The sequence below is a fragment of the Sciurus carolinensis genome, chromosome 10 (assembly GCF_902686445.1).
Source record: "Sciurus carolinensis chromosome 10, mSciCar1.2, whole genome shotgun sequence".
NCBI classification, from domain to species: domain Eukaryota; kingdom Metazoa; phylum Chordata; class Mammalia; order Rodentia; family Sciuridae; genus Sciurus; species Sciurus carolinensis.
The window spans coordinates 86,134,935-86,279,113 of record NC_062222.1 but is presented as its reverse complement, the minus strand read 5'-3'; the positions used below and the strand labels follow the sequence as shown (position 1 = coordinate 86,279,113).

At 36.1% G+C, this 144,179-nt stretch overlaps 3 protein-coding genes and 2 pseudogenes across 3 annotated transcripts; all 5 read right to left on the bottom strand.

Annotated features, from left to right (window-relative positions):
* Positions 1 to 7,415: 7,415 nt before the first annotated feature.
* On the bottom strand, positions 7,416 to 16,212 carry LOC124994279 (transmembrane protease serine 11B-like protein). The gene is made up of 9 exons (XM_047566038.1): positions 16,029 to 16,212; positions 14,588 to 14,706; positions 14,423 to 14,490; positions 11,997 to 12,157; positions 11,297 to 11,335; positions 10,603 to 10,777; positions 9,013 to 9,272; positions 8,392 to 8,534; positions 7,416 to 7,577 (listed from the first exon to the last, which is right to left on the bottom strand). Exons 1-9 carry the CDS (start codon positions 16,210 to 16,212, stop codon positions 7,416 to 7,418), a joined length of 1,311 nt encoding a protein of 436 aa, XP_047421994.1.
* Positions 16,213 to 29,889: 13,677 nt separating this feature from the next.
* Positions 29,890 to 54,143, bottom strand: LOC124994278 (transmembrane protease serine 11B-like; annotated as a pseudogene).
* A 92-nt stretch (positions 54,144 to 54,235) lies between these two features.
* On the bottom strand, positions 54,236 to 54,611 carry LOC124994277 (40S ribosomal protein S25-like; annotated as a pseudogene).
* Positions 54,612 to 56,728: 2,117 nt separating this feature from the next.
* On the bottom strand, positions 56,729 to 104,060 carry LOC124995015 (transmembrane protease serine 11E-like). Its single transcript, XM_047567399.1, has 10 exons — positions 103,996 to 104,060; positions 87,662 to 87,786; positions 83,487 to 83,608; positions 80,517 to 80,584; positions 77,673 to 77,836; positions 74,460 to 74,498; positions 72,780 to 72,957; positions 71,611 to 71,870; positions 70,895 to 71,037; positions 56,729 to 57,031 (listed from the first exon to the last, which is right to left on the bottom strand). Exons 1-10 carry the CDS (start codon positions 104,001 to 104,003, stop codon positions 56,870 to 56,872), a joined length of 1,269 nt encoding a protein of 422 aa, XP_047423355.1. The 5' UTR covers positions 104,004 to 104,060; the 3' UTR covers positions 56,729 to 56,869.
* A 32,170-nt stretch (positions 104,061 to 136,230) lies between these two features.
* LOC124994647 (uncharacterized) lies at positions 136,231 to 142,054 on the bottom strand. The gene is given in 2 exon segments (XM_047566806.1): positions 136,231 to 141,140; positions 141,142 to 142,054. Coding segments are annotated over 2 exon segments (5,280 nt in total). The 5' UTR covers positions 142,048 to 142,054; the 3' UTR covers positions 136,231 to 136,766.
* Positions 142,055 to 144,179: the final 2,125 nt, after the last annotated feature.

Here is a 144,179-nt window from a genome sequence, read left to right as displayed (position 1 = left end):
AAAATTGTATTTATTTGGATTTGTATCCGTGTCCTCTATTCTGTACCATTGATCCACCTTTCTATTTTGGTACCAATACCATGCCGTTTTTGTTACTATTGCTTTGTAGTAGAGTTGAAGATCTGATATTGCGATACCCCCTGCTTCACTCTTTCTGCCAAGGATTGCTTTAGCTATTCTGGGTTTTTTATTCTTCCAGATGAATTTCATAATTGCTTGCTCTATTTCTGCAAGGTACATCATTGGGATTTTAATTGGAATTGCATTGAATCTGTATAGAACTTTTGGTAGTATGGCCATTTTGACAATATTAATTCTTCCTATCCAAGAACATGGGAGATCTTTCCATCTTCTAAGGTTTTCTTTAATTTCTTTCTTTAGTGTTCTGTAGTTCTCATTGTAGAGGTCTTTCACCTCTTTTGTGAGATTGATTCCCAAGTATTTTATTTTTTTCAAAGCTATTGTGAATGGGGTAGTTTTCCTAATTTCTCTTTCTGAAGATTCATCGCTTATGTATAAAAATGCCTTAGATTTATGTGCATTGATCTTATATCCCGCTACTTTACTGAATTCACTTATGAGATCTAAAAGTTTTCTGGTGGAATTTCAGGTTCCTCTAAGTATACAATCATATCATCAGCAAATAGGGATAATTTGAGTTCTTCTTTTCCTATTCGTATCCCTTTAATTTCTTTGGTCTGTCTAATTGCTCTGGCTAGAGTTTCAAGGACGATATTGAAAAGAAGTGGTGAAAGAGGGCATCCCTGCCTTGTTCCAGTTTTTAGGGGGAATGCTTTCAGTTTTTCACCATTTAGAATGATATTAGCCATGGGCTTAGCGTAGATGGCCTTTACAATGTTAAGGAATGTTCCCACTATCTCTATATTTTCTAGTGCTTTGAGCTTGAAGGGGTGCTGTATTTTATCAAATGCTTTCTCTGCATCTATTGAAATAATCATGTGATTCTTGACTTTAAGTCTATTGATATGGTGAATTACATTTATTGATTTCCTGATGTTGAACCAACCTTGCATCCCTGGGATGAAACACACTTGATCATGGTACACTATCTTTTTAATATGTTTTGTATGTGATTTGCTAAAATTTTGTTGAGAATTTTTGCATCGATGTTCATTAAGGATATTGGTCTGAAATTTTCTTTCCTCGATGTGTCTCTGTCTGGTTTAGGTATCAGGGTAATATTGGCTTCATAGAATGCGTTTGGGAGGGTTCCCTCCTCTTCTATTTTATGGAATACTTTGAGAAGTATTGGAATGAGCTCTTCTTTAAAAGTTTTGTAGAACTCGGCTGAGAACCCATCTGGTCCTGGACTTTTCTTTGTTGGTAGACTTTTGATGACTTCTTTTATTTCATTACTTGAAATTGGTCTATTTAAATTGTGTATGTCCTCCTCGTTCAGTTTAGGTAATTCATATGTCTCTAGAAACCTGTTGATGTCTTCGAAATTTTCTATTTTGTTGGAGTATAGATTTTCAAAATAGCTTCTAATTATGTTTTGTATTTCAGTCGTGTCTGTTGTGATATTTCCATGTTCATTCCAAATTGTAGTGATTTGGGTTTTCTCTCGTCTTCTCTTTGTTAGTGTGGCTAAAGGTTTATCAATTTTGTTTATTTTTTTGAAGAACCAACTATTTATTTTGTCAATTTTTCCGATTGTTTCTTTTGTTTCAATTTCGTTGATTTCAGCTCTGATTTTAACTATTTCCTGTCTTTTACTACTTTTAGTGTTGGTCTGTTCTTCTTTTTCTAGGGCTTTGAGCTATAGTGTTAGGTCGTTTATTTGTTGAGTTTTACGTCTTTTATTAAATGCGCTCCATGAAATAAATTTTCCTCTAAGTACTGCTTTCATAGTGTCCCGGAGATTTTGATATGATGTTTCTTTGTTCTCATTTACCTGTAAGAATTTTTTAATTTCCTTCCTAATATCTTCTGTTATCCATTCATCATATAATAGCATATTGTTTAATCTCCAGGTGTTGGAGTAGTTTCTGTATTTTACTCTTTCATTTATTTCTAATTTCAATCCATTATGATCTGATAGAATACAAGGTAGTGTCTCTATCTTCTTGTATTTGCTGACATTAGCTTTGTGGCATAATATATGGTCTATTTTAGAGAAGGATCCATGTGCTGCTGAGAAGAAAGTGTTTTCGCTCTTGGTCAGATGGTATATTCTATAAATGTCTGTTAAGTCTAAATTATTGATTGTGTTATTGAGATCTATGGTTTCTTTGTTCAATTTTTGTTTGGAAGATCTGTCCAGTGGTGAGAGAGGCGTGTTAAAATCACCTAGTATTATTGTGTTATGGTCTATTTGGTTTCTAAAATTGAGAAGGATTTGTTTGACATACATGGATGAGCCACTGTTTGGGGCATAGATGTTTATGATTGTTATATCTTGCTGATTTATGCTTCCCTTAAGCAGTATGAAATGTCCTTCTTTATCCCTTCTGACTAACTTTGGCTTGAAGTCCACATTATCTGAAATGAGTATGGATACTCCAGCTTTTTTGCTGAGTCCATGTGCATGGTATGTTTTTCCCCATCCTTTCACCTTTAGTCTATGGGTATCTCTTTCTATGAGGTGAGTCTCTTGCAGGCAACATATTGTTGGATCTTTCTTTTTAATCCAATCTGCCAGTCTATGTCTTTTGATTGATGAATTCAGGTCATTAACATTCAGGGTTATTATTGAGATATGATTTGTATTCCTGGTCATTTGGTTCATTTTTTAAATTTTATTTATTTATTTATTTTTTTGACACACCTTGGTTCCTCCTTTATTTGACAGTTCCTTTAGGATAATTCCTCCCTTTGCTGATTTGCTTCTTTGTTTTTTATCTCTTCCTCATGGAATATTTTGCTGAGAATGTTCTGTAATGCTGGCTTTCTTTTTGTAAATTCTTTTAGCTTTTGTTTATCATGGAATGATTTTATTTCATCGTCAAATTTGAAGGTAAGTTTTGCTGGGTATAAGATTCTTGGTTGGCATCCATTTTCTTTCAGAGCTTGAAAAATGTTGTTCCAGGCCCTTCTAGCTTTTAGGGTCTGGATTGAAAAATCTGCTGATATCCATATTGGTTTCCCCCTGAATGTAATTTGGTTCTTTTCTCTCACAGCCTTTAAAAATCTGTCTTTATTTTGTATGTTAGGCATTTTCATTATAATGTGCCTTGGTGTGGGACTGTTGTAATTTTGTGTATTTGGAGTCCTATAAGCCTCTTGAACTTGATTTTCCATTTCATTCTTCAGATTTGGGAAATTTTCTGATATTATTTCATTGAATAGATTGTTCATTCCTTTGGTTTGTTTCTCTAAGCCCTCCTCAATCCCAATAATTCTCAAATTTGGCCTTTTCATGATATCCCATAGTTCTTGCAGATTCTGTTCATGATTTCTTACCATCTTCTCTGTTTGTTCAACTTTGTTTTTGAGGTTAAATATTTTGTCTTCAATATTTGAAGTTCTGTCTTCCAGGTGTTCTATCCTATTGGTTATGCTTTCTATGGAGTTCTTAATTTGGTTTATTGTTTCCTTCATTTCAAGGATTTCTGTTTGGTTGTTTTTCAATATCTCTAACTCTTTATTGAAATGATCTTTTGCTTCCTGTATTTGCTCTGTTAACTGTCGATTGGTGCGATCATTCAATGCCTGCATTTGCTCTTTCATCTCATCGTTTGCTTCCCTAATCATTTTAATTATGTACATTCTGAACTCCCTTTCTGTCATTTCTTCTGCCATGCTGTCATTGGATTTTATTGATGTAACATCTAGATTTGTTTGGGGCATTTTCTTCCCTTGTTTTCTCACATTGTTCAGGAATCAGTGGGTCATTAAGATATTGCAGATTTCCTCTATTGACTTATAATGTCCCTGAAGATTGCTAGTATATCCCCTCTTATCCTCAGTAGCCTGCAGTCTTGGAGGAAGTTGATAATGCGGAGCTCCACGAAGAAGCTAGGGGTGGTGACCCTCAGGTGGGATACATTCCCTGCTAGTGGGCAGAAGTGCCTCCACTTGTTGACCAATGGTCATCCAACGGGGAACTAGGCTGCGGGCTGAGGCAAGGCCTGTTTGTGCCTGTGTCTCTGGTTTTACCGTCCCTGTGGGAAAACCTCACCTGGCAGGGAATACTCACCCGGTGGGGACGTCTCGTTGGTCAGTTCCCCTCCTAGAGGTTCCCCTGAATCTACAACTACCGCCTGGGCTGGACTTTCTTCCTCTGCAACGTTCCCAGGGGCCTGGACCTACGTCCTGGGCCTGGGAGCCTCACCCTTCGCAGACGAGTCTCCTTAGGCTGCCTCTCCTCAGAGAATCTGCCCGCAGTCCTGGAAACTTCGCTCCGCCCCTAGGCGTGTCTCTGTGCGGCTCTTCCAGCAAGAAGCCACCTAGCTCCTGGGACCCTGCTCTGCACCTAATCACCTGGCTATGCGGCCCCTCCTCTGAGCCGCCACCTGGAGCCCCGTACAATAGCTCCGAGACCCAGAGACCCGCCACACACCTCTTCCTACAGACAGCCGCCCGGTGTTCCGACGCAGTCACTAGGAGTCCAAGCAACTCACTTCGTGTCTCCTCCTCCCGCCAACGGCCCGTAGCCCTAGGCAGTCACTCCGAGTCCAAGTGACCCGCCCTGTTCCTCCTCCTCCTCCTCCTCCTCGGGGTAGCCTCCCGGGTGTTCAGGAGCGGCTCCAAGACCAAGTGACCCACTGCACTCCTCCTCCAGGCAGGCCACCGGTGTTCAGGAGTGGTCGCTTTGAGTCCAATCAACTCACCACTTGCCTCCTTCTCTGGCAACCACTGTGGCTCTGATGCAGTCACTCCTAGACCAAGCGACCCGCCGGGCTTCTCCTCTTCCTCCGGGCAACCCCCCGGGTGTTCAGAAGCGGTCGTTCTGAGTCCAAACAGCTTGCCACGCAGCTCCTCCTCTGGCACCCGCCTGTAGCTCTGATGCAGTCACTCCTTAGACCAAGCGATCCACTGTGCTTCTCCTCCAGGCAGGCCACCGGTGTTCAGGAGCAGTCGTTCTGAGTTCAAACAACTCACCACGCAGCTCCTCCTCTGGCAACTGCCTGTGGCTCTGATGCAGTCACTCCCAGACCACGCGACCCACCGTGCTTTTCCTCTTTCTCCGGGCAGCCCCCCGGTGTTCCGAAGCGGTCGTTCTGAGTCCAAACAGCTCGCCACGCAGCTCCTCCTCAGGCAGCCACCCGGAGTCCCAGTGGTTGCTCCGAGTCCAAGTGCTGTGCTGAGCCTCCTCCTCTACGATGATCCCAGTTGTCCGTGTTTTCCACTCCAGCGGGGGGAGAGGTGTCTCACCAAGCAACTCTACTTCACAAAGTTCCCTGCGTTCCGGGGCTACCGCCCCATCCGGGACGCCTCCCCAACGGGAGAGACTCACCCTGTGGCTTTGAGTTGGTCCCAAGTCTCTCACTATCTCCTCTTTTGAATCTTGCATCCTGGAGCAACGTGAAATGCAGCCACCCTCTAGTCCGCCATCTTGAAAAACCTCCTATTCCACATTTTTGATAAAGCAAAATTTGTAATTGGTAGATAGTGTAAAGCTCAGTAAAAATTTTCAGAAAGTTTAGTAAAAGATTTTCTTTTATATTCATTCTAAGTCATTGAAACTTAAATAAAATTTGAATACTGTATAAGGACTCACAAAAATCTCTAAATCAAGTTTTCAGTCATACTGATATAATCATTTACTCTTCCATAGTGAATATTACAGAGTGAAGTCACTTAACTTGTGAAGGCTATATGGTTCATAAAACAAGACTTTATGCTCAATTCCAGAGACTGTGGGACCAAAACCATAATAAAATTCTTATTTCTAGCCTACAGAACATCTACCTACAAACACAGTCTGTAGATTTATCTCTTGAACTACCTTTCCTTTTCCCTTCAGCCTCTGAGCCCCCATCTTCTTCCCCATGCCTTACTGCTGCTTCCAGAATCATTTTCTTGGCCTTACCAACATCCTTCTTTCAAGACTGACTAATACCATCTTTTTGTGGTTGGCTCCTTTGCTGCTGACTAACCATGAGCTCACATTTCATCTACAATTGCATGAAGGTAGAGGCTGCTTTCAGTCACCTGGCTAACCTGCACCTGCAGGCCTCCCTTGTCTACCTCTCTTGGCCTCTATTCCCACCATAAAAACATGGCACCGGAAGGTGTGAGCCACTTCTGCAAATTGGTGGAGAAGGGCCAGGGCAGCCAGCATCTGTGAAAGATGAAAAACAAAACAGTGGCTTTCCCCTCTGCCAGGTGGACTGGTAGCCATTTGCAGATGAATGGCACAGCAGTCTGAATGATATGAAAGCCACATAAATCTGACATAAATCTGAAATCAGACCCTGTTGGATCTGCACATCCTGGGCTCTGAGACTACTGATCACCACCTTTATGATTCCTGGAGAACTACTTCCTAGACTAAGTGGAAACTCATCCAGAAGATGGGCAGCCATCTCACAAAAGTCTGCAGACTGAAGGGGCCCAAGGTGAGCTGGGCCAGACTCATCTTGAAGCATGCAAGGAACACCCCCATTCTCCACTTCACCTTGTATGAAGAAAGGAAGAAGAAAAGGGAGAAGAAGGAGGGGAGATGGAGAGGAAAAAGGAGGAGAAGGAACCATGTGAGAACTCTTAAGAAAATAAACAAAACCCCAAAAGATGAAGAAAACAGTCATCGAAAAAGATGGTCTGCCTTTAAATTTAATTAAAATACAATACATGTTTTTATGGTTTATAGCTATTGTTTTCAAATATATTACAATAAGGAATTTCCATAAAAATTTATACCAACACTGAAAAATTATTATCTCTATGAGTTTAAAGTGCATTGTTTGGCCTAGTTTTGATGATGGCAACATTCTTTCACAATAATTGCAATGACTAATGAAGATCCTCAAAAACTATAACTCAGTACTTATATTCAGACAAGGTTTAGGTCACAGCCACATTTTATCTACAAAAGCTGTGACATCAAAGTAGACATAGTATGTTCCAATTCATATCTCATCATGCTGCCTGCTAATTTGCCATGGACAAAGACACACTTTCATAATCCTACAAAGTCTGAATGACAAAAACCAAGAACTTTAAGTTGGGGTGAGATAACTATGATGTGGATTAATGAAATAAAAAATAAATAGTATTATAACAGTTATTTTTGGTGGGAGTACTTTCTTGACCTAGGCCTTTCGGGACCAAAATAAATGAGAATTCTTATTTTGTCTTATTATTTCTTCTTAAAATGTAAGTTCATAAACATTCCCTCAGGGTATTATTCTTTCAACTGTGGTACACACTAACTTTAAAAGCATGTTAAATCTGGCTTAGGCGGAACAGTCAAAAATGTCCTGAACTAGTTGGTACAAGATGAGTTTCTCTTAAACACCAGTCTTGGAGGCAATCCAGTTGCGGTAGGAAGTCACTCTCATGTAAACCCCTGGTTTATTGATTTTACCACATTCAACTCCCCAGCTCACTATTCCAACAAGGTACCAAATATCTCGAGAATTGGGATGAACCAGTGGTCCTCCAGAGTCACCCTAAATAAAACAAAGAACATTTATCATTATGACAATTTTCTTTTAGATACTTCAGTTACAGGAAATATTAAGCCAAGATTAAGTCCATAAGTGGTTATTGTTTCATGGAGACCAGAGGAAGGTATATACCATTCCTGTACCATCCTTAACCTCAGCGTGACTGAATGGAATGTATTCTCTGCTATTTACCCAAACCTGAAGGTGTTCTCTGAAAAGTTACAAACTAATTCTATGAGAAAGCTTTTGGGTGATATACAGTATGATTATACTCAAAATTCAGGGTTTCATATCTGAGAAAATTATTGAGAACACTACTCAAGAGAGAGATAAGAATTTAGGAAGAATTTGGGCTGAAAGTAAAACATTTCTGAGACTGCTCTTTTCTGGAGATGTGGTTAAGAGATGGACTGTGATGCTAGATAGCCTGGAAATACATGCCAGTTCTGGTATTTACTAGGAGTGTGACCATGTACAAAGTACTTAATGTTCCTCTGTCTCAATTTTCTTATTTATGGAATGAGAGTAATGATAGTACCTACATTATAAGATTGTGATGAGAACCAAATGTATTCATATTTGTAAAGGAACTTAGGATAGTAACCAATGCAGAATAAGTTCAACATAAGTGTTAAAAACTTGGAAATACATCTTGTATGTAGAGAAGACTTACTATAGTGCAAGGCTTAGAGGGATACTGACAGAACCGTCAAAGTAGTAGTTAATTGAAGCATGCAATTGTCTCCATCTTGATGATTTTCATAAAATAATAGCAGTTATTTATACACTATGAACTATGAACAGTTTCCAGAGTTACCTGGCAGGCATCGATATTTCCTTCCATGTACCCTGCACATAGCATTGTGTCCTCTATCACACCGTTATACACTTCTTGAGCATTACAGGCATTCGTATCAATAATTTTCACAGGTGCTTTCTGAAGTAACTCTGGGAATTCACCTACAGAAAGTAAACATCAGCAAAAGAGTGGCTGTTAACAGAGCAGGGTGGAAACCTTCCTTTGTCCTCTTTAAGACCTCTATTTGATGGTTGCCCCTCAGGATAAAAAAGCCCACTCAGTTCTATCACTCAAACTGACCAAAAAAAAAAAAAAAAAAAAAAAATCTTCAAAACAAAATTCAAATCATCATCTTCCAAGTGTGCCTTTCAAAGTCTTCATCTTTCTTCTTTTATCTTTGGCCCAGAACCTTCTCAATTAGGTTCTCCTGGTAAGGGAGGTTCTACACAACAGATTTTCCTGGAATGTTCCAAACCAAGGCACTTTGCAGTCATAACCTCATAAGCAACATTCCCTGAGTGATTACCTGAGTGTACTGGGCATCTGGAGGTAAATGATGCCTAGGACTCTACCTAGATTGCTCATATTTCTTGTTGCTCTTTTACCTTACACAGTGTGTTAAGTTTTCACTGGACTTACCATCAAATGTAAGTGCTCCCCATCCTGTAACAACAACTCCTTCACCTGGTGGCACAATCTCCGTGGCTTCAGGAAGACAAACTCGATGTACGTCGTTCGTAAATACAACTTTTTCAGTGAGCAATATAACTGCAACATCATCGTGATGCTCACCCTTGATGTAGTCTTCATGAATAATAATTTGTTGAACATAATGTTGCATATAGGGGGGACTTACTCTAGTGCCAAAGCTAACAGTGAAGTTTTTTGGATTTTCTGACCTAAAGAAACAAAAATCATGTATTTTGTATTTATTTGAAAAGAAATAGAAATTCTGCATTTTATAGAGGATAGTGGAAATTCTGCATCTACTATACACTTTTTTATGACATTAGTATTTCTTTCCCTAAAGTCCACTGCAATGGTACAACTTGATCTTTTAATTCATTTTTAAACATTTTAAAAATCTTGAGTCCTTATACCATGCATTATGTAAGGCGATGAGGAAACAGAAATGAAAATAAATAACATGCTTTTAAGAAGCTTACGTAAAGTAAAAGATGGGCACAAACACAGGCAATTTTAATAACTGTTTAAATTCTTAAAAAAAAATTGTAGTTGTAGATGGGCAGAATGCCTTTATTTTATTTGTTTATTTCATGTGGTGCTAAGGATCAAACCCCGTGCCTCACATGGGTGAGGCCACTGAGTTACAGCTCCAGCCATTGTTTAAATTCTTGTGTGTGTAGTGGGACCACAAAACAGACAGGCTTAAATCTGTGTGTTTAAAGAAAAGGAAGATTTCTTAGGGAAAGAAGTATTTTGCATAGGACTGAGTCATATTTGCCTAAGAGACCAGGAGAGTGGAGCACTTAGAGAGAGAGAGAGAGAGAGAGAGAGAGAGAGAGAGAGAGAGAGAGATTGATTTATGGAGAGAGAGAGATAAGAAATAGGATGCTACATTTTAGCAGCCACAAGTGGTTTAGGATCTGAAGTGTAAAGTGATGAAGACAACACTCACAAGAAAACAGTAAGTACCCAAAATCATGACCCTTCTCATTTTTACCGGTGTGATATGAAAACGTTAGGCTTACCATGTAATTTTTCCTTTAACCAGGACCTACTTGTAGGTCCTTGGTAATATTTTTAGTGTTTTCATTAGTGCAGTGTAATTACACATGGTATTGGGGTTCATTCTGTATATGCATGGAATATAATTTGCTGCACTTCAGTCCCAGTACTTCTCCTTTCCCTCTCTTCCTCCCTCAGCTATTTCCCTTCCTTTGCTCTTCCCTTTGCTCTTTGGTCTTCCTTCTATTTATTTATAGGTTTTATTTTTTTAAATGTGTGCTTTATAGATGTACATAAAGGTGAAATTCACTGTGGTGTATTTGTATGTGTACATAGCATAATTTGGTCAATCTCTGAGTTGGACTTTTTTCACTTAGCATGATGTCCTCCAGTTTCATACATGTACCAGCAAATGCCTTTTTGTTTTTGTTTTTAAGGATGAAAGAGAGTGCAACTAAGAATTAAGCAGGTATAACAGCTACAAACTGGGACGAGCGCAGAGCTGTTTGTCTCCACAGATGAGCAACGTGATGAACTTACCGTTGAAAGCAGTGAGCTGCCGTTACCAAGTATCTCTCACTGATCAAGGATGCCCCACAGTAGTGTCGGCCATTGAATTTCAGACTTGCTTGCCATGGCCATTCTCCTTTTTGAGCAGTAGAACCTCCTTTGATTCTATCGTACGTAGCTGACATCCTTGGTCGCCTTCCACAACCTTTCAGGGAGGGTAAGTTTTGTTCCAGTCAGAATAAAAAGATAATATTTGATTACAAACAGAGACTAAGCTGAGTTATCCTGATATAGTTATATTCAACAACATTTTACACTGATAGAAATAAAATATAATCAATACAGAAATCACTAACCTCCCCTGGATTGCCTATCTACCCATCATAATAGTTCCAAGATATTTTGGCACTTGGAGAATGTGTAAGATGTGGGAGGCAAAGTCACAATTAAGTCCATACACTTTGCAACCAGACTCCCTGAGTTTGAATTCTGGCCCCACAACTTACAAGTTGGATAAATCTAGGCAATTATTTCTCTTCTTTGTGTTTGATTTTCCTCACCTCTAAAATAATATCATAAGCATGCCTGTCTAGCACTGCTACGAAGATTGCATTAATTATTCTACATGAAGCACTTAGATAGAACTGTGTCTAGTGAAGAGAAATAACTCTTGACTTATATTTTATATTATCTCATGTTTAATTTTAAAAGTATTTGAACTTACGGTTGTTGATCATCTTTTCAGCTTCAACCTTACTGATTTCTGTAATTGAACAAAAAATCCATAGTTATTTAATAATTAACTGAGCCTGAGGCAATGTAGAAAGATAGTAGGTCTAGCAAAGCAAAAATGTCCAGAAATAATTTGGAATCTCAGGATGAAGAGTCAGTAGAAGGGAGAGAACATTGGTTTACTGGAATTTTTCCCTTCCTATATGTAAATGTATTATGTGGAAATACCATCTTCATAGTTCCATATGGGAGACTTTTTTTATTTAATTGAAATTGTATCTATATCATCTAAAGTGGAAAATTGTGAGTCTCCAAAAGTGAACCTAATTTGGGTCTATATACAAAAATAACTTTGAAAACTGACCAGTCTCTTAACAGCAGATCCAATGTTGTTTTTGAAAATTGAGGAGATCATGAAAAGAAAACCAAAGCACACCATTACTTATAAAGATTGCTTAAAGAAGTAGTATCAGCTTTGGAATGAGAAACAGCTCCCCTTCCCCCAAACCACCTATAAGGTGTGGCATTATTAAATGTGCTTTTAACAATAAAGAAAACAAATAATTATTCTGATTTAAAATGAAATTCATTTTAAAATATATTTAAGATCAGCTTTGTGCCTGGTATGTATGATGTGTGTTAGGGACAAAATAATGAAAATAACACTGCTCAGGTATAATGCATAAGCTTACCCATGAGCCTAAGAGAATTTGGATCTGTAGGCAAGGATCCAGAGTGGCTCTTCAGCATCTGACGTAAGATGTTTTCAATTCTTTGTCTTGTGGTTTCCTTGGTTGACCTGGAATCCTTGAATACCAGCCATATATGTGCTGTCAGACTGTTGTTATCAGGACTGGAAACAACACAAAGGTTTCATATGTTGCTAAAAGTAGCATTTCCTTCCTCGCTCTCTGACTTTTTGTATCTTGGCTGCTTCTGCTCTTTAATGGCTTTGTGCACTACCATCAAATTGGGTCAAGCACAGGATTATCCATTTGCCTACATGCAGCTGTATTATTCAGTTTAGAATATTCTGTTCTACAAATCTGAAAAAATAGGGAAAGCTAAGACACAAATTATGATAATGACACAATTCTACCCTCCAGGGATTTCCAGACATGCATACAATAACTAATAAATGAGGCAGAGGCAGAAAGATATTTATCTTAACTGGAGATGCTCAGAGGAAGAATAAGTCATTTTTTTACTTAAGGATCAGAAATATTTTTATGAAAGAGGTGATATATACACTGGACTTTCAAATATTGTTATTACTACTTCATCATCGAGTAGAAAATTTCATCAACAGAGATAAGGAGGAATCATACTACAGAATAACTGGTTGATAATAATAGTAATTAACATTTATTGTGCATCTGATGTTTTCTGTTATCATATTTATTAGTATACCTTTTGTTGTATACATTAGAACACTGAAATATAAGTATTATCATGTTCTATACACATGGAAAAATTGAGGCTCAGATAAGTTATGTAATATACTCTATATACAATTACTAAGTGGGGTTTAGAGTTAGTACAGCTGATTCCATAACCAGGGCTCCTTACACTATGCACTCCATCACCCATTGTCTAGTCATTCAGTGACCATGGAGTCTGGGAGATTGGGCTCAGAGAGAGGAGCATCTTTAATGCAATCCAAGGGCTAGAAGTGATGAGAAGATGTTGACCAAAATTGATTCAAATATTAATCTGATGATCGATGGGGAAATGGTGGGCAGCCTAAGAGTTTGACCAACAGAATTATTAAGGAGCCCTGAGGCTAGTGTCTGAAGTGTTATCATCATATTTTGGGTCTCCCTAAGGGGTGCTCAGCATGTTGACATATAAATCGGTAACATTTCCTACCAAGCCCTCGACTCACATTCCTATCAAGCACTTGACTTACATAAGTTTGATTTTTGCAGTAGTACGTGCCAAACCAAAACCTGTCCTGTGGCCTCTCTATCACTTGGTCTTGACCCTACAGATACCTGCACTGTTACATGCACTGGAAAACAAAGTAGAAAGGCCTTCTGGAGGTTGCAGTCATTTGGTACCTTCAACTTGAGTTTTCCATTTCTGTCCAATGCTAAAATTGACCCCCAAGGTTAATGCTATTTGGAACCTTAACCATTCTGCAATTCCAGAAGTCACATGAGTCCAGGACCAGGGAAGAAGGGAGAATATTGGTGACATTGATGAAAGTAAAGCAATAATCACCTTCACTTGAAATGTATTTATTTGCAAATATTTCCACACACATTATCTTTTTAATTCTGAGTACAGTTCTCTTAGTAAGGCAGGGCAGATGTTTTCACTAACATTTCATAATAGAGAGGAATATATTCAAAATGGTACAGCAACTTGCCCAAGACTCTAGGGCTACTAAATGGCAAAGACTGGACTCAAGTTGTTTAACTGCATTTTAAGGCTCTTTCTGGTATTTTTTGCTACCCCAAATTCATATGCAGAAAACACATAAAGTTATTTTGCTTCTTGATATGGTGACTAAAGGGTTTTCCTTGGTATCAAAGCCTGTCTTCTACCTCATATCTAATAAGAATTCTGGGGATAATTCCACAAGATGTTAAGTCAACTTGCAAGTAGAAACACCAGAGAAAATAGTTTATATTTATGATACTGATAAATAAAATATTAGTGCATCAAATACTGGTCTAAGGACCATCTAAGTTTTCTGGATATAAATACTTAGGAAATCAGAATGATAAGTTATGCATAATTTGAAGGTTAATACATTCGTGAGGGACTGGGGTTGTAGCTCAGTGGTAGAGCACTTGCCTAGTATGTGTGAGGCAGTGGGTTCGATTCTCAGCACCACATACAAATAAATTTTTAAAATAAATAAAGGTCCATCAACAACTAAAAAAAAAATTTTAAAAACATTTCTGATAGATTTAATGAATTCAACAATTCAACAATATAGCCCCAATGTTCACTTTGGTTTTGTACTGAACAATTTCTCTGATATTTATGATAATGTTGGATATTAGTAACTTATTGGCTAATGACTGCAACATATCGAGAGACTATCACAAAAGAACTTGAAGTATAATGATAAGCATGATGATTTTGATGATTAGTATTCTTTACTTACACCAGTGTGAGAACTTGAGAATTGATATATTGTCTGTAAATGTTAGAACTTTGAAATGCATCTACCATCTGTTAAGAGAGAACATAGTCAAACATCAAAATCCAATAATATATTTATATTTCAAAGAATTAACAATGAAATGAAAGTAGAAAAATACTAACTTACTTTAGTTTCAAGAATTTTACTAATATAGTTATTTTCAGGTGATGTCTCCTTTTCATAATTTCTATTATATGGGACACCCAACACTTTGAAGCTACCTTGATAGTAGTATGTCCTATTCTCTGTGAGACAAAGATGTAAACCAATAATTATTCAAATTAAATGAACTTCAAACTCAGATGTAGATTACATAATAATACCAACTTAGAATGGCATATTGAAAAACCCATGTGAATTTTTCTGGTACAGTTGATTAGATACCCCCAGGTATTGTGGAAAGTGTTTATAGAACCAATACAAGAATACACACACACACATGCATTCATGTATAAATACATCAGAAAAAGGTCAGAAAGAAGAATTACATCATCTTGGTTCAGACAGAAAGGACTATATACTATAATGAGATTTCTGTTTAATCAGTTACTAGATTATGAATAAAAATAGTTACCATTTATTATCCACTGAAGAAAGATATTTGTAAAGACCTCATGAAGTATTCAATATTTCAGGAGAACTGTCTCAGAGTGATTTAATAACTTACCAAATATTATCCTAAAAGGAGCCAAAAATCAAAGTTCAATCTGCCTAACTTGAAAACCCACAGCTAATCCATGGTGTTTCCTTTGGAAATTTTCATAGATACTAAGCCACTTGATATATGTCACATCTTATCTCTAGTCAGGGGATAGATATTAAGTACTTACACCATGCTAGACATGGTGTAAGAGTTGCTAGCATATACTAAGAACTAAAAGTTTTATATTGCAATATGACCACTGCCCTTGAAGATTATTTTGTGGAAGAGACATGCTCATATGGATGAAGCCATTATATGAGTTACCAATGAGACTATGATTAAATGATGATGTTGATTTTTCGACTACAAGTTCTATATGAATCAAGAGAAGAGAGGAACCATAATTAAAATAAAACATGGTGCTATTAAAACTGTTAAAATATTTCACAGTGCTAAAGATAATGGAGAAAGAAGTCATACATCCTAAACAAAAACTGAAGATTTTTTTTATGAATAATTTAAAAATGAATGTTGCTAATTGCAGTTAACTTGTCTGTGCATTGTCATATTTTTATTTACGATAAAGACCAAACTTTACAGCTGCAGTTTATCAGGTTATAAGATAAGCAGCAAAAAAGATCTTAAAATTATTCAACTCCTTTTCACAATTCAGTGTTCACAATGTATCCTTCATTTCTTCACTTGAATTATGTCTCTGAAAGAATATTTATTCTTTTAACTACATATATTAAAATGATGTGTGCAATATAATGGCAAATGTTAATAATGCTTATTTCTAGGATCTCGAGTCACTGATGCCATCTTAAAGTGAAATAATTCATGGTTTGCAATTGCTTCTTTATCTTCAGTATAAATGGGAATAGAGATTACAACAAAGTCAAATAAATACAAATATATACAAACCCACAACCAGAAAATGAACCAGGAGACCAATAGTTATTCCAAGGATAGCCAACACTCCAAACACAAGGAGGATGATCATCCATAGTGGCAAAGATGTTCGGGAAGCTGTGACTGGTCTGTAAATAAAGGATATGAATATGAAAAATAAATCAGAAAAATCACAACTTTCAAATCTACACTTCATGCTCCCTCCCTAAAATTCTACAATTAAGCACAGTACTAGCAAAGACATAGGAAGGAAGGGGAAAAGAATAAAAAGTGCTTCTTTAAAGCTTATGATAGAATTTGTGCTATGAAATTTTACGCATTTTTTCTGAATCTGTGCCATAAAGTTGTTTTTCCATCATATGAGGTTTAGTGCCAAGATATCTGTACCTGGGATCTAATTGCATCCTGTGATTACTGGATAGGAACAGTTAGTTTCAATAAGTTAAGATCTTTCTAGGGGTTGGGGGGGCAAAAGAAATGTCTTAGAAATTCTTTATGCCTAAGTCCTGCATAACTGAATTCGTTATACCTTTATTAACACAGATACAAAGTGCTTTGTGTGTTAGAGTGGTATCTCTCTCTCTTATTAGCTTGTTTATTACTTGCTTCAAAGAGACTTTAATAGAAAAGCATGCCATGATAAATCTACAGTAAATGATGTGCACTTTTATATTACTAGTGGTTCAGATTCTTACTATATAATACATTCATGATAAAATATTGAAAACCTCTAATCTCCCAGTGCACATTGTTATATTTTTCACATTAGAGGTATCAAATAGGGGCAGTGTGTATGTGTATTGGATTGTAAGTCAAGATACTTTGGGTTGATACCTTCAAAAGACCAAGAATTTTTAAAAACTCCATCTTCTACTAATGCTTTGTAATTCTCCTGGAAATATTATTTCATGTTTGTCTTTTCCTCAAACTTCTAGCACCATTTGGCCCATCCTTACTTTTAGCTACTACCTATCCTGTTCCACTGAGAAAATGGTAGGAATAAGAAAAGAATATTCATAATTTCACCACATTCATGAACTCTTCTTCTGTAGCCCACACTCTGCTTTTTCTTCACATTAAATGTGAGATACTCTGCCTCAATCTTAGATCCACTGCCCCTCTTTGCATTTCATTCTGCGACAGATAACCTGTGTTCGAATAATTTCACATCACGCCAGACTCCATCATGCTTCCATGTCCTTGCATGCCCTGTTCCATTAGTCTAACATCCACCTCCAGTCTACATGGGAGCTGCCACTCAAAGTTGACCACTCCACCCTGTCATCTCCTTTGTTTCAAAGTTTTCCATAGCTGACTCTTTTAGAGCCCTACATTCAGGTTTTTATTTTTATGTCAGTCTTTTCACTTCTAGTTATGAACATGCTGTGATCTGGGACCATGTCATCATTTACTGTTTTTCATACTCAGAACATAGCATAATACCTGGTATCATAGAAAATAATTGTTGAACAAGTAAATGAATGAATGAAGACAAAGGGGGATTGAGAACCACTACATCGTAGGGGGTAAGTAGCCCAGAAGTGTCCAGATGATATAAATCTTTCAGTGTTAGTCGAAAGTATTTTGTCTGTATTCTGTGAAAATGAGTAACATGAGAACTTATAATACTTAGGAAGATGGATTTGTACCACATTAGAGATTAAAAGAAGGGGAAAATAATAGAGGAGAACCAATGAGGAAAAAATGTTATAATCCATGAGAATGGGGTAATGGGATATTGGGTGATAACGGTCAGAAGAGAAAGAAAATGAGGAATTTGAGAAAGTTTACAGTATATTTACAAGAAGTCGACAATAAATTAACTATGTTGATAAAAAGGTAGCAATATGTTGAAAATGACATAGATTTTACCTTGAGAATAAAAGCAAAGAAAAATGTAGTTTAGAAGAGAGAGTTTAGGGAGAAAAAGTTGCAAATTTTCTACATCTGGAGTTTGAAGTACATTTTAATTTCTAGTACACAATTGGAAATTTCAGACTGATGATTAAAGAGGAACCACAAATTGTGAGTGTAAACTTAAGAGTCATCTAAAAACATGGAAGAATTGAGACTGTGTAATTGGATTAGTGTATCAGACTGTTTATTATATAAAATACCACACAAAATTAATCTCTCTATCCAAGGCAAGTGTGTTTCCAATCTAACAATAATAATTTATTTCAATTTTTTCATATAATTCCTGAATTTTATATTCTCATTAGTTGATGTTCTTTAAAATTACAAACTTTTAAATCATGAGCCTTTGTTTCCAGTTAAGTTGAAAATATCTGTCTTTCAGTGGGTCAACACTTACCTCTCTCACAAATATTTGGCTCCACCTAAAACACCTACTTCCTTACATGCTTCTCTAATCTTTGCTCCGCACCCTTTCTCTTTTTTCTTTTCTTTTTTGTTCTTTTATCTTCTATTCTCCTTCTGTGCCCATGAATTTTTATTAATTACTATTTTTTCTAATGATCTCCTAATCATTTGCAATTTGTTGTTTTGACTAGGTTTTTTTTAAAGCATTAACTCAGAACACATCTTTGTATACATTTGGGAAAATTTAAGTTTTTATCTCTATTTTTTTTTCAGAAATTGTGTTCTTTTTAAATATCTAGTTGTCAATGGACTTTTATTTTATCTATTTGTATGCAGTGCTGAGAATCAAACCCAATGCTTCATGCATGCTAGGCAAGCACTCTACACAACCCCAGCCCCAGAACTTGAATTCTTAATAAAACAGAAAAAAAAGCTACATCTTTAACAATTTGATCAAATAAGATATTTTAGAGTTCATCCAGACACTAAGGTTTGAAAATTACTTATAAATTTTCAATTTTATTTCATTAAAATTGCTCTAGGGTTTTATATTTCTATTCTCTGTCCTTGTTTTTCATCTTGATTATTTCTTATGACATCTCAGATATTTTTCTGGGTTTTAGTACTTTTGACTCATAATATAAAGATCTTACAAACTATAACATAGAGGAAATAGCTGCTTAAAAATGGCAGCTACTTCTCAAGCAGAAAAATCATCTAGCTATTAGCCAGAGTCTAGTGGTCCATACAAAAGTTCCTCTGGAAAAATCACATAAGAAATTACTGGGAAAGGATACAGAGTATAAGTTATATTTTGCCATTAAAATTCCTGGGCATCAACTTATTTCGCTAAGGAACAAAAACATAGCTTTCTTCTGAGATTTTCCTATTCTAACATATAGGACTAACTCTAAGGAAAAAATCAATAAAAATTGTAGACTTGGTTTTAAAGTCTTTATCTCCACTTATGGTGTTTCCTCTCTCTTCCTTTTAAGCATTCATCATTCAAGCACCCTCAGGCGATCACAAAGTTCACTAAGGTCTCTTAAAATATACAACAGAATCAACCTGGTTTCCAAATCCCTCGAAGGTCTGTGTAACAGTATTAATTCCTCACTCTGAGAAACCAAGTAACTGAATTAGGGCTTAGACTTTTCCTAGATAACTAGGTTTCCAAAAAACAATGACTTAATCTTTTGAAATCTTTCAGATTAGGACTTTATACAAGTATCAAATGATGAAGAAGGAGAAGTGTCCCATGAATAAAATATCTTATCCAACCAGCATAGAGGTGATGAGGTCTTGTGGTCAAAACAAAAGAATCATACTTCTCTTTTCCAACAGTGTAATTACTGTTTTACTGATAGATCAGAGAAATGACCAATAATGAACACCTAAGGGTTATGAAGAAAACGCATACATTTAATAACATGTATTTTAGAGAAATATTCACATAAGGTATACATATATATTTCACAGGTATCCGAACATTAAATATTTCAAGTAAATTTTGGTATATTTTATGCTTTATTGAGAACTCCTTATAAGCAGAAAGCATATCCTTATAATGATCACCATTCGCTTAATATAATTATCTAGATACTTTAAAATAGCATACCAACTATTATGTATAATTGTAATGCACCAATTATTTTTAAGACATTGAAAATATCTATATGTAATTACATTATTATTGTTCATGAACATGTAACCAGTAAAAATATATGGATTTGTATATGATTCTAAAGAGAAATCTATGAAGTGGTGGTACTACAAAATTCAAGATAATATTCATGTAAGTTCTGTAGAGAACATGTGACATCAAACTAGTATAAGAGAGTGATAATCAGTACCACCGCCAGCAAAAATTTAGCATTTGATTTATGAGAAAAAAATGTTCATTCTACTACCTTCTCTTCAGTTGACAGCAGTTACCCATTCATACTGTTTTTCATTCACAGAATAGTAAGCAGCATGCCACCTTTCTGAAGCCTTCCCATAATAACTAAAACTATAGATTGCAGACACAAGCACATGTTTGGGACAAAGTAGTCTCTATGCAGAAAATTCAAAATACTGGGGAAACCCCACACATTTCCCACCTAAAATCTATTGTGTTGTTTGCAACCCTCAGGTGGGAGTCAAAAGGAGAGATAGTGTTAATTCTATTTATGTCAAAGTTTTAGGCAAACAAATTTCCACTTACCTATACATAATTTGCTGATATAATGGCTGTTGATGCTAATAAAGAAAAAGGAAACTTCTGCACCCCTTTGTTCTGATCAGTGGTTCTCAGGGAAATGTGCTAACCACAAGGTAGTTGAGATTTTAAGAGCTAGGTACAACGGCAGAAAGTAATTAAAAGGAAACTTGTTTAACAAGTGTGATGACAGCTGTGGATCTGTGATCTTAAAGGAAGAAATGGAAATTCTCTTTCAGTTGAATAACTAGGAAAAAATACAATAGATATTACTTAGGTTGGTCATCTGAGATACCCACCCAAGAAATACTACCACAGATTGATGAATCAGTGTTGTGACTCAAGTTCTAACCATCTTTCCTGGCAGAGAGCTCCTCCCCAGTGAAACCAGCTCTACCCATCAGAGCAGTTTCTGAAAAATGACTTAAATGTAATTTGTCCTGTTTGGGATCCAATAATTCTACTATAGCATTAGTCACTTGAAATATGATTGATTTAAAAATTCTCACTGGGTACAGCAAAGCATGCCTATAATCTCCATGCAACTCAGGAGGCTAAGGCAGGAGGATCACAAGTTTGAGGTCAGCCTGGGTAATTTAGCAAGACCATGTTTCAAAATAAAAAATATAAAGGGCTGAGAATGTAGTTCAGTGGTAAATGCCCCTGGGCTCTATCTTCAGTGAAACACACAAAAGAAAGAAAGAAAGAAAGAGAGAGAGAGAGAGAGGGAGGGAGGGAGGGAGGGAGGGAGGAAGGAAGGAAGTGAAAAAAATCATCTCACTGGGACTCTGTACTTCTGTAAGAATGAAATTACAGATGTAAGTAGTTTTGGGAGGAATACAGTTTTATCTTGGCAATTTTTTAGAGAAAATAGAACTAGTCAGGCAAGAGTTGTTTTACTAAGTGAATATGGATTAAGTTTTTTGAGGGACACGCCAAATTCTTATGAAAACAAAAACTCATAAGGCATTTAAATATCACAGGGATTTTAAAAACACATATCTAGATGTTTGGTACGATTTTTTTCATACCTCTAATTACACACTCCATTCATTTGTTCATTTAATAAATATTGTAATGTACTTCCTGGAGCTACACATCGTTCTTAGTGATGGGTGCATAACAATGGGTGTAATAAAGTCGTGGTTCTGTCTTTCTGGTATTTAACATCTCATATTTTCTACAATACCTTCGTGAATATATTATCTGGAATTTTGTAGTACCACCGCTACATAGAAGTTCTCTGTAGAACCTAAAATTAATCTATACATGCTAATTCGTTCAATGTCCATGAACAAGAATGACGTAAAAATGAACATTGCATGCTAATGGGAAAGACAGACAAGGAAAAACAAAACAGCGAGCATATTGTCTAATGTGAGATACTTATTATACAAGCTGTGGAGAAAGTAAAGCAGGATGATTGGGCAGAAAATGCTTGAGAGCAGTGAGGTGGTTTTCTATAGGGTGGTCAGGAAAGGCTTTTCTGAGTAGAAGGCTTTGAGCAGAAAACCTGAATGATTATATAATTAGTGTGATTCATCTTCCTAAAACACATATTCATGACATTTCTCTACCTAAAAAAATTCTTTAAAAATTTCACTTGCTCTCCAGATAAAATATAACTTGCTTGGTTGCTATTCTGTGCCTTTAGGCACGTCATCTCTCTTTACCCACATTGTTCCCTAGCAGTATGGTGTAACAGAAAGGGCATGACCTGCATTTCAATGCCAGGTCTCCTGGTAAGCAGCTGTTTGACATAAAGCTTTCACATCTTCATTTTCTCATGGACAAAAATGTGAGATAACAGGACCATACTTGTAAGTCTGTTGTTTGAGCTGAGAGTATGTAAATCCAGTGCTGGGAGCAATGCCCAGGGCATTGTGCTGCCTCGGCAATGACTTTACCTAAAACTTGACTGAACTTGAATCATTTCTCAGGGTCTCCTCTTTTGAACAGCAAGTGCTTTCTTACCTTCAATGGTCCAACCTGGTTGCCACTTCTGTCATCAAACCCAGAATTTTGTCCTTTTTGATCTCTTTCTTCCCCCATCTCTAATCAGTTACTGTCATCAGTATTCACTTTGGATTTAATCATCTGCTGTGTTGTTAATTTTTATTCAAATTTGTCCTGTGAATAGTCCTATCACCGCAGGGGCAAGTTGCTTGAACTTGAGGGCAAGAAATGTGTAATATTATTGTGTTTCTCATATGCTCACCAAAGCGCTTAGTGTCTGGTAGATGCTCAGTGTATTGAAGATACATGATTAAAATTCAAAGTATATATATACATATGTATTTTCTATCTACTATGTAAATATAGGGGTTTTAGTAGGGTATTCATGGAAGAAATACAGATTACCAATTAACATGAAAAGTGCTTAATCTCTTTATAATTAGTAATTATAGAAATATAAAATAAAATTATCTCACTACTAAAATTAAAAATAAAAAAATATTTACTATATCAAGATTTGGTAAGAATGTGGAGAAATGGACTCTCATGTTGATGGTAGGAGCTAAAATTGAGATAACAACTTTACAGAATAGTTTGGCAGCATCTGCTTAATTTTAAAACTATCTACCCCATAACTATGCAGGTTCACTTCTAAGTATCAATCCTAGTACATGTACTCAAACAGGAACATATGATGATGTTCATTACAAAATTTGTAATAGTAAAAAAAAATATGGAAACATTATTAACTGATACAGGGATGGTTAAATAAACTATAATGTATCAATCTATGTAATGTTATGCTGGAGTTAAAAGGAGTGAGGTTATAGCAGATATTGCCAGTTGATTTACTTATCTTCCATGCTGAGGTCCCTTTCTATGTGGCAGAGATTGGAAAGCTAAAAACTAGGTCTCCCAGAATCTGGTGGAGTTAGAGTTCTGGATACAAATTAAATTCTGCTGATTAGATGAAACTTGAAATGGAGAAGCAAATCAGGGGCTTTCCAAGGCAGCAGTGGTACTCTTAGATTTACTGGAAAAATGTCATTGAGATGTTATGTTTTTTACAGCAGCATCTGCCCTCTATTCTCCAAATCCCAGAGTTAAGAAACATTTTAGTGCAGACAGAAACCAACTCAGGTTTTGTGAATCCTTTCAGGACTTTTTATATATTTATTTATATAAAGAAATATGTAAATCTAATACACATATTAGCATACAGTGAACATAAAAAGTGCACTATTGTTTACTGGTTTTTAAGTGTTAATGGTATCATGTTGAATTAACATTCTGCATCTCCTATTTTAATTCAATTTTTCTTGAAGTCTTTCTATATCTATATTTAGATAGAGCTATAACTGTCAGTCATATTAAGAGCAGAAAAGGCACATTAAGCAGATAGAAATTTGAAAATATTCTTCAGAAATTGCTGGAAGGGTTGAAGGTGTAGGCTTCAGGCTAAGCTCAAGGATAATTCACAGAACACTAGAGCACTGATGCCTAGGAAAATCTACTGAACTGGCATTATTGAACTTAACAGCTAAGATCCAGCACCAGTGATGTTAACTCTACAGATTCCTGACACCAGCAAGTTGGGTTGGTTTCTGTCTACTCTAAAATGTTTCTTAGCTCTGGGATAGTGATGACCTTAAAACAGAAGAGTGGCAAAAAAAAAAATCTATTTTGACATACCAAAGAAAATTGTCTATTAGATCTTTAAAAGGAAGCTTTAAACATGTGCAACTGAAATTCTAGGGAGAGGCTAAACCTTTGATTTCTAAAGCTAAAATAATACCACTTGGAAGTTGTCAGCACAGAGTTGGTTTTGAAAGTTGTTTATGCAGCACTGGACTGTATAAGGTCATGTGGGGTGTGTGTAGGTAGAGAGAAGGAGATGTCTGAGCCTGGACCCCGGGGCACTCCAGCATTTAATTTGGAAAGGCAAAGAAGATCCAGCCAGAGACTGAGAAAGAACTGCTAATGACATAGAAAGGTTTTTTAAAGTTGTTCTTTTTCCTGGATCCAAATGAAGAAAGTGTTTCAATAGGAAACAATTAACAGTTCTAAATATCATTAAGAGGTTAAGTAAGAGGAAGATTGAGAATTTACCTTTCCTTTGGCAACATGAAATTTATTAGTCACCTTGATAGATGTGGTTTTGGAGAAGTATCTGGGTCAATATGCTATTTGAAATGAGTTTGGAAAGAGAAGAGAGAGAAAAGAAGTGGAGAAAACACTATGAACTTGTTCTGCAAAGAAATATGGCAGAAAGGAGATACTTGTTCTTTCCTGGGAGAAACTGTGAAAGATTTCTGTTTATGAAAATGATCCAGTATAGAGTCGTAAAAGTGGTGACATAAAAGGAATAGATGACAATCATAGATAGAAATTCCTTCCAAGGGTGTTTTAGTAAGCTTTGAATTGCTGTGACAAAAACACCTGACCAGAACAACTTACAGGAGGAAAATTTCATTTGGGGCCTGAAGAGTTATGGAAAATAATATTCCTACAAGAAAGCTCCCCGGGAAAAATTGAGGAAGAGTGTGACTCAGGAGGAGGGAGGGGAAATTAGCCAAAGGTTACACCTTTCCCAGTAGGTCCTTTCCCATTAACAATGGGCCCTGAGGAGAACAGCAAACTTTCATCCCTTCCCAGGTTCCTCCCCAGCATCTCCACCAAAAGCAAACATTCACCCCTTCCCAAACACAATGGGTCCTGAAGGGAGGAGCAAATACTCAATCTCTAGGCCCTGCACTTTTACCCTTTCCCATTGCAGATGAGTCCTGGAAGGAGAAAGCACACAGTGAAGCTCTAGGTAACAATGGCTCCCAGAGGAAGGAAGATAAGCAGCGAACACTGAGTTGTGAGCTTTTCTAGTGACAATGAGTTTCAAACTTTTTACAACTGCCTTCCTGAGTTAAAATTTTAACCCGTACAGCCAAGTCCCTGATGTCCAAATGGCACATCTGCAGTCTCCAATGATTAAACTGTAAACTGTAAAACCTAGAATCCTTCTTAACTCAGGGGCCATCTCCATGCCCAGAAAATCAGCCCTTCAGTGCCTGATCGATGACCTCACTGCAGAATAAAGGAAAGCATGCTGTTCTGAGGTTTACTTCCCCATCTCCCACCTCCATCATTTGTGCATCATGAGCTTACAGGGCCCACATTTTCAGAGGTTCAATCCATGGTGGGCCAAGTCCATTGCTCTGGGCCCAAGAGGAGTCAAGTATTATGGCTGAAGGGCTCAGTGGAATGGGGAAAGTGTCTGAGCTTGTGCCTAGGTCAGAAAGCAGAGAGAGAGAGGGAGCAGGAAGGGCAGCTGGGAGGATGCACCCTTCCTAGGCAGGCCCCCACCCTTCTAGGCATGCCCCCAGTGACCTACCTCCTCTAACAGTGTCCCACCCGCCTACAGTTACCACCCAGTAAGTCCATCCTACTTTGGATAGACTGATTAGGTTATAGTTCTCACAATTCCATCTCTTTACTTCCCAGCATTCCTGTATTAGCACAGAAGTTTTGGGGGATACCTCATAACCAAACAAAAACAGAAGGTAAGTACACATAAGGTCTTACAACATGTGGTGAGTTTGTCCTTAGACTGCTGTACAACTGATCCATTGTAACAAAAGGGAAAATAGATGACAATAATAACTAATACCTATCTTGTATCTTTGCTATGTATTCTAAGTGCATTATGTTTATTAACTCCTTAAATACTCCACAAAAGCACCTTGAAGTAGACATTATTCCTAATCCCATATGGCATCACATGAGACATAGTGATATCAAGTAATTTGCTCAATTCACACCTCTAGGAAGTGGCAAAACCAGGACTTACACACAGGCTGTTCAACTCCATAGAACACTTACCTTCTAGGGAGAAAGTAGAGTATTATGTTCTTATAGTAAGTACCAGGAGAAGCCCTAATATAATTGCTTCTGTTTCACTTTTTGTTGTTTTTCATGTTTTGTTCTTGTTTGGTGAAATAATGAGTGTGATCACCAGATGAGTGTATGGAAAAGAAAAAGAAAGTGTTGGAGTTAGTGTGGGAGTGAGTTATATTGAGGAGCACAGGGAGTTTTGGCTAGACAAGTACAGAAGGATATTTAGGGAACCTTAAGGACCTAACTGAGGCTGTGATCATGATTTTAAGATGAGACAAGTCAGTATGCTGTATGTTTTTTCCACCAGCTATAGTCAGTCAGCAACTAGCACCCACCGAGCAAAGAGTGGGAAAGTCGGATTTAACCACATTTGTGGTTTTGTCAGGCTGTATGGTGAATGTCAGACTGTCAGGGACTCCCATGAAAAGCAGTTTTCCTTAAGATTAAGAGACAAAAAACTCTGAGGGTAAATGAAATAGTCCCCAGCCCCAAAGAAAGGGAAAATGAATTCCAGGGACCTTAACTTGGAGATTGTTGGCTGTTAAGAGCGTGATATGTGCTTTTCCTACCCGATCACTCCCTCACTCTTTGTTTTATCAGCCTCAGAAACCAGATGTATCATTGAAGCCAGGACACCCTTACCACGAGTTCCCAAGGACAAATAATATGAAGGATCAAAGTGTTGAAGAGTCATGGAAACAGCAAATTCCCAGGACCCTTAACTGGTCACTTGCATGATTTGTTATTTTCTACTCCACACACACCACCAGCTATGTGTTCTCTTCACAGCTGCAATGACTTACCCTTTTCACAAGGCAAGAAGATGATGCAAGGAGAGATGTAACCTGTGACTTCGACTGACCACGCCTTCCTCAAGGTTGAAGTACTTGCACAGGTCCCGCAAAGAAAGCACGTTAAAAAATGTGCTAAATCACACGTTTTAAAATTCCTAAACTCTAGTCCACCTTTGCAATCCTTACACAGAAATAAAAACTGGCTTCCTTCTTTGTGCAGGGATCCAGATTAACACTCTCTGGGTCAGTGCAGTATCTCTCTTCTGCTCTGGCAAGAAGTCCAAGAAGAGGACTGTTCCCATCCCAGTTGTGCCTCATCTGATTCTTCTGATGAAGGGTACAAGAACCTACTGTATCCAAGGGAAAAGGGGGCATGGGTGAAAGAAGCAAGTTCATATGTATCTGACTTCTGAGTTAACTAAAAAGAAGGAAACTACACAGCGTGAAATACCTCTTATACCATTTTGTAATGGCATCTTTTTCTCTCCTTTCAGCTGCATCCTATAAAGATCCCCGTCAGCTCCCAAAGACATGTTCCTAACTCAAGGAAAAAGATGAAGATACATTAATTTATTAACAGTGAGGCCAGGAAGAAGAAATAAGGCTGGGAAGATAGGGACTCCTTGGGTAACGTCCTGGGCAACAAAGCACAATCAGCAGCTGCAGATTTTTGATGAGAAACTTAAAAAAGGTCTATTTTAAAATCAGGACCTACATGACCTGGAGTCCATAGCCTCTCCAAAGAAGGAAAAATGCCTGATCAATATCTTGATTGGACTAAAGTCTGCCTGAATACCTTGGGGACACTGAGTGCCTTACTGAGGTTTGTGCAGTGGCTGATTTCCTTAAACCTGTAGATCCTTATAAATCCCCAATCACCATGGGAGAGTGTATCCCTCTCTTGGGATCCCTCCCACTTCAGTAGCTCTGCTTTCTTTTTTTATTTCTTTCTATTACTTTAATAAATCCTGTTACTTTGCTCTCGCCCTTGGGTTTATGTGTGTTCATGGATTTTATTCTTCAAACATGAGACAAAGAACCCACCTGACATCAGTGTTCTGTGTCTCCCTACTTCTCACAGTGTGCCCCTCACCCCTACTCCAGCCCATTCTCTTCATTAATACTAACGTAATCTTTGTAATGTATACATCAGACCAGTTCACTCTCTTCTCTGCTTAGCAAACTCCAGGTCCTCTGCTGGAATTACAAGTAAAATCCAAGGTCTTGATTATCACTTACAAAGCCCTGCATGACTGATCCCAGCTACCTCTTCCATATTCTCTCCTATCATCTCTTACAACCACCAGTCTTTAGTTACACTGACCCTCTTTCTGCTGCACACATCCACCTCCTTTATATCTATCTAAAGGACTCACATTAGTTGCCTTTGAGTATCTTAGATATTTTGTGTGTTTTCCTTTGTTGTCATCTGGGTCCAGCTTAATTGCTACTCCATCATGGAGGTTAATGATGCCCAATGTAAAGGCTTACACATTTGCCCACAGTTTTATGTCATATTTCTTTATATTTCTTTTATAACATTTATGACAATCCAGGTGCTTACTGCATATTTTTATCCACTAAAAGTTGCATCCTTGAATAAATATATTTTGTGTCTATATCCCTGACAGTACCTGACTGTACTGGTACCCAAGAAATATTCATGTCAACCAAAATAAGGAGTCGGGAGAGAAAGACGCCATCTCATCACATCTGGTTCTGAGTTGACTTGTGTTTTTATGCATGGCATTCGAGTTGTATTTCAGAATAAAAGAATCATAAAAGAGGAACACTATAAACAACTGAAAGAAAGATTATTTTTAGTTTATGTTAGCTTTCTTTAAAGTTTGGAGTCACTTTTTTTTTAATTTAGGAAATGACATAAGGTAAATTATTTGTAGAGATTACAAAGTCAGCCCTTATACAGTTGCACTTTCACCTTGAGGAGAGCTGCTATAATAGTTGCCCTGCAGGCCCCGGCCCTTGAGGACTTCACATTATTTTTGCTATAAGAGAAGACAAACAAGTGACAAAAGAAGGATGAAAAGAAAAAGTACATACAGATTTGCAACTTAAAAATTATTTTGTAATTCTTGACAAATTTTGTATCTAGACAATGTGGCAAAATTCATCAGTTTATCAGAGATAATAAATAATGACAAATAGTTTCTGTTCTCCAGTGTTCAGTTTCTTGATTTATACATGGAGAAACTTGGTCTACTTGAAATTCTTATATTATTCCATCTTTACTCCAAGATCATATGATTTTATGAAGTACACAAACTATGTGATATATAAATAAAAAATGGATGTATATTATTTGTATCATGCATTTCAGCTTAATAAATCACAATTGTAATTTATAGAATAAAATAATTTATTTGATAGATTCAGCATATGTGTTCTCATGTTTACAAAATATCTATTTTCTTTTAATTATGAAAAAACATTAAGTTCAATTCTGAACATAATGGTAAGATGAATCAGAACTCAAATAATAATAAAAAAATAGTCTGACCTTCACTTTCTTTTCCTTCTGTCTTCTGTGTAAGTTAAAAAAATTAATGAATGAAGAGTGTTATAGAGAAAATAAAATATTGATGAAGACATTTGTATTTTGTTACATAAGAAAATGACTCATTTACCATCAAAAAGAAAAAGATCTTGAAGCAATAGATGAAAATGTCCTAAAGTCCCATTTCATACTTTTCTTTCAGAGTCCAGTATTGGAGGTTATCCAGTCATGATAAGAAGTCACTTGAGTATAGACACCTGGTTTATTCTTTTTACCACATCCCTCACTCCAACTTACTATTCCAACAAGATGCCAGATATTTCTGGAGTTAAGGTAAGCTAGTGATCCACCAGAATCATTCTGAATGAAGAAGGGGAAAAATGTCATCTGTCCTGTTACAGAACTTCCTGTTATCTCTCATTTGAAGTTATCAATAGTCCTTAGGTACTGAAATCAATTCTTCCTCTTTGTGTGTAGGTTACGGAAACCTTGGGTTTATTCAAAATGTAGAACAGCTGCAAACCATGTTATTTTGCCTACAGGTACCAAATGTTGGATCAGGCACGTCAGAATTTGACTGTAGAATCCCAGTTGAATAGAGAGATGGCAACTTAGCTGCTGTGAACATTTAACTGAGTTTAAGTCTCCATGATGAAGTCTCTGGGGAATGGTGGGTGACATGAGCTCATGCTCAACTCCCTACCACATCCTGGAGAAGGAGGCACTAGTCTAGGTCTGCAGTTTGCCCAGAAAATAGGACTAATTTTACATTATAGATTTCTAAGCATTATTTTTTGAATATACTTTTATACCAAGAATTCCATGAAGGTAGGAGATGTGTTCACCACTTCATTTAGCAGCAGTTAGGTTGGTGTCTGATACATAAATGGAGCTAATAAATTTTGAAATTGATTACAATAAGAAACTGCTATGTGAAAATATTTTTACATAAAATATTTTGTGTTGATAAAAACTTCCATTTAATTGACACTTGGGGAGAAAATGATTGGATAATAGAGCTAGAAGTACTTGACATGCATCAGCTTCTCCTGACATACAGTCAGCACATGGTATCACGTCAGTCATCAAGCCAGAAAATGCATAAGGGGGATATGCAATCTTCGTGTCAATAATCTTCAAAAAGCCTTAAAGTTTCACTAGAAGGACACTTAAAGACAATAAATGCAGTGTATTTTAGAAATCATAGCCTTTTTTGTTGTGACAAATAACATTTAAAAATAAATGCAATTTTTATTGCATTTAAACGCATTTAAAAATAAATGCAAATTGCATAAAGCAATTTTTTTAAGTCATCAAGAGCCAGGCCATTCCCAGGCTATATTAGTCTCTTTCAGATTTATAACTGACTACCTCACACATTAGTCCAATTTTTCCAATTCTCATTTCAAGAGAAATTAGAGAAATTATATTGTTCTATTGTATGTACTTATGACTATGTAACAACAAATTCCACCATTATGTGTAACAATAATGTACCAATATAAAATATGGAAAGAAAAATTAATTTGTTAATTTTTAAAATTTTTTAAAAAGAAATTGAAGACGATAGGATGCGGTACTTTCTGTCCTGCTACTTGGGTTTTCTTTTCAATATATTTACTGATTGGTTAATTGTATAAGGAAGCAATTTATTGATAAATTATTTAAATAGTTATTCCCATGAAATGATTATGTTTTTTTAAAATCTTACCATTCATATAAAGTATTTTCCATCCTGCAACTATAACACTGTCCTTTTCTGAAAGCTTCATATTGTTTTCAGGAAGACAGTCTATGAACATACTTTGTAAAAGAGACTTTTTCAGGCAGCTGCACAAGGGTAATATTATCATGAACTTCAGCATGCTATAATTTTCATGAAAAATAATGCTTTGAAGTTTTCATGTCATGTATGGTCTATTTACTGCAGTTCCAAAGTTGACGGTTTCATCCTTTGGAGAATTATTTTTCCTAGAGGACACAATTTAAATGCATTCAATCTTCTTAGTAATAATGATCTCATGAGTTTAATGCATGAGGTTCCCAAACAACACTTTATTATAAAGCACTTAAATTCTTATCTTAAAATTTTCTCTGACATGGAGATGCTATAAATATTGCAGCACATAAAAACAGTGCTAAACCTGTCAGCTTCCTGCAGATCCTCCCAGTGAGGGTCACTGGTGTTTTCTATGCTGATTCAGCTCCATCTGGGTTCTGAGCATTTGCCCTGGGCAGGAATTGTATGAGCATCCTCAGTTCTGTAAGTGTGTGGATCCAGAATTAGTCTTATTACTATATAGCTGTGTTCTAAGGACTGTAGCAGGCCGTGGGACCTGTGGCCCTAGAGTATTGCAACTCCTTCTTACCCAATCACCCTATTGTGTTTATCTAGTCAATGCATCTTGGTTTCTAATTTAGATTTCCTTACCAACACCCCCAGTTCCTTAATGACACTCTTTCTTAATTTAGGATCTAACATCCTATTTATTTATTTTCATGTTCCCCTAAAAATGTCAGGCACTATTTTTTAAGCCTTCAGTATCTTCAGGTTCTGTCTTCCATTCTCAAACTTCCAGGGACTCTGTGAACTCAACAGTGCTTATTAAATTTCATTTCCTTAGAGTCAACTCTGGTTCCACCTCCAGAGATTTATATTTAAATTGTCTGGTGAGATGCTTGAGGATCTAGACTTTGAAGAAATCTCCATGCTATTCACTGTCATGGACTGCTTTTTTTGAAAATCACTTCTGAAAGACAAATTCCATGAGTGCACTTTGTAAAAGACACTTCTTCAGCAAGTTTCTTATCATTTAGAGATGTCCACAACCACTGGAAATAAATTTTCAAAGTGTATTTTCTAATGTTTCTTTTAATAAAAACCTTCTTTATTTCAAACTGTTTTTTTTTTTTCCATCTGCAGAATACAACCTGTGTCCTTCCACATCCATTCACTTTGAAGAAGGCTGTTTTCTTCAACCAGAAATGCATATTATTCTCATCCACCTACCTTATCAAACATTATATCTTTAAGGTTCAGTTAAATCTTATATCTTCATACTACTGCCAAATACATTCTCTTCTTCAAATTTACATAGCACTATTGATCATAGATGTGATGTTTATCACACTATGCTGCCTTGTACTTTCAATGTGTGACATTTGTATTTCTTCAACTAGATTGGGAATCCCAAGATGGAAAAACAAGTAGCCACCTAGTAACTGGAATCAGACATACCTGGATTTGCATTTAATTTCTGTTATTTAAGAGCTGTATGATTTTGGCCAACTCCACTATCTTTTCTGAACCCTAGTTTCCTCCTTTAAATATATTCAATTATACCTTCCTTACAAATAATTGTTATGATTAAATGAAATGATGTGAGTAAAACACTTAAGATCAGGCCAAAGTAGCTATTTGGAAAATACTTCTGTTCAATTTGCTGTCCTTTCCTAAATTCAGATACTTTCCCCTGTCTTTGAATTATGCAGGTAATAACAAATTTTGTGTGTGATTGTAAATTTTATGTAATTTCGGCAATCCTTCACACATTAGGTTAACCCTATAGGCTACTCAAAACACCTGTACTCTTAAAGGCTAACCAAAACAGCATTCTACATTATTCAAACTTAAACATATCTAATAAAGCAGTAAGTTGTAGATAACAACCACCTGCAGCTGATCAGAGAGCACAGTTGTGCTGGCCTTTCCACTCAAGGCTGGCCTGCCACGGCCATGCCCCTTTCAGGGCAATCTTCCCATTCACAATTTGGTTGTCAGCTGTGACACTATTGGTCATTTGTCTCCCATAACCTGAAGAAAGGATTTATTTACACAAGAGAAGTTATCTTTAATTATGTTTTATAAGAACTACTACCTTAAAACACTACTTGATACCCACCAATGGTTGTCCAGCATCTCTTGATTGATTTGGGGGCTTTTATAATGTGCCATCTCCACTCTATCTTAGTTTGGGGGACTCTGACACATCCTCTTTTCCTGTCTCAAACACCTTTTAACTCCTGCCTTTTACTCTATTAGTTGAAATTCGTTTCTTCTTAAGTAGATTACAAAATGCTTGAAGGTAGAGATTTTGCTTCATTAATGGTCACATCTTCCATAGCATAGGTAATTCTGTCTGTAAGGCATCATGTAAACGTAGTACTCTACTAATATCCATTGAGTTTGTGAAGGCATCTATAGATCTTCTGGGCAGCATGATACTCCTGAGAATGTTTTTTTTTTTTTTAAATTTCAGAACTGTTATTATTTTGTAATAAATGTATTTGACATATTCTAGTTTGTATTTTCTTTTCCTAAGTTGCCCCTTTTTTCTCTTAAATTTTTTTTGTATTTTATTCCCATAAGATTCTTTACTTATGATTGGAATCAGATCTTATTTCACTCTTTTATACAAATATTAAAATATATAACCAGGTGTTTTTCAAAAGGAATGGCTTATCTACTACATTGTCATTTTGAAAGAGTACTATGAATTCCATGTTGTATTTCAAGATTTTTTTTTAGAAAAAAAAATGCAAAAATACTTGTGAATGTATTGACTATAATAAAGTTTCTTAACTTATAGTTGTTGGTGAAGATTTAAGGATTAGCCTTGCTGATTTCTGGAAGTAAAGGTGGGGGAGAACTATAAAATTGATAAAACACCAAAGAATTGACTGCAACCTACCTAGTAACACAAATGCTAACTTTTCTAGCCCTATTATGCCCAAAATACAATATTCGGTTTAGTTCACATGTTATTAATCTCTGTAACTTTGACTTGCTACATTTTGTGTGCTATAGGGAAAGGGAAACAAGAAACAAACTCTCAGCTTTAAGATAGTTGTAGTCAAATGTTCCACATGGTAAAAAGTTGATACTCATACAAATCTTTGTATTTTTTCTCATGATAATTCTCTTTATTCTAAAATATAGAGGGTTGTGTATATTTTAAGGAAAAAATCACGAATGCTTAAAACTCTTCATTTTTTTTCTAGTTTTTTTTTTTTGTTGTTGTTGTTGTCATTGTTAAATAGTCCAGAAATCTAAGAAACGGGTAAAAAAAAAAAAAAAAAAGGAGAAATAAGTAAAACACTGGTAAGTTTAATGGATGGGAGAAGTGGATTCAGGATGCCATGTTGTCTGCCAGAATCTGATATAAGAGCTTTGATTTCAGTCCTCATTCTCCTTGCTGGAGGAAATTTAAATGGCCAAAATTTATCCATGTTGTATTATTTTACGTGGAGATACAGTTCAAAGGAATAAAAATCATCACATGGTGCAGCAGTATACTTATAATGCTAAGGTTTGAGCTTGGGATCAGCTATGTCATTTAAAACCTTGTGACATCAAGCAAGTGCCTTGACTTTTCTGAAACTCAGTTCACTTCATGTGAAAATAGAAATAGTAATAAAACTGGTCCTGACTAGTTCAAAGGATTATTGTGAATGAAATAGAATAATGAATGTCAAATTTCTGTAAACACATTAACTTATTACATAAATTTAAGAACATTTTTCTGAAAGGCAAAAATAAATTAGCAAAAAGTCAACATTGCGAGTGTACTATTAATAAAAGGATTGAAAATAAGATTTACAGTGTATAGACAGCCATTCAATCATACTTGAATGCCTACTATTAAAAGAGTCACTTGTGGATTATACATTGCTTACCACCCATCAAACCTTAATAACCAATAGAATACATAAGCCAAGAAGAAAAAGGATAGTCTCAAATACATTAACTAAAGGATATAACAACTCAAAACCAAATCTACTATATAAGCTCCTTTATTGGCAATACATATTGGCATCAAAATGTTGAGCATTTCAATCTTGCCATACCACTATAACTGGTGACATTACTTAAAAGTAGTCATTTGATTTTTTTAAAAAAATTATCAAATTCTGTGTCAAAGAAAATTATGATGTTGAAATAAAATATAAGTAAACGAAACAACTTCTTGGAAGAAATTTTAGATTCATGTTTAGTATCAATTGTTAAACTAAAAGGGGGTTTAAGAGTATAAGTTAAAAAATTGAAAATAGTCAATATTGACCAGAAAATGAATTAGGATACTAACTTCCAAGTTTGCTCTTTTTTTTTTTTTTTTTTTTTTTTCGGTGCTGGGGATTGAACCCAGGGCCTTATGCTTGCAAGGCAAGCACTCTACCAACTGAGCTATATCCCGGCCCCTTGACTTCCATTTTTTAAAAATCTAAAGCAGGTTACAAAACAGGTGTGGTGTTATTATATTTTTGTAAACCACAGTCATATCATGTAATTGGACAAGTAAGGATTTAAAGACCAATTAAATACATAATATAAAATCATTTATAGATTTAATAAATGTGGAAGAATACAATGAAGTCAACTGTAGTAATGCCTATGTTATGAAATTATGGTTAAAATTTTCTTTTTTGTTTACTTTTTCTCAGTTATATGTTCTAAATTTTTTATGACTTATGTGGGTATCAGAAATTGATAGATGAGTTAATTGTTTTTATCATCTAACCAAATCAATTAGATGAAAAAGAATCAAAAACTGCAGTGCCTTGGCACCATACAGATAGAGCAATTTAGGACCATGGTTAGACTTTGTGGCCACACTGAACTTAATCTGTGAGGTGTGGACCACGAGTTATTCTTTGGATCTTGAAAGACATGATGTCATGTAATTGCCCATTTGGAGGAATGACTGTAACACAAATCATGGTTTCAAATTTCAAACCAGCCTTAACGTTTCCTCAACTCTGTGCCCTGCATTACCCTGAATAAACCTTATAAAACAGAAAAGTTCATAATCAGGAGACATTTGGCAGATTACATATTCCCTATGAATATGAATATGTGAAGCTAATGTATGTGTGTTTTCTTTCTCATTCCTTTTAGGAACTTCTAGGACTTTTAGGTAGATCAGTTTTGCTTTGTTCTTTTTGTTGTTGTTCGTGTTTTGTTGATTTTTTTTAAATTACCTTACACTACAACTATGCAACTCCACCTAGTTTTATTTCCTCTTCACTATTTTCTCTGCTTAGTCCTACCTCTTCCTTAAACCTCTTTGTTCCTTTTGGTGACTCGTTAGTGTTTTCCAGAGCCAACATTATTTGTCAAAGTTCTTCAAAGGTACTCTCTGTTTAGACACATTTCATTTATGCTTTCATACTAGAATTCTGTTCAATCTCATCTTTGGATCAAAAAGGCTCTTCAGGCATGTTTCTTCTATAATATTAATAATTTGATTAATATTTGATAACATGTTTCTTCTTTTTTTCCCATAGCTTTATTGAGGTAAAATTGAAGTACAATAAAATGCACATATTTGAAGTATGCAGTTTGATCAGTTTTGACATGTACGTAATCAATATAGTCAATATAAAAGTATTTCCATTACTTTTTGTTTGAAATTATGCAGACTAGTTCCTGAATGATTTATTACATTACAAATCCATCACCTTCAGATATATAGAACCCCACCCCACATGTCAACTATTTCAAAATTAAATGGCACACTTATAAATATCTCAGAGGTCAGGAATAAAACACGAGAAAAGTAAATAAAAAGTGCTTTGAACAAAGTAATCATAAAGCCTAAAATATCAGAATCTCTGGAATGAAACAGTAGTCAAGTGAACATTTATAACTTAAAGTACTTGTATCAGAAAGAAGGTAAAATATCAATCAAATTATTTTCAAATTATGTAGTAGAAAGGAAAAAATAAGAGTGGGAGCATAAATATATGAGATAGAGAAGAAATAATACAGCTAAAATTTGATAAAATATAAACAAGTCTAATCAAGAAAAAGAGCAAGAACATAAAAATTAATATCAACAGAAAGGGAGCCATCAAAATAACCCTACAGATGCTCAAATTATATTAAGGAAATATTACAATTGTATGCCAATATATGTGATAGCTTACGTAGCAGGGCCTATATTTGAGAAGGATCCTTGTGCTGCTAAGAAAGTGTGTTCAGTCATTGATGGATGAAATATTCTATATATGTCTGTTTAGCCTAAATTATCAATTGTATTTTTTACTTCTATAGCTTTTTTATTTAGGTTTTATTTGGAGGATCTATCCAGTGGTGACAGAGTCATGTCAAAGTTACCCAGTATTATTGTGTTGTGCTCTGTTTCATTCTTGAGTTTGAGAAGGGTTTGTTTGATATACATAAATGCTTCATTGTTTGGGGCATAAATATTTATGATTGATATGTTTTGCTGAAGTATAATTCCCTTAAGTGGTATGAAATGGCCTTTTATGTCCCTTCTGACTAACTTGGACTTAAAGTCCACTTTATTTGGTATGAGGATAGAAACCCCTGTTTGTTTACACCATTCATGTGAACAATGTTTTTTCCCATCCTTCACCTTCAGTCTGTGTATGTCTTTGCCTATGTGATGAGTCTTTTTGAAACAGCATATTGTTGGGTCTTTTTTTAAAATCCAATCTGCCAGTCTGTCTTTTGATTGATGAGTTTAGGCCTTTAATGTTCAAGGTTATTATTGAAATATGATTTATATTCCTGGTCATTTGGGTTTATTTCTAGTTTTTAATTTGAATTAATTCCTCCTTTGATTGCCTACTCCTTTAGTGTAGTTCCTCCCTTTGCTGGTTTTCACTTTTTTAATTTAATCTTCATGGAATATTTTGTTGAGAATGTTCTGTACTGCAAGCTTTTGAGTTGCACATTCATTTAACTTTTGTTTATCATGGAAGGTTTTTATTTCATCTTCAAATCTGAAGCTTAATTTTGCTGGATATAGGATTCTTGGTTGGCATTCTTTCAGAACTTGGTATATGTTATTCCAGGATCTCCTAGCTTTGAGGGTATGGGTTAAGAAATCAGCCGAGATCCAAATTGGTTTCCCCCAAACATAATATGATGTTTTTCTCTCACAGCCTTTAAAATTCTATCCTTTTTCTGTATGTTAGGCATTTTAATTATGATGTGCCTTGGTGTGGATCTGTTGTAATTTAGTACATTTGGGGTCCTATAAGCCTCTTGCATTTGATTTTCCATTTCATTCTTTAAGTTTGGGAAATGTTCTGATATTATTTCATTGAAAAGCTTGTATCTCCACACCTTCATCAATCCCAATAAATCTTAAATTTTGTCCTTTTATGTTATTCCATAGTTCTTGCAAGTTCTGCACATGGTTTCCTAACATCTTCTCTCCATGGCCAACTCAATTTTCAAGATTATATATCTTGTCTTCATTGCCTGAGTTTCTGTCTTCCAAGTGGTCTAGTCTGTTGGTGATACTTTCTATTGAATTTTTCATTTGGTTTATTATTTCCTTAATTTCAAGGATTTCTGCTTGCTTTTTTTTGTCAGAATTTCTGCTTCTTTCTTTATTTTTTTAGGTTTACCTATTTTTCTTTTTTCTTTTTTTTTATTATTTTTATTTAGTTTTAAATTTTTTACAGACTGCATTTTGATTCATTGTACACAAATGGGGTACGTAATTTCATTTCTGTGGTTGTACACAATGCAGATTCATACCATTCGTGTAATCATACATGTACATAGGGCAATGATATCTGTCTCATTCCACCATTTTTCATACCCCCCCACCCTCTCATTTTCTTCTACATATTCTAAAGTTCCCCCATTATTCTCTCATTGCCCACCCCCATTATATATCATCCTCCACTTATCAGGGAAAACATTCAGCCTTTGGTTTTCTGGGCTTGGCTTACTTCACTTAGCATGATATTCTCCAATTCCATCCATTTACTTGCAAATGCCATAATATTATTCTTCTTTATGGCTGAATAGTATTCCATTGTGTATATATACCACAGTTTCTCTATCCATTCATCTGTTGAAGGGTATCTAGGTTGGTTCCACAATCTAGCTATTGTGAACTCAGCTGCTATAAACATTGATGTGACTGTGTTACTGTAGTTTGCTGATTTTAGGTCCTTTGGGTATAAACTGAGGAGTGGGATAACTGGATCAAAAGGTGGGTCCATTCCAAGTTTTCTTAGGATTCTCCATACTGCTTTCCAGAGTGGCTGCACCAATTCGCAACTTCACCAGCAATGTAAAAGTGTGCCTTTTTCCCCACATCCATGCCAACATCTATTATTGTTTGTGTTCTTGATAAAAGTCATTCTGATTGGAGTAAGATGAAATCTTAGGGTGGTTTTAATTTGCATTTCTCTAATTACTAGAGATGTTGAACACTTTTTCATATATTTATTCTTTGCCTATGTGACTTCTTCTGTAAAGTGTCTGTCCAGTTACCTGGCCCATTTATTGATTGGATTCTTTGTATTTTTTGTGTAAAATTTTGTAAGTTCTTATAAATTTTGGAGCGCTCTATCTGAAGTGTGTGTGGAAAAGATTTTTTCCCACTCTGTAGGCTCTCTCTTCACATTCTTGACTGTATCCTTTGCTGAGAAAAAGCTTTTTAGTTTGAGTCCATCCAACTTATTGATTCTTGCTTTGATTTCTTGTGCTTTGGGAGTCTTATTGAGGAAGTCTGATCCTAAGCCTACATGATGAAGATTCGGGCCTACTTTGTCTTCTATTAGGTGCAAGGTCTCTAATTCCTATGTCTTTGATCCATTTTGAGTTGAGTTTTGTGCAGGGTGAGAGGTAGAGGTTTAATTTCATTTTACTGCGTATGGATTTCGAGTTTTGCCAGCACCATTTGTTGAACAGGCTATCTTCTCCATTGTACGTTTTTGGCTCCTTTGTCTAGTATGAGGTGACTGTATTTATGTGGTTTTGTCTCTGTGTCTTCTATTCTGTACCATTGGTCTGCCTGTCTATTTTGGTGCCAATACCATGCTGTTTTTGTTACTATTGCTCTGTAGTATAGTTTAATATCTGGTATTGTGATACCTCCTGTTTCACTTTTTCTATTCAGGATTGTTTTAGCTATTCTAGGTCTCTTGTTCTTCCAGATGAAATTCATGATTGCTTTCTCTATTTCTATGTGGAATGTCATTGGGATTTTAATTGGAATTGCTTTGAATCTGTATAGTGCCTTTGGTAGAATGGCCATTTTGACAATGTCAATTCTGCCTATCCAAGAACATGGGAGATCTTTCTATCTTCTAAGGTTTTCTTCAATTTCTTTCTTTAATGTTCTGTAGTTTTCATTGTAGAGGTCTTTCACCTCTTTTGTTAGATTAATTCCCAAGTTTTTTTTTTTTGAGGCTACTGTGAATGGAGTGGTTTTCCTAATTTCTCTTTCAGAGGATTCATCACTTATGAATAGAAATACATTAGACTTACGCATATTGATTTTATATCCTGCTGCTTTGCTGAATTCATTTATTAGTTCTAGAAGTTTTCTAGTGCAATTTTTTGGATCTTCTAAATATAGGATCATGTCATCAGCAAATAGTGACAGGTTTAGTTCTTCTTTTCCTATTTGTATCCCTTTAATTTCTTTGGTCTGTCTAATTGGTCTGGCAAGTGTTTCAAGGACAATGTTGAATAGAAGTGGTGAAAGAGGGCATCCCTGACTTGTTCCAGTTTTTAGAGGAAATGCTTTCAGTTTTTCTCCATTAAGAATGATGTTGGCTGTGGGCTTAGCATAGATAACCTTTACAATGTTGAGGTATGTTCCTACTATCCCTATTTTTTCTAGTGTTTTGAGCATGAAGGGTGTTGTATTTTATCAAACACTTTCTCAGCATCAATTGAAATATTCATGTGATTCTTAACTTTAAGTCTATTGATGTGGTGAATTACATTTATTGATTTCGGGATGTTAAACCAACCTTGCATCCCTGGGATAAACCCCACTTGATCGTGGTGCACTATCTTTTTAATATATTTTTGTATGCAATTTGCCAGTATTTTGTTAAGGATTTTTGCATCTATGTTCGTCAGGGATACTGGTCTAAAGTTTTCTTTCTTTGATGTGTCTTTGTCTGGTTTTGGTATGAGTGATACTAGCCTCATAGAATGAATTTGGAAGGGTTCCCTCCTTTTCTATTTCCTGAAATACTTTGTGGAGTATTGGTATCAGTCCTTCTTTAAAGGTCTTGTATAATTCAGCTGAGAATCCATCTGGTCCTGAGCTTTTCTTGGTTGGTAGGCTTTTGATGGCTTCTTCTATTTCAGTGCTTGAAATTGATCTGTTTAGATTGTGTATGTCTTCCTGATTCAGTTTGGGAGGATCATATGTCTCTAAAAATTTGTCGATGTCTTCGATATTTTCTATTTTGTTGGAGTATAGATTTTCAAGGTAGCTTCTAATTATGTTATGTATTTCAATGGTATCTGTCATGATCTTTCCATTTGCATCACAAATTCTAGTAATTTTAGTTTTTTCTCTCCTCTGTTAATGTGGCTAGGGGTTTATCAATTTTGTTTACTTTTTCAAAGAACCAACTTTTTGTTTTGTCAATTTTTTTAATTGTTTCTCTTGTTTCAATTTCATTGATTTCAACTCTGATTTTAATTATTTCCTGTCTTCTACTATTTTTGGTGTTGATCTGTTCTTCTTTTTCTAGGGCTTTGAGGTGTAATGTTAGGTCATTTAGTTGTTGACTTTTTATCTTTTTAATGTATGAGCTCAATGCAATGAACTTGCCTCTTAGTACAGCTTTCATAGTGTCCCAGAGGTTTTGATATGTTGTGTTATTGTTCTCATTTACTTCTAAGAATTTTTTTATTTCTTCCCTGGTGTCTTCTGTTATCATTAAATCATTCAGTAGCATATTATTTAGTCTCCAGGTATATGAGTAATTTTTGTTTGTTATTTTATCATTCATTTCTAATTGCACTCCAGTATGGTGTGATAGGATACAGGGTAGAATCTCTATTTTTTTTTTTTTTTATATTTACTAATGGCTTTTTTGTGGCATAACATATGGTCTATTTTGGAGAAGTATCCATGAGCTGCTGAGAAGAAAGTTTATTCGCTCGATGATGAATGAAATACTCTGTAAATATCCATTAGGTCTATGTCATTGATTGTATTATTTAGTTCTATAGTTTTTTTGTTCAGTTTTTGTTTGGAGGATCTATCCAGTGGTAAGAGTGGTGTGTTAAAGTCCCCCACTATTAATGTGTTTTGGTCTATTTGATTCTTAAAATTGAGAAGGGTTTATTTGATATACATAAATGCTCCATTGTTTGGGGCATAAATATTTAAAAGTGTTATATTGCTGTTTTATGCTTCCCTTAAGCAGTATGAAATGTCCTTCTTTATCCCTTCTGACTAACTTAGATTTGAAGTCCACTTTATCTGATATGAGGACAAAGACCCCTGCTTTTTTACTGGGTCCATGTGCATGGTATGTTTTTCCCCATCCTTTCACCTTTAGTCTGTGGATGTCTTTTTCTATGAGATGGGTCTCTTGAAGTCAGCATATGTTGGGTCTTTCTTTTTAATCCAATCTGCTTGTCTATGTCTTTTGATTATTGAATTTAGGCCATTGACATTCAAGGTTATTATTGAGATATGATTGTATTCCTACTCATTTTGGCTTATTTTTGGTTTTTTACTTGTCCTTTGATTGGCTTTTCCTTTAGGATAGTTCCTCCCTTTGCCCATAATTCTTGGAGGTTCTGTTCATGACTTCTTAACATCTTCTCAGTTTGTTCAATTTTATTTTCAAGATTGAGTATTTTGTCTTCATTGTCTGAGATTCTGTTTTCCACGAGGTCTATTCTGTTGGTGATGCATTCTATTGAGTTTTTAATTTGGTTTATCGTTTCTTTCATTTCAAGTATTTGTTTTTTTCAGAATCTGAATCTCTTTATTGAAGTGTTCTTTTGCTTCTTGCATTTTCTCTTTTAACTGTCTACTGGAATAGTCAATGTGACACATACAGCCTAGGAATTAATCATTCTTGAATAACAGTTAAACTTGATGTTCTAAGAATCAAAAAGTCCATTTATGAAATAATTTACTCTCATTTACCAAATTTTTTCAAAAGAGGGATTTTGCATTGCAAGATGAATTTCTCATTTAACAAAGAGAATAGTAGAAAATTAATCTTCAATAAATGTAACCAACCCCATATATTTAACTAAAATGTAATTACTTGCTTTTGGATAGATTCAAGTAGTTTATTGCTATTCTGGCATAATCAACCATTGGCTTTAATAAAATTTCAATAATAATAGTGATAAAATTATGATAATTACATTACTCACAATATTAAAACATCAGTTTCACTATAGTAATATCCTCAGAGTTCATGTGAGGTATCATTTTCAAGGTTAGGGTTTTTTTATAGCCACCTTCTGGTATTGCTTTAGAAGTTAAACTGTAAAGCATAAATAAACATAGTTTCACTTATCAGATTTTGATTTATAAACCATTTGAATCATACCTGAATTCTATTATATAATGAAGATTATTAAAGCAAGATTTCTGTGCAAAATTCCTGAATTTTCCCATAGAGAACTTTCAAATACAAGGGTGAGAGTTGTGCATAAGAAGTACAAAAGAAGAATAATTGAACGCTTTCCCACACTTTCTCCTTGAATGCTGCAATAGAAGAGAACCTATTAAAAGGAGCTCATATCTAAATCTATGAAGTTTGAAGAATACTGCAGTTTTTTGCCAGCAGCTAAAGATCTATATTGTAAGGTATATGTTTTCAAAAAAATGTACAATGACATTCAGATTTTTTAATTATTTCTAAGAAAACATTTTAATATTACAAATTTTGATTTCAACTATATTGTTAGAGATCAAAAATAATGCTGTGCTTATGGGTGGGTTATAAATGTTCTACCTCATTTTCTCAATATTTCAAGTCAATTATACATTATATCTTTCCCAGTAAGCAAAATATTGCTAAATTCTAATTTTTTTAAATAGAAGTCATTCAAATGACTTTTTGTAAATTATCAATTTTAATATAACATATTGCCAGCATTCTGATGCAAGTGAAATTCTATTTAATTATGTTCAATATTTGCACTTTTTAAAATTACAATAAAGGATGGTAAGAATAACCATCCTTTCATATACTTGGGAGAACTTTGGGTTTCTACTTTGGAGAATCCTATTCAGAAAGTTCAAGTTTTTTTGTTCATTTGTTTGTTTTTCTTTTTGTGGTGCTGGGGATTGAACCCAGGGCCTTGTGCTTGCAAGGCAAGCACTCTACCAATTGAGCTATATTTTTTTATTTCTATTAGGTTATTAATCTTTTTTCCTTAGGGATATATATGAATGCCATATATATGACAGAGGATCACAAGTTGGAGGCCAGCCTCAGCAACTTAGCATATATATATATATATATATATATATATATATATGTATATATGAGATTTATCAATTATGGTACATCTTTCTATTAATTGCCTACTCACTGTGTACAGCTTGACATTTAATTGTTTAAAAGGATCTTTTCATCCACCAGAGATTTTTTTATTCTTAATGGTAAAAATTAATAGTAAAATTGGATATATAAATGTCAACCATAAAACATTAAGAAATTTTTCTTAATTTGATTCCTTCAAAGTATTTTTCTATATTTTCACCTAAAATGTTGTCCTCTTAATGTTCAGATATTTTAAAGCTTTAATAAATATTGTGCTGATATCAAATGATATTTTAATTTTTTGTTTTTAATTTTTTAAGTTATTTTTTCTGACTTAGAGCTGATTTTCCTAGACATTTTATTAGAGTTCATACTTTCTCCACTAATATCATGTCTCATGTCATAAACAAAGCAGCCTCCACCACATTTCTTATCTCTTTATTCTGTTCCATTGATCTGTTTATCTCTTCTTCTATCCATGCTAAATACTTTTAACTACTGAAGATCAAGAGTTAGCACATGTTTTCTGTAAAGAGCTAATCAGTAAGGTCTGAGACTTAGCCAGCTATATGGTCCACATTTTAACTACTCAATTTGTCCATTGTAGCACAAAGACGTCCATAAATAATAAATAAAAGATATATAGGCACAACTGTTTTCCAGTAAATATTTATTTATTTTACGTAAGCCAGATATGGTCCATGGTTGACTGACTTCTGCTTTATATTACAGTGTCATGATTTCTGAGAGCTTATCTTTATCTTTGTTATTTATCAGCATGATTTAGCAGCCCATTTATTCCTATCTTCTGTAAATATTTAAACTTCATTTTGTCATAAATCAATATAAGGCACACTCTTTTTACATTTTTTATTGTTAAGAGTTTTTTTACACTCACTAATAATATTTGTTTCTATTCAGTTTCCTATTTGATTATTGCTAGCATGTAGGAATGTTACAGAGCATAGCTGGGAAAACATGTTGAGCCTTTTATTTATGTTACTATTTATCTTTAGATTCTTTTGAATTTTTTATATAAACATACTTTGTCTGTCGATATTAGAATATCAGATCTTCTTTTTTCAACATTACATTTCTTTTTTCTCTTATTACTACCTGATGAAACCCGGAAGAATGAAACCGAATATTGGTGACAAAAGTGGGAATGTCTGTTTTGTTCCTGACCTCACTGGAAAATACACTAAATGTATTTTCTTTTCTTTCGAGAGAGATATCCTTATGGTAACAAAATAATATAATCTTCCTTTTTTGGTTAAGAAAAACATATTATCAAAAATGTAAGCCTCTCTTTTAATAAAGAAATAACTCTAATTACAATAAAAAGATGAAGGAAATCTACTTGGAATAAGGCATTTTATTGCTTTTTCTCAGTTCTGTGTTATAAACCATGCTTCTTTGCGCCAAGAGAAGTAAAAACTATAGAATATTCATTTAACACAAATAGAGAACCTGCCTCTCAAATCAAGTTGAGATGAATTATCAAATGTCTTAACAAGCTTATATTGTTTTTATCACTTTTAAATGTAAAAATAAGTGGTTTTGTTATTGAAATTGTCATTAGGAATTTGAATGTATAATTTTTAATTTCTATACTGGTATTAAGACAAAAAACTAGTCTTATTTTTTTTTTTTAAGATAATTTCAGAGTTAAGAAAAAAGCAAAACCCCCCTAGTGCATACACACACAAAGAGGTAGGTAAGAAATACTAGTTCATATAAAGTCTGTTATTTTTCATATAAAAACATGATCAAGCCAGATGCAGTGGTGCACTCTTGTAATCCCAGTGACTCAGGGAGATGAGTTGGAGGCCAGCCTCAGCAACTTAGCAAGGCCCTCAGCAAATTAGTGAGATCCTGTCTCAAAAGAAAAATAGAAAGGGCTGGGGATGTGTCCCAGTGGGTAAGCACTCCTGAGTTAAATCACTGCTACCAAAAAGAAAAAAAAATCAATTTTTTCTTTTTATTTTGTATGGAAAAATCTATAAAAATCCAGAATTCCTTTTATTTTTGAAAGAAAACTCATTTCATTTTTGTGAAATTTAAATAAAATTAAAAGAATTTTTATAACTTCTAATTCTCTGAATATTTTTAGCCTATTACCATACTCCATTATAGTAGAGTGTTTTGGGGGCAAGGAATTCTATATCATGTCCTTTTTCTAGAAGTTTTTAAATGTTTAATTACATTTTATGTTTATCTACTTTCATATTTTTTTGTTATTGTTGTTTTACATAAAGTGTAACATGAGGAATAATTTAACAATTGGTATCTTGACTTTCCTTTGTGTGTTACTTTTTTGTGACTATCCCTGGGACGTGAGTGAACATTATACCATTTCAGGATCCCCCCAACACACACACTGCTCATTTTTCAACCTTGCTATAGTCCCAAATTTTGTCCTCTAACTCCTGATGCCAATATGACTATGGCTTTCTGTTTGAGTTCTAGCTGCCACTGTCACCGGGCCTGGTCAGAGCCCTCTGGAAAAAGTCTTGTATGTATACGTGAATTTCATCCAGTGCAGTTCCTTCCTTTCATGGATCCATTTTCCTTCAGGTTCTGATTGGTGTTGGTCACTTTCCACTGCCTTCAGAGAGTTGATTTTTATATTTAGGAATGGATATCCTAAACTGAGCATGCTCAGGATTGTGCTGCCCCTTAAGTGCCTTCCTATATGAATATGGTACGCTCCCCATATAAAATCCCCATGCTTCCATTCTTAGAGGGAAGCATTGCCTTTCAAACTACTCCAGTGCTCTCCTTACTCACTGTTGGTAATAAATTTTTCTCTATTCTTTTATCTTCTGGTCATGCTCAGTAGTTTCACATTCACCAAGAAGAGAATCCATTGCATTTGGTTAGTTTCCCATCTTAAAGACTGCTTTCTCAAGACTTTCCCTGCTATTTGAAATGAAATTACGTTCTCCACTTAGAGACTCTTTTTGCTCTATACTCTTCAACTATGACTTTGATCATAATTTTATGTTATATACATTATGCCTTTTGCTATGGTACCCAAAGCTCACATTTCAGAAACCAAATTCCCAAATTTTAGGTGTATCTGTTTGATCAGTATGTATTGAATGAATGATGAGATTTTACTTTCTTTTCTTTTAATCATTTAACCTTTTTAGTATTTACTTGTATATGATTTTTAAATTAGATTCTTTTCTTTCTGCTTTCTAATAATCACTCCAACACCCATTATGAGTGACAGGTACTTCCTATCTATTCCCTCTAAAATCACACTTTATAAGTTACATAACTTAAGAGATTAATGGGCCAATTTTTTACTTTTAAACTTATTTTTTATCCTGTATTGGTGTAATATTTGAATTACTAAATTTGGATCATGTTTTCATTTATCCACAAAGGTTATAGGTTAGGTTACTGTTCTGTGTGATTATTTTTTTACTGGATATGCTTTATAAAGATGATATGAGGGGGCTGGGTTGTGGCTCAGTGGTGGAGCACTTGCCTAGCATGTGTGAGGCACTGGGTTTGATCTCCAGCACCATTAAAAAAAAAAAAAAAAAAACTAAATAAACAAAATGAAAGTATTGTGTCCATCTACGACTAAAAATAAAAAAAAAAGATGATATGAGGGATGACAGTTCTAGTTAATGCAATAATTTTTGAAAAAATCTTCTCAAGTCTAATTTTAATAAATATGTGTGATTGAGTTTTCCAATATACAAAGTGAGATAATGGAGGAAATGAAGTAGTTTTTACATTGGCCCACCTCCAATATATTTATTTACAGTAAAGTGTTACAGAAAAATTATCATAAGAGATGTCTTACTCATTCTCTCCTTTCATTATAGAAGAAAAAATAATGACCAGAGATAGCATCAGTTTTAAAAGAACTTTTAGAATAGGATGCATTTTTCTACTAATTACCTTTTAACAAGCAAATCTGTCAGCATGTCTATCTATCTATCTATCTACCTATCTATCTATCTATACATTAGGTAGTCCAGAAGTGTTTGAAATATCAGAGTTTTTTGATAAAGAATGCTTTCTAATTCTCTAGTGTCCTGTGAGATTTCATTCTAGGGAGTGAATTATAATTTTTTCAATGACCTATATCTGATCATTTTTATTTTAATTATGACTTTCATCAATAATATCTAGCTGGATTATATTTTTAAAATACAAAATCTTTTTTTTTTTAATACTAGGGGTTAAACCCAGGGGTATTTTGCCACTGAGCTACATACCCAGCCCTATTTTTTTTTTTTCATTTTGATACAGGGTCACACAATCTGAGACTTGAGAATATAGTATAAATGCTGTGATGTGTTGCTCAGATCTTCAGAATCAAAGCAGCCATTCCCCTAGTTACCAAGAGTTTTGCCTGATGGTGGCTCATAGGAATTGCCCTCAATCAAAAGAGCAGCCTTCACTTTCTTAATCATTTCCTTTACTGTGCAGAAACTTTTTAATTTGATGGCATGCTACGAATTGATTCTTAGTTTTATTTCTTGAACTGTAGGTATCTTGATGAGGAAGTCTGTATCTGTACCTATATGGAGTGTTGACCTGGGTTTTCTTCTAGCAGTTACAAGGTTTCTAGTCTAATTCCTAAGTCTTTGATTCATTTTGATTTGACTTTTGTGAAGGGTGAAAGATAGGGATCTAATTTCTATTTTGTATATACAGATAACCAGTTTTCCCAGCACTATTTGTTAAAAAGACTGTTTAAAAAAAAAAAGCTGTCTTTTCTCAAACATATATATTTAGCACTTTTGGCAAGTATCAGAGGCTGTGAGAATGTGGATTTGTTTCTGTGTGTTCTGTTCTATTCCATTAGTCTTCATGTCTACTTTGATGCCAATACCATACTGTAGCTCTGTAGTATAACATGAGATCAGGTATTGTGATGCTTCCTGCTTTGCTTTTCTTAATAAGAATTGCTTTGATTATTTTGTGTCTTATTCTTCCAAATGAATTTAAGGACTGTTTTTCCTAGTTCTGTGAAGAATGTCATTGGTATTTTATGGGAATTGCAGTAAGTCCACATCTTCTTTTTGGTAGTATGGTCATTTTGACGATATTAATTCAGTCTTTCCAAGAACATGGGAGATCTTCCCATCTTCTGAGGTCTTCTTTAATTTCTTTCTTTAGTGTGCTATCATTTTCATTGTAGAGTTATTTTACTTCCTTAGTTAAATTAATTCCCAGGGTTTTTGGTTTACTTGTTTGTTTTTGGTTTTGTTTTTGCTTTTAGGATATTGTAAAGGGGATGGTTTTCTTGTTTTTTTTCTCAGCTGAACTGCTGTTGGAGTATAGCAAAGCTATTGGTTTACAAGTATTAACCTGTATCCTGCTACTTTTATGGGATAAAGAAGCAGGATGTCCTGAGATATAGGGAAAGGGAACGGGGGATAAGGAAAAGTAAAGTAATTGATGACCTACACTTGGGTAATGAAACATCTTGGCTCTTCCTTGGACACATATTAGAAATGGTGATGTTAACATGGTCTGAGGGTAAAGTTTTTAGCCCTTGATGTCAAAATGTCACCAATCACACACCTGCATGGGCCCAGGAGAAGGGTCTGTTTAAACCAGTCTGGAACAAAAGCAGCCTCCAAGTTCCTGAAAAACAACTTGGGCCACTGTTACCATCTTCACTGGTGTGTCAGAGGTGTCTTCACAGATGTCACTTGCAGCAAAGCTAATGGGAGTTCCTTGCTTTAGCTGTGTGACCTCTGAAACTGGTGATGAGAGCAAGTAAGTAAAGGTAAGTGAAGGTGTTTCTTCAGTTCTATAGCTAATAGTCAGTTTAAATCCTAATTATTCTGATAATTTCATTACCGAAATTCTGCTTTGCTGGTGATGCAGGCCTTTTTGCTTACTTTTAATATCTTAGTCATTACCCCTCATTTCCACTAGATGGTGTGAAGAGACTGAGGGAAAAAATGAAAAGCAAAGGATTCACTTTTATTTTAGTTGTGCGAGTAAAATTCTGAGAATTTTACTTGGATTTCCCTCCTTTTTTTAGCACTAATTAAGAAACTAAAGAGAACTATATTTAAAAGTATTTATATTTTGACCTTGTTTCTAATTCACACTGCTTGTTTAAGGCATTGTCTGATTAATGTTCCTTTTCAATTTTGAGTCATTTAACATAAATCTCTTTTCTTTCAGAAGGAAAACAGAAAATTAAAATAGACAAGAGAAGGCAGAAGGAAGCCACACTAGAAAAGACTGAAATCACCCTTCAGGGGAGAGAGGGAAGAAATGTGACTGGTTTTGTTTAGCAGCAGCTTCTACAGAGGAATTTCACTCTTCGAGACACACTCAGTTCTTCCTGGGACAAGGCTCACTGATGGCAGAGTCTGCCTGAAGTGACAGAAGAACTATAAGGGGCAGCAGTGATGACAAAAAAGCCACACTGGCTACAGAATGGTCAAGGGGTGGGAAGAGAGGCAGAGAGAGAGAGAGAGAGAGAGAGAGAGAATCCTTTCCTGAGCCTTAGAGATTTACTGACATGAGGAAGGTTGCTGAATAGACATTGTGCTGGGAACTTTATCTGCCTCAGGGAACAATTTTCCAGAATGTAACAATACCTTTCAACATTGGAGAAATACTGGAATGACCAGTTAGTTCCTCCTCTTGACCAGCACATTCCAGCAGTTCAAGATTCACAAACACCTATGTTGTTAGAGGAGTTGAGAAGAGAAAAATGTGCAAAATAGGTTTTGAGGAGAACTGGAGAGGGATTGGGGGAGAGAAGGAAAAGGAAAGTCAGGGGAGTCCTGAGTGTCCTGGAGGTGTGGCCACGGATCTGCTGCTGGACCCGTCTGGTGAGTTCTTCTCCAAATGTGCTTGAATACAAGGTATAGGGAAAGAATAGGTAGAGCAGGATTTTCACAGGGTTGTGGTAAAAAATGAGTGTCACAGAGTGACAACACAAGAGAGAAGCAAAGAAATGAAGGAACACGGAAAGCAGTGGTTATAGAGATTGACTGTGGAGTTTAAGTCGGGGAAAGCTATGCCAAAGTGGAGCTGATTGATGGATCTGTGTAAACTAAAGGTGACCTTCTTCTTGCATTTCTCAGGGTGTTTTTCACCTCACCTCAAGAGTTGTAAAATAAAAATTATGTTAGGACAAATGATAAAGTCATGGCTATAAAATTAAATTAATTCCAAAATATTTATTGAATACAAACCCACACTGGAATTTCTTCCACATATATGGTGCAGAAGCTGATACACTTGTGTCAGAAAACTATAAGATGTGTATGTTGCTGGGTATCAAACCCAGGGCCTTGTGCACACTAGGAAGTCTTCTACCACTGAGCTACACACCCAGGCCTTTATTGCATACTAGTCGTAAATAGTATATTTTTCTATGGACTATTGAGGATATAAAAATGAATCACGTATGGTTCCTATCCACATGGACCTTATAATCTGATCATTGCAATAATTTCTATTCACACATGTCTAAAATACATAAGTACAGAGTATACATACTGAGAGATTAAAAAAATGATAAGGAACTATCTGAAAAGAATATGATAGTTTCTTGCAAAAACTAAGATTACCATATAACATAGCAATTGAACTCTAGGCCATTAATCCCAGAAGAGTGAAATTTATGTTCACACAAAAACTTACATATGAAATTTTATTTGTTATGGCACCAAAACTGAAAACTGAAATGTCCTTCAATGGGTGAATGGTTAAACAAACTGTCAAATATTCATACCATGGAATTCTACTCAGCAATACAAAAGAATAAACTATTGATACATAGAAACTCACATAGATCTCAAGAGAATTATGCTGAAGGAAAAAAACAATATGAAAAGGTTATATGCTATATTTAATTTTTCTTTATAATATACTTGAGATAATAAAATTATACAGATGGAAAACAGATGATTACTTGCCAAGGGTCGGATCAGGAAACAGAGTCAGAGAGGGAGCCAGGTGGCAATAGATAGATAACATGAGAGATTCCTGTGATCAAGCATCTTGACTGTAGGGGTGGTCACACAAATCTACATAGGTGACACAGTTACATAAAACTAAACACATTCTCATGCAAGCACACAATTGTTATGTTTTTAAAACTGGTGAAATCTGAATAACATTGATAGATTTTCTCCATATCAACTTTCTGGTTGTGATGTTGTATTATGGATAAGAAAGCTACCACCATTGCCAGAAACTGAGTAAAATAATTTTATTATATTTAATCTGTAATTACCTAAAAAAATTTTAGGAGTTTAGAATTTCAGAAAAGTGAAAGTTACTACCTGGGGAGTCAAGGACGGCTCATGGAGGAGGCAACATAGGAAGTAGACTGCAGATTTTTTTATGACCCGGGGAAAAGCATCATTAGGCTATTTATCAGTGAACACCAAAGCATGTACTTACACAAACCTACATGGTACACATCAATTACTTGACACAAGGTGGATAATTATGGCTGATATTGGCAAAACATGGCATAATGTTTTATAGTACTTTTTACAGGTAGAAGGAGTACACTCTAAAATGACAGTAAAAAGAACAGTATAGTAAATATATAAATCATTATTTTAGTTGCTTATTATCATTATGTATTATATGCAGTTGCAGCACAGCACTGTGCTTTTATATAACCGGCAGTGCAGTGGGTTTGTTTATACCAGCATCACCACAAATACATTGCACTACAACATCATGATGACTGCAATATAACAAGGTGACAGGAATTTTTTAGTTCTATTATAATCTTATGAAAGCATCATCTTAGATTTAATCTGTCATTGACTGAAATGTCATTATGTGGCACATGACTATAATAAAGCATGATGCCAAAATAAAAGAGTCATTCAACAACATTAACTGAAAGACTACCATAGAGAGAAAGCTTTACTGTGTGCTGTGGGAAGAGATAAAAGATACTGAAGAGAAGCCTCCTGCACTCTTTTTTTCAATTTTTTTTTATTTGCTCTTTTTAGATATACATAACAGTAGAATGTATTTTGACATATTATACATACATGAAGTATAACTTCCTATTATTGTGGTTGTACGTGGTCTGGAGTTACACTGGTCGTGTAGTCACGTGTGAACACAGGAAGGTTATGTCTGATTCACTGTACTGTCCTTCTGTGCTCTTGTACAATTAATAAATATTACAGTCACAACTTCTTAACCTCCGAAGCCATGGCTAATACGTAGTTTAAAAAAACTGAAACTCGCTATATTTTACTTTTCAAAAAAAGTTACTGTTTTATTTATCGATTTAGTAAGGGTTTATTTATACAAATGTACAGTTGGTTGGACTTGTCCGTGCATTTTCACCAGCAGCTGGGGCATCTCCACCCTTGGTATTTCTGGTGTAAATTTCTTGAGCTCTGCACTTTGAAACCAGTGTGATAAGTTCTGAGGAGCTCCTGAAGGGCTTCAGTCTCTTAGAGACCACAACTAGCATTATAAGGTTATAGTTGGGAACTTTCTTACAGAGTTTGGCATAGGTAGCTTCGTCAAAAAGACCAGATTGATGAGCTTGTTCTGAACTTTTCCTTTGAACCACTTCTTATTTTTGGCTTTGCCCCAGATTTGATCCCTGGTTACTAGCCTTTCTTGACTGATTTTCCCGCATCTTTCTTTTCCTTGTCATCTTTGGGCAGCATCATGAAGCTCAGAGAGGGGTGGCTGCTACTGGAGCCTCACTAAGATGCTGGACAAAAAGGAAAATCTACTATTTTAAAAATACGGTATTGCACTTTCTATTTCTCTACGCTCATAAAGCTTGAACTATGCTCATATTTTCATTGAGATCCAAACCTCTATTTCTCAAATTTCTTGCAAAAGGAAATGCCAAAAATATTTTTCTGAGTAATGTAATGCCATTATAAAATTAAACGCCTAAACTTTCTCTTTAATTTAAATCCCTTCAAGTTTGTTTGCAGAAGGAATTTCTCAAATCATTATCATATATTTTATTTTAGTTTGGAATCTAACACATAGAAATGTAGAAAATACTAATAAAGATGCCAGTTTAAAGGAGCAATTTATAAATTCACTTGCAAGGATTATATTACTTGTTTTTGCAAGACCCTTATTTGGAATTTTGACTACAGTTTTCATTATTACTTGAAGGTACAGACATCCCTAAATCCAAATGTCCTTCTTCCCCCTTATCTTCCCATAGCTTGAGGGTGCCACTTAGTAGCCCAACTTCAGAATATACGTGGAGAATCAATTTTTTAGGGATTACTGAAAGTAATTTAGTTTGAAATGTACTTATATCTTGCATAAAATTCATCATTTTCCTCAAATTTTTCCCAAAATACTTTGTTATATGGAACAAAATGGTTTACACAAAATATATAACACTATCATGTTGATTTTCATATCTTATTTTATTTCATATCTTATTTTAGAGACAAGTTCCTAAATTTTATCATCTCATATGACAATGTTATTTGGGTTGATAAAAATCAAATTTTTCCTGCTGATATTCTTTTTCAAAGTGGCTATTGTACAATACAAAGTGTATGTTCCGTATACATTGAGGAAAGGGTAACAGAAGACTCAGCACAATCTCATCATTAACAAATCACATGTCCTCATTTCAATATGGTCTAGATTATTGGAATGTGTGTCTTTAAAGGCTCAGTAACAATTACCAAAACTAGTGTTGTGAAGGTGGCCAATATTAGGCTTTCGTCTTCAGTCTTATATCCAGGCAACTAGTAATTCAGTGCTATATTAGATGTAGCAAGAAGGCAACTTCAGAATGTCTTCCCTATGATATCCTCCCATCTCAGCCCAGATGAGTTGAGCAGGGCCACTAGTCATGCCAACACTGGAAACAACAGCAGAGGAAGCATATATGCAATCATCTCAAAATGGAGAACAGAGCCCCAGTTTCAGGTACATGACTACAGCTATACAGTAATGCCCAGGTTTTATTCCCTTCAAGGTGAAGGCACTTGATGATCTCATTCAGTCAATGCCATTTTAGCCAATAGTTTAGTCTGGTTCTTTCTTCATTCCCTCTTGTTCAACCACATAATGATTTCAATACATAAGCTATGCCAATTTTTCTCAAATGAATTTTCATTCTAGCCTCAAATTTTAAAGTTTATTTCAGTGAATTTACTAACAATATGTTCCCCATCTTCCATTTCTTCATGGATTAATATACAGTCAAGCAAATAGGTGATTCATTTATTTCACTATTATTATGTCAATATCTTCAACAGTGCAATATTAAATAAATACTGTTCACTTTAACTTGTTCAGAACATTAGAGAAAGTTTGTGTAATTATTGTAAGTCACAAGGAAACAGAATATTCTCATTTTTATCTTTGTGGTTGTTTGAAAATAAAAATAAAGCTCTTTTTTGGTTTCTCTCTATATTTCTTAGTTTCCTTTTTTTCTCCATCTTTAAGAGTTGAATAGTCTGCTGTTTCTCTTTGATTGATCTTCTTTAACAAATATGAACATTTACCACAATCCATAAAGAAAAAACAATACTTATTTTTGTATACATAAAAATGTAGGGTTTTTTTCCTTTTTATATTTTCTTCCATTCTTTATCACATACAATGAAAGTGGGAATTTTTTCCAATGAGAGAAGTTGAAGAAATGAACAGGATTACTTCAAATTGTTTACATGCACAAGAAATTTATGTTAATAAATCAAAATTTTGAGGATAGAAACCTACAAAACAAATGAATGCAGGTTGAGCAGAGTTCATCTGGTAGAATAAAAGATGCTCAGGTGTGGAGCAGAGGTAGGAAGGAAATATATGCATCAGTTTAAGGAGTCGGGTCAGATTCTGGTGATTTGTAAGGCTTTTGTAGTTCTGTAATTCTGTAATTCTCTAAGAATGGTCTATATACACAAAACAATGTTTCATTTCACTGGACTCTTCTCTCTTAGATACCAGTTTTGGAAGTGATCCAGTCCCGGAAGGCAGTGACTCTTGTGTAAACACCGGGCTTATTGGGTTGTCCACACTCATATCCCCAGCTTACTATTCCAGCAAGGTACCAAATATCTCTAGCATCTGATCCAACCAATGGTCCTCCAGAGTCACCCTGAAGGAAAAGATAGAGATTAGCAATTCATAATCCAGTTCATTACAGAGGAATTTTTAAAAAAATTTTTCTAAGTCAAGAATGTATGAAAGTGGTGATTTTCAAAGGTCTTCAGTGTGTTCTAACACCAGTGACTCCCCTGTGTCAGGTATTCACGCAGAGGAAGAATCCCAATGCCTGGGAAATTGGCTTAACCTGGAGATTCAGACATTGAGACAGAAGGCTTTCAAGAACAGTGCTTTTAACATCTGACAAAATAACTCCCAGTAAAAGTTGCCCATGTATTCATGTGGCTTAACTCCCGCAAAAGTGTGAGCAGTTAATTACTGATCAGAAGGGCAGGTATTAGAGTCAGTAGTGCAAATTTGGGCTTTCTAAGCTGACTCAGACCTCTGATTTACTTGTTAATTATTATTTATTTATTAAAAATATTATTTATATTATTATTATTTATTATTTATGAAAATTAAGACAGTGAATGTAAAATGTTTAGCCTAGCACAAAGCAGAACCTAGGAAACTCACATATAAAACCACAAATACCAATTGTTCATATTTTACTAACCCCAAAAGTCTATTTCTCTACACAGATCATCAAAACAAGGTATTGGCTGACCATTTTTCAAGAACCTGGGCCTCCAGGTACTGACCACTCATAAGGTTAGGATTGTATGAAGCTCTTAATTAAAACACTTTATTTCATTACTTTGTGTAATACTTGCAACATAGCACAGAGTTAGTTTCCATTTTCTTCAGTTAATCAATAAGGAAAATGAAGCACAGAAAAATTAAGTATTTGCTGAAATCAAAGGTAAAAAATGCAAGTTATGCAACTTGAACTGGAGTTCATAGCAATCCAACTCAGAAGATTATGTTTTCTCCTGCTACATGTTACTAATTTCCTTGTGATTTTCTTTTTATCCTTTAAAATACTAGCTAAAATAATAAAATATTTGAAATAATGTGTTTGTAATTTTAAATCAATTAGCCAATAAGTATTTCCTGATACCCTCATATGTTGTAGAAGATATAAAAAGAGTATAAACACATGAAATTTGCCTTCAAGGAGCCTGAGATATGCTTCTGGAAATAAGATGTACCACATAAAGACATTTAAAAATACATAATTTTAGCCAGGTGTGGTAGGACAGGCCTGTAATCTCAGTGGCTCAGGAGGATCTTGAGTTCAAAATCAACCTCAGCAACTTAGCGAGACCCTAAGCAACTTAAGGAGATTCTGCCTCCAAATAAAAATGAAAAAAAGGGCTGTGGATGTGGCTCAGAAGTTAAGCATCTCTAGATTTAATCCCTGGGACCAATAAATATATAAATAATTTTAATAATAAGACTAGGGGCTGGGGAGATAGTTCAATTGGTAGAGTGCTTGCCTTGCAAGTACAAGGTCCTGAGTTCAATTCCCAGCACCACAAAATAATAATAATAATAATAATAATAATAATAATAATAATAAAACTAAAACCTATATACAGGGCTGGGATTGTGGCTTAGTGGTAGAGTACTTGCCTAGTATGTGTGAGGCTCTGGGTTCAACTTTCAGCACCACATATAAATAAATAAAATAAAAGTTCATTGACAGCTAGAAATATATTTTTAAAAACCTAATACAGACAGAGAAGATTGGGAGGAAGAAATAGAATATGCCAGAGACAAAATCAGCTTACGTAATAGGAATAAAGGAGTCTGAAACTGCAGTAAGTTTAAAGAAGGGAGCTATGTATTTAAAAGTATTACAAGCTGCTGAATAAGGTGAAGTCCTGCTTGTATCAGAGAAAGAGATAGTCTTTTCTAGTAATACTAGTTAGCTGACATGTGACTACAGATTAGAGGAGTTATGTTAGGATAAGATGGAAGTTGTGATGGTTTATATGTTTCCTTAGGCAGGGGAGACAGAATAATAGGAATAATAGTAAACTCTTGAGAAGAAAAGGAAAAAGTTCTCAGTTTGGCTAATGCACAGACATAAGTCTTCGGAGTTTTATTTTAAGAAAAGCGGGGGTTTTCACCCTTATATCAGATAAAGTGGACTTCAAGCCAAAGTTAGTCAGAAGGGATAAAGAAGGACATTTCATACTGCTTAAGGGAACTATAAATCAGAAAGACATAATGATAGTAAATATTTATGCCCCAAACAATGGTGCATTCATGTACATCAAACAAATCCTTCTCAATTCCAGGAATCAAATAGACCACAACACAATAATTCTGGGTGACTTTAACACACTGCTGTCACCACTGGATAGATCTTCCAAACAAAAACTCAACAAAGAAACCACAGAACTCAATAACACAATCAATAACTTAGACTTAACAGACATATATAGAATATTCCATCCATTGACGAGTGAATATACTTTCTTCTCAGCAGCACATGGATCCTTCTCTAAAATAGACCATATGTTATGCCACAAGGCAGCTGTTAGTAAATGCAAAAAAATAGAGATACTACCTTGTGTTCTATCAGATCATAATGGAATGAAATTAGAAATGAATGACAAAATAAAAAACAGAAATTACTTCAACACCTGGAGAATAAGTAATACACTGTTGAATGAAGCATGGATAACAGAAAGCATCAGGGAGGAGAAAAAAAAAATTAGAGGTAAATGAGAATGACGATACAACATGTCAAAATCTCTGAGACACTATGAAAGCAGTACTAAGAGGAAAATTCTTGCATGAAGTGCATTCAAGAGAAGAATAAAAAGTCAACAACTGAATGACTTAACATTACATCTCAAAGCCATAGAAAAAGAACAGAATAACACCAAAAGTAGTCGAAGACAGGAAATAATTAAAATCAAAGCTGAAATCAATGAAATTTGAAACAAAAGAAACAATTCAAAAATTTGATAAAACAAAAAGTTGGTTCTTTGAAAAAGTAAACAAAATAGATAAGCCCTTAGCCACACTAACAAAGAGAAGGAGAGAGAAAACTCAAATTACTAAAATCCATGATGAAAAAGGAAATGTCATAACAGCCACCACTGAAATACATAATATAATGAGAAGCTACTTTGAAAATCTATACTCCAACAAAATATAAAATATTGAAGACAGCAACAAATTTCTAGAGATATATGATCCTCCCAAACTGAACCAGGAGGACATACACAATTTAAATAGATCAATTTCAAGCAATGAAATAGAAGAAGCATCAAAAGCCTACCAGCCAAGAAAAGCCCAGGACCAGACAGATTCTCAGCTGAGTTTTACAAGACCTTCAAAGAAAAACTCATTCCAATACTCCTCAAAGTATTCCAGGAAATAAAAAATGAGGGAAACCTTCCAAACTTATTCTATGAAGCTAGAATCGCCCTAATACCCAAACCAGACAAAGACACATGAAGGAAAGAAAATTTTAGACTGCTATCTCTGATGAATATAGATGCAAAACTCCTTAACAAAATTCTGGCAAATCGCATACAAATACATATTAAGAAGATAGTGCACCACCATCAAGTGGGGTTTATCCCCAGGATGCAAGGTTGGTTCAACATCTGGAAATCAATAAATATAATTCATCACATCAATAGACTTAAGGTTAAGAATCATACGATTATTTCAATTAATTTGACAAAATGCAACAGTCTTTTATGCTCAAAACACTAGAAAAAATAGGGTTAGTAGGAACATGCCTCAACATTGTAAAGGTTATTTATGCTGAGCCCATGAACAACATCATTTCTTTTTTTTTTTTTTTTTTTTTTTTTTGAACAACATCATTTCTAATGGAGAAAAACTGAAAGAATTCCCTTTAAAAATTGGCATTTTAAAGGGACAGGGATGCCCTCTTTCACCACTTCTATTCAACATTGTCCTTGAAACCCTACCCAGAGCAATTAGACAGACCAAAGAAATTAAAGGAATACGAATAGGAAAAGAAGAACTCGAGCTGTCACTGTTTGCTGATGACATGATTCTATATTTAGAGGATTCAAAAAACTCCACAAGAAAACTTCTAGAACTCATAAATGAATTCGGCAAAATAGCAGACTATAAAATCAACATGCACAAATCTAAAGCATTTTTACTCATAAGCAATGAAACATCTGAAAGGGAAATGAGGAAAACAACTCTGTTCACAATAACCTCAAAAAAATAAAACACTTGGGAATCAATCTAACCAAAGAGGTGAAAGATCTCTACATTGAAAACTACAGAACATTAAAGAAAGAAATTGAGGAAGACCTTAGAAGACGGAAAGATCTCCCATGTTCTTGGTTAGGCAGAATTAATATTATCAAAATGACCATATATCCAAAGGTGCTATACAGATTCAGTGCAATTCCAATTAAAATCCCAATGACATTCCTCATAGAAATAGAGCAAGCAATCATGAAATTCATCTGGAAGAACAAAAGACCCAGAACAGCCAAAATAATCCTGGGCAAGAAGAGTGATGCAGGAGATATCACAACACAAGATCTTAAACTCTACTATAGAGCAATAGTAACAAAAACAGCATGGTATTGGCACCAAAATAGACAGGTAGACCAATGGAAAAGAAAACAAGACACAGAGACATACCCACATAAGTACAGTTATCTCATACTAGACAAAGGTGACAAAAACTTAAAATGGAGAAAAGATAGCCTCTTCAACAAATGGTGCTGGCAAAACTGGAAATCCATATGCAGTAAAATGAAATTAAACCCCTATCTCTCACCCTGTACAAAACTCAACTCAAAATGGATCAAGGATCTAGTAATTAGACCTGAGACCCTTCACCAAACAGAAGAAAAAGTAGGCCTGAATCTCCATCATGTTGGCTTAGGACCAGACTTCCTTAAGATCCCCATAGCACAAGAAATAAAAGCAAGAATCAATAAATAGGACAGATTCAAACTAAAAAGTTTTTTCTCAGTAAAGGTTACAATCAATAATGTGAAAAGAGGGCCTACAAAGTGGGAGAAAATCTTTCCCACACACACCTCAGACAGTGCTCTAATCTCCAAAGTTTATAAATAACTTAAAAAAACTTTACACCAAAGATACAAAGAACCAATCAATAAATGGGCTAAGGAACTGGGCAGATATTTCATAGAAGAAGATATATGGGTGGTCAACAAACATATGAAAAAGTGCTCATTATCTCTAGTAATTAGAGAAATGCAAATTAAAACCACCCTAAGATTTCATCTAACTACAATGAGAATGGCTATTATCAAGAACACAAACAATAATAGATGTTGGTGTGGATGTGGGGGAAAAAGGCACACTCATACGTTGCTGGTGGAGTTGCAAATTGGTGCAGCCACTCTGGAAAGCAGTATGGAGATTCCTCAGAAAATTTGGAATGAACCCACCATTTGACCCAGCAATCCCACTCCTTGGCCTATACCCAAAGGACTTAAAATCAGCATACTACAGTGACGCAGCCACATCAACATTCATAGCAGCTCAATTCACAATAGCTAGATTGTGGAACCAACTGAGATGCCTTTCAGTTGATGACTAGATAAAGAAACTGTGGTATATATACAGAATGGAATATTACTTGGCCATAAGGAAGAATAAAATTATGGCATTTGCTGGTAAATGGATGAAGTTGGAAAATATCATGCTAAGTGAAATAGGCCAAGCAAAGTCCAAATGTTTTCTCTGATAAGTGGATGACGATATATAAGAGGGGGGTGGCGGGGGGGGTAAGAGAGGAATGAAGGAACTTTGGATGGTGTAGAGGAAAATGGGGTGAGAAGAGGTGGGGGATGGAAAGATAGTAGAATGAAACAAACAGTATTACCCTATGTATATGTATGATTACATGAATGGTGTGAATCTATATTGTATGCAACCATAGAAATGAAAAGTTGTACCCTATTTGTGGATAATGAATCAAAATGCAGTCTATAAAAAAAAGAATGTAAATAAATAAATAAATAAATAAATTCCCCCTGTTCCACCTGAATGATATCAGCAGAAGCTAAGGTATGTATGCAGTCCCAATTCATACACTTTTTAATAAAATAACATCTAGCTCAATAAATAAATAAATATGATTAATCTGCAAAAAAGGAAATCAAGAGTGCCTGTACCCAGGTGCTCCCTCCCCAAAGAGATGCATTCCAGAGTTGTGTAGTTCTTGGGTCCTAGCAGCCTGTACTTCCTCCTCTGCTCAGGCCTCAGGAACAGTAAGTCAGTATTTCCATTGTATTATTTTTGTACATTTTTAACATCCCCAGTCAACCACCAGCCCCTAGTCATTCTGTCTGTCAAGTTACTTTTCAAGGTATCAATATTTAGTTTTGTTAATGCTCCAGTTACAAAACTGCAAAATCTTTGAAGGATCTACCTCTAGTTCTTTTTTTCTCACAAACTTTATTTTTCCTATAAATCCTGTCATTTTTAGTAAACAGTTAAGTGAGAAACAGAACAGGGAGTATATTAAGGAAGGCACATGTTATAACAAAAACTTAAAAAGAAGTCAAATCACTATCAGGTGCCAGTGTTGTACTAAAGAACTTTTGAGAATGTTGTGAATATTCTATATCTTACTTGTAAAGTTGGTTACATAAGCATACATTTATCAAAACTGATCTGACACTTAAAATAGGTGCTTTGATTGTAAGTAAATCCTAATGCCATTAACATTGATTTTAGAGACAGCAGACACAGTCTTACCCTGTGATAAAATATTTAAGATATTAAAAAATATTAAGATGCCTTTAAAAAAGTCATCAGGAGGTAAATAAAAAAGTCATCAGGAGGTAAAAATGAAGAAATAGATTAGATTGTTAATAGAAAGAATAGAGATGAAAGAAACAAACTATATTATAATGTGAAAAAATATTCTAGAACTTAATTATGAAAGAGTAAGACACTAAGAATAGTGACTCATAATGACAAAAGTGAGAAACTTAAAAATGTAAAATCAGTTAGCATTTCATAATGCCTCTTGAATCTGAACAGAAACACATACAAATTTTTATCTAATACTATAAACTTAAAACATGTAAATGGAAATGGCTTTGGAGTAGGTGAAAATGTGAGACCAAACTTGGAGAACAGTTAAATTCTGAAGATGTGAATTTGGAAATCACTAAAGGGGCCACTGAATTCAAAGAAAAGATGGTTTCTTTGGGTGAGAATAAATAAAACAATAAAAAGATATTTTAATCTGAGACCTGAAACTTGAGGCTTACAGAGAGGGAGATAAAGATGGACCAAAGGAGGGAACCAGAGACAAGTAGTTGTAGAAAGAGGAAATCAGTATATTTCAGGATCATGGAACCCAAAGAAGGATCATGACTTAATAAAGAAGAGGTAGCCGAACACCACTGAGATCAGAAAGAGCAAACCCAAGTAAGGATCTTTGCATAGGAGGATATTAATGATTTTTTAATTTTTTTTTTTTTTTAATGCAGTGCTGGGGATTGAACCTGGGGCCTTGTGCTTGCGAGGTGAGCACCCTGCCAACTGAGCTATCTCCCCAGCCCAATATTAATGATTTTTGTTGAAATATATAAATATTCAGAACCAGGCAGGTGGAAAAACTTGTGGACACTAGACATAAAAATGAAAGAAAAAAAAAAAAGGATGTTTCCTCCAGCCATAGGAAAGTAGGATATTATAATCACAGGGCTAAATTTGGTTCATCATTTTTACTTAGCAAAATTTGGAAAGGACATCCAATTCTAACATCATTATCAAGATGGCATTTTAGAATAGAAGACATTCTCAGATGAAATTTTATGATATCTGGTGCTTACTTCAAAATAGATTTGGTATGAAGGGGTGAGAGGATTGTACTAGAATAGGTATGGATGAAATAAATTGTCCACGAATAATGGATTCCTATGGGTTCATCATGCTGTTCTTTAGATTTTTGTGTACATTTTACATTTTCATTATAAAAATTATAAAAAACTGAAAGGACATTCATACATTCTGAAATTTTTAGGAAGTTACTCTAAATGGAGACTGAGAAAATTGAATGATGATTATAAATGTGAATTACATGATGTTTTATGTAGTTCAAATAAAATTGGAGGCAAGTAGGATGAAGAGCATTAAGAGAAAAGCAGGTGTAGGATAATATCTAAACAACGATTTTCTGACGGGTGAAGAAGACAAAAAAAATGCAGGTGACTCTCATTATTCACAGTAGTTGTGTTCTATCAAGTCATCACAAACTGTGAATTAATAGCTATTGATCACTGATCCCAGAAGAAATACAGTTAGTTTTCCAGGAACTTATGGTTCCACGTATTTGCCCACTGATGAACACATAACCATGTTTTATATGTATTTCTGTTTAAGAAAAGATATCTTATATATATATAATGTTGATTCCTTAACGCTGAACTCACAGTTAACACTACTCTAAATCATGCCTACACAAAGCTTACCTAAAATCCATATTTTCTCTACATGGCACATCACAATCTTCACATACTACACTTCAGTACTAGATTTCAAGGCTATTTTAAACAGAAAAATCACCAGAAAAAAAGTACAAAGATACGAAAAATGTAGCACTAAACAGAACATAAAAAGGACACTTCTTTACAGAATGAAAGATGAAACAAAAAGGCACAGTGTGACCTTTTTTGACTTCATGAAGGGGAAGCACACACATTGGGTATACAAATATTTACCACTCTCCATGAATGATCATAAAAGAGCCTTGAGTATTGAGTTTGGGTTGAAATATATTTTAGTGAGTAGGTACATTTGCAAACATGGAATCTACAAATAATTAGGATTGAATGCATTTTCTAATGAATCTTTTATGTTATTATTTGATCTCATTTTGGGAGGCTGATTTACAGAATCGACTTTAATTTTCTGTAGAATGTTGTAAGGTAGGACCAAGCTACTTTGCTCCATATATTACCCTGGGACCAATTAGGGCCAGAGAGCAGAAAACTAAACACAGTGAAGTGAGTCTAATCTTTAGCATTTGCCAAGGTATAGGGAAAGGTCCACTGGATGACAGAATCTAAAGTAAAAAACTGAACATCTCTAAAATGATGAGCCCAGAGGTGAAGTTGGGAAAGGAATACATGAAGCGGGTAGTTGATTAATAGAGGAGGGAGTAAAAGCAAAAACAGACACAGTATTCATGTGAAAATGTGAGAGGAAAAGCATGAATACTTGTTTAAAAAATGGTAGAAACAAATGATATGCAATTTTACAGATTCAGATTAGAAAGCATACAGAATAATGTGGAATCTCAAGAAGCTTAGAGAGTATGTTAAAGTTTATAAAAATCACAAAATAAAAATTATAGAAGCATTTAGTGATATACCCATGGAATCACTTATTGGATCCCTCTAAGATGTTATAATGTGTACAGAGATAAGGAAGTCAACATTTTCCTATTTGCCAAAGATACAAAATTGACAGCATTAGCTTATAAAATTGAAAACAAAATCAGTGTTCAAAAAGATGTCTGTACTCAATGATAAAATTATGGCATTTGCAGGCAAATGGATGAAACTGGAGAATATCATGCTAAGTGAGATAAGCCAATCTCAAAAAACCAAAGGAAGAATGATATCGCTAATAAGTGGATGATGACACATAATGGGGGGTGGGAAGGGTTAGTGTTGGGGTTGGAGTTGGGTTTAGGGAGGGGGGCAGGAATGGAGGAAGGAAGGATTGTATAGATGGAGGGGAAGGGTGGGAGGGGAGGGGGGGAAGGGAAAAAATGGCAGAATGAATCAAACAACATTACCCTATGTAAATTTATGATTACACAAATGGTATGCCTTTACGCCATGTACAAATAGAGAAACAACATGTATCCCATTTGTTTACAATAAAAAGAAAAAAAAAAAAAAAAAAAGATGTCTGTACTCTAGACCAAGATGGAATAGACTTTCTTATCCTTTTTCCCCAAACTAAATATAGAAAAAAACTAAACAAAACAAAATAACCATGACAACATAAATACAATAAAAGCACAAAGATTCTGAAAAATAAGGCAAGTAGTTTAAGAAACTCAGAACTCAAGAAATATATAACAGTGAGTGTCCTGGATTTTCTTTTTGCTTCATATATCTTAGATTTGGAGTTGAAGAAACCTAGCAACCTGGCAACCTGCCATCAGGTGCAGATTGAAAAAAAAATAATAAAAGCCAAGAAAACTCTGCACTTTCTAGTCATTGAACCAGAAGGGAGGCAACCTGGAAAGACTGGGCAGACAGCAAAGGCCAAGTAAGGAGATCTACATGCTTCCCAGGCTATAGGAAGGCCTAGGCCTCACCACACTGATGGCAGAGTAGGCTGATAGAGAACCAGATTTTCATTACTGCCAGAGGATTAAACAGCCCTCCCCTACCTCTCCTTTGGTGGCAAATGGGGAGAACAGACTACTTCTCGGTAATAATGCGTATAACTCTCCTTCCCACTTAGGTGATGCTGACATAGTTGAGAAGGCAGAACTTTCACAGCTGTTGGGTAGTAATGAACTCCCTGCCCTGTGAAGTCATTGAAGGCCATAGCAAAGCAGTAACAAGGTGTTCCCAGTCAGAATGTTATCAGAGAAAGTGTGGCAGGGAGTCTGAGATTCTACCTTTAAGGCAACAATCGTAAGGTTAGTCCCCCAGCTGGGGGTCAAAGGAAGAAGAGTAGGGAATGAGGCAATGCCTCCCTCCACCTCTCTCACCTCTTGCCAATGCTATGTCCACAGAAGTCAGCTAAAATAGAAAATTTAATAAGCTCTGGAGTCCTACAATACTCTGCCTGAGCTCCAGTGGTTCAGTTAATGTGTGATACGTGTAGAATCATAGTAGTCAAATGTCCAGGATATATCTGAAAGTCACTCATCCTGCAAAGAACTGGGAAAATCTCAAATTTAATGAGAAAGGCAATCTACAGACAATAACAGTGAGATGATCCAGATGTTGGAATTATCTGACAAAGATTTTAAAGCAACCATCAAGAATCTCAGTGAAAAAATTACCACTATGCTTGAGAAAAATGAAAAAAGAAATCTCAGCAAAGAAACAGTAGATTAAAAAGAGATTAAAAAAAGAAAAAACAGTATAATGCTTCATGGATAGGCTTAACAGCAGGATGACAATAAGAAAGGAAAGATGCAGTGACCTGAAGGCAGAATCAAAGAAATCAACCAATCTGAATAAACAACAGAGAGAAAATGGGGTGAAAATAAAAATGAACAGATGGTCAGGAGCCTCTGAGACTATAACAAAAAATTTAACATTACTGTCATTAAAGTCCCAGAAAAAGAGGAGGAAAAAAGGTGGGGTGAAAAAAAAAGTATTCAAAGAAATAATGGCTAAATAAAAAGGAAAGAAATTCTGGCATTTTCTGATAAATGGATGGAAATGGAGAATATCATGCTAAGTGAAATAAGCCAAACTCAGAAAGTCAAAGGTCAAATATTTTCTCTCATAAGAAGAAGCTAGACTAAAATAAAGGAAAGGAGGAGGGAATGTAGGATCTCAGAAAGATAAAGAGAAGATCAGTAGTACAGAAGGAGATAGAGAGGCAGAGTGGAGGACTGGATAAGGGCAAGCAATGAAGAATAAATTCTTTAAAGATCGTATTATGGGACTGGGGTTGTGGCTCAGTGGTAGAGCGCTTGCCTAGCATAGATAAGTCATTGGGTTCAATTCTCAGCACTGCATTTAATTAATTAATTAAATGTCCATCAACAACTAAAAACATATTTTTTAAAAAATCATGTTTTGTGTGAATATAAATACAACACAGGGAACTTCACCTTTATACATAGGGAGAAACAACCAATCAAATATAAATAAATAGATGAGCAAAAGGAAGTCTAGTAAAGTAGAGGAAGGAGAGTGGGAGAGGAGAAGAAGGATGGGAGGGAAAAGGAAGAGATAATGAACTGAAATCGAATTCCATGCATGCATGAGTTTTTTGGGATAAACCCAAATACTAAGTATAATTATAAAGCCCTAATTAAAAAATAAAATAAAGTAATGACTGAAAACTTCCCAAATCTGTAAACCTACAGATTCAAAAAGCTGAGTGAAACTCAAACAGGATAAACCCAAAGAAATCCATGCCAAGACACCCAAACTTCTGAAAACTAATGACAAAGAAAACTCTTGAACATAACAAGAGAAAAACAATACCTTCATCTATAGGAAAAGAACAATTAACAGCAGCATATTCCTCCCAGAAGTCACAGAGGTCATGATTCAAATGCTGAAGGAAAATGTTATGGTTTGAATGTGGAATGTCCTCCAAAAGCTTATGCGTTAAAAGCATGATCCCCAATGCAGCAAGTTTCAGAGGTGGAGCTTCTAGGAAATGATTGGACCATGAGAACTGTAACTTTATCTGTGGAATAATCCATCTGAAGGATTGAGAGTGTGAATGAACTACTAGGTGGTAACTACAGGCAGGAGGAGCCTGGTTAGAGGAAGTAATCAAAGGGGGTGTGCCCTGGGGGTTACCTATGCCTTGCCCTCTCCTGTCTTTCTCTCTGCTTCCTAGCCACCATGAACTGAGCAGCCTTCTTCTTCCATGCCCTTTCACTGTGATTTTCTGGCTCACCTAGGACCAGAGCAATGAAGTCAGCAGATCATGGATTGGGACCTCTGCTACCCTGAGCCCAAAATAGACTTTTCCTCCTCTAAGTTGTTCTTGTCAAGTATTTTGGCCACTGGGATGAAAAGCTAACTAACAGAAAAGAACCGTCAGTCCCAAATTCTATTATCTGGAAAAACTGTGCTTAAGAAATGAAGGGAGGGGCTGGGGAGATAGCTCAGTTGGTAGAGTGCTTGCATTGTAAGCACAAGGCCCTGGGTTCGATCCCCAGCATCCCCTCCCCACAAAAAAAAAAAAAAAAGAAATGAAGGGGAAACAAAAACTTGCAGACAAAGAAAATCTAAGAGAACTGGTCGCAGTAGACCTATACTAAAATAATTGCTGAAGGGAGTTTCTAACAGAAGTGATTAAAAATAAAATAAGAAGGGTGACTTGGGAGGCTGAAATAGGAGGAATGCAAGTTTGAGGTCAGCCACAGCAACTTAGTAAGACCCTGTCTCAAAATAAAAAATGAAAAATGCTGGGATGTAGCTCAGTTGTAAGGAGTCCCTGGATTCAATCCCCAGTACCAAAAACAAACAAACAAACAACAACAAAAAAAAAAAACCCAGAAATCTTAGCAAGTCAGAAAAAAGGTAAAAACAAAAACTATGAGTAAATAAACTTTCCTTCTCTAGAGTTTTCCAGTTTTTTGGCAATTAAAGCAAAATATTCTCTGATGTGTTTCTCAACATAGGAAATTTTAATGTTTATATATAATAATATTTAATATTATAATCACAGAAGTTAAAGAGACATAAGGGAAAATATGTTTTCTACTCTATACTCCACTAAACTAATGTCAATAGCAGTACATTGTTATAAGCTACTCCTGTAAACACATAACTTAGAGGAACCACTAAAAATTTTCCAAATAGTCAAAATTGTTAATAGACAAATGAAAATGTAAATCCAGAAAAAGTTAACATATGATTTTATTTACCTAACATTCTAGAAATTACAAATGTATAGAGATGGAGGACAAATTAGAGATTGCCAGATGTTAAGGGAGGCAGAGTTAGTCATAAGGTAGATCTTTACACTGATGAAATAATTCCCGTCTTAACTGAAGTGGAGGTTACACAAATCTCTACATATGGCAAGATGCTATAGACAAAGACACACCCTTTGTTTTGTTGATTTCCTCAGTTTTATACTGTACTCTGGTTGTGTGAGATGTAACCATGGGGGAAAACAGAGTGAAGGGGGCATGTGACTCCTCTGCAATATCTTTGCAACTTTCTGAAACTCCATAGCTATTTCAAAAAAGGTGAATAAATAATTATGCTGCATACTAACAGGTAATACCACTTACCTGACATGCATCTCTTTTTCCTTTTAAGGAGCCAGCACATAACATTGTAGAAGTTATGACACCATTGTAAACCTGAGGCTGATTGCAGATTTTAGAGTCTATAAGCTCGACCTGTACTTGCCGAAGATGATTTTGAGTGTATCCTATAGGGAAAAACATATACTTGTACATATATAGAGATTTTATAAACCTGAAGAAAGTTTCATAATTATTAGATAGGCTGGTAATATGGAAACATAGGATACACATGTTTTAGATGCAGTAATATTTGGGAACAGAATTTTCCCCAGGTTAAATGAAAATTTTTAGGTGCCTAGAAAAGAAACTCAACTTGTTTAAGTAAGTTCTACTCCATTGTTCATGATTAGAAGGAAATTTTACTTGGGGAATATAGTGGCTTTATGATTCTCTGATCTTCACAATTGGGTATATTAATGATCCAAAATCTCTTAAGTGGCTAATTCTCTAGTAAAAAGTTCAGGGGCTAGGAGATATATTTGCTCTTTCAGACACCTTACTGGCATCATTACTGTAGCAGTAGGAATCAATAGTAACCTAGGTGAGAAAGGAATTTATGCATCTTGAAAATGACAGATCCTGGCTCAGTTCAGGTTCATATGAGTGATGAACCTACTTTGGCATAACAATACTGTTCTTTAAATGCCTTTGAAAGCTAAATTAGGTTTTTATGATTAAGTTTCAGTTCAGATACCCACCATCACTTTGCAGTACTCCAAATCCTGTCACAAACATCTCATCCCCTGGGTGGAACTCATGGGTTGCATCAGGGAGACAAATTCTATGTACTGCATTTGTGTAGGGAACAGGGCTAGAAAGCTCTGCCAGTGAAATATCATAGTCATGTGATGGGTATTTGTATTTTTCATGGATAATTATTCTCCGGAGGTCTTTTCTCATTTTTGGAGGGTTTATTGTTACTCCAAATGAAGCTGTCCATCTGGATGGGTCCTTATACCTAGGGAGGAAGAAAGAATAAGCTCCAGTTTACTATACTACCAATTTAATAACTTACCCAGCAAGTGTCAATATAAGTCTTGCTTTTTAAAATAATAGTTTCTGCCTACAGAAATAAATGTTTCCCAATCTGAGAATAAGACTGAGGAGTCAGATAATGTGGAGACCAGCATGCCACATTTTCTTATATATCAAGTCATCCACTTCAGATCCTAAGGTCTTTTGATATTTTGGGGGATCTGTGACACCAAAGAACATATGAAAAGAAACCTTGTACAGAATAAGAGAACAAAATGCATCCCTATGCCTCCTGTCCTGTGCCTACATATATACACATTACTTTAAAAACCATGAAGGCCACACTATAATTTAATGAAACATTACTATTGTATATAATACAGATATTTTGACACTGGGTTGAAAAGTCTTCCATTCCTTGTAATATAGCTACTCAATCTGTTCAATTCTCTAGTCTGCTACTTCTAAATTAAATAATTTTTAATTATCTTTCTTTCTCCATGGAGTTTCCCCACTGAGATCAAACCTACAATCTGCTCAACTCCATCTCTAACAGAGATACTCAGTGAATACTCAGCTCTTATTCTGTCACTTCAAGTTCAAAGTACATAGATGACTTTAAAGTTCCTGCTTCCTTTGACAAACTGTTGTGTATTTACTGATGGATAATTTATGTTCAATAATGTACTTTGACAAGATTCTCATTTACAGACATTTACAGACCTTTAACTAAAGTTAATGATATTCTACAGCATTTTGAGATGAACGCATTATCTCTTAATTTATACTAAACTCACCTCTCTCAAAATTCATGATCTATTTCACAAACAAAAAAGTGCAAAAATCAATGCACTTTGTTCACCCCCAATCATTCTCAATGTGCAGGACTTACATTCGGAAGCAGTGAGCAGCACTCACAAGCCACGTACTATTGATTAAAGTCGCTCCACAGCGATGGGTCCCATCCCACTGCAGGCTGGCTTGCCATGGCCATTCTCCCTCCTCTACCTCTGTCCCACCAACGATCCTGAGACTCTGTGTTGAAGATTTATTCCTTCTTGTCCCACAGCCTGCCAAAAGGAGATAATGAACTAATTAAGAGTTCTAAGCATCAAATTGTGTTACTAAATCCCAAATTCTTATACTTAGTGTTCTAATGGCATCAAACATTTTCTCATGTTCTTACCTTTCTGTAAACTCTAATGAACCCCTATTTATCTTGTAAGATTTAAATTAGTCATGATCTCTCCTAGGATAATTATTAATTTCCCTGCCTCCAAACTAGATTAGTTATGACCTAATTTGATGCTTCCTAAATAAAAATAACAAACAACATGACACACTATGTGTGTGCTTATCATGTATTTATATGTATGTATGCATATATTTATATTTTTATATATTTTATCCCTCAACATTGTTTATTACAAGGTTTCCCAACCATTATTTTGAACCATATAATTCTTTGTTGTAGGTGTCCGTCTTGTGCATTATAGAATGTTTAGAAGGAACCCTGGTCTATATGTCACAGATGTCAGCAGTACTCTGCATATTTGGGGGCATCATTAACTCCAAGGAACATATGAAAAGATGAACTTATACAGAATGAGTCAGCATTTTCAAAATATGGGTAAAAAATGCCACAATGGGGCATAATATTTAGGGCAACAAAATTCTCCTTTGTTGAAAACTTTTATGTTAGAATTATGTGCTGTTGTGTCAGGCTCAGGCATCTATCTACACCCATTAGAGTATGTGCTGCTTTAGGCAGGGGTTTTATCTTTTTTATTTTGTATCCCTATTGTCTAACAATACCAGCACATAGTAGGCTCCTAATAAATACTGGTGGCAAGAATATATTCCATCTAGATAAGAAAATTATATTTTGGATCCATGTTTAATGAACTTTAGAAATTAAGCAACATTCTGAACTAGTGGGTAGGACATTTCCTTTCATTTTTAAAAGATAACCATAGTACATACTAATTTTGTAACTAGTAAAGATATTCTCTGAATCATGGTGGGATTCTCCTCTATTGGGAAGGGAAGAACTAGAAGTAGAGTCAGTATTTTTAAAATGTGGTTAAAGATATTGTCTGGGTCACCAAATTTTATCAAATTAAATTGCAACCCCACAAATTGCCAGAAATTTTCCTAATATAAAATTAATAATATCAAGGAAATTTTATTCAGTGTAGAGTGGCAGTTTTTGCCTCTAGTTGAAAAATGCCAATATACAGATCACTTTTATATAATCTTTAGAAATTTGGGGGGGGAGAGGATATTATAGATATCTGCAAATAGAACATTGATAAGTGAACATTTTTTGCCTGTTCCTTAATAGTTGCACAACTGACTTGCATTATACATGGACACAGGCACCTGTAAATTCACTCCAGAGTGATCCCAGTTTTGCTATTATTTTGTGTGCCTCAGAGGTAAGATAAAGCCCTATGAGCTATGCACAAATCAAACTTTATTCTGTCCCTACAATAGCAACACAAAGAGTAAAGGATAAAGAGTATTGATTTTTGACATTCAGTAATGTAATCAAAAAATCTATTAAACTTACAGTTGTTCAAATAGTGGTCTGTTTCTGTCTTGTTGATTTCTGAAATACACAGAAATGGTAAATAGAAAAAAGGTCAACACATCAGAACTGCACTGTGCCTCTGAGTATTTCAAATACTAAAAGGCTGCTAAACTCCATTATAAGATAGTATCTCTGGGTGATAAAGAAAGCAGCATGATTAATTTACCATAAACAGTATTTTTGTTGCTTTGGATAGCAGAGGAGACAAGAATAGTGTGTTTTAAACTTTACTGTGGATAACAATCACATAGGGAGCATATTTACAATAGAGTCCTGTTTTCCTTCCCAGTAATTCTGTTTTAGTATTTTTGTGTTGAAGTCCAAGAACATGAATCTTTGCACCAGGAAATAAGATAAAGGTAGTCCCCAGACTCTGTTTGGAAAATACCAATCTAAACCATATTATTCAGTCCCTAAATGGAATAATGTTTTTAGTAACCATGATTTCAAATTATTTTACTAACTCATAAGCACAGTCCACTTGTATGACACATCCAAGTGGCAACTCCATGAATTATTTACAATTACATTGACAAACGTTATCCTTTTCTAAGTCTCTCTCTCTTCAGAAGTTTTAGAAAGAGTCTGTCCTCAAATTGTCATTCAACTTAGGTCAATGACCTCATACCTTGTTGACTTCTCAGCTGTGGGGACCTAACCCTGTGCAAATGCTAACCCAACCAAGAAATATATAATACTCCAAAATTTGACATTTCCTGACTCAGTAGATTTCCAATAACCAAAACTATTCTCTGTGAACATGGCAGGATGGATATTCTAAATGCAAAATATATTAACCTGTTCATTTTTATTTTTGTCTTGGTTAGTAATTGGTTTTTTGGAAATTTGTATTCTAGAAATCCTTCTCTCCGACTTTCTCCATTTGGTTATATGGGGGAGAAATAACAAACATAAAGAAGAAATGACCATTTAGCCTCAGTTGTTATTAAGGGAATCATCTCTGATCTCTGGTTCAAATAACATGTTCTTCTCCATCCCAAGTTTCTCTGAGGGAAAACTCTGGTTTTGTATGTTGTTACTGAGGACTAGGCAGGCCTCACGGAAATGTGACTTCTGTGGCAGTGCTGTGTCTCACACTCAGCTTGGTTCTTGGTTTAATGCTTTGCTGTTGTTGACTTGAAATTCTTAATAATTTTTCCTGCAACTTGTGTTTTGAAAGTGAAGTCCAATAGGATAATGGAGCATATCATGAGCAGAGGAAATATACACAATTTGTGTGTCCATGGTTTCTTGACACTCCATTTGCATATTGCTCACAATGCCTTGTGAAATCAGAACTCTGGTGGAACCATAATGGGTGGAATTCAGCAAGACTGAAAGCACACTTATGTACAAGGTAAGTGTGTCTTGTCTATCACTCAGAACTGGGACACTGACGGTCCTGGGAGCTTACCTTCAGCTTGCTAATGAGTGAGGCAGGACTAAAGGAAAAAGGAACTCCAAGTTTTCTTATCTTTCCCTTTCTATCCACATCATTAATTTTAGCAAAAGTCATTGACTCACACACAGAAGTAGCAGGAATCTAAAAGGATATTCCAAATATTTCTAAACACAATAAAGTTGTTTGAATCTATGAATATGAATCCTGTAGATATGGAAGGTCAAATGTGCTTGCATGAATAAATCATGAAATATATTTCCTTCTATATCCATAGGGAATTAGTTCCAAGACACTCCTGCAGATATCAAAATCCACTGATCTCAAGTCCTTTATATAAAATATACACACACCCTCCCATATACTTTAAATTTTCTCTAGTGTTTTTATAATACCTAAAATTAAAACTATATAAATAATTGTTATACTATGCTGTTCAGGGAATAACAAAAAAGTCAGTAAATGTTCAGTACAGACACAAGTTTTTCCAAATATATTGTGTTTTTCTTTGATTCTACAGATGTGAAACCCATGGATATGGAGGCCAACTGTACTTGCATGAATGAACCATGAAATAAAGTTTCATAATTCTAATGATTTTTACATAATTGTTAAATGTGTTTACAATTGCATTTAAAATTGACAGTATGCTGGGCACAGTGCCGCATATCTATAATCCCAGCCACTCTGGAGGCTGAGGAAGCAAGTTCATAAGCCTGCCCTGGCAACTTAGTGAAGGCCTCAGCAATTAGCAAAATGCTTTCTCAAAATAAAAAATAAGAAGGACTGGGGATGTAGCTCAGGGGTAAAGTGTCCCTGGGTTCAATTGCCCGTACCAAAAAATAAAATAAAATAAAATTGACACTACATGATATAAAGATGAAAAGTAAAATTCATACTTGCAATTTAAAAACTTAGATTTTTAATTTAGAATAATATTATTAGTAAATAAAAAACAGTATAAAAAGTTGAGACAGAAACCTTGACTGTAAGAAAAGTCTTACATTTTTGTACATTAACAGTTATTTTGCTTTTTGAAAAAAAGCCTGGCATTTTTATTTTGCACCGGAACACACAAATAATGTAGCTCCTCCTACTACAGCGCGCTTCTTTCCTAAGCAAGTTGGGTGACTTAGACCTATCAGCTCTTACCTTAGCACTCTGTATTCATTATCTCTACTTCCTATTCTCTGATTTCAAGTGCTACCATATCTATTACTATATGTGACCTTATGTGACCAGTGAGCTCCTGAAGTATGAAGTCTAAATTAAAATGTTTTATCAATATCAAATGCATGCTAGATTTCAAAGCCCAAATTGTAAGATATAACAAAAGTAAGCATTAAAGTTAGAATTTTTCATTGTTAGGTGGTCTATAGAAAGAAGCTATAAGGAAGTGTATTAATAACATTTGAAAGAAAATATACGTATGGCATGAACCTTTCCAAACACTACTCCAGACCATAAGATGGATGCAAGAAGAAAAAGAAGAAGAATATACAAAGCCATTCCCTCCATTTATAATCAGATTCTATAACCAAAATAAGGCCCAATGTAGAAGAAACTGCCTAAGAATTGAGGACCAGCTTTCACGGGAAGCATGCATTTAGCATACTTTCAAAATATTAAAGTATATTATTAGGATTAATTTAGTTTCAAAGCAATATCCTGTTGGTGGCAAGACCCCAGAATTAAAGAACATCTAAAAAAAAAAAAATCTAAAAATGGGTACCCAAATCTAACATGGAATTGTTCTATATAAGAAACAAATAAAATAAGAGAAATCAACTTACTTTTAATTTCAACTGATTCAGGGTCGACATTAGGGGTTCCTACAGTATTTTGCAGCTTCTCGTGTAGAACATTTTCAATAATATTATTTATGGCTTCAGGATCCTCAGTAGAGCGAAATCTAAAAATCAGCAACATATGGGCCAAAACTCCATGTGACTCTTGACTGTGGACCAAAAAGCAAAGGAAGGAAGGGAGAGAGGGAGGGAAGGAGAGAGCGGTTGATTTATGATACTATCCCAACCTGCTTTTCTTTATTATTCAGTTGAAACACACACACACACACACACACACACACACACAAATGAAATCCATAAACATTTCTTGGTATATTCCTGTTGTTTATTTTGTACAGAACCCCAATACAGCCACCCTGATAGTAAGGTAGTATGTTCATGGTATCCCTTACCACCAAAGGGTCTAGTTAAATACATGGCTATTAACATAAAAAGACATGTATCTCATCAACCATTCAAAATTATCAAATAGAATATGTGGTAAATATGAAATCAATTGTCCTGTTGACTTTTGGGTTTCATTTCTATGACTTAAATCCACCCACCTCTCCTAAGCAACTTCAGGCTCTCCTATGTAACTCTGAATCCTAAGTCTCCTAGAAAGCTTCACCAAGTTGTGTGGCTTCATGTGACTGTATTTCAAGAGTGCATTCACTAATTCACCTTGATGCTGCTTATTCAAGTTACCACTTCATGATCATTCTGCCAGCCACTTAAAGTCTTTCACAGTTGGTTTCCAAAGAATCTTACTCCTCACTATATATTGCAACAATCCTTACTTTCATAAACTGAAAATGGGAAAAATAAATGAGAATCCTATTCTAGAGGTTATTTTTGTTGATTATATATCTGAAGATCTATTCTCTTTGACTGCATTTTTCTCTTTTGGAAGTTAAATATTTATGCACAAGGCCATGAGTATAAATATGCTCGCTGTAACATTGTTTACAAAACAAAAATAAGTAACAAGTTTCCATAAATAGGCCATTGACTAAATTAATATTGCCCTACACTTGTAGTGAAATACTATATGGTCAGTTAAAAAATAAAAAGATCTACATGCGGTCACTAGAATGATGTTCACAATAAATTGTTGAAGATGTGTTATTTCTGGGAGTGGACTTCTTGGACAGGAGGCTTTCATTTTTATTACTTAAAATACTGTGCTGTTTGAATTTTACATAATTTCATATTGCTTTTGTAATCTGAAAGAACATAGGGTTCATAAGCCATTTCTGCCTCAGGAACCCTATTCTTTCTTTTTCTTACTAGTACTATTCTGACTGGGTGATAAGAACAAAAACAACCAAATCCTTCTTGCCTACTATTCAGTTTATCTCTCACCTGTTTTATCACAGCACACCTTAAAGAGATAGATTTCTCTCTGCCTCTCATTTACTCCATATACAGTCTGCTTCTTGCCTTCATTTCCACTGAGCTGTTTTTTCTTCTGGAACACTAATGTCTTCCTACTTGACATCTCCAGCAGATATTTTTCAGCACGTATACTTTTTGTCTCAGGGGTATTTGTTGATGTCCACTACTCTCTCCTTGAAGCTTGTTATCTTTAGTACCAGTGGAGCCTCTCTCAGAAATTTTCTTTTTTCCTGGTCCTTTTCTATTTCTCTTTTTTAAAATATTTTTTAGTTGCTGATGACCCTTTATTTTATTTATTTTTATGTGGTGCTGCGAATCAAACCCAGTGCCTCACACATACTAGGTAAGCATTCTACTACCATTGAACCACAACTCCAACTCCACTTTTCTATTCCTAAAGTTCCTATTTTCTTCCATCCTCATAAATATCATATCTTTCAAGTTTTCTTCATCATTGCTGTTTTTCCTGAGAAATTTACACCCATGATTTCTAATATTTTAAGTTTATAATAAGCAAGTTTATGTCTCTGGCTTAGACTCCTTTCCTCCATCAGGCCAGACTAGTTTTCAGGTTCATATGTTCCTCTTGTATCTTAACTCAACACCTCTAAACTGACGTCTGTATGTACAGGCATGTAGTTATAAATGGTAAGAAAGTGGTTCAGAATGGAGATAGAAACTTGGATTCCAACAGTATACAAATTCATGCAGGGGAATGAGGTTCCTTCAAGTAAGAATTTAAGGATCAGAGAAGTAGAGGCAGGTACAAGAACAGATACTATTTCAACACCAGAAAGTATAGGATTTTCATGAGGAAATCAACATCTCAGTGCCTCAGAGATGTTGGCTAGGTGATAGACTGGGAAGTAACTTAGAGTTTGTCATTGGAATAATACTGCAAATAGTTATTATTCTATATTTGAAAATTACAATTTGTACTGAGAGAGTATGTTCCTTAAAGTCCTCCTATAGTAATACATTGTTTAAAATGTTATGTTCTGAACTGTATTGATAGTAGATTAACAGATCTAAAATCCTTTTAGCTAACTACTTGAAGCATACAGAGATAGAACACAAGAAAATAAATAATTGATAAGGAAGAGAATCAAGAGCTGACAAATCTTATTTACTACACTGTTTATATAGGGCAATACTGTGAAACCAAAGCATGCGTGTTAGGTCCCCAATTGTGCTGGTTGTAGTTTCCAGGAAAATAAGTTTGGAGCAGAGGCACCAATGACACCTCTGTTCCTGGCAAGCATCTTGAAAATACTAGCTTTCAGATATAGAGAATGAGTAAGGGGCATTGTAAACCATGACTCACACAGAATAGGTGCCAAAACATGTTTGTTAAATGCAATTAAATCATACTATTAACACTTTAAAACATATTTATGCAGACCAACCAGGCTAACAGCTTCAGTGTTAAATAAAATTTAGAAGTCAGCATACCTGAACTTGATAATGTGAGACTTGATAAGTTCTCCCCTTAATGGAGATTGATAAAATGCATTTTTCACCTGTTCAAAAAATATTTAAAATGTGTCAGCAAGAATAATTTTCTTAAATTCCACAACTTAATTCAAAGCTCTAGGGAACACTAAAAAAAAAAAAAAAAAAAAAAAAAAGACAATGACTGACATTTCACAATGAGCTGAACTTGAGGAAACTTTCTTGGTGTTCAGCCCAGAGATTTCAAATGAAACTCTGCTTTGAGAATGATAGGAGGTGGGGAACCAGTGACAAGTGACATCTGCTATAGATTCAGAAAGACATTAGAGAAAATGAACTTGTTGTTTCATGAAAAGTTAAAGTAAATATTTATACTTTGATATAAGGACTACTGTAGGTCTACAAAGGAAATGAAATAATTCTATCAAGTGATAGGACATAGAAATGAGTGCCTAGAAATATTACATGGTTCCCAAACCTAGTGAAAAAGTTGCCAAGTATCCTGGCATAATGTGCGACTAGCTCAAGCACTTGAAATGCTCTTTAAAAGGTTCATGTGAACTAGAATGTTTAACAAACACATTTGTGATCTGAGAGATTTATTCTAATAAGATGGAAGAATTTATTGTGGAGATGTTTCTTGCTGCTATAAATGAGAATTATAGAGAATTTTTTTTTCACAATACTGGAGGTTGAACACAGGCCTTTCACATGCTAGGCAAGTGCTCCACCACTGAGTTAAATCCCCACCCCTTTTTACTTTTCTAAGAAATATTTATTTGGAGACAGGTCTTGCTAACTTGCTGAGGCTATCCTTGAATTTGTGATGCTCCTGCCTCAAACTTCCAAGGCACTTTGGATTACAGGCTCAAGTCAACCACACCCAGCTTTAATTTTTTTAAATTTGGAATTTATGTAGGTAAATATTTCAAGTGTTTCTGATTTCCCCTGTGTGCATATTTACTGAATACAGTTACTCCAAACTGAGGATTGACAGAAGCAATGAGCCTTTTTATTCTTTCTTACATTTCACAGAATCCTAAGTAGGATAGTTTCTACAGTTATGAGACAAATCAGTACAAATAAGTTCTGTATAAAGGTATTTACTTGGAATAGTTATTTACTTGGTTTATATTTATCAAGTAATTTCAAAGCTATTACTAATTTTGAAGATATTAGAGTCCTGTCTATATTCCTTTAGATTTAAATATCAATTTTGATCTGGATTTTGGCAATGGCACAGAGAACAGGGAAATAATTACATCTTTTCTTGATTTCTTAAGTTTCATTTACTTTAATTTGGCGTTACAGAAGGAATTTCTTCACACAGTCCTCTGATTGACTGTTTGCAAGTAGAAATATATCCAAGATTGACCCCCTTCTCAGCAAGGTCTGACTTCTAGTTTGCTATAGTTTTTGGGGATAGAAGGAGTGTGTGGTCCTGCTATGATCTGAATATGATTTGAATGTCTTCCTGGTTTGAAATTTAGTCCCCATGGTGAAGCGTTACAGGGGTGGAAATTAAATCTCACTATGGTATTTAGAGGAGGGGCATTTGGAAGGCAATTAGGATTAGATAAGGTCATATAGTGGAACCCCATGATTGAATTCTGGTGACTACAGAAGAAGAGAGAAAAGGTTCAATGGTACATGCCAGAAATCCCAGTGACGCAGGAGGGCTGATGCAGGAGGATTGCAAGTTCAAGAGTTGCCTGGACAATTTAGTGAGATCCAGGCTTGAAATGAAAACTAAGAAAGGACTGAGAATATAGTTCAGTGGCAGAGCACCCTAGGTTCCCCAGTACTGAGAGAGAGAGAGAGAGAGAGAGAGAGAGAGAGAGAGAGAGAGAGAGGAAGAGAGAGAGGAGAAGAGAAGAGAAGAGAAGAGAAGAGAAGAGAAGAGAAGAGAAGAGAAGAGAAGAGAAGAGAAGAGAACTCATATACACATGCACACTCCCTGCCTCTTGCTATGTGATACCTGGACCACCTTGGGACTCTGTCAGCAAGAAAGTTGGGCTTTGCACCTCCAGAACTGTGTACCAAAGTAAACCTCTTTTCTTTATGAGTAATGTGTTTTGGGTATTTCATTATAGCAAAGGAAACAAACTACTAGAGATCACTTCCATTCTGTTTTTATTCAGGATATTGGAACTGGAAGACAATTTGGAGATTATATCATTTAACACTCTAATTTTCATATAAGAAAGTTTATCCAGAAAGATAAAGCAATATGCCAAATGACACTTCCCTGCCTGGTAGGTGATATTAGAACTAGATGTCCCAATTCCTAATTTGATATTTTTTCCATCACATCATACCACTGATTACCTCACAGACTATCAAGAAAAATCCAAATTATTCTTTAAGTTATCTGATAGTGATGAGAATTCATCCCTCAGGCCCTTGTTCTTTTAACCTATTCTGTAAATTTTGATAGATATTTTTAAATATTTCTCAAATATTTGATTAAGCTCTCAGGAGACTGTTGTTACCTTAAGACAGAGATCTGTATTCATGGATTTCCTGTAGACTTATGTACCAAAAGCAGTTGCAAAGTTATATTTTTAGAAGCTAAAATGCTATTTATGTATGCATCCAAGTAGTTTCAGTCTTGACAATCTATTGCTCAGGGTCTCTTCTTTAGGAAATCTGGGGCACAAACAACAGTTGTTTGAATCACCCTCATAGTCCCAGAGGTTCTGGACCCTGCTTATGGAGAGAGTATTGCACTAATTAAGGAATGGTGAGTAGGAAGGACACATGAATGGCTGAAATCCACTTGGTTCAGCCTTTGAAGACATACTCTTCTGAGGTTTTGAATTTTGTTTTATATCTCTTAGGTATGGCCTCTTACCATTTTGAAAGGTATGCAAGAATCAATTGAATGGACACTTTAGAAGGCAGGATATTAAAATGTATAATAATGAGTGAGAGCAAATGTCCTAAAAGTGGAGAAAAAAAATTGCTTACCATTGATTCAATTCTTTGACTCATTTCTGTGAAATTTTTAGAAGCCTCTCTTCCAAACTCATCATACAGTTTGTCACTTGTGAAGGGCAATGTGCTATAGTAATTGTAGGTCTTCCTTTGATCTATAAGGAAAGAGACAGAAATCCATCCTATTTTTTTATCAGATGTACGTTAAACACCATTATTATCCCATTTGGTGGTTGCTAGAAAGACTAAGACAGGGAGGAATGCTCTAACCCAAGTCATCCTCTTCATCATCCTGCCCCAGGCTTATCTCAGAAGAAAAGACAGCATTCGTCATCATATGAGTTAGAGTGCAAAAGCTGTAAGGAACGCCTGGTGTTCCTGGAGCATTGTACCAATGTTGCACTGACCTTGTGGGCCGATTACTCATGTATGCTCCATTCCTGAACAGGCCACAAGAAAATAACAAGTCAGGCCACCTGAGCACACAAACAAGCATCGATTCAGAAGCTTCCTAAGATTGAATGCCTTTTTATATTCCAAAAGTAGACTATTCCCCTAGTTCAGTAAACTACACATCAATTCTGGCCACAAGGACTCTAGTGTTAGAAAATTTATTTTTAGCTAAAAAGCAAAATGAGGATAGGAATTAAAGTGCTAGGGATTTAGTTTAGGGAGCTAGAACTGCTAATTGGCATAACCTTCCAAAAGCAATATTTAGTTTCACCTGGGTCCTTGTTACTCCATTTATTTTCTCTATCATCTGCAGGTGTCTTGTCTTTATAGCCAATATTTCTATTTTGTATTCCATTTAAGCAGCCTATACTTTTGACCTACTGAAGAGTTAAAGCAATATAGCTTTTCTTCTATCCTCTAAACGTGAAGCAAGCACAAAGTCCTCAGTAACTCAGTTACTTGCTCAATGAATATTCATGCCAACTACTTTTCTGTGAGAGACCCGGTGCCAAACATCAGGAATACCACAGAGACCAAGACAGTTGCGTGTGCTCATTATAAGTCACTATGCCTCATCCAATTCCAATCTCTCTCTTCTTGTTCTTTCCCATTCTTTTCCTCTTTATTTAAACCCCGGAGGAAGAGGAAACAAACAAATGAACACCAGTGGCTCAGGCATCTTCATATAGCTCATTTAATTTACAGTAACAGTGGGAAGGCAGAATTATCAACATCTAGAGGGTTCCAGTCTCAGAAGTATAATTTGTCCAACTCCAATGTGACATAGCCAGAAAAGACAATCGTATTTCAAGCAGAGATTTAGCTCCTAAAGCACAGATTTATTTTGCAATACTGCTTCTTGAAGTGGGGGAAAAATGAAACCCAACAACAACATTGCTTCTCATGGAAACTATGGGTTTTTTTATGTAAATTTCATGCAAAAAAATACCGGTAAATTTCAAAAGAATCCCAAACCATCCAAAGGATTTGGTGGGACAGAGAGGGAAGTTGTTGGTCAGACTCTGTTAAGGCCTGGGGAGTAGCTGGAGATATAAAGATGAGGGCAGGAGGCTGGAGATACCCAAGTTCAAATTCCCCTGAGCCCTGGCAACCTAAGTGAGGGAGGATGGAGGTTTGGCCCTTACTCATCCTTTCTCTCTTTCCTTTCCCTGAATGGCCCTGAATGACCAGCCTGACATGAAATGCAGGCAGGTCCCTGGCAATGAAAATAAACATTTCAAGTAAGGTTTTTAATTTACTAAAATATTATAAACAACTATTTTATTATTTTTGCATTTTTACATCTGTCTCATGGTTAACTATAACTTTCTGTATAACTACATTCATTGTTCTAGAATGCTGCTTCTCAAAGTATAATGTAAAAATGAACCTCCTAGGGATCCTATTAAAATAGAGATTTTGGCACATTATGTCTAACATTGGACACAGATTTTATATTTTTTAACATGCTCCCAGGTGATGCCAATGCAGCTGGCACTTAATTACACATTAAATAGTAAGGTTCTAGAAAGGAGGCTAACAAACCTTATCCTGAGACATAACCTATATCCTTAGACCTGGATTTTCAGAATTAGTAGATTGAATCCTTTGAAATTGTCATTTTCATAGTAAATATCAGTAATTTTGTATTCTTTAACCACAACCACATGAACAACTTATCTATAACAAATATTTAACTTTGCTCTGTAAACAGAGCAGTAAGTATTAAAACACATTTTCAGTTTTCAGAATTATATGGTACATATAATTATATATATATTTATATATATATAATTATATATATAGTTATTGAAAAGTATGATTTGGAATATTAACAGACAAATAATAAAATGGATGAATGTCGATTTTGTTGATAATAGTCTAATAATTCAATTCAATAATTTGCAAGGATGTCACTCATTGACAGATTCACCTTCTGATGTTCAAATCACAGAGGGGCAGAAGAGGAACCTCTAAGGTCCTGAACACAAACTGTACACACAATTCTAAGATATCCTGGACTTTGTGAAGTAAAGTCAAATGATATTTTTCTTAATCTGATTACCTTTATGAATATCTATTTCTGCAACAGATTGTTTTGGTTTGGTCACTGTTATATTTGCTTTGTTGTTAGTTTATGTCTGAAAAGAGGGCAGGGCACAAAGAGGGCAGTAATATATCTCATAATAATCATAGTTTACTCAGGTGCACCGTGTAGGTGGTGGAAGTTGTGTGTTCCATATTTTAATTGCTTATCTTGACAATAGGATTCAGGAACTGGTTACTAGAAAAATAGTGCCAGTTATTCACTGTATGCATATGAATGAGACTCACAATATTATAAAACGTGGCTTGGGATCAGGCAAAGGAGAATAGCAAATAATATCTTCTCTTACTAAAGTTATCAGGCCCCTACTATTACTAGGAACTTCTTGTGAAGTCAGAGAATCCAAAGATTCATTAATTTTCTCCACTCAATAATCAAATAGTTACAAAGTACCTAATAGGTGTGGAAATTCTGTGAAGTTCTGGAAATATAAAAGTGAAACAGTCATAGTCTTAGGCATCCATGGGAAGAAGTCACAATCCTCATGACATAATGGGACTCGGTAAATTCATAACAGATCTGAAGAATTATAATCAGTAATATATTTTTATTAAAAGTATGTACCAGAGAAATCTCTGTTCTCAAATGAAAATACCCTGAGTTTAAAGACCTGCATGTGTGCACACACACACACACACATACACATACATACACATTCTCTCTCTCTGTCTCTCTTTTTCTCTCTCATTCTCTGTGTGTGTGCGTGTTTGTGTTTTACATATTTTTTCTTAAACTGTAGGGAATTGGTCTTGCTTTGCAAGTTGAGATCGGACACATGTGGGTAGTGGAGGAAGATAACCAGATTACAGATCATTCTATTTCTTTATAGGAAAGTGCCTTCAACAAATTCCCAATTAAATTAGAATCAAGTGATTAGCTTCCATGGTTTCAGGGCCTTGAACATCAAAGAATAATCTAGTCACAGAGGGATATATTAAACTAAGAGGTCATAGTTGAGTCAACTAATTAAAACCCAAGGCAGCGTAGAAGGAAACTTCAGAAGGGTTGTTAGACCCTGGAAGAATTGTTCTGCAGTACCCTGGAGACCTTTCTAATAACATAGCAACTAGCAGTTCATCTGGCAGTGAGATATCTGATAACCGCAGAGTGAACCTCTTAAAATTAACCTCAGCATATCCTGTCTTCTTTAATCACAGTATATCCCAGGATAAGATTTTAAATAACAGAAATAGGCACTTATTCAACATCACACAGCTATGGGGATCTTTCCAACTTGCTAGTACAGAATAGAGACTACTACTCTGTGATCTTTATTGTGTAATTAATTTATAGGAATGTCAAGAGTTCAATCAGTTAAAAATTATTTTAAGTGACTTTCCTTAAACAAGTTAAGACATTGGATTCTAGCTAACCTGTGGTCTTCTATTTAAGACTCGATTATCACTTATTAATTAATATGAAAACTGACATGCTATTTCTAGCAGGAAGCATTGCTATATCAAAGATAGAAGGAAGAACCCTCCTTAGCTTGTGAATTGAAGTGGAAGACAAAGCAGGTAAAGATTTGTTTGGGTTATACAAATGAGTCATAGCAATGAATGTACAAGCAGGAGGCAAAATAAAACAGGAAGGTACGTGTGGAAATGCTTGGGGTAAATCACATGATTCCAGGGCAGCTCATACTTACTGTATCTAACATAATGAACAATGAGTCCAATGCACACTGCTAGGACAATCAGGGATAAAAAGGTGATGAGACCAACAACCCAGGGTTCCACACGTGGTCCTTTCCTGGCCCTCGACACAGCTGGTCTGAGGAAGAAAGTAAATGATGGATTACAACACAAGGCAGCCCACATCCGCTCCTTATATCTGGGGAATAAAGGACATTCAGGTGGCAGTGTAGGGTTTAGAACAAACCCTCTTCCCAGATGCTGAAGTCAGTCCTGGTTCTGACTGCCTGGCCCTAAGCAAGTAATTTGACTTCTCTGTGCCTCAGTTTCTTCTTCCATGAAATGAAGACCATGGTAACAGTACCTATTTCATAGGATTATGATAAGAATTAGATGAAAGCACTATATATATATAAGGTGACTATGATAGTGCCTGGCCTGTAGAAAGCACTATGTGTTAGCTATTACTTGTAAAGGTAGCTATGGACAAGCTATGGAGTTAAGTTCTATAGGAATACATGTTTAAAGCCTGTTTCTAGCACTCTAGAATTTTAAACAGCCTGTGAGATGTATTACAGTTCAAATTGTACCAGGTTCTAGGTACGAGTTTCTAATTCCATTCTCCTTATAATAATTTTCTGTTTTATTTCCAAGTCAAACTCTGAGGACACACATAAGAGATTGCCAGAAGCCCCCTTCAAAACTTCCTGAGTTTTTGAGCTAACATTTATCTCCAAGCTTCAGTGACGCTACAGAAAACCCTTTCTGCATGAGATTCCTTCCACCTCACCCATTTATTCTGCCTCTGAAACCCATATTATTAAAGCATGTTGAGCAATCTGGCTTATTTGTTTTTGTGCACAGTGAAGTTGCTGTTCCCTTGGATTATAATGGTTGGTAAGCAAACTCAACAGCAGTGAAAATAAAATAAAAAAACAGAGCTGGATAAGGAGTTTGACTATAATAGTATTATTTTAAAATTTCCTGAGGTGTTTCTCATTCTGGTAAAATGAGCTGGCATGCTTTTTTTTTTTTTTTTTTTAAGGGCCGTAGCTCAGTGGCAGAGCACTTGCCTCGCATGTGTGAGAAACTGGGTTCTATCCTTAGCATCTCATAAAAATAAACAAAAAATAAGGGCATGCTGTCCATCTACAATTAAAAATAAAGAATGTTACCTGTCTGGTTCATGGAGACTAGAGGGAAATATAGTGTTCTTCTGGAGGAGTATTGGGTGTTGAATCAGAACAAAGAAGAACAAAGAAGGCTGTAAAGTCTAGCCTTTTCATTACCAACTCCGTGACTTGGACAGATCACTTAAGGTCTTGAGCCAGGTTTCTCCACCTACCAATAAGCCACAGGATACCTGTTCTGTTTAAAACATGGTGGGGCTGGGGGTTGTGGCTCAGTGGTGGAGTGCTTGCCTTGTACATGAGAGGCACTGGGTTTGTTCCTTAGTACCACAAAAAATAGATAAATAAATAAAGGTATTGTGTCCATCTACAACTATAAATATTTAAAAAAAAACACAGTGTGACCTAAATGAGCTGATGAATGTGTAAACTTCTGGCAAACTACAAAGAATTTCACAAGAAATAATTTTTGCTTACAAAAATCAAGAAGATTCTTGGGTTCCAATAGTTGGTTTAGCATCAGACTCTTATCTGCTGATAAGACCAGGAGTGACGATATAATATTGGTGTCTGCAACATCATCATTACATTCTGGCTGTGCCTGGACATTGAGTAGGGAACCCTCTCACATAAGCTAATGGTGTCATCATCTCTGCAGGACTCTGTCCCTGATGAAGACACTGGGAGCTAGCAGTAGGCTCCAGGGCCTCTACTTGATCTCCTCCCTTGTTCCTGTGATTGTCCCATGGGGCTGTAGCCAGGGAAACTTCATCTTCCCCTCTCTACCTCTACCAGCTCCAGTTCTCCCTTGAGTGGAACTCCAAACACCTGTTCCCAAATGGCAATTACTGTAATATAAAAATTCTTCTCCGTGAGGATTTTATTCTTTTCTGCACGATTGTGCTTTAAGAAGCTCCCAAACTGATTCCTGTCTCTTCATCTCTGAATGCTTGCTGTTCATCTGGTGCAGAAGGAACAAGATGCATATAGCAGACGTAAGCCAAACTTTGGAGGAAGTGGAGGGAGGAAAGCGCTTCTCTATTAATGTCAGTGCATGCCACAGGAAGAGTGTGAATTTATGCTTACAAGGAATATGATACAATTATCAGAAATGCATGATTGTTATGTAGAACTGCTAACTATAAGACAAACTTTATCTGTTCCACAGTGACTTTTAGTCAAGACGAAAGGTAAACAATGTGGTCATTAAATTGATTAGGGTAAATCGACATGTATTAACATAAAAAGGACAATGGTATATTTAATGAAAAATAATGGAAGAATGAATGCTATTCTACATCCTAGTCTTTATAAATAATAAAACTGTATATATAGGTGTCTACAGCAAAATATGTAGGAGACATAAAATTATTAACAGTAAGAAGTGGAATAAAATTTTTTTCATTTTAATTTATGTATTTTGGGGTTTTATGGTAGATTTTTTAACAATAAACATTATGACTTTTGAATTAAATGAGAAAGAGAGAGAGACAGAGATGTCTTTAAAAGAAGAAAACAATAACTGAGGAAAATTATACATGTTTTTTTGATGAAGTTCACATCGCTACTGAGTCTAAGATACCACTGTCACATCCTTTCCTGACCCCCCCACCTCCCATAACAATTTTAGTGACGTGCTGTCTTTGGTGACTTAGAGAGGACATCATGGAACAAAAATAACAGAGAAACCAATCAAAAACACTTTGAGGAAATAATTAAGAGAGTGTATTTCTAAGCCCTGCTACCAACTTATTTATCATATAGTCTTGTAATAGCAGGCTCAATTCTCTCTGTTATATTATTCAAGGATTATAATTCCAAACTCCTCTTAACCTGACAAGCTATGTGAAGATAAAAAGTGATAAAATATTTTAGTACTTCAAGCTTCCAAGTCTTAAAAAAATCATTGTACAAATATCAAGAACTATTATAATTCTTTGTCAGTAATAATTAACACATTACCAAGATGTTTTTTATTTGAAACATTGTCACTTTTTTCCTGCATTTTATGGCATTGCTTTTCAAACTGATTCACTCTACTTCCTTTTTTCCCACTTATAATTATTGAGGTATAATTTGTCCTGTGTCTTAATTACTTTTTTTTCCCTCAGCGAGCACTGCAGTACTAAATTACTGCAAATTAGATATGATTACAAAGTGTGCTCAAAAATTAGCAAAGTGAACAAATAACTATTTTACATATCAACAAGCACTTGTGTAATTAATCTCCCAAGGCACATAAACAAACACTTGTCCAATCATTATTTCCACCTGCTGAAACTTAACTGTGCTTCCTCACCTAAATTCACCTTCAGATAGACTTGTAATTCTAATACTTTCAGTGGCATTAAATTGCTTTCTTACTATGATTATATTTTTTAGTTTGGGGAAAAAGAAACTGTAATTAGTGCAAGACTGGTGAATATAGCAATTAGAAGAAGGGTAGATATTATCAATTTCATTTTTTCAGAACCAAGAGAGACATCTACCACTACATTATCCTTATCACTTTTTCGTGTGTCATTTCTTGAAAATACTGCTAAAAAAGAAAAGGAGCAAGGACAAAAAGGCACAGGAGGAACGAGTACTATGGCAAATAAACCCCATGAGTTCTAATAAACTTTCATTTCTGTAGATAGGAACTGAAATTTCTTACCCTTTTCACCGGTCATAAAACACTTTTCTTCTGAAGAAGTCCCAAGGCTGCAGTTTCCCCAAGGCTGAGATAAGTGATAGGCTGCAAGTCAATGCTAATTGTGTTGGGAAGCTATCATGATCTTTCATGTTCTAGTTTTACCCATACCTAAACCTGATGTAGTCTTTCTTCAGTTCCCTTCTGATGCTGAACTTGATCTGGCAGTTCTCACTAAAACTTGTCGTATAGTTTGACGGTAACGGGTCTCTCTTCTGGCTCCCCAGTCCCTGATTCCCCATGACAGTAAGCTGCCTTTCTAGAAGTGATACAGAAAACAGCTTAGACTATTTAAAATCCAAGTTACCTCCCTTGGCCTAGCATCTTCCCTTTCCCATGAGCACTTAGTCTTTGTTCCTGCTGTTTTCTACGTGAAGTAACTCAGAGTCTATTCTTTATCTGCCTCATAAAAGTCTTATGCATATTTAAGTGTCAATTCAAAATTCCCTTCTTCTCTGATCAGTATATTCATTCCTGGGTATTACCCTGAAATACAAATTTTGAGCTATGTGGGGACAGGACCTGAGCCTTATTTCTCTGTATGCTCTCTCACTACATACTCAAGAAATTGCTTACAGAAGAACTGATTTGAAGTTGGCTAAACCAAATGGAATCAATACTAAAATATGGTATTCAATCTCTTTCCGTGTACTTGGAGTCTGCCCTAGTTGCAGAAAAGAACTTGAAATATTATACATAAGAGAAGATAAGTCAGACATTGTAAAGAATAATTGTTCTTTAAGTAAAGCCTAATTGCAATAAGACACTTTGTGTCCTTATCAAGATTTGTGGTTAATATCTTTATTTAACCTGCATTTAAAATACATGATTTCCCAATTGTGTATTCTATCTACTATGAAACATTGATTATAATATAGAAAGTGATAAATGCAAATAAGGAGACATTAATTTCAGGAGCTATATTATTTGTGGTCATTGAATGTCTATGTTATAATGTCAAAACAAAAGCAAAAGAAAGAAACCACAGAGTGTCAGCATAGTGCCTTATGACACTGTGAATTCCCTTATTGGCACTTAAGATATACAATGCCAATTAATAAGTATTTATTTAGTGTTTATTATGTACTGGCTTAGCTCTTAGGACTGTGCAGGCTTGTCCTATCTGCACAAATGCTTCCACTGCATTTTACGTTAGGGAAAGCTCACACTAACAGATCTTAAAGAGATCTTTACTCTTTCTTACGTTTCTAAAACAAAACCATAAAAATGCTCAAGGTAGAGGGACTGGGGTTGTGGCTCATGGTAAAGCCTTGCCTAGCATGTGTGTAAGACCTTGGGTTCTTCTTTGGTACTGGGGAGTACCAAAAAAAAAAAGAGAGAATTAAAAATAAGATTTTGTGGTTGTGTTCATGGATCATATGTTTTCACTGCTGTTTCTTAAAAGAAGAAATGTAATAAAATTACTCCTTATAAAATTGAAGTAATATTTCTGTTCTGTCCACTGATGAAACAGAACATGTCTATCAAGCATCTAATAGCATGAGTCAGGCCCTTGGATTAAATTACAATGTGTGAACTCCTTAAAATGATAACTGAAGAGTTCTTTTAAGGAAGTTATAACAAGGTGGTAGATTAATTTCCAAACAATTATTTCCATTTTCATTTTGCAACACTAATACAAATGAAATTCACTGTTTTAGCATAAGTGCTCCTATTTATATCCCTCCTTATATCAGACTGATTTAAGGTAACTTATAAAGATATGCATACCACACATTTATATCCATACACACATACATATGTGTATACGTGTGTGTGTGTTTAGTGTGGGGGTTCCTTAATTAAATTGGGAGTGTAAAAAGAAGACAAAAGATAAGTGAAATATAAAATAGAAATAGTACTAAAACTATGTAAGTAGAATAATTTGCATGTAGTTATTTCTTAAATAAGGCCACAGAATTTGTAGCTTTCTAATAGCCACTTGAAAAACTAAACCAAACAAACAAAAAACAAGCAAATCCTGCTTGAGACATTATTTATGGCACCCATAAAACAAAAGCAGAGCAATTGTTCAGCAGCAATACAATTCTTAGGTCCTCATTAAATATATATGTGTGTGTGTGTGTGTGTGTGTGTGTGTATACACATATATAGTGATGCAATGAACTAAAGTCTCTACTATTCTTAACAGACACAAAAATTAGCTTTATAATATTCTTAGTGTGTCCCTCTATGCCAGCAAATGGCATCAATAACTATTCAGTAAAAGCAATTTGATGGCAGGGTGAGGGAAGGTGCCTATATGAAATCACTGGTACCAAGCACTATGATGATTTTTTAAAATATCAAACATTTCCATAATTATTATAGGAATGGTTCTAGAAAGTACTAACACATTATAAAACATCTAACATATTATAAAATAGCTAAAGATCATTAAAATGTTGGGCATAAAACTGGATGTTTAAAAAATACAGTACTTTTAGCCTAGCACAATAATTCCAGTGACTGGGGAGGCTGAGGCAGGAGGATTGCAAGTTTGAGGCCAACTGGGCTACTTAGCAAGACCTTGTCTCAAAATTTAAAAAAAGGACTTGAGATGTATCTCAGTAGTAGAGTTCCCCTCAGTTCAACCCCCTCTCCCTAATAGCCCCCTCTCACCAGTAACAACAATAATAATAATAAATGTAGAATTGCTTAGTACATCAATTGTCTTTTTGGTGGGGAGAGGGGAACTGGGATTGAACTCAGGGGCATTCGAATACTGAGCCACATCCCCAGCCCTATTTTGTATTTTATTTAGAGATAGGGTCTCACTGAGTTGTTTAGCGCCTTGCTTTTGCTGAGGTTGGCTTTGAGCTCGAATTCCTCCTGCCTCAGCCTCCTGAGCTGCTGGGATTATGCCATGTGCCACCACGCCTCGCTAAGTGCTTTGTAAATATTGTAAGATATAGAAAATCCTATTGCATGTTCAGTGTTAATTTGGGCAAAATTCATAATTTAATCATTCCCATAACCAACCAAAAAACTCAAGCAATATTATCTCCTTCAACCTACTTTAAAAGAAGGTTGTGAAGACTGCATATGAGAGATTTTCTTAGATAAGTGTATAATATGAAGAATGGTGGTAACTCAGCACTAAGAAATGCCTTTGATCTTCATTGCTGTTATCAGGGTCTTTATTAAGTTCCCAGTCAGATATGGTGTGGCATAGGTTACTCCAAACTGGTATTTAGGTTGACACTTTGCTTGACCTCTAGAAATTTATAATTATAGATAGATAGGATGCAAAAAATATAAAGATTCAATTCTGCTAACATATTTGCTTTCCTTTCCTCAAACTCTTTCCAGTTCAAGATAATAAATTGGCATGATCTAAATAAGCAACTTTAAAAGAAGCAGTTTCCTACAGCAAACTAAACAAGGGCAGCCAGCGGCAGGGAACTGAAGATATGGAAGAAGCCTAAGAATTAAGAGGCAGTGTGCAGATGTGTCACATAGGAGTATCAGAAGAAAATGGTTGGGTGAGCTAGAGACACTCTTGGCTACTCACAGAGAGCTTCAGCTTCCAGAACCCCTTTGTAATATTAGTTGTCTTCCTACCAAATCTTCCTCAAGAATTTTGTCTAGAGATGTCCTGTGAGAGTTGGCACAATAATGGAAGAGCTCTGAACTGAAAGGCCAGTGACCTGTGTCTTTGTCTTAGTTAGAAGAGATGAGAATTCTTAGATAAGGTTCAACATCACACAAGTTCCAGCATCCCCTGCCCTCCAATTTGTGAAGTTTATCATTATATACTCACTTTAACTTAATCATACTCTAACATATTGTCATTTTAATAATAACATATAGTAAAATATGCTAGGATCCATGTTGAAATAAGGTAAATTTTTTATGGAAAAATACCATAAAACTTATAATAATAGTATTATTTTATCCAAAATAACCAAATACTTTAAGTTACCAATGTCCATAATTCATAAAGTCACAACTTCCAAATCTATGACTACAGCTCAGGTAATTTGTCTAAACTTCAGATTCCTATATCCACCTGATTTCTGTTTATCACTTTGGGTTATACTTCTATGTCTGTGGAAAAGACTCTTACGTCCTTATCTCAAATATTTATTTTTTTCTTAATAACTAAATCTTTGATATTTGGTGAAGGACATGGCTACTGGAAAATAGAATAGTATTCCTTGTCCATAGGAGTCACCATATTAAATAGGTTCTGATCAATGGAGTGTCTATTCTAATGGCTAGAATCTTCATGTATATTTCATAACTGGAACACATATACATTAGTTGAGCTCAGACATCCTTATTAGGTCACGATTTGGAAGATGCATGCAATTTTGGTAGGACAACATGAAATTTGAAGCCTACTTTCCTAATTTCTTTGTGAACTTGACTGCTAGCTCATACTGATTACCTCCAGACTTGTTTTACATTAATCAGGATGAAATTCCATCTTGTGTAATCTGCTGTTATTATGGGTTTCCAGTCACTCAAAACTAAATCTGACACTATTACAATATGAAGAACAAGTTAAATTACCATTTTCATGCAATTATCTTTGGAAAAAGAGGACATCAAGATACATGATTACTAATTTTCTTGCAAATTCTATATATAAGAAGATGAGCAAAAATGGAGGAAGGAAGGACTGTGTAGAGGGAAAAGAGGGGTGGGAGGGGTGGGGGGAAGGGAAAAATAACAGAATGAATCAAACAACATTACCCTATGTAAATTTATGATTACACAAATGGTATGCCTTTACTCCATGTACAAACAGAGAAACAACATGTATCCCATTTGTTTACAATAAAAAAAAAGAAAAGAAAAAGAAAAAAAAAGAAGATGATAAAATATTCACACTTTTCTCCAATAGCAGTATGATTTGGAAATACAAATAAAATCTAATAGTAAAATACCAGGAGACCAAGGTTCCATTTGAGAATTTCCTTGCAATAAGTTTTATGACTTTAAGCAAATGAATTGCATTTTCTTGTTCAGTACATAAAGACCTAGACTTTGGTGACAAACATCCTGGGCTTTGTCCTGACTCTGCCTCTCATTCGCTAGGTGATTCTAAGAAAGTTACTCATCCTCCATAAGTCTAATTTTTCCAAAAAATATAAAAATAATAATATATTAATTAATATATAAAATAATAATTTACTAATGATAATAAAATCAAAATAATGTTATTTATAATAATTCATCTATTATAATAAAACCTAAATAATAATTTATTATTTATAATAAAACCTAATTCAAAAGATTCTTCCAAGGGTTAAATGAAATAACACCTGCATAATTATTGGCACTTTGCCAGGCACACAGCAAATACTTTATAGTATTAACTGTTTTTATTATGTCCTTCTTCCTGATTAAAAATTAATTTGCCTTTAAAGTGGACTGAAGGGGCTGGGGAGATAGCTCAGTTGGTAAAGTGCTTGCCTTGCAAGCACAGGGCCCTGGGTTCGATCCTCAGCACCGCAAAAAAAAAAATAAATAAATAAATAAAAATAAAATAAAATAAAGTGGACTGAAAAAAAAAAAAAAAACCCTTCAAGACTCTTCCTATGTTTCTGAGCAGATAAGAAGGCAGAGCAGAAGAGGTTTCCAGTCTCAGTCCTGCTCCATTTACTGTCATTTCTGCTCCAGACATCAGGAATCTTCATTTGTCCTCTGTGCAGAGACAAATTTGATTGGAAAAGAAGCTGTAGATAAGCACTACTCTTCAGACACAAGGAGTGTTAAGTCAGGAGCTGCCTCTTGTCAGCCATAACGTATACAACTCAGTGCAAGGATCTAGACTCTATGAAGCCAAAACCTTGCTTTGTTGTTGAGCCCAGTAACATGCTCAAGTGCTTGATAATGGCTGGAATGTACTGTAGAATTTGAAAGATTGGTTTGAAGGATCTTAGATGTATTTGTTGATAGTCTTTGGTATTTTCTTGACTAAAGAAGTTGGAATGTTAAGATTAAGCTAATGGAAGGGGCAAAGGGAGCTGGCTCTGCTTAAACAAGGGAGCACCTATGATTTTAGGGGTCATAACATGGTAGAGAGAGGAATGAGAGCTAGAAAAACAGAGTTGGAGTTAGAAGATGTGTGCTTAAACCTCAACTACCCCAGCCACTTTCCTGGGGATGATTCAGTCTTCCTAAACCATAGTTTCCCCCTTTTATATAAAGTCATGGTAATAGTAATCCAAAAATAAAGGCCGAATGTTATTCTGATATGTGGATGCTAATTCACAATAAGGGGAGGGGATAGTGAGGAATAGAGTTACTTTATATTGGGTAGAGGGGAGTGAAGAGAGGGGACGGGGCATGGGGGTAGGAAGGATAGTAGAGTGAAACAAACATTATTACCTCATGTACATATAGGACTGCATGACCTATGTGAGACTGCAGTATGTATAATTAGAAAAATGAGAGATTATATTCCATTTATGTATGATCAATCAAAATATATAAATGCATTCTACTGTCATGTACAATAAGTTAGAATAAATTAAAAAGTTAATCAAAAATTTGAAAAATATCTGCCTGGCTGGGTTGTTGGCAATTACCATGTGAAAAAATATATGTTAGAATTGAATATATATCAGGGAATATTTTTATTCCTACTGGATGTACTCTGAATTTTTTCATATGTGACTTGACAAGTTTTTAATGTGTAAAAAACTAATTTTTTTATTTTATTAATTTTTATTTGTTCTAATTAATTGTACATGACAGTAGAATACATTTACACATTTTGATAAATCATACATAAATGAAGTGTAATTTCTCATTTTTCTGATGGTACATATTGTAAGATCACATTGGTCATACAATCCTATATGTACATGAGGTAATAATGTCTGTTTCACTCTACTATCCTTCCTGCCCCATACCCCTTATTAGGTAGAGGGGAGTGAAGGGAGCAAAAACTAAGTTTGAAATGCAAAATTTCAGTTAGCTACAAGGAATAAGTTCAAGAGATCTATTGTGCAATATGGTAACTAAGTTAATAACAAATGCTGCAAGAGTAGATTTGAAGTGTTTGCACCACAAAAATCTATGTGAGATGAGACATATTTTAATTATCTCAATTTAGCCATTCTACAATGTATACCTATTTCAAAGCAACACACTGTATATGAGTAATTAATTTTTGTCAACTAAAAAGGACTATATATTTTATATAAGTACAAATGGTAGAAGTAATAACAATAACAATACTTCTTGAATCAGGTAGTAAACCTCTTGTAACATGTAGTCATCTTGATTAATTTAATTCTTCTACTTGACTATTTTGGGCTCTGTGCACCAGTGCAATGAGAGGACAGATTCTATCTCTAGTATTGACTAACACATTCCTGTAGTCACATGTCAGTTATCTGATCTTAGAGTGTTTTATTCCTTGTAGGACACAGACAGCAATCCTTTCTGTCTACCAGCCTCAGAAGTCAATTTCAAATATCATTTTTTGAAAAATAACATTATTCCTTGAAAACATAAATTTGAGCTGGACATGGTAGTGCTTGCCTGTAATCCTGGCAACTCGAGAAGCTGAGGTAGGAAGATCACAAGTTCAAGGCTAGCCTCAGCAATTCAGCAAGGCAACTTAATGAGACCCCATCTCGAAATAAAAAATAAAAGGTACTAGGTGTGTAACTTAGTGGTAAAGCACACCTTGGTACAATGCTCAGTACCAAACAGGAAAGAAAGTATAAATTTGATGTCTTTTAACACTATAAGACAGTTAAACAAGAGTAGTATAAGAACCACCTATGTAAACAAAGGAGATATTGTGAGATTGGTAAAACATTTGATTAAGATTATATGTGTTAGGCCTGGGTTAATTCTCAGTTCTGCCATTTATTATCCCTGGGCAAAAATGTATCTGGCCAACTGTAGTTTGTTAATCTGTTGAATGGGCATAATAATACACCCGTAGGTTGTTATAAAGATTAAACACATACGATGTTCTACACAGTTGACACATAGTACGTTTGAAACAAATGATAGCAAATATTATTATTACTTGGTTCTGCACTGACTCACATTTCAACTTAAAGTGCTAAGTTCTTTTGTGTTTGCATTTGAAGCTTCAAAAAAGAGATATCATCTGACAACTTCAGATGAAAGGTTGCAAGATAAGTTTAATGATGCCTGTATGGCACTTTGAATTCTCCTAAGATGAGTTCTTTAATTTTAGAATTACTACTCTAAAAAATCTCAGAAATCACCCACGCACCAGTCACATAAGTACCTGGGAGAAGGTTGGGCTTTCAGGTTCTGGCAGGTTCTGCAGCCCATTTCTCCTTCACCTCTTAAATCCCTCCCATTCTCTAATCTACAGATCTTAAACCTATTAAACTATGCCTGAATCTGTGACAGCTTTCTTTTTTGGGAGCGGGAAGGGGGTGGATACTCAGGGGCACTCAACCACTGAACCTTATCTCCAGCCCTATTTTGTACTTTATTTAGAGACAAGGTCTCACTGAGTTGCTTAGCACCTCACAGTTGCTGAGGCTGGTTTTGAACTCCTGATCCTTCTGCCTCAGCCTCCCAAGCTGCTGGGTGTGAGAGTTTTCTGTATAATTCTCATCCAGTATAAGAATAGAGCCAAGGGAGTATGCTTCAATAACTTCTTAATGCAATTCCTCCAGACCCTAATCCCAATAGAGTCATAAAGCCAGGGACTCAGTTTGCCATGTACTGTCTCAGACGACCTGCCCTGCAACTTCTTGGCCCACCCTGCCCTTAAACTGTAAAGTCCTTAAAGTTCTTATGGATCTCCTGCTGCACTAGCCTTGTCCTGTACTTAGGATACGTCCAGCTTGTTCTTGCCTTAGCACTTTTGTCACTTTGACTGGAAACCTCTGCCCTTTTTTCTTGGCCTAACATACTCACTTTTCAACATTCAACTTTTAATCTGAGATCAAACTTCAACTTTTAAGGGTGAACTCTTTAATACTGTATGCTTAGTATCCCTTCTTATTTGTTATACTAGCACCTTGTTTAAATTTTTTAAACCAATCATACTCATGTCTAGAATCGTTGTTAATAACTGCCTACTTATCACTTACCTCCTTCCTTTCCCCAACAAATAAAATTGCGGAAGTCACTAGGGGATAAAATCTCAGAGCTGATTTTCAGGCGTATGTTGTTCTATTTTTCTTGAATGTTTCTACTTATTTCCTCTTTGCGTTGAAGCAATGACATATTTTGCAGGAAAATAACAATGGAAGAATAACCAAGGTCCTTTAGTTCCAGTTACTACTCACCAATGAATTAGTTCTAAGATATGCTACATTAAAATGAACTCAATTTTCACAATAGAGTCAATGTTGTTGTCTTTTTTTACAAAACACTAATGGTATAAAGTGCTTATTCTCAGTCACCCATCATCTTATAGATAGGATGGAAGAATTAGTTCTCATTTTTATCTTGTTTAAATACAAAGACAGTTTTAAGAGAATTAAATAAGGCAGTCAAAGCATTCTTAAAAACCTATAAATGAAAGTAAAATTATATCCCACCCTTCCCCCTCAGCAAATGTGCACAATCACATACTAGACTTTTATCTGCTTCTTTGCTTGCATACTCACATATTCTCTATGTGTATGTGTGTGTTTACACTTTCCATTTCTCTGTTCTAGTATAAACTTTCCAAAGGCCCTACTTTTAGATTCACGCACGGTAGACAATGTGCTACAGGGACAAGAGCCTAGAGGGTAAACCCAAAAGACCGAGTCAAATTCTAGATCCAACACTTACTAAGCCTGGACAATCTGAGTCACAGTCACTTCATCTTTTAAAAAAGAGTGATAACAATAACCACTCCTGAAATAGTGCTTCACAAAATCCACAATGGAAGTCCACACAGAACTTAGTCTGCAACGAGAACTCACTCAAAGTTGTTAGCTGAATCAGGACTGATCTTAGTTGAAAGAGAAATGAGCACATGTTCAATACTTGTAGCACAATCATGAAGCAACTCTGGGCCCATCTGTCAGCAGAGAGTCCCTTCAGCACCACCACTGACTGGTTCAGGGGATGACACTGACACACTCATTTTAGACTGAAGTTTCTCCTGTAAACGTACAGATATTAAGACACAAATAAACTCAACTTCCCTGTTTGACTCAACTACCCAAATAATATCCGTGTCCTCCCTTCAGTTTCCTTGCCTTCTGCAATAACCCTCGCCTCCTTAATTATTGCTATGTTGCATAAATGAGTGCTCCTCTCCCTCGGAGGGAAAGCTGACTAGGGAGAAAGCTCCTCCCATTAAGATATAATTATGGCAATTGAAATAAAACAAAGGGCGGCCTCATTTAACTCACTGGGCTATTTCATTTCTGTTTTAATTTCTTTCAGTCTCCTAAGTTCCTTCCATTTTATGTCTACACCATACCTGTTCTTCTCAAACTTTAAGTCAAGCAAGAATTACTTTGTGTAGATTTTTAAAATATGATTCCCATGTCACAACCAGAGATTAATTAGAATTTCTGGAATGGGAGCTGGGTTATCACTATTTTTAATAAGCGCTCATTGTGTCGAATGTGGGGGGTGTTTAAGCCAAACTTTGATAGTTCTTAAGAAAAAATAAAGTGTATTTTGTTTCATTTGAATAGCCCTCATTTCACCTTCTCCTATTTAATATGTATAGATGTTTTCCCTATACGTTCTATCTGCTTACCTTCATTCTTGTCTTTGGTTGTAGGTGAACATACTTAGCATACACCTCCATTAACCAGTAAATATATCTAAAAAAATATATTCAATAAATACATTCTTTTTCTCATAAGCCTCTTCACTATACACTTATTCCCAGTAAAGTTTTCTTTATCTCTCTGGTGTGGTGTGGGTGTGTGTGTGTGTGCACATTTAGAAAATTCATGGGTTGATTGCTTCATGCTCAAACAATAGCATAAAATAAGTGTTTGGGGAAAGTAGCAGCATAAGAAGAATGTTTACCTGCGCTAGTTTTTTTTTTTTTTTTCTTACCCTTAAATTCTTAAAAAAGTGATCTTGTTTAGGTGAATAGGGGAAAGGGCTATCAGAATTCTACTTATGAGGAAAGATTGTGTTGTTTAATACAACTCCCTGCCTATTTCCGATGTGCTTTCCAGATATGAACCAAGTCTTTAAATAGAAAATGTCTAATTGCATTCAATTATACCTCTTTCTTCAGAGAATTTCTGTTGGCACACTTATTCCAGGAAATGTGTGTAATAAACTTGTCCCTTTCCATCCTAGCCCATTCCCCAGATGCTTCATCTCATGTAGGCACACTTAAATAGACGTGCTTATTTTTCTTACAAAAACATCAGATCAGGAAGATGTTTTAGTTTGTTGGTTGGTTAGCTGTTTTTGGTCTTTTTTCCTTGAGAGATAACTTCCATCTACTTTGAAGCTGGATTTTAAAAAGTAAGCATATATTTTGATTCAAATTAGAGACTACTCAGAAAAATTCATCCCATAGCCCTTTATTATGGTTTCTATACACATTTAGAATCAAATCTAGACTCACTCAGAGCTGACATACACAAAGCCTGATCTGTTTAGTATGTTGAACTTGGTAGAAACTTTCCTGTTTTCTATGGTAAAAATTTTAAAGATAATGAGGGAGAGAAAAAAACCATTATGGAATATGGAGAAATAATTGCAAAAGGCAGGGAGCCTTGAGAAATCTGAGTAATTTGTAATATCTATAGTTCTTAGTTGCTTCATTGACAGGCATCAAAGAGGATTAAATTTCTCATAAAAAGTATGTTGAACTTCTATCAATGTCAGACCCTGTTTTCCTCATTAAATGAAGACCACAGATTCCTAAAGGAGGTTTTATATTTTTCAAATGGTTTTCTTCTCAAAGTGAAAATTAATCAAAAGCTAGATGCCAATATGTCAGAAAAAAAAGTAAATTTAATCTGAATATAAAATATTTTTAGCCCAAATTTGTGCACTAAAACCTTGTTGCTAGTGGTTTCTAACTCTGAGAGAAAACAATAGAGTTGATTATAGTCAAGCCCATCATTGAATTTATATTTTAAAATCAGACTATAATAATTTAGTCATGTAATCATCTTAAATTGTTTTTTATTCTTTCAAAAATCTATAATTTTTATATTTTAAACTACTTACTTAAGAAATAAACATAATTTTGGTTTGCATGACCTCACATCCGTATTTTTCTCATCCATACCTTCTGAAAAAAGAGTACTTTCTCAATAAGATAAATAAAGTTCAAGTTAAAGCATATGCTACTCTTTTTAGAACAAACTAAAAGACAACTATCAAATACTATGTACCTACCATTTTGTAGAGTCCTTCTGAGAGTAAACACAAAATACTCTGATAGGACATGAGAGGACAAGGTACAATAATCAAGAAAGAATTGGCATCTATTTCTTTAACTTACATCATGTAAAAATCTCAAAATATTTCATATACACTTTATATATATATATATATTAAAAGATAATAGAGATCTATACCTTCCTTGATGTAGTTTATACCACTTTTTCTACCTTAAGAAAAGAAGGAAAAGGGAACTCACCTATACATTGCTGGACCAGCAAGGAGACTCCCACAGAGACCAGTCTACAAACAAATGTGTGCATCTAACTCTATCAGTGACTTTGTAAGCCAGAGTGAGGTGAAGAAAGAAGTCACTGATGATCCAAACAGAACCAGTCTGACAAGTCTTGGCCAGTGTGGCAGAGATGGTTTGTTCGAGGAGTAACACAAACAAATTTTATAGGAAATAAGAACAAGAATAATTTATAAGCGCTTTCTAGGAGCAAAAATTTACAAACTATTAAGATAATTTAAAAATTTAGCATAAACCTAAATTTTTAGAAAGGTCAGATATTTAAACCTAGAACGAAGTTTTAAAACAATTTTACTCAGCTTCCTCATGTTTCAGTAAAGAACTGAGGTTTAATTACGTCAAATGTTTTAATCAAAATCACATAGTTCATGAATTGCCAAACTAAGACTCATGCCAACAACTTTTAAACTAATCTGACATGTTTTCCACTCTGTCATGCGGGTAATGAAAGTTTTCCTTTGGTACCAAAGGAAAATAATAATGCACTGAAAACACAGTAAAGATCAGAAACACATTAATAGCTTTAAATTATGTGGCATCTTTCTTCTAGAGAAGTTAGTTATTCACAAATATTAATCCCTAATTGAAACAGTGTGTTTTCTTTCATCTTACTGAAGACAGGCATATCAGCTAAACTCATTACTGTCTTATTTTTTGAAATCTATATATATAAATTATATATATATATTATATGTGTGTATATATGTATGCAACTGCCTATGTGTTTATGTTAAATATGATCTTTAAATTACCTTCTCTCATCCCCATAACCATTAGGTTCTCCGCCTCTATGTTCTCATGGTATGCAAATATTTACCCATTATACTAGAATTTTTGTCTCTCACTTCAAAAAGACTGTGAATTGTTATCAGATAAGAACACTGTTACTAGTATATATGGGCTCTCAAATATTTGTGTACAAAGAAAAGAGGGAAGTATATGTGTGTTTAATGAGTTCTAAAAATGACCATAAAGAAAACAAACAAATACTGTTTAATTCCACTCTATATCCATTTAACCAATGACTCACCCGAATAGATGAAGAAGTAGGGATTCCTGATGAATTGTGGGATCATGCTACGCTAGAATCACTCCTTACCAGTATAACCCTCTTTGTTGGACATACTGGATTTGGGGTGGAGAGATACTCTATGTTCAGGAAAATAGAACTCAACACTGGTGAAAAGCATGCATATTTGTTTACTTGAAATTATTCAAAATGTAGTATCAGATTCTCAATTTATTCACTTGGACAACAAAACTTGGTCAAAAATGAAGATATAATAACAGTGAAAACTTCCAGATTTTGAGATTAAGTTGTTCTTACACAGCCTTTAAAAAATTAAATCTCTTCTAGTGAAATGTTAATATGGATTAACAATACTTTTATTTATCTTATACACATATTTTATTAAAATATTGATTAATTTCTTGCTTTCAAAGGAAAACAGATTTTTCTTCAGTATAACTTTGGACTAAGACTTTCCAGAGACAGTTTTAAAAATCCCATTACCTTTTTCCTTTCAGAAAAATGCAGATTCTCAATTTAAATAAATTATTTATATGTCCCTATGGTCTTTTATGTATAAGTAAAGTAAATGCAGAAAATGAGAGGGTTTTCTTAAAATTTTTAAACCCTGTGAGTATAAGTCACAACATCAAAAAAATAAAAATTAAAAAAACAGAGATTGAAAGTATGTAAACAAAGGGTAAGTGGATATCCATTTGAAGATACAAAAAGACAATCATTGGTATGTCCTTCCTTCCTATTCTAATGACCTCCATTCAGGCCACTTAAGTGTCATTAAATCATATATCATCAGATTTCATGGTAGCTTACATTTTAGTAGAAACTTGAAAAATGACAGGGAAAAGAGGAGGAATTAAACAATAGATTCTGAATTATTCACTGAGTGGAACATTTCACGTATTTAGGCATTCCTTTGACAGTTATTTTTGGAGTGGTAAGACACAAAAGCAAAGTGAATCATTTCAAAATCATTGGTGTCTGAGAGAGGAAAAAATAAAGATCTTTAAGTAAAAATTTGTCTTTCATTCCAAAATAATTTTTTTTGCCATTTTTCTGAAATCATTCCATAATCCTGTCCTAACACATGGTGTGAAGGAAATATTTTCAAAGGGTTGCCCTTCCCTCTGGTATGACTCAGTTGTGATTATGCCATTCTGTGCAATGATGGAAGCAGAGTGAGAATATATTTGTGGATCTGTCTCTTGGAAACCCACAATAGATATGTTATATTTCATAACAATTAAAATAACCACTGACCACAGGCATTTTTATCTGCCAACAAATTATTACATAGTCCTTCCTACACTCAGCAATTTATAGCGATGCACATCTGATAGCCAGAAGCTACAGAAGTATAGTGCCAATGTAGCTAGTCATGGATGATATTTATCATTGTTTAAATATCCCCTAGCTTGTACCAAGTTCTCTTATGCTTGGTAATATGTAGATGCCTATAATAATCTGATTAATTTAATGGGAGCCCTTAAAGTTATACCAAGGTTATGTCTTCATAATACTAAGATACCATATAGATTGGCCAATATTTTTTAAACTATAGAATGAACTAGGTTACTGGGTAACACAGCTGTTGCCATTTTTGAATCCATTCTTTGCTCTTGTGTATAATTCTGAAGGTACCCATCCATCCTTCATTTGCTTAAGCTGAGAAAACTCAATATCATTAGTTAACCTCTATCCTCAGCAGGAAGAATCATGAAAAACTTGCTGGACAATTAGTGTGGTGGCACAGGCCTACATCCCAACTACTCAAAAGGCTGAGGCAGGATGATCGCAAGTTCGAGACCAGCCTGGGCAAGTTAGCAAGACCTTGCCACAAAAGTAAAAATAAAAAGGGCCAGGGATGTAGTTCAGTGGTAAAATGTTGCCCATCATATATGAGACCCTGTTCCAACCTCAGTACTAATGGAAAAACAAAAACAAAAACTGCTGCTGGTAACCCAACTGTTACTACTCTGTCATTGACTCCCCTTTTCTTATTTTGTATTCTTAGTTAAAATGGAATTCGTTTTCTGCAACTGCTTTAACTGTCTTCACGATGCTGATGATAATTTTTCTGAGCACTGATGTTTCATGTTGTATAATGATTCATAGGGTAGAGACCATAGATAATTTAGAATTAACTGATAATATTTGTGCTAAAAACATTATTTTCATTTTTAAATTTATTGAAATATACATTAAGAACTGGTTAATGTTTTTAAACAGTAAATGACTGATGATTACTCTTTTGAACCCATTTAACTCTCAAATGGTGTTGCAATTGACCATTGCAAAGTACTGCTAACCTGAATCAGTTTTACATTGGAGGATCAACCTACAGTCTTGAACAGATTTTCCTGGAAAAATGACCTGTATTTATTTATCCATACTCTATCTCTTTACAAACTGCTCCAAAGTATACAATAAATTGATAAAGTAGGAATCAAATTCAAGAAAAAATACAAATGCAAATATGTTCTACATCTTGAGACACTTGGTGGAATACAGCTACAAATTTGGCTTTGAGCTTGCTGGCAGCAAGGATTACAAAAGAAACATAAATAGTTTTACATTCTCATTATTGAGAGGAAAGGAACACAGTAATATTTTCCTGTCACTAAGTTGATGAAGACATGTCTCATATGAGGGTCACCTGATCAAAACATTACAATACATCAGCAATATTTTTACCAATAAATGAATGAAAATTTAGTATAATTATTTCTTATATAAATTCAAAGAGGCCTGAGAATACAATTCTGAAGTTGGTGATAGGTTTTTAAAGAAAATATACTTACGTGGTCAAATATGTATACTTCCATGCCTCAAGCTTGAATCAAAGGTAGAACTCACAGGGTACAATGTTCCTTAGATGAAATTTTTAAAATAGAGCCTCTTTCAGAAGATCTTTCCAGAAACATAATAGGAGATAACCTGAGTTCATATCTCTGCCAAAGGCTTGATGAGTTCATTTTGTAGCTTGTGAATGAGAAAAGACAATATTACTTTGTAAAAACAAGAGGCAATTGAAAGAATGCATACCTTGTCAAACAGGAGTTCAATGGAATTTTACATTTTAATAAAGTAAAATCCCATGAAGCTATGATTTTAGGTTAGTGCTCTTTGACTCCTTAGTAGATGTGGCATGGGCTTGTAATATTATATTTCATTGCTTGGTTTCTTGTTCACAACATCCCAACCAGAGCATATGCAGGAAATAGTTTAATTTTTCATTCTAAACAAGGTTTCCAACCATGGCATGTCAAATCTCATTCTTATATTTGATGGATCTTGGAACATGCCTTAACTTTCTACTTATTTTGGTTATTGAAACTTCACTTGCCCAATGTAAAACTTTGATTACACAGATGGACAACAATACAATCAATTTCTTTCCTCTACATATAAACTGTGATGCTAGTTGCTTGGGGCAGAGAAGTTGATATGCGTTCTGTCTCTGAGATATTCCTCCTCCTTCCCAACTGCTTAATTCCTTGTGCTCTGGACTCAGAGATAGGAGACAAGGGTGACAGAGGTCCTAACATAATCAGATATGTGTCTGCGTGGGTATGTACACTGGATCTTTCTCTTGTCCAATCTAATTCTGTCAACTAAAAGACTCTGCTATTGATAGCTCTTGTTAATGATATGCTTGGTTTCCTTTATTGGAGGGGCAAGTACTGGAGATTGAACCCAGAGGTGCTTTACCACTTAGCTACATTCCCAGCCCTTTTTGTTTATTTTGAGGCAGGGTCTCACTAAATTGCTTAGGATTTCGTTAAACTACTCAAGTTGGCCTTGAATTTGTGATCCTCCTGCCTCAGCCTCTGGAGCTGCTGGGAGTACTATGAACAGTCTTCATCATTACTCTAGCCACCTCATACACGGAGAAACACCTCTGGGAAAAGCAACCATATCCACTTTGGCCCTGATACCAGTCCATGTCCCTAAGTCCCTCTCCTGCTGGAGCATCCCCTCACTTATGGATCTCATGCCCCTTTCCCTACCTCCATGATGCTTGGCGTGCAGCAAACTTTGCAACCACTGAGATAATTTTCTGAGCCCTTCAAGAGTCACAAAGCACGAGGATGCATTAAAAGGGGGAATTCATTTTTCTTCAGGAATGAACTCTGGCCTATGGTCCTTTCCTCTATCTATTATTAAGCCAAATTATTTGACTATTTCTACCTCGTCTCTAAATACTAGATCTCACTTCATTTCACCACATGGTCCTTCTATTTACTCATGAACCCCCGAACTTAGTTCTGTCTCATGGCCTTTATTCACCTCCTAGAATTCTTTTCCAGTATTCATTCTCTCACTTCATTAATGCCTACACTCAGATATTATTTCCTGAAGAGAGTCTTGACCACTCCATCAAAAACAGCCTGTTCCAATATTTCAGACAGTCCCCTATTTACCATGGATCGACATACCAGTTTTTCTACTTTATGATCGTGTGAAAGTTAAATGCATTGAAGAGTAACCATTCCTTTAAATTTTGATCTTTTCCTAAGCATAATGATTTATAGTACAATACTCTCTTGATATGCTAGGCAGTAGTGGCAAGCCACCGCTCCTGATCAACCAGGCAATCTTGAAGATAAACAACCTATACTCTACAGTATATTGCATTGCTAAGCTGTGATGTTGGGTGGGTTGGTTGTATTAGATGTATTTTAAAGAAATGATACTTCCAATTTAAAATGATTTTATAGAACTGTAACCCCATCCTAAGTCAAGGAGGATCTGGATTTGTCATTACTCTCCATCATCCATTTAGCTTACATTCTTTCTCTTTGAGGTATTTATTGATACTGAAAATTATTTATCTATGTACTTCCTTTTTTGTTTGTTTGTTTTACTGTCAATTTACTTCTTTGGACTAAATGTCCCTCAAACCAGAAACTGTATCTCCTCCTCCTTGCTTCAACCTCCATGATCTTGATAGCCCCTGACACAAAGGCACTCGAAAATACTTGTTGAGAACTGAAGGTGTAACTCAATGGAGAAACAATTGTCTGACATGTGCAAGGTCCTGTGTGTGTGTGTGTGTGTGTGTGTGTGTGTATACACACATATACGTAATTAAATTTTTTTAGCATTTTTTGAACACAATCTCTTGTGTTGCAGTACAAGATTAATGGTGTAATTGTAGAGCAAGTCCCCACATTCAAATTAAAATGGAAATAAGTAACACTTATGGGATATTTACATTTATCACATCCTCTTCCAAGCATTTCATATATACTAGCTGATTTAATCTTCACACAGCCTCATCGAGTAGACATTATTATTTTTATTATCTCCTTTTTGCAGATAAAGGAACTGAGATACAAGGACTGACATAACTTCACCTAGGTCACACACTGATAGGTGGATAAAATGGGACTTCAGCCAAGACAAATTCTAGAGTATAAGCTAGTTGTTAACAATCATATCTTAGCACACCATTTCTAATTTTTAGGCTGGGAGTCTTCCAGTCTGAGGTGTTTCTAGTAAGTCATTCAATTCAAGACCTAAAAGATTGTTACTTTTCTAATGTATAATGCTAACCAGAAGTAAAATATATGTGAATTGTCACCTAAAATTCAAAGATAAATCTCACTTGCATTCTTTTTCAAATTTATTTAACCAAAGTTTTATGTAATGCCTCATTCTGAAAAGGAATGAGTAGATTTTTTAAAAATATTAATGATTTAATAGCATTAATAATGATAGCACTAATGTTATTTTCTAATAGTACATTTGTCCAAATTAAATCAAGTTAAGTGGTGTTAAATTCATTGAACTTGAACTCTAGAACCTAGTAATGGTTATTTAAATAAGTTCTAACAAGTCGTATTTGACACATTTCTCTGTTTGGATGTTATAAAAAAGGTTTTGATTGCAATAAAGGGGAAGGTTAATAATGATTAAGCAAAGAATTTCGCTTTATTTATCTTTTTTTCCTTAGAGCATCTAGTACAATACTAGAGTATTGGTAGGGTTACCAGAAAAGTTGCTGTAAAATATGTTGTTGTGCTGGTTTAAAACAGCACCTATGTGAATGTCTTTTGGGTTTTCCTCTAAGAACACAAAGGAGGCTACTTTGACCTCCCATCAGTAATCCAAACCCAGTTTACTCTAATAATGCTTCTATACCTATGAGTGCCTCTTGTTTTGTTCATACCTAATAAGGTTGTAATGAAATACACAAGTGATAATGAGACCTGCCCTATGAATAGGGTGTACAAGATATAAATTATCAAAAACAGAGCCCCTACCCAGGTGCAGTTGTGTATACCTTTAATCCCAGCTTAATGCAAAAGGATTACACACTCAGTCCAGCCTGAGTAATTTAATGAGACCCTATCTCAAAATAAAATAAAACAATAATAATAATAATAATAATAAAGAAAAAGGCTGGGGGCATATCTCAGTGGTAAAACACCTCTGCTTTTAATTTGCAATATTAAAAAAAAACAGGTTATTGAATGGGCATACTATTTATTTATCATCTGAAAGGATTTAAAGGAGAATGTTTGAAATTAGGAGTCACGTTACCATTTTTGTGCCTGATATATACTTGAAGTTGGAAAAGAAAAAAATCTAGACCAAAGAAACAGGTTTTTGTTAATATAAAGCATGAAACTATAGAGAGAAAGCGCTGTAAAGGTAAGCACTGCCTTTCCTTGTCTCTTGTCCCATTCCTCTGTATTACTCAGCACTGATTAACCGTATGACCTCTATCTCCACCTCAGAGGAGTTCACCAATGGTTGGGTGTGTCTGTTTATGAATTACTCAATGAGAAATGAGTCCCACATCACATTTCACCTTTCAGTACAAATGTGACCACCACCACTGTCCCTGCTTGTACTGAGAAATAAGAAAGAAAAAATAAACCCAAACTTTCTGAATACTGAGATAGTATAGTCTTTTTAATGATAATAAAAAGAATCAGTTGAATTTGAAAATAAAATTATTTAAATCAGTTTAATCCATATATTTTAAAAGTATCTATTATGTTTAAGTACTATACAGAGTTCTGAGGTTAGAAGGTGGAATGATTAATTTTTTCTTCTAACAGGAAGGCATAAGAAAGGGCTAAGGAAATTGAAACAATGGAGCAATTGATTCTCAAGTAATAAAACTCTTCATGCCAGTCTCTTTTTGATATATCAAAGTAAGGGAATTTCCACACAAAATACTGTTTTGGCAATCTCCTTACTTCTAAGAAAACAATTTCATGGTTGAGTAAGAGAAAGTTTTTATTCAAAAGTGTGAAACTGCCATCCCTTCCTTCTCTCTCCTCTCATTATACACATCATATTCTTAGCAGACTTCCTTGATCTTGTTAAGGGAGTCTGTGTTATGGTTCATAGAACATAGTACTTTCAACCAGGCGTGGTGGTGCATACTGGTAATCCCAGTGACTTGAGAGGCTGAGGCAGAAGGATGGCAAGTTCAAAACCAGCCTCAGCAACTTAGCAAGAACCTAAGCAACTTAGTGAGACTCTGTCTCAAATTTTTAAAAAAGGGCTGGGTATGTGGTTCAGTGGTAAAGTGCCTCTGGGTTCAATCCCCAGTAAGAACACAGTACTTTCACCCAATATAGCATTTACTACTCCATTTTCAAATTCCTTTGACATTTTATTTGTGCCACTTATGACAATATAATCTCCTTAAAAATGGGATTGTGGGGCTGAGACTGTAGCTCAGTGGTAGAGCGCTTGCCTGGCATGTGTGAGGCACTGGGTTCAATTCTCAGCACCACATATAAATAAATTAAACAAAAGATCCATTGACAACTGAAAATATTATATATATATATATATATATATTTTTTTTTTTTTTTTTTTTTTAAATGGGATTGTGTTCTTTCTAACCACAGTGTCCTCAAGGTCTAAATGAGTGCCAGAAGCACAGCTGGCAGTCAGTAAGGATTTATTAAGAGAATGAGTACCTTAACACTCACAGTTTATGGATCCAAGATCTTCTTGCTGGTCACTAAGCCAGGCATGGCCAGGACAAATTTCTGTGTGGATGGAAAATGATGAACAGTTCTACAGTATAGCATATTACCTGAGGAGAAAAACCAGGAGGACTGAATTCTAGTCATCGTCCTCAAAGGAAATGAAGTTTCAAAGTCATGAAAGCAAAGCCAAAGGGCATGAGCAGAGTCTTAAATGGGGAAAGAATTCTAGGTTGTGCCTCTTAAACTGGGGACCTTGTGTTCACAGGGGTATTTGTCAGGGTGCCTCAGAGGACAGGAAGCCATAAGACCAACATGGATCATCTTCCTGCTGTGTCAGAGTTATTCACTGGTGAGTAATTCAAAACATTCTGTTTCTATTAATGTAGGTAGGTGGAGTAAAATTTAAAATTTCGCAGATTAAAAAAAATAAGTCAGTGCTTTCAGTGAGCTACTTCACTGATTACATATAAGCCTGTAGGGTGATCTGCTCCCCCACTGCATATAAGGAGTACTGAAATACAAATGTTTGAGAAGTGTAGGAAGAGAAAGAAACTAAGTAAAACCAAACTCTCAAAGAAATAAATACATCAGGTAAAATTTGAGAAGGGTCTTGGGCAACTGAGAGGAACAATTATTAGCTAGCTTTAACTAAATTTTACTGATCTGTTTAAGGTATATTCTATAGACAAGATAAAATGTTAAACACTTCTTTAACAATAAGACTTTGTCTTAACTTCTTTGAACTAAAATAAACTTTTTCCTTATTACAAAACAACTCATAAAACAAGGTTTATTGTAAATTGATAATTATTGATTCTGGATGATGGTTATTTTAGGGTACATTATATTATTATCTTTATTTTATATTTAGTTAAAAATTCCATACTAAAAGGTAAAAAAAAAAAAAATTCATGCTTATGTACAGAATAATATTAAATACCAGTAAGTAAAAGAAAGATAAAAAGAAAAGTAATTCATTGTCCCAGTGCTACCATATTGTATTAATTTTCTAGACTATGAAAACAGAGAGATGAATAGAGAACAGATGGATGGGTAAATAGAGAATTTTTTAAAATCTATAAGAAATATAATTCGATATATTCAGTTTCTAGAGTATCTGGTGATAGAGATTAGACAGAATTTTCTTAAATTGTATTTGATTCCCAAAATGCATCTCACCATATTTTTCATGGAGTGGTAATACCCTGATTTTGGAAGTTGATCTTAGCTTAATTGGGAGCCTGAACGAGTCTAAATATAAGCACATTCCCTTTGTCAATTATCAGGTTAGAATTATCTCCATTTTCCATATAAATAAGAAAGATATAGTTACACCAATTTGTACCTGAAATCAATCTTATAATATTTTGGGAACCAGCTTTAGGATAAAGCAGATATTAAGAACTTGGTTCCTTGATAACACTCCTGGGTCTCTGAATTAACTAATCCTGATACCTGCCTGACCTCTGCACTAGATTAATTAGATTAGAAACTCCATAATTGTCAGTATAAAAGTAAACAACTCTTTCTTTAATTCATTTTGAGTTGGATACTGTTTTGCTTGTTGCCCTGACATCATTATAGTTTAGTCTTTTTATCCACTAATGTATCAAAGGGCTGGGTGTGTAACACTGTGGTAAAGCACTTGCCTGATATGTGTGAGGTCCTAGGTGTCATCTCTAAAAACAAAAGAAGGAAAGAAAAAAAGAAAAAAAAAGTACATCATGAACATCTTTCCATGTCCATAAGTTCAATTTTACATCCTAATTTTAAATGTCTATGTAGTATTCAGTTGTGTACCTGTACTTTCCAACATCTCTGATGTTTATTGTTGTGCAATCTTATTGTACTATCACACACAAAAAAGAATTTTTCAGTTGTGAATCCATTAAGAACATAGTTTTAATATCATGCATCCCTTAATAACAGGGATATGTTCTAAGAAATGTGTCATCAGATGATTTTGTTATTGTGTGAGCAACATATGTGGACTTTCACGAACCAAGATGGTAGAGGTCTATCACTAAATGTGGCCTCTTGGTGCAATTGTGAGATACTATAAACACAAGATGCATGAGATTACTGCTGACATGACATGACGTAACATACTGTTTTACAGTAAACTTGTTTTATAAGTAGAAGTATACTCAAAATTTTATAAATAAATAATCCAATAACATAGTCACTGATTGTCATTATCAAGTATTATGAGTTGTACATAATTGTATGTACCATGCTTTTATTCAACAGATAGTGCAATAGATTGGATTACACCAACACCACCACAAACACATGAGTAATGCATTGCACTATAATGTTACTATGGCTATGATATCATGACAGTACATGTCACTACACAATGGGACTCCTTAATCTGCATTAGTCTTAGGCAACCATTGTCATACATGTGTTCAATCTTTGACAGAAACATCACACATCATATGCTCCTTCTGAGGGCAGAACTCCACTTCATTGAATAATCACTATAAATAAGATAGTAACTAGATGTTCAAAATTATTTTATCTGAGTTTGGGATCTGACACCAAGATAACACTTTAATCTTACAAAGGCATTGAAAGTCTTACATTGTATTTTCTTCTTGTCTGCTCCTAATTATAAACTAAAACTAGAACAATTTTGCCACCTCATATAGGAGTGAAGTGCCTCCTCACCAAGCTCCAGGCCAAAGGTAGGGCCCGAAACAAAAGACTTTTCTGTGATTATTTTTCTGGCATATTCATGCGTCACTCAGAATGGTCACAAACTAATGATTACTTAAGAAACTCCAGATATCGTAGGAAAAGGCAGGTTTTGAAAAAGATCCATTTACAGATTTTGAAGATAAATACCAACATGGATATAGTAAATGTGAGAAAGATAGTTTGTATGTGTTAAGTCACTTCAGTAAATGCCATATAAAACACCGTATCATGAAAAAAGAACATGATTGCTCCATGAATATCTCAAGTGTGAGTGTTCTACAAAATTTGACTGTGTCTGTATCACTTTCCCAGTGTCTGTCTCTTCTTGAGGTGAATGTTTTATCAACATTGTTTTAAATTTCATACAAAAGCAGGTGAACTTGTATCCCATTGTATACTCCTTTGTCATGATGAGACAATACTGCCCCATTGGTAAGGGTCCTAATCCAAATTGTTTTATGAATAAAAAATTAAAAGAAAAATTATTAGCATAAAATAGAACCACAGTGGGTATTCAATGCAATTTACTCCTCAATTGCCCAACATATATCCAGTGACATGCCTGCATTCTAAAAATATGCCCCCACCAATCATAATCCACATGCAACCATAAGCACCCTCTTCCTCCCCAACAGGAAATTACACAGAATCATGTCTATTAGACTTCATAGACAATGTCTAAAGGTCAGTTGGTCTTCTCCAAGCTTTCTGTAGGATGTACAATCCCCTTTAATGCAACTGAGTCAGACTCTAATGTGAAGTTTCCAAGTACCAGAGTCTGGGTTAAATGATGTGTTTCACTGATCTATCAATCAGAGTCCTAAGAAGATAGCACAAATGAATAGGAAATTTTCAATGAGGGTTATTTATGAAGTTGCTATTTACTATGGTGTGGATGTAGGAAATTAAAAAACATAATTAAGATTCCAGGATTTTATAGCCATTGAGCTCTCACCTCTAGGTCAGAAGTTACCAAAAAGGTGAGAATCACATAGATTAGAACAAATTTAAAAAAAGAATACTTGAGATTCTTGAGATTAGCTATGACTTGAGATTAGCTATAACTCTCAGCTGATGGATACAGGAAGTGACTTTACAAGAAGGTAGTCCTAAGATAAATACCCTGATCTCATCACCTGACTCCCTTGATCTATTGTTGTACCTTCTCAATGGACAAACCCCACTGGAAGCTAGAGGTCGTAAGGATCCACTGATGTCGTAAGGATCCACTGATGTCGTTCACATAGGTCAACCTCTTAGCAGAGCAGGGGAGATAGGGTGGAAGGTGAAGAATGGATTCATAGGGGTAAATAAAGGCATATCATAAGCAGAATAACTTCAATGAGACATCTCATTAAGAAAGAAAAACCCTTGTTAGAAGCATGTACAATAAAATGCTGTTGACTTGTTTTCTTGAAAGAGAGAAAGTAGCTGGGTATGTAGCTCATACCTGTAAATTCCAGCAACTCCAGAAGCAGAGGTGGAAAGATCCCAGGTGTGAGATCAGCGTGGACAACTTAATGAGACCCTGTCTTAAAATAAAAAGGGCGGGGAGGTAGCTCAATGTTTAAAGTGACCCTGGATTCAATTCTCAGTATTGCAAAAAAAAAAAAAAAAAAAAAGGTGGAGGTAGTATCTTTGATGCATGAACTGCACCTTGGGCTCTGCTCCCTGGGAAGATTTCTTTTGTTTTTCAACTTTTAGGGCTACCTCTGAGAGGTGTACTGGAGAGATTCTCCTTAGGTAACTGTATTTCATTTGCAGTTCAAATTATTCCTTATAGATATAGACATTTTTTGCCTGAGGATTGTGTTATAAAATTAGCAATCTGTGTTCCTAGAATTAAGGTTTCCCACTCCTCACTGAAAATTCAATTAATTTAAAATCTTGGTGAACTTTAAGTCAGACTGAATTTAAGAGACTATTGGCTAATTACTAAAACTGGATGTTTTCTGATACATGCTTAGTTAAGCCTTTGTTTGTTAAAGAAAGAGATGGAGTTTGCCATCTCTATCCTGCCTGGGAGCTATGCCTCTCCTTGTTAATCTCTGTTTCGTGGCCTTTGCATAGACTTGTATGAAAAGTCTTGACGGCAGGGTGATGGCAGCCTCTCTTCCCCAGTGGGTTATAGAGGAATGTGATCTATGATGGGATCCTGTATTTCTTTAGTCCAGCTAGGCAGGAGCTGTCAGAGATGCTTTTAAGAAGTATTCTTTTTTTAAATTTGTTCTAATTAGTTATATGTCACAGTGGAATGCACTTTGACACATCTTACATAGAGTATAAGTTCTCATTCCTCTGGTTGTACGTAATGTAGAAACACACCAGTTGTGTAATCATATGTGTACATATGGAAATAATGTCTGATTTATTCTGCTACCCTTTGTATCCCATACCCCCTCCCCTTCCTTTGCTCCCCTCTACCTAATCCAAAGTAACTCTTTTCTTCCCTAGCTGCCCCTACCCTTATTGTGAATTAGCATCTGCATATCAGAGAAAATATTTGTCCTTTGGTTGTTTGGAATTAGCTTATTTCGCTTAGCATGATATTCTCCAGCTCCATCTATTTTCCAGCAAATGCCATAATTTCATTCTTCTTTAAGGCTGAGTAATATTCCATTGAGCATATATACCACATTTTCTTTATCCATTCATCTGTGAAGGACACCTAGGTTGGTTCATAGTTTAGCTATTGTGAATTGAGGTGCTGTAAACATTCATGTGGCTGTGTCACTGTGGTATATTGATCAAAGACTTAGACACTAGAACAGACACCTGTGCCTAAAAGAAGAAAAAGTCAGCCCAAATCTTCACCGTGTTAGCCTAAAATCTGACTTTCTTACAAAGACTCCTAAAATACAAGAAGTAAAATCAAGAATCAATAAATGGTATGGATTCACACCAAGAACTATTTCTCAGAAAAGGAAACAATCAATAACTTGAAGAGAGAGCCTACAGGATGGGAAAAAAATCTTTACCATACGCACTCAGATACAGCATTAATTCCAGGATATATAAAGAACTCAAAAAGCTTAACACCAAAAAAACAAATAACCCAATCAATAAATGGGCTAAGAAACTGAACAGACACTTCATAGAAGAAGAAATACAAATATACAAAAAAATGTTCAACATCTCCAACAATTAGGGAAATGAAAATCAAAACTACTCTAAGATTTTATCTCATTTCAGTCAGAATAGCAATTGTCAAGAATACAAGCAACAATAAATGTTGGTGAGGATGTGAGGAAAAAAGGCCACATATACATTGCTAGTGGGACTGCAAATTGGTGCAGTCACTCTGGAAATATGCATGGCGATTCCTCAGAAAACTTGGAATGAAACTACCATTTGACCCAGTTATCCCACTTCTTGGTTTATACCCAGAGGACTTAAAAATCAGCATACTGTAGTGACTCAGCCACATTTATGTTTAAAATGTGTTAATTCTTCCAGCTTCTCCTAGCTGCCCCATTCCATTTATAAGAATCCTTCTAGTTCCTAATTTGTGCAACAAACTCTAAAAAATAACCCACACACTTGAATGTTCTGATATCTTGCTTTTTTATAGTGACAAGTTCTTTGTCCTCAGCGTGAGGAATTAATCCCTGAACAGATATTTCTTACATGGTTCCCTTGTATCTGGCATTCATGGAGCTGTTGGAGAATAAGTAACAGCACAGGCAAGGACCCTGCTCGACAGATCATTCACTGTAGGTGAGCTGATCAATAGTCCCCAAACTAAGAGACAACAGGTAAAGCTTTATATCTCCTTCTTCACTGAGTGTCAAGGATAGTTGCCTTCCCAGTTATGAACTAAAGGATCCTCACCTCCCCTCAACTTCTTCATCTCAGTTTACCTGCTTTTGCGTTTTAGTTTCTGTAATTTGTAAATTTCTTAATTTCTTTATCTGTTAGTACTCATTTGGTTGGGATATGGCTGAATTACCTGGTAAGGAATTCAATTTATTTTAATAATTCAAAATTTGATAACAGAAATGAAATAATTTTTGCTTTTTAGTTTTATTTCTCCTAAGATCTTTAGATTTGTTCCTCCAGAGTTCTGTGGGTTCATCCCCAAAGTGACTTGCATAGCCTAAAACATCAGGATGGTCCCTAAGTATCTCAGCATTCTCCAACACTGAGCTGAGTTCCTTGCCAAGAGTGGCAATCATTGAGCAGTGGGAAAGGACCTCCATCTTTCCCCTTGCATCCCCCACTACACACATTTTCTCACATGTTGAAATATTTTATCCCACCTTAATGGGATTCTCTAGAAGCCTTCTTCATTCAGTTAGGACTCCAGAAAAACTGCTCGGACAGTGTAGTGTTTCCAAGACAGATATTTAGATGTGCATTCCTACAGTGGGATTACGACAACACAGGCTATAGCAATTGGTGTTAGGTTTTCATCACTGGGGACAAAATACCTGACAAAGACAATTTAGAGGAGGAGAAGTTTATTATGGTTCATGGTTTCATTAGTTCAGGACATGGTCAGGCAACTCAATTGATCTAGGCCCCAAATGAGGTACAACATCATGGCAGAAGGAAATGGTGAAGGAGAGCTGCTCACCTTATGGCAATGGAATGAAGAGAAGCAGGAGCCAGGGGAACAAAATGTATAATCCCCAAGGCATTCTCCCAGTAACCCTCCCCCCACCCTGCCTACTGTTACCACCCAGCTATCCATTCAAATTATTAATCTAGCAAATGGGTTAATCCGCTGATTAGGTCACAGCTCTCAAATGAATAATTTCACTTCATATACTTCTGCATTATCACAGGAGCTTTTGAGGGATTCCTCATATCTAAACTGTAACACAACGGCAATAGAAAAGGTGGGAAGAAAGGCGGAAAATACCCTTCCCATGGGCTTTTATTTAAGTATGTATTTAGTTATCTCTTTGTACAGAGTAGGGTAGGTCTCACTTGGGTATACTGATTTCAGTTTGAGATACCCTGAGTTTGGGAGCTAGTTCTCTGCATAGCCTTAGTGCTACCTTTTCTATGATAGTGGAACTAAAGCCCACAAGAAAGAGGTCAGAGTGCAAGGTGGGAATTATTAAAGTATATTCATAAAGGTGAGGGTGGAAAGGGTAAAATTAAGATTACATATGAAGAGAATGTGGAAAGAAAAATAAGATGCAGGTCTAGGATGGAACTTAAATTTTCAGAGTAAACGGAGAAAAGGAGGAAATTTAAAAAAAAAATGGATCTCACTCTTTGCTGCACAGGAGAGTAATTTGAGGCACTTTAAAAGACTCTGATGCCAGGTTGTACCACATACCAATGAAATCTGTGTGTCTGAGGGTAGGACATAGGCATCAATATTTTTAAAGATCTCCTGACGACTCCAGTGGACCACAGTGAACTAATGAAGTGGACTGTGTGCATTGTTCAACTCATAAAAAGAACCTCAAGAAGCATGGTATGGAAGTTGGAGGAAAAGAGTATGAAAAAGAACTTAGCATGATTATCAAAGGCATTAAAATGTGAATTTTCTTTTCCACTTTCAGAAATTCAAGCTAATTAAAGGAGAAAGTTCTTGAAATTTTGCCTATATGGGTATTCATCCTGACATCATTTTGAATAGTTGTCCCCAAAATTCCAAAATACTATAAAATATGATGCCCTCATAAGAAAATAACATTAACAAATTGATTTATGAACATAGAAAGATTACCATGCATTAACAGGAAAGTAAATTATAAAACAATTACACAGAATATAATTTGTTTGTATAATTGTATAAGCATACAGTATGCTTACATACATATAAAAAATCTAGAAGTATATACAAATAATAAAGTATTAACTTTCCTTAGAGGTTGAGATAATCTCTAACTTTGTTCATCATCTTCTTATTCATATATATTTTCTAATTCTAATAAGTTAAAACATGTATAATATATATGTACATGATATATATATGCATAACATGTATATAATATATGTGTAACGTATAATATTTTTTCATTTATTTTAGAAAAATTTTAACTGATAACATAAAAACATTAAAATTATGCATATAGGTTATGTGATGTTTCAACACAGGTATACATTAAACATAACTGTTTCCTCAAACATTTATCATTTTTTATTATAAAAATATTCTAGGGGGGAGGACCAAGATGGCAGACTAGAGGGTGACTGCATCTCGTGTTGCTCCAGAACTCAGGATTCAAGAAGGGGAGGTATTGAAAGACTCAACCAACTCAGAGCCGCTGGGTGAGTCTCTCCCACTGGGCGAAGCTTGGCCTGAGCGGCAGGCCCGGATAGTGGGCAGCTTCTCTGAGCAGGGCAAGGCAGTGAGAGTCTTTCCCGAGCACCCGGGCTCCCCCGTCTGCACACAACCAGCCCCAAGCCCCGGGTCCAGTGGCAGGCCCCGGTCCACAGGCAGCTTCTTGGACCAGGGCAGGACAGCGAGAGACTTCCCCGAGCAACCAGCCTCCCTCTGGCGGCAGACCCAGTTCACAGGGAGCTTCTCAAAGTAGGCCCACCCAGTGGGAGGCTTTCCGCACACAGCCAGCCCCCACCCCCGGGCCCAGCAGCGGGCCAGGGGCAGCTTTCTTTGGGAACACAGCATTATCAAGTTCCTCCAAGACTTCAGGCTACTGAAGGCTAGGAGGTGATATACTGGAATTCTCAGGGACACTATAAGCCAATAGAGGAAATCTGCAATATCTCAGAGTCCCACTGATATCTGACCAATATGAGAAAACAAGTGAAGAAAATGTCCCAAACAAACCTAGATACTATATCAATAAAACCCAATGAGAGCATGGCAGAAGAAATGAAGAAAGGGAGTTCAGAATGTACACAATTAAAAGGATCAGGGAAGCAAACAAGGAGATGAGAAAGAAAATGCAGGAATTGAATGATGAGATGAAAGAGCAAATGCAGGCATTGAATGATCACAGCAATCAACAGCTAAAAGAGCAAATATGGGAAGCAAAAGATCATTTCAAAAAAGAGTTAGAGATACTGAAAAAAAAAAAAAAAAGAAACAGAAATCCTTGAAATGAAGGAAACAATAAACCAAATTAAAAACTTCATAGAAACCATAACCAATAGGTAGAACACCTGGAAGACAGAACCTCAGACATTAAAGACAAAATACTTAATGTTGAAAACAAAGTTGACCAAACAGAGAAGAAGGTAAGAAATCATGAACAGAATCTACAAGAATTATGGGATATCATGAAAAAGCCAAATTTAAGGATTATTGGGATTGAGGAAGGCACAGAGAAACAAAGCAAAGGAATGAACAATCTATTCAATAAAATAATATCAGAAAATTTCCCAAATCTGAAGAATGAAATGGAAAATCAAGTACAAGAGGTTTATAGGACTCCAAATATACAAAATTACAACAGACCCACACCAAGGCACATTATTATGAAAATACCTAACGTACAAAATAAAGACAGAATTTTAAAGCCTGCGAGAAAAAAGAATCAAATTACATTCAGGGAGAAACCAATACAGATATCAGTAGATTTTTCAATCCAGACCCTGGAACAATATTTACCAAGCCCTGAAAGAAAATGGATACCAACCAAGAATCTTTTGCCCAGCAAAACTTACCTTCAGTTTTGATGATGAAATAAGATCCTTCCATGACGAACAAAAGCTAAAAGAATTTACAAAAAGAAAGCCAGCATTACAGAACATTCTCAGCAAAATATTCCATGAGGAAGAGGTAAAAAACAAAGAAGCAAATCAGCAAAGGGAGGAACTATCCTAAAGGAATTGTCAAATAAAGGAGAAACCAAGTCGTGTCAAAAAATAAAAATGAACCAAATGACTGGGAATAAAAATCATATCACAATAATAACCCTGAATGTTAATGGCCTGAATTCATCAATCAAAAGACATAGACTGGCAGATTGGATTAAAAAGAAAGATCCAACAATATGCTGCCTGCAAGAGACTCATCTCATAGAAAGAAATACCCACAGACTAAAGGTGAAAGGATGAGAAAACACATACGATGCACATGGACTCAGCAAAAAAGCCGGATTATCCATCCTCATATCAGATAATGGGGACTTCGAGCCAAAGTTAGTCAGAAGGGATAAAGAAGGACATTTCATACTGCTTAAGGGAAGCATAAATTAGCAAGACATAACAATCATAAATATTTATGCCTCAAACAGTGGCTCATCCATGTGCGTCAAACAAATCTTTCTCAATTGCAGGAATCAAATAGACAACAACACAGAAATAATAGGTGATTTTAACACACCTCTCTCCCCACTGGACAGATCTTCCCAAAAAAATTGAGCAAAGAAACCATAGATCTTAATAACATAATCAATAATTTAGACTTAACAGACATTTATAGAATATACCACCAACAAAGAGCAAATATACATTCTTCTCAATAGCACATGGATCCTTCTCTAAAATAAACCATAAAGGAAATGTTAGCAAATACAAGAAGATAGAGTTACTACATTGTATTCTATCAGATCATAATGGATTGAAATTAGAAATAAATGACAGAGTAAAAAACAGAAACTATTCCAACACCTGGAGATTAAATAATACACTATTATATAATGAATGGATAACAGAAGACATCAGGAGGAAAATAAAAAAATTCTTAGAAGTAAACAAGAACAAACACACATCATATAAAAATCTCTGGGACACTATGAAAGCAGTACTTAGAGGAAGATTTATTTCATGGAGTGCATTCAATAAATGAAGAAAAAATCAACAAATAAATGACTTAACACTACAGCTCAAATCCCTAGCAAAAGAGGAACAGACCAACACCAAAAGTAGTAGAAGACAGGAAATAGTTAAAATCAGAGCTGAAATCAATGAAACTGAAACAAAAGAAACAATAGAAAAAATTGACAAACTAAATAGTTGGTTCTTTAAAAAATAAACAAAATTGATAAACCCTTAGCCACACTAACAAAGTGAAGGAGAGAGAAAACTCAAATTACTAAAATTTGGAATGAACAAGGAAATATCACTACAGACACAAGTGAAATACAAAACATAATTAGAAGCTATTTTGAAAATCTATACTCCAACAAAACAGAAAATCTCAAAGACATCAACAGGTTTCTAAAGACATATGAATTACCTAAACTGAAGCAGGAGGACATACACAATTTAAATAGATCAATTTCAAGTAATGAAATAGAATAAGTCATCAAAAGCCTACCAACAAAGAAAAGTCCGGGACCAGATGGGTTCTCAGCCGAGTTCTACAAAATCGTTAAAGAAGAGCTCATTCCAATACTCCTCAAAGTATTTCATGAAATAGAAGAGGAGGGACCCTTCCAAACTCATTCTATGAAGCCAATATCACCCTGATACCTAAGACAGAGACATATTGAGGAAAGAAAATTTCAGACCAATATCCTTAATGAACATTGAAGCAAAAATTCTCAACAAAATTTTAGCAAATCGCATACAACCATATATTTAAAAGATAGTGCACCAAGATCAAGTAGGTTTTATCCCAGGGATACAAGTTTGGTTCAACATTCGGAATCAATAAATGTAATTCACCATATCAATGTACTTAAAGTGAAGAATCGCATGATTATTTCAATAGATGCAGAAAAAGCATTTGATAAAATGCAGCATCCCTTCATGCTGAAAACACTAGAAAAAATAGGGATAGTGGGAACATTCCTTAACATTGTAAAGGCCATCTATGCTAAGCCCATGGCCAATATCATTCTAAATGGTGAAAAACTGAAAACATTCCCCCTAAAAGCTGGAACAAGTCAGGGATGCCCTCTTTCACCACTTCTATTCAACATTGTCCTTGAAACTCTAGCCAGAGCAATTAGACAGACCAAGGAAATTAAAGGGACACTAAAAGGAAATGAAGAACTCAAACTATCCCTATTTGCTGATCACATGATTATATATTTTGAGGAACCTGGAATTCCACCAGAAAACTTTTAGACCTCATATATGAATTCAGTAAGCAGCAGGTTATAAGATCAATGCTCATAAATCTAATGCATTTTTATACATAAGTGACAAATCTTCAGGAAGAGAAGTTAGGAAAACTATCCCATTCTCAATAGCCTCGAAAAAAATAAAATCCTTGGGAATCAATCTAACAAAAGAGTTGAAAGACCTCTACAATGAGAACTACAGAACACTAAAGAAAGAAATTAAAGGAAAACTTAGAAGATGGAAAGATCTCCCATGTTCTTGGCAGAATTAATATTGTCAAAATGGCCATACTACCAAAAGTGCTATACAGATTCAATGCTATTCCAATTAAAATCTATTTCTGTACTTACAGAAATAGAGCAAGCAATCATGAAATTCATCTGGAAGAATAAGAAACCCAGAATAGCTAAAACAATCCTTAGCAGGAAGAATGAAGCAGGGGGTATTGCAATACCAGAACTTCAACTATAGTACAAAACAATAGTAACAAAAACAGCATGGTATTGGCACCAAAATAGACAGGTAGATCAATGGTACAGAATAGAGGACATGGACACAAACCCAAATAAATACAATTTTCTCATACTAGACAAAGGTGTCAAAAATATGCAATGGAGAAAAGATAGTCTCTTCAACAAATGGTGCTGGGAAAACTAGAAATCCATATGCAGCAGAATGAAACTAAACTCCTATCTTTCACTCTGCACAAAACTCAACTCAAAATGGATCAAGGACCATGGAATCAGACCAGAGACCCTGCATCTTATAGAAGAAAAAGTAGGTCCAAATCTTCAACATGTTGGCTTAGGATCAGACTTCCTTAACAGGACTCCCATAGCACAAGAAATAAAAGCAAGAATCAACAACTGGGATAGATTTAAACTAAAAAGCTTTCTCTCCGCAAAGGAAACTATCAGTAATGTGAAGAGAAAGCCTACAGAGTGGGAGAAAATCTTTGCCACTCATACTTCAGATAGAGCACTAATTTTCAGAATATATAAAGAACTAAAAAAACTACAACAAGAATACAAAAAAACCCAATCAACAAATGGTCTAAGGAAATGAACAGACACTTCACAGAAGAAGATCTACAACAATCAACAGATATATGAAAAAATGTTCAACATCTCTAGTAATAAGAGAAATGCAAATCAAAACTACCCTAAGATTCCATCTCACCCCAATTAGAATGGCTATTACCAAGAACACAAGCAACAATAGGTGTTGGCGAGGATGTGGGGAAAAAGGTACACTCATACATTGCTGGTGGGGTTGAAAATTAGTGCAGCCACTCTGGAAAGCAGTGTGGAGACTCCTCAGAAAACTTGGAATGGAACCACCATTTGACCCAGCTATCCCACGCCTCGGCCTATACCCAAAGGGCTTAAAATCAGTATACTACAGAGATACAGCCATATCAATGTTCATAACTGCTCAATTCACAATAGCCAGATTGTGGAACCAACCTAGATGCCCTTCAATTGATGAATGGATAAAGAAACTGTGGTATATTTACAATGGAATTTTACTCAACCATAAAGAATAATAAAATTATGGCATTTGCAGGCAAATGGATGAAATTGGAGAATATCATGCTAAGTGAGATAAGCCAATCTCAAAAAACCAAAGGACAAATGATCTCGCTGATAAGCAGATGATGGCACATAATGGGGATAGGAGGGGCAAGAATGGAGGAAGGAGGGACTGTATAGAGGGAAAAGAGGAGTGAGAGGGGTGGGGGGGAGGGAAAAAATAACAGAATGAATCAAACACCATTACCCTATTTAAATGTATGATTACTCAAATGGTATGCCTTACTCCATGTGCCAACAGAGAAACAACGATGTATCCCATTTATTTACAATAAAAATAAATTTTTTAAAAGTTGAAAATATTTACAGTAATAAAATCATAACTACTTCTTTAATGATATAAAGGTGCTATATAGAGATTGTTTCTGAAATTGTAATTAAGTCATTTGTTAAAGTAAAAAAAAAATCTAAATATTTTTCTTTTAGTTTTTTTTCTAAACATATAGTACATTATTATTTTCTACAGTCACCCTTCTGGAATACTATTGAACCATAGGAAAAAATTCTGTCCATTATGTTAATATCGATGAAACCAGAGATCATTATGTTTCATGAAATAAACCAGGCACAGAAAGGCAAATACTACATGAATATCATTGTATGTGGAATATGAAAAGTTAATGTCACAGATGTTAATAATAAAATGGTGGTTTCACTGGGGAGAGTGAGGAGTAAGGAGGAATGAGGAGAGGTTTGATCGACGAGTATTAAGTTATAGTTCATCAATGTTCTAAATTTTAAACTGGCCCTCTTTCCTATTCAGCACTGTGCCTTCAACCCCTTGTGCAATAGTTGTTACGTCCTAAGCATTTGGTACCTTAACTGTATAAATGAATCAAACACCTAGCTGGTCTTTCTTCTTCGAGTCTTGTTCTCATCCAATACATTATTTCTTCTCTTGCTAGAATGTTCATTTTGAAATACCAATCTCATAGTGTCTTTCTTTTTCTAATCATTTCTCAATTACTATTTATTACTTCAAGATAAATTTTGAATTTATTAGCATACTATCTAATACCCTCCCATCTACCTCTTCAGCCACACCTCTGGTCATGGCATACTTTGTTCCCTGAACTATCTTCTGTTTTACTTAACTCTCTTGAAAAATTAACTTCCTTTGATTCAGAAAATCCATTTTCTTTCTTTCAGTCTGATTAAACTACTCATCCATCAGCTCTTAAACCATCTTCACATTCTCTAGGAAGCTATTCTCCTTTAGTCTATATAAGGTGCCCTTCCTAATCTGTACTTTCCTTATTTTTATTATTACATTAGAGTTTTAAATACTTATTGGTTTTTTATTAAAAATCATATTTGTCCATGTTGACAATTTTTTGAAAATATAGGGAAAAGTCTCAAAATAAACTTAACTAATCTCTCACAAATATTTATTTTATGCCCATAAGTGAACACATTTTACTGTACATCCTCCTCCTTCTTAATGTGCATTTGTGAACGCACAACCCACTCATCCCCCAAAATGCAGACAGAATAATCTCATTTTTAAGTGTGTTATTTTTATTTTCAGTTTTTTACTGACACAAAATAATTGTAAATATTTATGGAATACCATGTGATGTTTTCATACATGCGTACATTATATAGTGTTTGAATCCAAATAAACGCAGGTCCTTAAACAATCATCATTTCTTTGTGGTGAAAATATTCAAATTATTTTCTTCTAGGTCTTTTGAAATACATGGTATATTATTGTTATCTATAGTCAACCTCACTGGGCAACACCAGAATTGATTTCACCTTAACTGTAACTTAGTACCCATTAACAGACCATTCCTTCTTTTTCCTACTCTCCCCAACCTCTAGTAATTACCATTCTACCAACTTGTATGACTTCAACTTATTTATTTTCCACATATGAGTAACATCATGCAATATTCTTTATTCTGTGCCTGACTTATTTCACATACCACAGTGATTTTCAGTTCTATCCATGTTGTCACAAGTGACAGTATTCCATTTATTATGACTAAATACTATTCAGTCTTATGTATGTGTGTGTATATACACACACACACTTATACATATATATACACACATATACAAATACACATATATAAATATATATGCACATATGCATATATTATATATACCATATTTTCTTTATTCATTCATTGATGGACACTTAGATTGATCTATTTCTTGGCCATTGAGATGTATTGGCAGATGTCTCTTCAACACACAGATTTCATTTCCTTGAGACTTATGCCCAGCTTTCCATTACTGTAACAAAATACCCAAGATAATAAACTTTAAAAGAGGGAAGATTTATTTTGAAGGTTTCAGTCTGTGGTTGCTTGGCACCATTACCTTTGGGCTACATTGAGGCATCATGGAGGGGAGCATGTGGCAGAGGAATCTGCCTACCTCACAGCAGCCAGGAAGCAAAGATCAAGATAGAAACTGGGGTTCTACAACCCTTTTTGAGAGAATACTTCTCAAAGAACTAATTTTCTCTCATTAGATTTTGCCTTTCATAGACCCCCATCCCTTCTCAATAGCTCCATGGGTTGGGGATCAAGCCTTTGAGACATGATCCTTTCTGGGATACCTATTCAAAACATCAACCTAGTAATGGAATTGCTGACTCATGGGCTATCTCTATTTTTAATTTTTTGAGGAACCTTCATACTATTTTACATAATGGCAGTACTAATTTACATTTCTGCCAACAGGATGTAAGAGTTCCCTTTTCTCCATGTCCTTTCCAGCACTCATTATCTTGTGTCTTTTTGATAAGAAAAAGCCATTGTAAATGGAGCAAGGTGAAATCTCATTGTGGTTTTGGTTTCCAATTTCCTAATGATAATTGATGTTGAACATTTTTCTACATACCCATTGGCTATTTGTATGTCTTCTTTAGAAAAATGTTCATGCAGGTCTTTTAAATGGGTTGTTTTCTTACTGTTGAATTGCTTGAGCTCCTTACACATTGTGAACATTAACCTCTTTTCAGATGTATAGTTTTCAAATATTTTTATCCCATTCCATCTGCTGTCTCTTCCTCTGATGATTGTTTCCTTTGTGATGTAGAAGCTTTTAGTTTTATATAATCTCACTTGTTGGTTTTGCTTTTTTTCCTATGCATTTGGGGTCTTATCAAAAAAAAATTTTAATGTCATAAAACTTTCCCTTTATATTTTATTCTAATATAATTTTATAGTGTCAAATAACTTAAGACTTTAATCCATCTTAAGTTGATTTTTGCATATTATGAGATACAGGTGTCTAGCATCATACTTCTGCATACTTCCCCAGCACTATTTATTGAAGAGACTATCCTTTCCCAATGCATGTGATGGCACCTTCATCAAAAATCAGTTGACTACAGATAACCGTTTTTTCTAGGCTCCCTTTTCTGTTCCATTATCCTGCCTGTTTTTATGCCCAGAGTGAACTTTTTAAAACTATAGATTTAGAGATATTCTTTAGAGTTATTTTTAAATTTCCTACTGACCTTAGGAAAAGATTTGTATCCTTACTATAACCTGTATATCCAGGGAGGATCTGATTTCCCTCTGCCTTTCCATAACTTACCATTACTCCCTCCACACTATCAAATTGGAGTTCTCATGTCTATACTTAACAATAATTCTTTTCCCACCACAAAGGGAGTTCTCTCTGTATGTTCTCCACTATTCCATATTTTTCTCAATTTTTAATATCTTACCTATAAAAAGTTTCTTGTCTTTATCAGTAGTCATTTTATGCAAGCTAGGATATACTTAAAGACTTAAGATAGTTCATCAAAAGGTGAAAGTTTTTATTGTTCATTTTTTCAAGAGATTGAAAGGAGCCATAACAAGATGCCTACCTGAATAGAGCTTTAGCTATAAGGGTGCCATACAACAATATGGATACTACTTATTTGTTTTTAAGTCTGTCCCAGTCAAACACAGACTCAGTAAATAAAAACTTCTAATGTGTACATACACGGAGTCTATTTCTAATTTGCTACCAATGTTAAAAACTGAAGGGAACTTAGAAATATGATTATAAAACTATAGGACAGGTGGGGATGGGAAGGATGGTAGATTGAGACAGACATTACCCTATATACATGTATGAAAAAAATTATAAAAAAATATTTATCACTGTCAAAAAAAGTTAATGAGAAAATAAATTTAAATAAAAATACAGGCATAAGTCAATAGAGGTGAACACAGCTAAATTCTCTGTGTGTTTCAATGATAGGTTCATTCTGTTCATAACTTTAAAAATAATATTTTTGAAAACAAGAAAAGCTTTTGCTCTCAGGACTGTTATTTTGGTTGAAGAGAAAAAATTTTTTCCTAACCCTAAATGTGTAAACACTAGGAACATAAAGAATATTATCAAGCTATCCGTAAATAACTTAAAATGTAAATGATCCTTCATTCATCAGTATTACGTAGACATGACCAAAATGGTTACAAATTGTTAATTGTGTTAATACTATTTCACAACTATACCCTACCATATTGCTTTTATTATTTCATCATTTAATGAGGGATTATATCCTCAAACTACAATTAAATCTGTCTAGTATATCTACATGTTTATCAGAGTGAATAATGTATATATTTTGGAGAAAAATGGTCAGAGCCAGGGGGAATAAGCGTGGTCGGTTTGCAAGAGCAAATGTGAATACTAGAACATCTACAATGAGAAACCAACTGTTAGGAAAAATAAAAAATGCAAAATGCATCACCAGATGTTAGGGGCAGTTGTGGCTCCCTGATAGCTCCCAGAAAAACTCTCTGCAGACACGAAGTCTCACACAAGGGACTTTATTTATGCGGTCTGCTTAGGGAGAAAAGAAGGGGTGAAAGAGAGATGGCGAGTGGCTTCTCCCAGATATTGGAATCTCCCGGGCTGGGAGGAACCAATAGCATGTTAGGACATAACGTGGGAGGCAGGAAGATGGCGACAGTATAAGCAGGAAATTCCTGTAACGTAAGAGGCAGGCACAGTGTAGATTGACAGGTGGTGGGAAGGCCAGAAATTCCTATAACAGGAAAGGCGAGCAGCTTTATACCTTACACCAACTCCCACCACCCTCACCACCCCTCAAAAAGGAGAAGAGAAACAACAACTTACATAACTACAGAAACAATGATCAGTCTTTGAACAAGAGGAGCAGATAAGAAGTCAGAAACTATGATTCTCTTGAGAAGTTCCAACCTAGGAGGCGAGGTTGGGTCACAAATGCTCCATGCCTGAGGAGATAGATCCAGAAGCAGACAGGGGACCTAGAAGACCCTGGCAGGATGATTAGGTGGAATACCTCAAAAGGAGAAGCTAGGTAGGCCCATCTCTGCATATCTCTCTCCTCTCCTTCCTGCCAGACGAGCGTCTGTGTGCATCTTCACACAAAAGATGAATACGGTACTTATTGCATGAAATAGGGTATATAGGAGAGGACCAGATAGAGATACTGAGAAGGATGGGGAGCATCCGTACCCTGAAGATCAATCATCAGATCACTTCACCAGTCATAACATTCTTAAATGTTAGAGAGGCTGTATTTGAAGAAATATCTCAGGAGGCAATAGCCTAGAATTTTCCTTAACTGCAAGAAAACGTAAAACATCACAAAGAGCCCGTGAATGTCACACTACTAAAAACACAAATACAAGATGTGATAGTCTTAGAATAGCAAGTATAAAAAGGAAAATCCTTAACACTATTACAGAGAAAAGACAGATTGCCTACAGGAAAATAATAAGAAGATTGACATTTGACTTTTATCAGCACACTGCTTGTAATGAAAAAACTGAGCAAAATGTCTAGGAGCAAAAATCCTTTGAATGTTGATTTCTATACATAGTCAAATGATCAAGTAAGCAAAGCAGAGGAGTTGATGGTCTTGATACGGCCGTTTACTGGTGATGAGTTCTGCTTCCTCAAATGTTGAAGTTTGAACATAAGAGAAGCAGATTTTATTTAAAGATAATACAGACTTCTCCCCAGAAGGAGAAGGGGGCCATGACTGATGTTCTAGAGTCCCAGAGAAGTGAGCACACCCTACATCTTTTATAGATCTTTCCCCCTTTATCTCTCCTTCCTGCCTACATGACTAGGCCCAGGAGTTGTTGGTGACACAGCAAGAAAGGTGAGCAGCAGATGGCAGGGGGAGGGCCAAAGTGATTCAGGCAGGTAAGCCCTCCCCCACTCCCCCCCCCCCCCGCCCCCCAGGGGCATTAATTAGCAGCTCCCTGCCTGTAATCCCTGCCAAGGACCAGTAAATTTGGTAATCAATGGGCTCCGGAGATCCTTGACATTCCATTCTCCCAGGGGCAGTCTCCAACTTCCAGATGCAGATGACTTTCAAGGCCTCCATTTCCTCCATTTGACCTGATCCCCTATTTCTCTCTTTTCCCCCCTATTTCTACACTAACAACCTGTACCCAATTCTGGCTTCAGTCTTGTTTTCTAGTTCTTTATGAGTTTGTTAGAATATTAAATATTTAATTGCATTTTAGCCATATTTCAGACATGATACATGGCTGCTCCTGTCCTTGGGCCTCCTACCAATTGCCTCCTATGATTGAATGTGACCATTGTGTTTTCTGCCACTGAAGAAAATCTTTGGAAACTACATTTAGGTCATTCCTTTGATTAATATGTTTACTTTTTGATATGGTACTTTTTATTTATGACCTAAGTGCATTCCCCTGCCTCCCCATTACCCTAAAAGAATAATCTCCTAGATTTAAAACTTATTTGAATTCTCTGACCTGAAGTCTCTGACCTGATTTCCATCACAAAAGCCCATTCTTCTATTAACCCTGTGTATCTGCCAGACTTGAGTCATGACTTTTCCCAATCTGGTTTATTCAAATACTGCTTAAACCTTAGGGCAGATTGAAATTTTTAGTAGAACACAAGATTATATGCTCTTTTAGAGTTTAAGGCTACATTGTGCCCATAAGAAATCAGGAAGAATATGAACTTAAATTTAAATCTTAGTCTTGCAATTTACTAGCTGTGACTCAAGGCAGGTTCTACTGAACATACCTAAATCTATTTTTATAACATAGGAAGAATTCAATTGGAAAGGCATTTTATGTTTAAAGCGTCAAAAAAAAAAAAAAAATAGACTGTCAATAAAACTGAATTTTCTTTCCTTCCTCCCTCATAATGAAAGACCCTAAGCCCCCCTGTCCAAGGAAGAACCCACGTAATCACTGGCTGCAAAAGCAAGAGGCAGTTTATTGGTTACACAGGCGCCTGCGGGTGCTCAGTAAAACCTCAGCCGGAGCTTCGGTTATGTGGCACACCGGGCTTTTGGGGTACAGGTTTTTATAGGGTAAAGGGGCAGGTTTCGCGCGCGCGGTAAGCAACAGGTTTCCTATTGGTTATTTTGAATCCAGCACGTACACAGCACATAGGTTACTTGAAGGGTAAGGTTATTATATCCCAAAAAAATCCACAATTATTACTTGGTATTCTTGGTATTTTTATGGTTCCTGGTTCCCGCTTATCAGTTCCTGATTGTTCAGGCACTCCCTGGGACCCGATGATCTATGCTTTCCCAACCGCCCTATTCTTTCTTAACCTAGTTATCAGTTTAACGACCTCCAGGTAGGCCGTGCAACCTTCCCAGGGGGGGGGGTTGGTAGAGTGTCCTAGGTCATGGGTTTAAGACAAAGAGCTGGGGCCTTTCATTTCCCCCCTTTTTCTTTATCATGGATAGAATCTTATATCCATTTGTTCATTCCGCCTCGGTTATGGAGAGTATTCATCAGTCTGCTTAATCATTTGGTACTGTTGAGTAAGGACCATAGTCTGGATCGTGGAAAGTCGATCCTTCATAAACTGTACTAGTCTGTTCAAGATGCAGGGCCCGAAGGTGAAGATTAGTATTAAAATTATCAGAGGGCCAGCTATAGTAGATAGCAAGGTAGTCAACCAGGGAGACTTACTAAACCAATGTTCAAACCATCCTTGTTGTGTCTCAAGTTCTCTCTGCCGTTTGGCTAATCTTTCTGTTACCTTTTCCATGGTTTCTCTGACTACTCCTGTATGATCTGCATAAAAGCAACACTGTTCTTTTAGGGCTACACAGAGGCCTCCTTCTTGCAAGAACAATAGATCTAGTCCTCTTCTGTTCTGCAGCACAACCTCAGAGAGGGAAGTAAGAGATTTCTCCAGGGCTGTAATAGATTTTGCCATAGCAGTTAGGTCCTCATTCATGGCGGCTTGTAGATATAAGTATTGATTTCCCTGTATTATTGCAGCTGTTCCTGTACCGATTCCTGCAGCAATTCCCCCTACTCCTAGCAACAGAGCTATGGTCAGGCTAATGGGTTCCCGGGGGTACCTCTTTTGGCCTTCTAAGTGACTCAGAACATACTCTGATTGTAAATAGGATATCCTAGGCCATAGTTGAACTAATACACAGAAATCGGTTGTGACATTTAAAACGGCAGTGGACACACAAGGGGTTAGTCCAGTGTTGCATGCCCAGTAGGTCCCGCTAGGTCCCCAGATATATTGATGGCCGTCCTGAGTTGGGAGGGTCTGATTACAAAGGGAGTAATGTGACCTAGGTACCTTGCCTATACATAGGCCTTGCCCACTGACTTCAGGGATTGTAAGTTTAGAGCTAGGTAGGGAGGAACACTTGCTATTAGGGGTACTACTATTCGTCCAGCCAGCTGTGGTGGCGATTCCCTCGTAATAAGGTGGGCTAGAGGCTAGACATAACCAACAGTCTAGGGTTTTGTCTGGACTGGTGGAATTGAGGGCTTGAAACGCTCCTTGGACTAGGCGCAACAGCCGATCCCCAGTGCCCAGAGGAGGAGATTCAACAAAGGGGCTTCTGGGAAGGACGCTATCTGATGGTGTGGACGCAGGGCTAGTAGGTGGGGGTACGGTCTTGGAGGGTTCTTTCGATTCAGGGACTGAGGGTACCCGCTGGTCTCCAAGAACCAAATTGGGGCCTACTGGGGTTTTTGTTTCTTTTGCTTCTACCTGAATTCGGAATAGGAGCCCTGGATCGCCTTGCGGAGTGTGTAGGCGAACTCCCCATAAATATCCTTGGAGCCATGCTATTTGTTTTTTTTCCTTCCTGGGTAAATCTGATAGTTACATTAGATTCACCTGGGGTTGTTTCTGAAAATTGCACGTAGTCACTTCTAGGTTTTCCCTTGAGCCAATACCCATTTGAACTAGTTTCACAACCCCATGAGGCACAATAGTAGGCTTCTGGCCCCCCACATTGGTAGGTTCTGGTGCGCCCAGGGCAAAAATACCAAGATCGGAATCTGCAGGGTGGATAGGAGTCCCCTTTGGTTTTCTGAGTGTGTTCCCAAGATCCTTCAGCTAACTTACAAAGATCGAAAGTTAAGTCCGGCCACCAGGTGTTTAGGGCATGATGCCCTTGAGCCAGGACTAATTTCTTTCCAGTTTCAATATTGTGAATAGACCAAACTAGATTTCTGGATACATGCGGACTGCCATAGGGCATCACAGGAAACAAAGCTAAGATAATTAACAACGTGAAAGTCTTATCTTTAGCGGATTTTGGGTGCGTCGTAACCTCCATGTTGATTCCTGGGGTGTCGGGGCGGAGTCTTGTGGATGTGCCGCTTTCGCGTGGGCTGCGTGGATCCAGGCTGCAATGCCGTCTACCTTGATGGCGGTAGGGGTGGTCAGCAAGACGGTGTAAGGTCCTTTCCAGCGAGGTTCAAGGTTTTTGCTCTGATGTCTCCGGACCCAGACGGTGTCTCCTATCTTGAAGGAGTGTGGCACTGTTGGTTTCTCCAGCTGTTCCTTATAGGCTGCCGCTAGGGGCTTCCAGACTTCATTTTGGACTAACTGCAATGCACGCAAATGGGTCTGCAGGGTGGGGGTGAATAGAGCAGAAATCTCAGTTTCATAGAAATTGACAGCGGGTGGTGGGGCACCATACAGAATTTCAAAGGGGGTTAGTCCTTGAGGGCCAGGGGTGTTCCTGGCCCTGTACAAAGCTAAAGGCAGGAGTTGCACCCAGTCTCTAGTGCCAGTTTCAAGCGTTAATTTGGTTAAAGTCTCCTTGATAGTTCTATTCATTCTTTCTACCTGCCCTGAGCTTTGGGGTCGGTAAGCACAATGTAATTTCCAATTAATCCCCAATGTACTGGCCACTAACTGACTTACCTGGGAGGTGAAGGCAGGCCCGTTATCTGAACCAATGGCCCCAGGTACACCATACCTTGGAAAGATTTCTTCCAGTAGCTTCTTTGCTACGACTTTAGCAGTCTCATGCCGAGTGGGATATGCTTCTACCCATCCTGAAAAAGTGTCTACAAAAACTAAAAGATACCTGTATCCATACATACCAGGCTTGATTTCTGTGAAGTCGACTTCCCAACTGGTTCCAGGCTTGTGCCCTCTGGCCCGGATTCCAATCCCAAATTTTATTTTACCTGCGTTAACCTGAGCACAAGCTTGACAATTTCTCACGACTTGCCTGATGATTGAGTCTCTGTGGGGCAGGTATAGATTTCCTTCTCCATGATCCAAGAGGGTTCTCATCTTTTTAGCTCCCAAATGAGTAAGTCGGTGCAAGGACCTTATTAGTTCTTTGGTGTGTTTGATAGGCATTACAGTTTTTCCCTGGTATTCCCATGTGCCTTCAGCCGGGTTATAGGTGGCCTCTAGGTGTTGCACAATGTCCAAATCTGGGTCCTCATAGACCCAGTGTTCATCGAAGTCCTCAGGCGACTTCTTAACCTTTTGTGGCAATAGGGTGGTCACTAGGAGTTGTGGTCCTAGAGCCGCATTTCTTGCAGTTTCGTCTGCCAGCCTGTTCCCTTTTGCCTCCGGGTGATCCCCCTTCTGGTGACCGGGACAGTGTACTATGCTTAGTTTCTTTGGCAAGAACAAGGCTTTTAGTAAGGCTAAAATTTCAGTTTTATTTTTGATCTCCTTTCCATCTGAAGTTAGCAATCCTCGCCGTCGATAAATTTCTCCATGAATGTGGGCGGTGGCAAAGGCATACCTACTGTCTGTATACACATTGAGTTTCTTTCCTTCAGCTAGTTTTAATGCCTGTGTTAAGGCTATCAATTCTGCCCGCTGAGCTGAAGTTCCTCCCGGTAGTGCACTTGCCCAAATTACCTCTGACTCGGTGGTGATAGCTGCTCCCGCCCGTCGTTCCCCATCAAGTAGATAACTGCTTCCATCAGTGTACCATACCAGCTCTGCGTCCTTCATAGGTTGATCTGTGAGATCTGGTCTGGTTCCTTGGGTTTCTGCAAGAATCTGCTGGCAGTTATGGGGGGTAGGTCCTCCTGGAAGGGGCAGGAGTGTTGCTGGGTTTAAGGTGACAACGGGGCCGAATTGGATTCGGTCCGTGTCCAGCAGCAGAGATTGGTAGTGGGTGAGCCGGGCATTAGAAATCCAGCGGTCGGGAGGTTGACGAATAATGGCCTCGATGGTATGGGGTGTTAGTAAAGTTAATGGCTGTCCCAGAGTCAATTTGGTGGCATCTTTAATTAGGATGGCGACTGCCGCCACCATCCGAAGGCAAGGGGGCCATCCTGATGCTACAGGATCCAATTTCTTGGACAAGTAGGCTATAGGACGCCTCCAAGGTCCTAATTTTTGGGTTAGGACTCCTTTAGCATAGCCTTGTTTCTCGTCTACAAACAGATCGAAGGGTCTGGTGACATCTGGCAGACCCAAGGCAGGGGCAGACAGGAGGGCCAATTTAATTTGATCAAATGCCATCTGATGTTCCTCAGTCCAAGTAAATGGGTTGTTTTGTTTTGTCAGTGGGTACAAAGGGGCTGCAATTTCCGCGAACCCAGGAATCCATAGTCTGCAAAATCCTGCAGTCCCTAGAAATTCCCGCAGCTGCTTGGGGTTCTTGGGGACTGGGATGCTTGAAATAGTCTCTTTTCTGGCTGGGGTCAGCCACCTTTGGCCATCACGTAGCTCATAGCCAAGGTAAGTAACTTTGGTTTGACAAATTTGTGCCTTTTTGGCTGATGCCCGGTACCCTAGTTGCCCTAGGGTTTGCAATAACGCTTTCGTTCCTTCCAGGCATTCCTCCTCAGAGGTAGCTGCCAATAAGATGTCATCCACATATTGGAGCATTATTAAGGAGGGGTGTCTTACCCGGAAGTCGGCCAAGTCCTGGTGTAAAGCCTCGTCAAAGAGTGTCGGGCTGTTCTTGAATCCCTGCGGTAGTCTGGTCCAGGTCAGCTGCCCAGAGAGCCCCTTCTCAGGATCCCTCCATTCAAATGCAAAGAGGGCCTGGCTTTGGGGGCTTAACCTTAGGCAGAAGAATGCGTCCTTTAAATCCAATACTGTGTACCAGGTGTGAGTGGGAGGCAGGGTGCTCAGGAGGTTGTAGGGATTAGGCACCGTGGGGTGAATATCTTCTACCCTTTTATTTACTTCTCTTAAGTCCTGAACTGGCCGGTAATCTTTAGTCCCGGGCTTCTTAACTGGGAGTAAGGGGGTATTCCAGGGCGATCGACAAGGGGTTAGAATGCCTTGGTCTAAGAGCCGCTGGATGTGTGGCTTAATGCCCTGGTAAGCCTCCATTGACATGGGGTACTGCTTGATGTTAATAGGGGAGGCAGTAGTCTTAAGTGGAATCACTATAGGGGGCTGGCGTATTGCCATCCCCACTTCCCCGGTTTCTGCCCAAGCTTCTGGGTAAGTAGTAATCCAATAGTCCATGTTCCGATCGGGTTGTGGGGTGCTATCAAATAGTCGGTACTCATCTTCCAATTTAAAGGTTAGTATATGTAAAGGAGCCCCGTTTGGTCCGCTGACTGAGGCTTTCCCATTTTCAAAATGAATTTGGGCTTTCAATTTAGTTAGTAAGTCTCTTCCTAGTAGTGGGTATGGACAGTCAGGTACATGTAAGAATGAGTGGGAGACTTTACCTGAGGCAAGATGCACTTCTCTTTTGGTGGTCCATCGGTAAGATTTGCACCCGGTGGCTCCTTGGACCCATGTGGTCTTGCTGCTCAAGGGCCCTGGAGCTTGGGTTAGTACCGAATGTTGGGCTCCGGTGTCTACTAGGAAAGTAATCGGTTGCTCCCCCACTCGAAGAGTTACCCGGGGCTCAGGGGGGAGCTCCTGGCCCTGACGCCCCTAATCTTCATCATCTAAAGCCAGCAATTGGGGGGCTCGGTTTGGGTACTTCCTTAAGTTGGGAAGCCTTTTTGGGTTCTTTGGACAGTCCTTAACCCAGTGTCCTTTTTCCTTGCAGTAGGCACATTGGTCATGCTCTACGAGGGGCCTGCTTCGCCCTTTTTCCTTTCCTAGCCTATTCTCCTTTAGTTCTGCCTGCGCGACCGTGGCCAGTATTTTACTTAATTCTTTATTTCTCTTTCGATCTCTTTCCCTTTCCCTTCTATCTAATTCCTCTTTGTATCTCATCTCTCTTTCCTCTTGCACTTTCCTAATTCTTTCTTCCCTTTCTTCTGGAGTTTCCCTCTTATTAAAAATCCTTTCTGCTTCCTTCAGTAGATCTGCCAAGGAATAGTCCTGCAGATTATCCAACCTTTGTAACTTGCTTCTTATATCTGGGGCTGATTGCCAGATAAATGCCATGGAGACGTTACCTTTCTGCTCCTCACTATCTGGATCGAAGGGAGTGAATCTTCGATAAGCCTCTTTCAACCTTTCTAGAAATGCGGTCGGGGTTTCTTCCGCCCGCTGGATAGTCTGTCTTACCTGGGCCAAATTAGTGGGCCGTCGCCCTGCTCCATGGAGACCCGCTATAAGCAACTGGCGATAGAGACGTAGGTGGTTCCTACCTTCATCAGTGCTATAGTCCCAATCTGGTCGGGTCAAAGGAAAGGCTTCATTGATCAGGTTTGGTAGTTGAGTGGGACGCCCATTATCCCCTGGAACATTTTTTTCGAGCCTCCAGTAACACTTTTTGTTTCTCCTCAGAGGTGAGGAGAGTCTGGAGAAGTTGCTGACAATCATCCCAGGTTGGCTGGTGGGTCACTAGAACAGACTCAATCAGAGAAATCAAGGCAACTGGGTCACTAGAGAAAGGAGGGTTATGAGCCTTCCAATTATAAAGATCAGAGGCGGAGAATGGCCAATACTGGTATGGACTATTAGGGCCCCCGGTCTGGCGCAAGGGGAAGGCTTTTGAAGTTTTCCCCAGATTTGGGGGTTCTCGGCGTCCCCGGAGTCGCCCCACCATGGGGGATGGGTCTGGAGGGGCACCGGCGACAGGTGATTCTTCCTCTTCTTCGGAGGAATCTGAATGGGGAGCTGGAAGAGGTTGGGGTGGATAGGGTGGGGGTTCCTCTGTCATCAGGTCCATCAGGGTGGATTCATCGGGTGGAAGGATCGTTCGCGACTTTGACCTGCTTGAGGCTGGGGGTTTAGACTTATCTAATATAGGGTACAACCTAGAACTTTGGGTAGATGGTGCCGGAATGGGAGCAAGGGGTGCAGATGGGAGAGGTGAGGGGCTTAGAGGAGAAGGGGGAGAGGGCTTAAGTGAGGAGAAAGGGGTGACCCATGGGGGTGGGTTAGAGACTAGATTTTCCCAAGTCACGATGTAGGGGACTTGATCTGGGTGTCCTCTGGGTCCTAGAATGAAAACTTGGGATTTGACCTGTGAAATAAGATCAAGGTTAAAGGTTCCTTCTTTGGGCCAACCGACATTGAAAGCTGGCCATTCAGAGGAGCAGAGTGCTATCCATTTTTTCTTTGTAATCTCGACCGACATGTTGTTGGCTCGGCTCCGGACATCCTGCCAATGGTCGAGAGTGAGACTTAGAGGGGTTACCATGGATTGCCCCATCTTTGCCTCAGGATGTAAAAGGAGGTAAAGAAAAGTACACAACAAGACAAAGACAAAACCACAAAAGACAATCGCTGCGCGCTTTCGACACAAGCCGAAAGTATCTAAGGGTGCCAACGAACTGGGGAGTTCTTGGCCAAATCTCAAAACGGTGTATCCTTCGGAGACACCTGAGGCCCCGAAAAATCGGGCGCCCGGGATCCCTGGGACGTCTCCCAGGGTGGCAGGGGAGAAGTCAGAGTTCGTCAACTCCTTCTCAGGCTGCCCAAAAATTACAAATGGAACACGCGTGCCCCTACAAAGTACTATCGCTGCGCTTCAAGACAGAAAGACAGAACAACTACACAAACCAAGACAGACAAGAACAAAAAATTTTTGTGCTGGCCAGCTTACCTCCCAGAGTACTTTCGGCCGTTCCTCGGGCAGGGGTCCGGGGTGATCTCGTCTGATCTCGGTGGGACCTCCAAATGAAAGACCCTAAGCCCCCCTGTCCAAGGAAGAACCCACGTAATCACTGGCTGCAAAAGCAAGAGGCAGTTTATTGGTTACACAGGCGCCTGCGGGTGCGCAGCAAAACCTCAGCCGGAGCTTCGGTTAAGCTGGCACACCGGGCTTTTGGGGTACAGGTTTTTTATAGGGTAAAGGGGCAGGTTTCGCGCGCCCGGTAAGCAACAGGTTTCCTATTGGTTATTTTGAATCCAGCACGTACACAGCACATAGGTTACTTGAAGGGTAAGGTTATTATATCCCAAAAAAATCCACAATTATTACTTGGTATTCTTGGTATTTTTATGGTTCCTGGTTCCCGCTTATCAGTTCCTGATTGTTCAGGCACTCCCTGGGACCCGATGATCTATGCTTTCCCAACCGCCCTATTCTTTCTTAACCTAGTTATCAGTTTAACGACCTCCAGGTAGGCCGTGCAACCTTCCCAGGGGGGGGGTTTGGTAGAGTGTCCTAGGTCATGGGTTTAAGACAAAGAGCTGGGGCCTTTCAATAATATGTGCAATATGTATATGATCCTTTGGTCTTGAAAAATAATTTTAAAAGTAAAAATAAAAATGGATATGTTCAGCCCACAAATTAAAAAAAAGTTAAAATCAGTTGACTGCACAAGGTGATAATTTATTTATGTTGACATCTGTGAATACCTACTTAAAACCAAATTAACACCAGGTTGAGGGGTGCATGCCTATAACCCCAGAGGCTCTGGAGGCTGAGGTGGGAAGATCACAAGCTCAAAACCAGACTGAGCAAAAGCAAGGCACTAAGCAACTCAGTAAGACCCTTTCTCTGAATAAAATACAAAATAGGGCTGGGGATGTGACTCAGTGATCAAGGTGCCCCTGAGTTCAACTCTGGTACCCAACAAACAAATAAATCATGAAATATTTATTGAATGCACAAAATATGTTGACCCTTTTCAATATGTTTTTACCTTACAGTTTCAAAATGTATTTGTGTTACTAGGGTATATAACCAGAAATATATCTGGTAATTTACAATGAGAAATACTGTCAGTCTAGCTAAATGGATCATAATTTTCAGGTTGACTAGCATTTTTTCTTGGTAGGCAAATTCACTGTAAAAAATCAAATTATCAAAATATTTTTATAAACATGAAATCAGGATCATAGATATTAGAATTCTAATGTCCCTAATACATTTTCCTCCACAATGATTATCTACCTGCTAAATTACCCAGAAACCAAAGGTAACCTGACCTATCATGTCTTCCCCAGCATAGTGTTTGTTAGTGCTCAATTCTTAGACTTTGAGACTCAACTTGCTTCTTCCTTGTGTCTGACCAGTCACCCTTCTGACTGAATTATTCTTTCTTCAAATTTGTTTTGCCTTCAAACAAGGTTACTGCCCATATTGTTAATCTGAGAGTCGCCTTTAAGATGTCTGGACATAGGCTTACTTAATAGATCACTTCATAACCCTAAGAGTTTATTTTCTTTAGAAATCAAATGTACTATCTGGGAGTTCAAACTTTAAGTTTTGAAAGATAAGCTTCCAAGAGAAGGGGGCATTCAGTTTTTCTACATTCTCATGTGAAAATTGGGTGCCCCCTTTTATATATGGGATAACTGGGGTGGTTCCATTCCTTTTGAGGAATCTCCACTTTC

Bases quoted from the DNA above. Each gene is read 5' to 3' on its own strand.
- LOC124994279 (XM_047566038.1), bottom strand. From the start codon at position 16,212: ATGAAGTGTAGATTTGAAAGTTGTGATTTTTCTGATTTATTTTTCATA. The intron at 11,336-11,996 runs GTAAGCTTATGC...GTTCAATTACAG, and splicing joins AAATTCTCTTAGGCTCATGG to AAATCAGTAAGGTTGAAGCT. The intron at 9,273-10,602 runs GTAAGTTCATCA...TTGTTTCTTTAG, and splicing joins GCAGCTCACTGCTTTCAACG to GTCAGAAAATCCAAAAAACT.
- LOC124995015 (XM_047567399.1), bottom strand. The intron at 74,499-77,672 runs GTAAGTTGATTT...TGTGTATTTCAG, and splicing joins TGAATCAGTTGAAATTAAAA to AAATCAACAAGACAGAAACA. The intron at 71,871-72,779 runs GTAAGTCCTGCA...CTTCCTCCCTAG, and splicing joins GCTGCTCACTGCTTCCGAAT to GTATAAGGACCCATCCAGAT.